The 127,312-nt window shown below is 47.5% G+C and overlaps 1 protein-coding gene across 1 annotated transcript; it reads right to left on the bottom strand.

The window, feature by feature from the left end:
• Positions 1 to 26,295: 26,295 nt before the first annotated feature.
• Positions 26,296 to 90,335, bottom strand: AK3 (adenylate kinase 3). The gene is made up of 5 exons (XM_075317577.1): positions 89,763 to 90,335; positions 51,098 to 51,217; positions 49,584 to 49,756; positions 38,690 to 38,808; positions 26,296 to 34,419 (listed from the first exon to the last, which is right to left on the bottom strand). The coding sequence occupies exons 1-5, from the start codon at positions 89,908 to 89,910 to the stop codon at positions 34,314 to 34,316; spliced, it is 666 nt and encodes a 221-aa protein (XP_075173692.1). The 5' UTR covers positions 89,911 to 90,335; the 3' UTR covers positions 26,296 to 34,313.
• Positions 90,336 to 127,312: the final 36,977 nt, after the last annotated feature.

Raw genomic sequence — 127,312 nt, 5'->3', positions numbered from 1 at the left:
TGCTGGTATTCCCCCATTGACTTGCATTGCACATGCTATTCGGAACAAATATGTGAGTATTAGACAATTAGGAGTATAGTGGGTACGAATAGTTAGGTACTCGCTCAACTCTAACGTCAACTAGTCTGGTCAAAAAAACAGACCAGAATTGTGCATATGGCAATTTATTTTTTGGCGGAAAACCTATTGATGTGCATTGGTCCATAGATTATTACTGGAAAACCCATGGATGTGCATTGGTCCATAGATTATTACTGGAAAACCCATGGATGTCCACTGGTCCATAGATTATTACTGGAAAACCTATGGATGTGCATTGGTCCATAGATTATTACTGGGGCAACAGTGACAGAAAATATACCCCTCTGGCATTACATAAGCAATTTTTTATTTAGTGCAGATGTGTTTTACAGTGTTTTTGATGCTTTTTTCCCATTCTGGGGTGGAAAAAAAGGCTGCAAAAATGCTGAAAAATTGACATGCTGCAGATTTATTTCTGCAGGAAATCTGCAAGGGGAAAAAAGCAGCATGTGCACTACACCTCAGATTTCTCACTGACTATGTTGCCATAAGTGTTTGCACACAGTTTTGTGCCAAAACTGCACTAAAAAAAACCATACTGTGTGCACATGTCAGCACTTTGTATAAGATAAACAATACAAAGGGAATAAAAGAGCTAAAACCAGAGTGTGACTTTAGAGAGCGCCTACATTTTTAACCAGTATGGAAAGTTATAAAAGTTTGAAAATCACTTTATTAGGGAATATGTTTTAATTCCTGTTAACCCCATCACACTCGGGCCAGAACTTTTTTATTTTTCCAGCCATATGAGAGCTTGTTTTTTAGTTCCAAAAATGTTTTATTGTTTTATATCCACAAAATACAAAAGAGGAAAGTGCTAATCAATATACTGTACAGTATATGCCTCTTAACATGGAAGTTGACACAAAGTAAAGGGTACAGAGGGCACAATATCATTTGAGAATACAGGTTCCAAGTTAATAACTACTTTTCAGAAAAGAGAAGGAAAGAAAGAGAAGGGAGTAAGAACAAGAGGGAGGAGAGGAAAAAAGGAGGAAAAAGAACTGCCAAGGTGAATAAGATATATACAACGGGAGAGTAACAAAAGAAGCAGAAGGAGAAATGTGAAGTAGAGGAGAAGAACAAAGATGGAAACTTAGAGATAGGAATGTTACTGCGCTAAATTACATATGTTTAGTACTCTCTTGACTATCTCTCTAAGGCCGCAGTCACACTTGCGAGTGACTCGGCGAGTCTCGCATCTGCATCAACCGGTATGTCCACACATTCTTTGGACAGGAGCGTTTCAGCTGCATAGAAATACATGCAGCAGACTCGCTCCTGTAAGGAGAGAAACCAGCTGCGCCAGGTGATGCGATCTGATAATCATGCAAGTCACACATTCATGTGAGCGCACCCTAAGGGTATCACTGGGAACAAAATACTTCATCACAAGTTATGTCAGGGAGACAAGTGGACGGCTTGGGTGAGGTTGTTGGACGGGTCCTGGTGTAGGTCTCTCTAGGGTGACCAAATGTCAAGAATGGACTCTATGAGAGCAAGGATGGTTGACCTTAGGGAGATCAACATCCACCACTGCGGAGACACCATCACGTGTTTCTCAACGCAGTGATTCTAGAGCAATGCCCCCTGGGAAATATTCAAAGCAAGAAGGCCTGCGGAGACACCATCACATGTTTCTCAACGCTGGCAGGAAACTAGCCAGGTCTTTCACCGGGAAGGAACAACCACGGGAAGGGCAGTCTCCAGTTAAGGAGACCACCTATGCCAAACATGGTATCCATCCACAGACAGCCGTTTCGGGGTATTTGCCCCTCATCAGTGTGGAGTAGGAATCTGGCTAGTGGGACATTGCCTAGTAAAAGACTATGTGAGCAAGGATGGTTGACCTTAGGGAGATCAACATCCACCACTGCGGAGACACCATCACGTGTTTCTCAACGCAGTGATTCTAGAGCAATGCCCCCTGGGAAATATTCAAAGCAAGAAGGCCTGCGGAGACACCATCACATGTTTCTCAACGCTGGCAGGAAACTAGCCAGGTCTTTCACCGGGAAGGAACAACCACGGGAAGGGCAGTCTCCAGTTAAGGAGACCACCTATGCCAAACATGGTATCCATCCACAGACAGCCGTTTCGGGGTATTTGCCCCTCATCAGTGTGGAGTAGGAATCTGGCTAGTGGGACATTGCCTAGTAAAAGACTATGTGAGCAAGGATGGTTGACCTTAGGGAGATCAACATCCACCACTGCGGAGACACCATCACGTGTTTCTCAACGCAGTGATTCTAGAGCAATGCCCCCTGGGAAATATTCAAAGCAAGAAGGCCTGCGGAGACACCATCACATGTTTCTCAACGCTGGCAGGAAACTAGCCAGGTCTTTCACCGGGAAGGAACAACCACGGGAAGGGCAGTCTCCAGTTAAGGAGACCACCTATGCCAAACATGGTATCCATCCACAGACAGCCGTTTCGGGGTATTTGCCCCTCATCAGTGTGGAGTAGGAATCTGGCTAGTGGGACATTGCCTAGTAAAAGACTATGTGAGCAAGGATGGTTGACCTTAGGGAGATCAACATCCACCACTGCGGAGACACCATCACGTGTTTCTCAACGCAGTGATTCTAGAGCAATGCCCCCTGGGAAATATTCAAAGCAAGAAGGCCTGCGGAGACACCATCACATGTTTCTCAATGCTGGCAGGAAACTAGCCAGGTCTTTCACCGGGAAGGAACAACCACGGGAAGGGCAGTCTCCAGTTAAGGAGACCACCTATGCCAAACATGGTATCCATCCACAGACAGCCGTTTCGGGGTATTTGCCCCTCATCAGTGTGGAGTAGGAATCTGGCTAGTGGGACATTGCCCAGTAAAAGACTATGTGAGCAAGGATGGTTGACCTTAGGGAGATCAACATCCACCACTGCGGAGACACCATCACGTGTTTCTCAACGCAGTGATTCTAGAGCAATGCCCCCTGGGAAATATTCAAAGCAAGAAGGCCTGCGGAGACACCATCACATGTTTCTCAACGCTGGCAGGAAACTAGCCAGGTCTTTCACCGGGAAGGAACAACCACGGGAAGGGCAGTCTCCAGTTAAGGAGACCACCTATGCCAAACATGGTATCCATCCACAGACAGCCGTTTCGGGGTATTTGCCCCTCATCAGTGTGGAGTAGGAATCTGGCTAGTGGGACATTGCCTAGTAAAAGACTATGTGAGCAAGGATGGTTGACCTTAGGGAGATCAACATCCACCACTGCGGAGACACCATCACGTGTTTCTCAACGCAGTGATTCTAGAGCAATGCCCCCTGGGAAATATTCAAAGCAAGAAGGCCTGCGGAGACACCATCACATGTTTCTCAACGCTGGCAGGAAACTAGCCAGGTCTTTCACCGGGAAGGAACAACCACGGGAAGGGCAGTCTCCAGTTAAGGAGACCACCTATGCCAAACATGGTATCCATCCACAGACAGCCGTTTCGGGGTATTTGCCCCTCATCAGTGTGGAGTAGGAATCTGGCTAGTGGGACATTGCCTAGTAAAAGACTATGTGAGCAAGGATGGTTGACCTTAGGGAGATCAACATCCACCACTGCGGAGACACCATCACGTGTTTCTCAACGCAGTGATTCTAGAGCAATGCCCCCTGGGAAATATTCAAAGCAAGAAGGCCTGCGGAGACACCATCACATGTTTCTCAACGCTGGCAGGAAACTAGCCAGGTCTTTCACCGGGAAGGAACAATCACGGGAAGGGCAGTCTCCAGTTAAGGAGACCACCTATGCCAAACATGGTATCCATCCACAGACAGCCGTTTCGGGGTATTTGCCCCTCATCAGTGTGGAGTAGGAATCTGACTAGTGGGACATTGCCTAGTAAAAGACTATGTGAGCAAGGATGGTTGACCTTAGGGAGATCAACATCCACCACTGCGGAGACACCATCACGTGTTTCTCAACGCAGTGATTCTAGAGCAATGCCCCCTAGGCAATGTCCCACTAGCCAGATTCCTACTCCACACTGATGAGGGGCAAATACCCCGAAACGGCTGTCTGTGGATGGATACCATGTTTGGCATAGGTGGTCTCCTTAACTGGAGACTGCCCTTCCCGTGGTTGTTCCTTCCCGGTGAAAGACCTGGCTAGTTTCCTGCCAGCGTTGAGAAACATGTGATGGTGTCTCCGCAGGCCTTCTTGCTTTGAATATTTCCCAGGGGGCATTGCTCTAGAATCACTGCGTTGAGAAACACGTGATGGTGTCTCCGCAGTGGTGGATGTTGATCTCCCTAAGGTCAACCATCCTTGCTCACATAGTCTTTTACTAGGCAATGTCCCACTAGCCAGATTCCTACTCCACACTGATGAGGGGCAAATACCCCGAAACGGCTGTCTGTGGATGGATACCATGTTTGGCATAGGTGGTCTCCTTAACTGGAGACTGCCCTTCCCGTGGTTGTTCCTTCCCGGTGAAAGACCTGGCTAGTTTCCTGCCAGCGTTGAGAAACATGTGATGGTGTCTCCGCAGGCCTTCTTGCTTTGAATATTTCCCAGGGGGCATTGCTCTAGAATCACTGCGTTGAGAAACACGTGATGGTGTCTCCGCAGTGGTGGATGTTGATCTCCCTAAGGTCAACCATCCTTGCTCACATAGTCTTTTACTAGGCAATGTCCCACTAGCCAGATTCCTACTCCACACTGATGAGGGGCAAATACCCCGAAACGGCTGTCTGTGGATGGATACCATGTTTGGCATAGGTGGTCTCCTTAACTGGAGACTGCCCTTCCCGTGGTTGTTCCTTCCCGGTGAAAGACCTGGCTAGTTTCCTGCCAGCGTTGAGAAACATGTGATGGTGTCTCCGCAGGCCTTCTTGCTAAGAATGGACTCTAGGCTGTCCAATCTTGTTGCTTCTATGCGTTCAAACAGCATAATCTTGTTAATTCTGTCCTTAACCATTTGTATCGAAAGCGTGGAGGATTTCCATTTTGTAGCAATAGGTATTCTCGCAGCCATGGAGTCTTCCACGTTTATCACCCAGGAGGAGGACTATCTGGCCTAATTGAATAGAGCTTCCGATAACGTTTTTTTTTTATCAGATGCTCAACTTGTTTCCAGAATGTTCTGAGCAGAGGGCAGGACCACCATATATGCTTCATGTCACCTACATCCTCTGAAACATTGATCGGAGACGGTAGGGTATAATAACTTCAATCTAGCAGGGACGTAATATGCTCTGTGTAATATCTTAATAGACGTTTCTGTTAATGAGGTTTGGTTACTCTCTCTTGTCCGTGTGGTACCGCAATGTTGTCATCTTTCTAGGGTCATTGATTGGTTCAGGTCTTGCTCCCATTGCACCATTAATTGGGTGTTTGTATTTCCTTTGGGTGTATTAAAAGTAGAGTATAGTCTAAGAATTAGACCTCTACCCAAGGGGTCTTGCAAACAAATAGTTTCAAAATAGGTTGGTGGGTTTTTATGGTTATTTATTGATAAGGAGTTTGCAAAATGGAGGACCTGATTTATACGCATTGCGTCTCTATTTGGAGGATTGTATTTCTGTATAAATTCCAATCTTGGGAGAACTTTAACTTTATTGTCGACGGACCACAGATGTTTTAAAAGGGTGATTCCTCTTAGTCTCCACCAATTGAAGGCCCCTGGTTATAGTTGTGACGCCCTGGCCTATCTGGTCGTCACAGGGTATTGTGCAATCTGCCCTTCTGCACAGTATCCGCCCTCCTTGTTTACGGATCCTGGTCCTTTGGTGTTGCTAACAGCCTAGCCAATCAAAACCCTGGGAAACACTTCACACCATACCCACCAGACACACCATTGGGGGGCCTGAAGGGAATAGGGCCACCCACTTGGGGGGTTGGTATGGGGAGGTGGGAAGTGTCAAAAAGAGGAGAGTATGTAGTGACTCTTGAGAGGAGAGATCACTGGTGGGAGCTGGGCTCCTGGATCCTAGGTGGCAGATGTTGGTCTGGGCCTGGTAGGAGCTGGAACCCCGGTCGCAGGGGATCGTGTCAAGGGGCACGGATCTGCCAATGAGGGCAGCCGGCGGCCTTGAGCCATCTCCGGGCAGGGGCCAAGACACGACGGGATACGTGGACCCTAGGCCGGGAAGTAGCTTCACGCAGCCCGGTAATTTACCTGACGGGGGTGAAGCCTTCAAGATTCACCCCTCACCCGCTCCAAAATCGGGGTACTAGCGCACTGATGGGATAGGACTTTCCTACATACAGTCCAGAAAATCCCGAGCGTGAACCCTGAGAGCAAGCTCACTCCGTTAGCCATAAGGGTGAGCGGGACCCGACTAGTTCTAAGCTAGAGGGTCCAACAGTGACAAAACGGTGCCAAGGAAAAGGTAACGGGCCAACAAGTAACACCAAGGACACGAATCCCAACGTGCTCCCTTCTGGCTGCAGACTTACTCATAATTCTGGTTTACAAGCTGTCGATGTCATTATTCCTGGACTGAGCGAGTACGCAGAACACCCCTTTCCTCCCCAACGGCACTCCACAACTGTCCTCACCGGGCCCCGGGGCACAAACCCCCTACCCACGGAGGGGTTGAACACACCTTGCTGCCAAAACACCGCCACCAGGCCTCCCCAACAGCAGCGGTGGTACTCTATATCTTACCACGCACCGTGGGTGGCGTCACGAACGTTCCTAATCCCTTGTACATACTTCCCCCCACTCCTTTTAATTCGAGTGTCCGTGCGGACCCCCGGTTCCGGAGACCCCTTGAACCACCGCGGTTCCGGATCCAAGCGGCTCGGCCGCTGCTACGGGGGCGGTACATAGTCCTGACAGAAACATGGGATTGTTTAATAAGGATATTAAAGGAGATAGGTGGGACTGTAAATTGTAGCGGAATCTCAGTCTCCTCCAGAGGTGGAGAGAGTGGAGAGAGAAGGGAGCCCTTTGTGCCACATTTTTGGGAATTGGATCTGTGGACCAGAGCAGCACCGATAAGTAATATGGTGTTACAAGAGACTATTCTAAGCAAACTCATCTAGGACCATTGATTGTGGCAGATATAGTAGCCAGTTGAGCCACTTTATAGTGTAAAGCAAATTTTGGGAGAGAAAGCCCCCCCTATTCTTTTGTGGTAAAAAACAACGTGGACAGTTTTATTCTAGGTCTTTTGACTCTCCAGATAAAATTTGAGATCAACTTATGAATAGCTGAGAAAGTTTTTGTAGGGATCTCAATGGGGAGTGATCTAAATAAATAGAGGAACCTTGGCAGAGACACTATTTTTATTGAATGAATCCTTCCTAGCCAAGACAGTGATATCAGGGATCATCCAACCAAATCACCCCTCAGACCATTTAATTTATGTGTGGTTAAATTGATACCCAGGTATGTGATATAATAGTCTCTCCTGGTAAAACTATATTGCGCAGTGATGTTATTCTGGTCTTGGACGGGCATATTTATATATAGGGCCTCAGACTTGTCTACATTTACCCTAAAACCAGAAATCGCTTTGAATTTATGGAGCAGGTCAAATAAGTTTGGTAAAGAAGTTATTGGTTTAGATATTGAGAGTAGTAGGTCATCCGCAAAAAGACTGGCTTTGTAGGTTTCTGAGGGCATGTCAAATCCTTTAATGTCAGGGTGGTTCATAATTGCATCAGCTAGCGGCTCCATTGCTAGAACAAAGAGGGCTGGGGACAGTGGGAATCCCTGCCTGGTCCCTCTATGTATCTCAATGGGGTATGGCGTAGTGGCAGGTAGTTTTAAGTAGGCCGTAGGGAAATTATATAGGAGTTGTAGGGTTTTAATTAAGTTGCAGCTCAAGCCAAATTTATTTAGCATTTGAAAGAAATATGGCCAAGAAAAAGAGTCAAAGGTCTTTTCTAAATATAGAGCAAACATCAGGATAGGCTTTTTTTTGTATATTGGCCGAATGGATGATATTTAGATTTTTCCTAATATTGTCTGTGGCCTGTCTTGTGGGAATGAATCCAACTTGGTCTGGGTCTATCAATGAGGGGAGTAGCTTATTGATATGTTGTGCCAGTATGGACATAAAGATTTTGAGATCAATGTTTAAGAGAGATCGGTCAGTAATTTTTTGCCAATAGCGGGTCTTTTTTGGGTTTGGGGATGACAGTGATCTGAGCAGTGTAAAATTCTGGAGGCATCTGTTGACCCATGCGGAGGTGATTACAATAAGCTTTTATGTAGGGTATTAGGATTTCTTGAAATTTCTTTTAGTAGGCAGCCGTAATGCCATCTGGTCCCAGTGCCTTCCCGATCTTAAGATGTTTGATGACAGTGGCAATCTCTTCCTCTGTAATGTTCGTTTGGAGTTGTTGGGCGGTTATGGCCGTTAGTTTAGGGCTATGTGCATTCTGTAGAAGAGAGTTTAGAAGATCTGGGGGGGGGGGGAGGTATTGGGCTTGTATATAAATGTTGATAAAAGTCATGAAACCTAGAATAAATCTTGTCTGGATTAGATGTGGTCGCACCAGATCTGTCCCGTATTGCAAAAACTGTATTTATGGTTTCTCTTTGTCATAGTTTTCGGGCTAGCATTCTACTAAGTTTATTGGCTTGTTTGTAAAATGTGGCTTGTATCCACTTTATTGCTTATTCTGCTTTAGATGTTAGAGTAGCGTCCAGTTGTAATTTAATGTTAAGTATATGTTTGATGAGAAACATTGAGGGGGAAAACTGGTTCGCCATCTCTAATTGTATGCGATGTGTTTCTAATTTGGCTTGTAAAGCCGATCTTTCTTTTTAACATAGGCCAGTTTGATTAACTTACCCGTTATTACCTTTTTATGGGCTACCCATAGAGTTCCTGGGGATATATTCTCTGTGTTGTTGGTGGATAAATATTCTTCAAGCCCAGACTTAACCTGGTTGCTGATAAGTGAATCTGTGAGGAGGGATTCATTTAATCTCCATTTTATATAGCCGGTTGGTAGATATTTTAAATTGGAACATTGTGAGGACAGCATCATGATCCGACCATGCGGAAATTACATGACGGGAGAATAGCACTGCGAGCAGGGATATTGAGTTGGCAAGGATGAGGTCTATTCTAGAGTATGGTTTGTGTACCAGCGAATAGTAAGAATATCCCCTATTAGAGACGTTATTTTGCCTCCACATATCAGCGAGATTGGTGTATACTTAGAAAATTGTATAGTTTCCGTCTGTTCTGTCGGTTTTGTTAATGTCTGCCTTCCTATTAGCTCTACTGTCCAGGTTTGGGTCCAGAGTTAAATTAAAGTCACCACACCAGATTAGATGCTCAAATCGGTATTGTCTGGCCTTATTTATGATTTTCCTAAAGGTAGCTATTTGGCGGGAGGCTGGAAGATGAGAGCTTGTTTTTTGTAGGATGAGTTGTACTTTTAAGTTACCGTACACTATTCATTCTGCCCCATATTGTATTGGAAAATGGAAAAAAAAATCCAGGTGCAGTGAAATTGCAAAAAAACGTGCAATTCCACAATGGTTTTCTGGTGTTTTATTTACCATGTTCAATATTTGGTAAAACTGACCAGGCACTATGATTCTCCAGCTCAGTATAAGCACACAGATATCAAACATGTATAGTTGTTCTTTTTTTAAGTGGTGAAACAAAAATTAAAAAATTTTAAAAATGAAAAAATAATAATTTTGCTTTTGTTGCCATTTTCCGAGACACATAATATGTTTTGTACCCTTAACTGATGTTTTTCCTCATACCATTTTGGGGTAGATGCAATGTTTTGGTAAAGAAGAAAAAAAGAATACAAAAACAATATGCCCGCCTTATAATATATGTGATTTATTGATAATGCAAAAGGTACTCACAGCACACAATTAAAAGCAATTAAAATACATTCAAGCAATGCTAAGCATCCAAATTCCCTATAGGTAAATACATAAGGATATGATTATTAGCTAATTCATTGCATGAAAAATACACCAATGCTGTCTAATATACAGTGGAACCTTGGATTACGAGCATAATTGGTTCTGGTAGTGTGCTCTTAAACCAAGTTACTCTTATATCAAAGCAAATTTTCCCATAGGAAATAATTGAAACACAGACAATTCGTTCTACAATCCAAAAATATTTACTGTATTTATAGAAACTTATTACATTAATACAATATAATGTACTGTATTCATATAAAATTATTACAGTACATTAATACTAAATACTGTACAGTAAAAAAACCTATTAAACAAATTAAACTGTACGTTAGCTTACAATACAATTGTTAGTGTGTGAGACGTACAGTACAAGCAATGTGCGGTACTGGTTACCAGAAAGAAAGTACAATACTGTATCCACAAATGCAAATTGATAGACATGCTGTATAGTATATACTGTACTGTACAATGGTATACTGTGTACAGTATACAGTACATATGTTTAGAAAGTTCCCTCCAGAGCGTGTCAGAGCGTGGTGAAAGGACAGAACCGCAAGTGTGCACGGTGAGTATTTGCTCTTATTGCAAAGCATTGCTCTTAAACCAAGCTTCAAATTTTAAGAATGTTTTGCTTTTCTTGCAAAATGCTCTCAATCCAAGTTACTCTTAATCCAAGGTTCCACTGTATAGAGAAATATGATGCCACCTGGTGGCTACTTCCGTACTAACGTAGCAGAAAGGATGTAAGAATATACTGACCGCATCATAAGGGTGAATTAATACAGTATATCACCAGAAATAATAGTATCAATACAATTAACTGACTATGTAACATCAATCCAAAAAGTATCAGGGCAAATAATCATTAGATAGTCACCAGAATAATATAGATAACAAAGTAAAAAAGCATAACGAAGGTAATGTGTATAGATTATATCATATGCAGAATGCTACAAAGGTATCCAATAGTCAATATGCAGTCTATAAATAATAACCCATCCGGATCAAGCATATGAAAATACAATGATATAGAAGCGGAGGTTAGAACAGAGGACACAAAGCATTACCAAACTCAACCCAACCATGTTTTGATCGCCTTTTATTGCATTTTATTGGAATGTTGCTGCAACAAAAAAAAAATTGTTTTGATTTTCTTTCTCTCGTTACTCCGTTTACCGATCAGATTAATTTATTTTATACTTTAATAGATCGGACATTTCTAAATGCGGCAGTAGCAAATATGTTTTTTTCTCCAGTCACCCTTCACAACAGCACCACAGAAGGTTACCTGTTCGCGCTAATAGTGATTGGAAACACAAAGAGGTTAAATAACCCCTCCCAGCCTTGCATCTCCAGTGTTTTATCCTGTCCCTATGGGGTATGAGAGGTTATCCTGTGGTGTTCTGTGGCCGGTGAGACAAATGCTGCCAAAATACCTTAACCGGGCAGCGGAGGTCATGGCCAAGGCTCTCCTCCTCCTTTGCTGCTTCCATCTCCTTGGTTTTGGGACCTCCCCATTCTTCCTGTGCCTTGTTGCAAGGTAAAGCAGAATGGGTTCCATGCCGGGGGCCTCCTTGAACTCCCCGGCATCTCCTCCTCTCTCCGCAGTATTTGTGTGCGCGCACGCACTGAAAGTGATGTCAGTGGCGCGTCTCTTTTAAGTGTCACTTTCATTTTGCGTTCCACTGTGGAAATCACACACCTGCAGCATGGATCCTCACAGTGCTACTGGCGAAGCACAGCAGGTTCAGGACCTATCCTTCTTGACCCAGGAGGAGGAGTCCACAGGTGTGGACACTGTGCTGAGGACTCAGCACTTTTATATAAGTGCCTGACCAGAAGACACCTCCAGTTAGGCTGGAAACACATCTATGCGAGTAAAATCGGTCCGACTGGGCTGAAAAAAACTCGGCTGATTTTAGTTCACGTTAGGTCCGAGTGCAGCGCAAGTGCGATGCTTTTTCTGAATAAATTAATGATTTTACTAGCATGTGTAATGCGTGTGTAATGCGTGTGTAATGCGTATTTTTTACTATGTCATCTGCCATTCAGCTCTGCTACATGGCCGCTGACAGCAGACACAGACAGCCATGTAGCAGAGCTGAATGGCAGATGACAGCAGACACAGAAAGAGCCGCACGATCAGAATGAACTCTGGTTAACTTCACCCGACTTCATTGTCATGCTGCGGCTCTGTCTGTGCCGTGTCCTGATTAGCAGTCACCTGTGAAGGGCTCACCGGTGACCGCTAATCCCCTGAGTGACTGAAGTTAGCAGCCCTCTCTCATACTCACCGTTCCCCGATCTCCGGTGCGGCGCTGCACGGCATTCACACTGCTGCGGCGGCTTTTACTATTTTGAAAAAGCCGGCCGCTCATTAAACAATCTCGTATTCCCTGCTTTACCCGCCCACAGGTGCCTATGATTGGTTGCAGTGAGACACGCCCCCACGCAGAGTGACAGGTGTCTCACTGCACCCAATCACAGCAGCCGGTGGCCGGGTCTATACTGTGCAGTGAAATAAATAATTAAATAATTAAAAAAAACGTCGTGCGGTTCCCCCCCAATTTTAATACCAGCCAGATAAAGCCATACGGCTGAAGGCTGGTATTCTCAGGATGGGGAGCTCCACGTTATGGGGAGCCTCCCAGCCTAACAATATCAGTCAGCAGCCGCCCAGAATTGCCGCATACATTAGATGTGACAGTTCTGGGACTGTACCCGGCTCTTCCCGATTTGTCCTGGTGCGTTGGCAAATCGGGGTAACAAGGAGTTAATGGCAGCCCATAGCTGCCACAAAATCCTAGATTAATCATGTCAGGCGTCTCCACGAGATACATTCCATGATTAATCTTTAAGTTACAGTAAATAAACACACACACACGAAAAAATCCTTTATTAGAAATAAAAAACACTAACAAATTCCCTGGTTCACCAATTTAATAAGCCCCAAAAAGCCCTCCATGTTCGGCATAATCCAGGATGGTCCAGCGTTGGTTCCAGCTCTGCTGCATGAAGGTGACCGGAGCTGCAGAAGACACTGCCGCTCCTGTCAGCTCCATGCAGCAACTGAGGTGAGTATCGCGATCAGCTGAGCTGTCACTGAGGTTACCCGTGGCCACCGCTGGATTCTCCAACAGTGACAGCGGGTAACCTCAGTGACAGCTCAGCTGATCGTGCTACTCACCTCAGTTGCTGCATGGAGCTGACAGGAGCGGCAGTGTCTTCTGCAGCTCCGGTCACCTTCATGCAGCAGAGCTGGAAGCGACGCTGGACAATCCTGGATTACGCCGGACATGGAGGGCTTTTTGGGGCTTATTAAATTGGTGAACCAGGGGATTTGTTAGTGTTTTTTATTTCTAATAAAGGATTTTTTCGGGTGTGTGTGTTTATTTACTGTAACTTAAAGATTAATCATGGAAGGTATCTCGTGGAGACGCCTGACATGATTAATCTAGGATTTAGTGGCAGCTATGGGCTGCCATTAACTCCTTATTACCCCGATTTGCCAACGCACCAGGGCAAATCGGGAAGAGCCGGGTACAGTCCCAGAACTGTCGCATCTAATGTATGCGGCTATTCTAGGTGGCTGCTGACTGATATTGTTAGGCTGGGAGGCTCCCCATAATGTGGAGCTCCCCATCCTGAGAATACCAGCCTTCAGCCGTATGGCTTTATCTGGCTGGTATTAAAATTGGGGGGGACCGCACGCCGTTTTTTTTTATTATTTAATTATTTATTTCACTGCAGAGTATAGACCCGCCCACCGGCTGATGTGATTGGGTGCAGTGAGAAACCTGTCACTCTGCGTGGGGGCGTGTCTCACTGCAACCAATCATAGGCGCCTGTGGGCGGGTAAAGCAGGGAATACGAGATTGTTTAATGAGCGGCCTGCTTTTTCAAAATAGTAAAAGCCGCCGCAGCAGTGTGAATGCCGTGCAGCACCGCGCCGGGGATCGGGGAACGGTGAGTATGAGATAGGAGGGGAAAATGACCGACAGACTGTGAGAGAGGGACAGAGATAGTGACGGACCGACAGAGAGAGAATAGAGACCGAGAGGGAGAGACCGACTGACGAAGAATAGTGATTGACAGACATTGTGGGACATCACTCGTTTCCAGTGTTTTAGGAAACATGCGAGAAATGTATTTAGAAAATCGGATGTCACTAGGATGGTGTGAGTGCCGTCCCGTGACATCCGATTTTTTACACGCTCCCATAGACTTGCATTGGAGAGACTCGCAGTAGAAACTCGCAAAAAAGCAGCATGCTGCGATTTTTTTCTCAGTCCAATTTGGACTGAGAAAAAAAATTGCAAATGCGAGCTGAATCATTCACTAACATGTGTCAGATTCCAATGCGAGTTTTTCTCGCATTGCTCTACTGCGAGAAACTCGCAAGTGAGAAGCAGCCCTTAGGACAACTCTGCATGTATGAAGGGTGATTGGTTTTCCCACTCTGCTTCTGCAGAACCCAGCGCTATCCCTGGATCAGTAAGTGTTCTGAAATGTATGCATGTATGGATGCTTAAGTATGAATTCTCTCCTGCCCTTGGGGCAGGTTCTTATAAGGTTTTCTTCCCCCTCCTTTTAAGGAGACAAGATTCATGCAACCAGAAAGAAGAAAGTTCCCAGACATACCGTATTTTTCGCTTTATAAGACGCACCGGAATATAAGACGCACCCCAAACTTAGACATAAAAAAAGGTAAAAAAAAGAAAAATGGGGTCCGTCTTATACTCCGATGTTCTCTTACCGGAGGGGGGCAGCAGTGGTGGTGAAGCGGGGTCACAGGAGGCACAGGTTGTGCTGGCAGGCGCGGCAGGTCAGTGGCAGCGGGGTCCGTGGTTGCAGGTGCCGTGGCGTCCGTGGTTGCAGGCGCGGTGGTGTCCGCGGTGGCAGGATCCGTGGGGTCCGTGGTGGCGGCAGCAGCCGTGGCATGAGAGCCGTGCAGCAGGCCGGTGCAGTGAGTGTCCGCGGTCCCGGTTCAGTGGTGGCAGCGGCGGCGGCGGCGGCTCAGTGGTGGGAGCGGCGGCAACTGCTCAGTGGTGGCAGCGGCAGGGACTGCTCAGTGGTGGCGTGTGTCCGCGGTCCCGGTTCAGTGGTGGCAGCGGCGGCGGCGGCGGCGGCTCAGTGGTGGGAGCGGCGGCGACGGCTCAGTGGTGGAGTGTGTCCGCGGTCCCGATTCAAGTAATGGCGCCCGGAGCGACGCATGCGCAGATGGAGCTCTCATCCAAGGGCTCCATCTGCGCACGCGCTGACTCCCGGAGCAGCGCGTGCGCAGATGGAGCTCTCATCCAAGAGCTCCACCGGCGCCATCATTTGAAAGTGGGACCGCGGACAACTGGTAAGCTGCACAGCCGCCCGCCCCGCATGCACAGAGTGGCAGCCAGCAGGCTGCCCGCCCACTCTGCGTACAAGCCGCCGGGTACCTGTGCTTGCGTGCGGTGGCAGCCGGGTACCCATGGCTGTGTGCGGGCGGCAGATGGGTGACTGTGTGAGGGCGGCAGCCGGGTACCTGCACGGTCACCCGACTGCCGCTCGCACACAGCACCCGGCTGCCGCCCGCACACAGCCATGGGTACCCGTCTGCCACCGCATGCAAGCACAGGTACCTGGCTGCCGACCCCACACAGCACCCGCTGCCGCCCGCACACAGCCACGGGTACCCGGCTGCCGCTGCATGCAAGTACAGGTACCCGGCCGCTTGCATGCAGCCACAGGCACCCGCCCGATCGCTTCAGACAGGACCCCCCCCCCCCCCCGCTACCGCTTTATAAGACGCACCCCCCATTTTCCTCCCAAAATTTGGGGAGGAAAAGTGCGTCTTATAAAGCGAAAAATGTGCTGTATGTTCCAAAATGCTCCCATCCCTGTACTGACAATATCATTAGAGAACTACCATCCCTAATTGACGAAATTAAAGTCCTTGTACGCCAGGAGGTCCAATCACCTCTAGCATTCTCCTTGTCACTGCCCTCAGTAACCACAATATCAAAAAAGAAGAAAATTGATCTAATAGAATAGTTGGTTTTGGACTCTATGAAAGGTCCATATTCAATCCCTGAAAGGTTACTAGACAAGGAGGACTTAATTTCAGTTTCAGACATGGGCCTAGACAGCAAGAAATATTCTTTTTCGACTGAAGATATGGAGGAGCTATTGCGAGCAATACGAAATACTTTGGAAGTTGAGTGTTCGGTAGACTTAAGGGTGCTTTACATGCTGCGACATCGCTAACGATATATCGTCTGGGTCACGTCGTTAGTGACGCACATCCGGCGCCGTTAGCGACATCGCAGCGTGTGACACCAAGGAGCGACAATCAACAATCGCAAAAACGTCAAAAATCGTTGATTGTTGACACGTCGCTCTTTTTCTAAATATCGCTGGTGGTGCATGCCGCTGGTTGTTTGTCGTTCCTGTGGCGTCACACATCGCTATGTGTGACACTGCAGGAACGACGAACATCTCCTTACCTGCGTCCACCGGCAATGAGGTAGGAAGGAGGTGGGCGGGATATTTCGCCCGCTCATCTCCGCCCCTCCTCTGCTATTGGGCGGCCGCTTAGTGATGCCGCAGTGACGTCGCTATGACGCCGAATGCACCTCCCCCTTGAAGGAGGGATTGTTCGGTGGTCACAGCGACGTCGCTGAAAAGGTATGTGCGTGTGACGCTGCCGTAGCGATAATGTTCGCTACGGCAGCAATAACCAAATGTCGCACGAACAATGGGGGTGTGTGCTATCCCGCACGACATCGCTAGCTATAGCGATGTCACGGCGTGTAAAGCACCCTTTAGAGCCAAAAAGAGAATGGGTTTTCCTTTCCATGAAAACATCCAGAACCTAATCCTCCAGGAGTGGGACACTCAAGAAAAGCATCTAGGAGTCCAGATTGAACTGAGACACCGATTCCCACTGGATGAGGAATCCTCTAAATGTTGCGAGATCCTGAAGGTTGATATTCAGGTCGCCAGAGTAGCTATAAGAACGACTGCCATTTGAAGAGTCTTTTCAACATAAACATCCAATAGACTGCAAAATGGAGTCTACTGGAAAAAATCCTGAGAAATATCATTAGTCCTATGTAAAACAAATGTGGCCTCTACATGTGTAGGCACGTGTTTATTCAGATAGTTGGGCCAGTTTGAGGAACATCTCCCCCAAGGCACACCCAGAGAATACCTAATTGCCTCCCTTCTCCAAAAAGCTACTAGCTTCCTGGCAGATGCCTTGGCCAAATGAGTCCGAATGGCAGCAAAAGTAGCAGTATTATCGAATTCTACAAGAAGGGCTCTCTGGCTCAAATTATGGAGTGGAGCCGTAACATCCAAAATTAAGCTCTGGTCCATCTCCTTTCAGGGAGAGTACGTTTGAGAGTACAGCCAGCTGTAGATGAACTACTGTAAAAGGTGACTGATAAGAAAAATCTCTACTGGAACAGAAAAAAAAAATAAATATGTTTTTTCATACCCCGCAGAACCAACCTCCACATTATAGAGATAAGGGGAAAATTAGACACTGGAGTTACCCAAAAGGTGGGAGAGACAGACACATTTTTGTAACTCAAAACCAACATCAAGACAAAGAATGATGCCAGCATGGTAGGAGGCTATATCTCAAAATTTCTTTCCAAATGGTAAATGATATCCCCCAGCTAGTGAGTTCTGAATACCATCTGAGAAGGTCTGAAGATCGACTTTGCATCCTATCATCCACAGCGTCTAAAGGGTGCTTTACACGCTGCGACATCGCTAGCGATTGCTAGCGATGTCGAGCGCGATAGCACCTGTCCCCGTCGTTTGTGTGATATTTGGTGCTCACTGCCGTAGCAAACACTATTGCTACAGCAGCGTCACATGCACATACCTTGTCAGCGACGTCGCTGTGACTGCCGAACAATCCCTCCCTCAAGGGGGAGGTGCGATCAGCGTCATAGCGACGTCACTACGGCGTCACTAAGCGGCCGGCCAATAGAAGCGGAGGGGCGGAGATGAGCAGGACGTAACATCCCGCCCACCTTCTTCCTTCCGCATTGCCGGTGGACGCAGGTAAGGAGATGTGCATCGTTCCTGCGGCGTCACACATAGCGATGTGTGATGCCACAGGAACGACGAACAACATCGTAGCAGCAACGATATTAAGGAAAGGAGCGACGTGTCAACGATCACCATTTTTGAACGATGCGATGTCGCTACCAGCGCTGGATGTGCGTCACTAGCGACGTGACCCCGACGATATATCGGTAGCGATGTCGCAGCGTGTAAAACACCCTTAAGAGTCACCTCCCTTGCAACCTAGAGGTCACAAGACCTACTCATATAAGGTCTCCAGGAACTCCAGATGTCAGAGGTAATATCCCCAGTTCCAGAAGCAGAGATTGGGAAATTCATATCTCTTCTTGGTAAAGAAAAAAACAAACAACGGCTCTCACCGGATCATAATAAATCTAAAACCGCTGAATCAACACATAACCTACAGATAGTTCAAGATGGAGTCACTCAAATTCACAATTCCACTGATTAGGCAGAACTTTGCTCACAGTCATGGAACATCATTCTACAGGACCGTTTGCCCTCTCCCTAAGCCTCCTGATGCACATTTGCATAGGAAAGGGGAAACGTGTTGACCCGAGGCCAGGCAGGGTTAGAGACCTGCATCTTCACAGGGAAGTGATGATTAATTTCTCCTTACTATCTCATGTTATTTTTTTCTTTGCCATGAACTTTGGGATTCATTGAAATTTTATTCTTCCCTTAGTTTTCTGTTCATGGGATATTTTAGTAAAATGGTAGCAGCCTATAGAATCCTGCGGGTTGTAACTACTTTGAGCATTGCTGGTCATTGTGGTACATCTCCCTCATACTGAGGGGCTGTTAATCTTCCAACTGACTATAAATGTGTGTACCAGGGGTGCTTGCTGACCCATTGTGCAGGTTGATATTGTGTTTCCTCCTCAAGTTTTGTACGTCTCATTTAACAGTGTTCTTTTTTTATCAGCTGAGTCAGGACTAGTTTGAAATGGTATAGGGTAGGGCCGTCCTGTCAATCCTGTGACGTAGCCCTCTCTGTGATCAAATTTCATTATATATACACATCTCTTGGACAGTTTTGAGATTTACATAGCCCTTTGGTGACTTTCATTCTTTCCTCATTAGTGTGGTCCCTTGTATAGGGGATAGGGAAAAGGGATAGCAGACGTGGAACAGGGGCGCCCTAAAACTTAAGGCGTCATACCCTCTGTTGTCAGGTAGGGGTAAATTTCCCCTAAGGTCTGCCAGATCCCCCTTCACTTATTATTTTTCCTTTTTCCCTTTTGGTCATCCTGACCCTGTGCTGATTTTTACATTTTGTTTGTGTAGTTTGGGTGTAAATTTTAATGCATCATTAATAAAGTGTTTGTATTGGGGATTTGAGGTTACTTGTTAATTCGTGTTGGCTACAATTGATCTAAGAGATAATCAGATTCCCATCCACCAGTTTCACAGGAAGTTCTTGAGATTTGCAGTATCTCGAAACCACTAGATCCTCCACTTTCAGTTAAACGTACTTCCATTTAGACTCTCCTAAGCACCTCGTGTGTTCACCAAAGTTGTGGCAGTTATCAGAAAATAAAACATGTGTCATTCCTTATCTTTACGACTTCCTGATTATTGCTCCTTCAGCCCCAGTGCTCCAACAACACATGCAAAAATTCTTTGAGGTCCTGGAGAATTTGAGGTAGATACTAAATCCTCAGAAATCAAACTTGGACCTCTCCAGAAGGAAGAAGTTTTTCGGCATCTTGCTAGATTCCAACAAGCAAACCCTGTGGGCGTGCTACCATGCTAAGAGGGCGGACTAGTCGGGGGAAATGACACCCTTGCGACTAGTCCCTGCACTCATTAACATATCATAAAGAATCTTTGGAAATACTTTTTCTACATAGCCCTTTATCTATGCTACTAAATACAGGGACTGTTAGGCAAAGATTAGAAACGTGCACCCAGAACTGTTCGTGGTTCTGGGTGCAAATTGGACCTGACAGGTTCCCTTTAAAAAAAAGTAATACATAAGCACAATATGTACTACACCTGACCAGTACAAGCGCTCATACAAACTGGTCCAAGTGCTGTTAGTTTTTTCCACAGGCAGACAAAAGTAAACATGTTAAAGGAAACCTGTCACCAGTTTTTTCTTACATTACTGCCAGCACTTTTAACACGGCTTTTACAGAATCCTAGTAAGCTGTATATATGTCCCCAAGCCCCTCTGCATAGCACAAAAAAGAGTTTGTTTTTTTTGGGTTATTTTTTTTTTTTTTTTTTTAATACCCATAGCCGGCGATCCAGCCCGATGGGCGTCTCTGGTCTTGATCTGGTGCCTCTTCATTTCCTATAATAGCCATGGTCTCTCTCTACTTCATATGGATGATGTGTCCTACGTCATCCACACAGTGTTTCCCAATCACGCTCCAGCACAGGTGTACTTCTCTCTGCTCTGCCGAGGGCTGGGTAAGGCCAAAGAACGCCAGTTGCCCAGAAGTAAAGCCGGCACATTCACACTACAATACTTTACTCTGCCCGATGATGATGGTGATTGTAGGAAGAGAAGAGGCGCCGGATCAAGACCACAGACGCCAATTGTAGCAGACCGGGTTTAATAAAAGCTCTTTTTTTGTACTGTGCAGAGGGACTTGCGAATAAATACAACTTACTAGGATACTGTAAAAGAAGCCTTAAAGGTGGTGGCTGTACTTAATATTAGTATAATCTTATGACAGGTTCCCTTTAAGGATGGGCCGCTACTCATGGGCCACTCCTGTGTGTTTGCCCCCCCCAGGCCAAATTTTCCCAGCCAGCCCCTGGCTATATTATTCGGATCTCCACAAGTGGAACTTGGCTGCCTGGCTATTGAAGCCACAATCCTGAGAGCTAGAGGTCTCTCAAATAGTGTGATAATAACTCTTCAAATAAGCAGAAAACGTGTAACAAAGGCCATATATGGTAAAATATGGAAGAAGTTCATTTCTTGGTGTAAGCCCAATCCTCCAGATCCATTTAATCCTATCACCACTCAAGTCTTAGATTTTTCACAGAATGAACTAGCAAAAGGCCTCAAACTTAGTACGCTCAAGGTCTAGGTTTCGGCCCTAGGTTCCTTCTTTGGCCAAAATCTCGCAAGTCATCATTGGATTAAAAGGTTCATGACTTTGACTGTCAGACTCTGAGCTAGACAGACAACCTGGTTATTCCCTGTTATCTAAATACTGTCCTTTAATGGGTTGACACAGCGTCCCTTTGAACCGGTTACCTCTTCAGTCTTCGGACTCAAAGACATTATCATGGAAAACTGCCCTCTTGGTTGCAATAACTACAGCTAAAAGAGTGAGCGAACTTCATGTTTTGTCCATAAGAGAACCCTACTTGAAAATTCTGGAGGATAAAAATGTTTTTTTGTCTTGACCCATCATTTTTTCCTAAGGTGGTCACAGAATTCCACATGTCTCAGGATATCGTTCTATCCTCCTTCTGTCAAAATCAATCTAATGCTAAAGAAGTGAAATTCCATTCCTCGAATGTACATAGAGCAGTACTAAGTTACCTCAAACAAACAAATCCCTTGCGGAAAGACCAGACTCTCTTCATCCAATTCACTGGTCAAAATAAGGGCAAGAAGCTGTCAAAAATACAATTGCCAACTGGATCAGAAGGGCAATCTGCAAAACATACAAGAACCAAAATCTGTTTCCATAAGAAAGGGTGTAGGGTGACTGGATAAAATAGAAGTTGTCTCACTGGTAATTCAGTTTCTAGGCACCCTCCATGACAGAACGGATATTCCCTCCCTATCTTATGTTTATTATGCATTTTAATAGCTTATTTCATAAATAAAAGACTTAAACCATTCATGCCGGTGTGATAACTTGGAAAAATACTGTAGATGGGAGGTTGGGAGGGGCTATTTAACCTCCTTGTGTTTCCTGTCCCTATTAGGGCAGAGAGTTAACCTCCTGTGGTGCTGTCATGGAGTACATGCCGTGATACACGGATGTCTGAATTCAGCATAGGCATTAGCCATTTACAGTCTTCAATTTATTTATTTATTTTTTTCACGGAACCTTAAAAATTAAGTTTAGGAAGGCCAGCAACACACAAAACACAAGCCCCAGCCACTCTACCACACACAACCTATGTGACAAGAAGAGAATTAGAGATACGCTGTGTAACAGCCAGTGGAAGCGGTGGGGATTAGTTGTTGCCCAGAGGCCGCTCACCTGATGGGGTTGTGCACCCTTGCACAACCCAGGTAAAGGTGAGGATAGATCCAGAGGGAGAACGCTGGAGAGGGGACCCTCTGCAAAGCCTCGAGCCAGCGTGGAGTGATTCTTCCGGGTAGGTTACGTGATTCCGCGCGACCGGAAGTGCGTCACCGCAGGTCCTATGTCAGCCAGGGGATCCTGGTAACCCAGCAACCGTAGGTCCTGGTGTTTAATGAATAAGCCTCCGCTCCCAGAGCTTGCTCCTGCCGTTGATCCCTCACAGGGATAGTACAAATGGAGAGCAAGGTGGCGGTCAGACAGGAGCGCTAGGAAGCAGGAGTCCTCCTGCTTCCTAGCGCTCCTATCTGACCGCCACCTTGCTACACACAAGCTATGGGCTTCTTTCAATGACCATCATGACTTAAAGAATGCCACTAGCACCCCCCAACAGCTGTTCCATGACAATATCTACAATGGATATAAAAAAAATTAAAAAAAATCTACAAATACCTATAAAAATGCCAGTTTTTTTGTCATAGAAAAAAGTCCTACTAATTAATTTTTTAACCCCTTAACAACCAATGACGGGCATAGTATGTCATAAGTCTGTGTCAGTTCCTGCATGATGATGTCCTATATCAGTCATGAACTTGAACTGTCACTCTGTATTAACACACAGTGACAGGTCCATGGCTGTAGCAGTCACCAACAGCTGACCGGGCAGCTACTAATGCCGGAATCATTAACAGTTGTCACCGCTCTATGATCATTGTGATTGCGTAGCCATTCTGACTAACCAGTCACAGCATGTAATTATTAAAAAACCACAGCACTGCACCGCACAATCACCGCTGGGAGCTCAGTTTAGCTGACAACTCCTACGGTAACAGCCTAGATCAATGACAGCATCACCCCAGGCTAATTAATATTCCAATTGCCATAACTGCGTCATTTAGATGGTTGTGAGGGGAAGTAATCTCCCTCTCTCACCCCATCGGCACCCTCTGTGATGCAATCACAGAGAGCAAATGATGCCACGGCACACAGTTGCAAAACTGACCTGCTGGTATGCCAGGTATGGTGGCCTGTTAGAGCCAGCTAAGACTATAGTCTAACAGGCTTTAGGCTTGTGTAATGTGACTGGTCTAATGCAATGCATTAGACAATATTTTTGTGCTAAATGCAAAATGTGATGTGCGGCAGAAAACACCATCCCCACCCTTAAACATGGTGGTGGCAACATCATGCCGTGGGGATGCTTTTCTTCAGCAGGGAAAGGAAAGCTGGTTAGAGTTGATGGGAAGAAAGATGGAGCTAAATACAAGGCAATCCTGGAGAAAAAGCTTAAGGAGGTTGCAAAAGATTTGAGACTGTAGCAATAGTTCACATTCCAGCAGGTAACAACCCTAAACATACTTCCAGAGCTACAATGGATGGTTTAGATCAAAGTAGATCATGGTTTAGATCATGTGTGTGAATGGCTCAGTCACAGTACAGACCTAAATCCTTTTGAGAATCTATGACAAGACTTGAATTTTGCTGTTCACTGTATATGTTTGCAATCATGTTTTACACTGACATACTACACATGCACCAAAACGAAACAAAGCACAAAATGTGATCCAGGTCACTGATACAAATTGGTCTGTTATTCTGCCCCTACATGAAAAAAAAACAACAGATGTGTGAAATTGGCCTAAGGCAATATTTGACCTATTAAGAAGGGTCCAACATGACCAGGGATATTAGCCAACTTCTTTGCATTTTCATTCTTTCCTGTAGTAGGAGGGCTGTAATTTGCACAGATTATGAGCCTGATGTAAATTAATGATATTTAACACATAAAACCAGATGTCCCGATTATAAATTCACAGCATCAGTAGAAAAAAATTGTTTAAAAGAACAGAGAGTCCTCAGTGGTTGATACCTTTTAATGGCTAACTGAAAAGATGGTAATAATTGCAAGCTTTCGAGACTACTCAGGTCTCTTCATCAGGCATGGTATAACACAAAATCTGAAGAGTCACGTATTTATACACAACAGGACTTAGAATAGTGCAGTAAAAAAAAAAACTGCACTATTCTAAGTCCTGTTGTGTATAAATACGTGACTCTTCAGATTTTGTGTTATACCATGCCTGATGAAGAGACCTGAGTAGTCTCGAAAGCTTGCAATTATTACCATCTTTTCAGTTAGCCATTAAAAGGTATCAACCACTGAGGACTCTCTGTTCTTTTAAACAATTTTTTTCTCTACTGGCTAACACGGTACAAAGATATATTTTACTTGTATCAGCATCAGTAGAGAAAGACGAGGAAACAAATTGGCCATCAACATTATTTTATTGACAGCTTCACATCTACAAACCGACCATTGATGTGCAGGGGTGTGAATGGTCTTACAGATATGTAAATGTTAAGGCACACAATTCATAAAACTTTCACAAAGTCAGGGAAAAAAGTGACATTTTTTCACAGCTGTTCTGAATGTAATTCACAGTTAGTTCACATATTTCTAAAAATGAACCATCGAATCCTAGGCACAATGGAACAGCGCGCATGCACACACACTGAGCAAACTCGTTTTATTTTCCTTTTTACATCCTCTTAACTTTTAGGCTATGTGCACACGGTGCGTTTTTCTCGGCGTTTTTGCGCGTTTTTCGGGTGCGTTTTTGGCCTCAAAACTGCATGACTTTGCTTCCCCAGCAAAGTGTATGAGTTTTCATTTTTGCTGTCCCCACACAGCGTTTTTTTTTCAGCTGCGTTTTTGTGGTGACCACAAAAACGCAGCATGTCAATTATTCCCGCGTTTTTCACTGCGCTTTTCATCCATTGAGTTCAATGGGATGTTGAAAGACGCAATGAGAAACGCAAATAGCTGCGTTTTGGTGCGTTTTGGTGCGTTTCTAAGACCAAAAACGCAGCTATAAGCGCAGGAGGTGGGTAGTAAAGTGACGTGTACAGGAAGAGGATTCCTTCTGTCAGTATATACAGAAGCGTGAATCCTCCCGGTACCGTCACCGCCGCTTTCATCTCCCGTCCTGGGCATGTATGCTGCCGTGCGGCGCCATGTCTGGGCGGGAGGTGGAAGCGGCTGCGAAAACAAAAGTTAACAGTAGAAAAAAAAAAAAAGTTATACTCACCTGTCTGCAGCCTCGCGGTGCCATGCCCGCTCCCATCTCCTCCCGGTACCGCCGCTCCGGCTGTGTGCAGACGGCCGGGAAACCTCCGATGGATGCAGGACCTGGCGATGGATCACCTGATGCAGTCACCTGACGCATCAGGTGATCGTAAGTATCGCGGTGACGCGGGCGCCCGGCCGGTATCAGCAGATTCGTCAGGAGACTTCATCCCTGATTACCGGCAGCTGCTGCAGCGATCGGACAGGATCAGACTCCCGCCCCATCGCTCCAGGAGATGCCGGTAATCAGCACATAAGTGAGTATTATTTTTTTTTTTTTTTTTGCACTGATGCATCAGCTGATTGTATAACCGGCTTTTATACAATCAGCTGATGTGTCATGTGATTCACATCCTGGAACCTGACACATCATCTGATCGCTTTGCCTTCCAGCAAACCGATCAGATGATATTGGATCCGGATTGGACGGCGCGGGACCCTGACCCAGGATTACTGCGGAGGGGGGTTTATTTCAATAAAGATGGAGTCACTAATTGTGTTGAGTTTTATTTCTAATAAAAATATTTTTCTGTGTGTTGTGTTTTTTTTTTATCTTTACTAGAAATTCATGGTGGCCATGTCTAATATTGGCGTGACACCATGAATTTCGGGCTTAGGGCCAGCTGATAATATACAGCTAGCCCTAACCCCATTATTACCCGGCGAGCCACCCGTCACCAGGGCAGCCGGAAGAGTTGGATACAGCGCCAGAAGATGGCGCTTCTATGAAAGCGCCATTTTCTGGGGTGGCTGCGGGACTGCAATTCACAGCGGGGGTGCCCAGAAAGCATGGGCACCCTGCACTGTGGATTCCAATCCCCAGCTGCCTAGTTGTACCCGGCTGGACTCAAAAATTGGGCGAAGCCCACGTCATTTTTTTTTTAAATTATTTCATGAAATTCATGAAATAATTTAAAAAAAAAAGGGCTTCCCTATATTTTTGGTTCCCAGCCGGGTACAAATAGGCAGCTGGGGGTTGGGGGCAGCCCGTACCTGCCTGCTGTACCCGGCTAGCATACAAAAATATGGCGAAGCCCACGCCATTTTTTTTTTTTGGGGGGGCAAAGAAATCCTGCATACAGTCCTGGAAGGAGGATGCTGAGCCTTGTAGTTCGACAGCTGCTGTCTGCTCTCCTGCATACACTATTGGATGGAGGATGCTGAGCCTTGTAGTTCGACAGCTGCTGTCTGCTCTCCTGCATACACTATTGGATCGAGGATGCTGAGCCTTGTAGTTCTGCAGCTGTCTGCTCTTCTGCATACACTAGTGGAGAATGAAGAACACATTGAAGAAGGAAATTACATCAGACCTTTTTTTTTTTTGTTCACTGATAAAAAACGCATAAGGACGCAGTGAGCAAAAACGCAGCAAAACGCAGCAAAAAAACGCACCAAATCGCGGCAAAACGCGTGCGTTTTTTGCCGCGTTTTTTCGACGCAGTTGCGTTTTTGTGCGTTTTTAGCGGCCAAAAACGCACAAAAACGCAGCGTCAAAAAAACGCAGCGTGTGCACATAGCCTTAAGGATACTGGGGAAACTTAATGGACGTATTCTACAACAGTTATCAGCACCGTTTCAGCATCATAGCCACCATTTAAAAGGGGTAAATATTACATTTCTTAATACTTTTTACATTCGGAGTTATGAACAAAATGTTCCTGTGTGTAGAGATTGCCACTACATACTTCTGACCCCCTGATATTTTATTTATTAATTCTCAGAAATCTCTCTAATGTCCCGAATGCTGATAGTCACACTACTTAGTAGTTCAATCTTACTGTCTAGACTCTCTTGTTCGCAAATGGTAGAATATTCATGGCAAAAAGAATCACTGGACACATTAAACGGAACCTCTTAAGAGGATTTAACCCTATAACACATTAGGAACAGTTTTTCAGCGTCCTAATAACATTTTTAATGATGCCTTTAATGTTTAGTTAGGTTGCGTGTGTATGTGTGACTAGTCCATAAGCGCAGGTTGCTGGTATCACGCCCACAGCAGATATTGATCAACCAGTGTAGTCAAGTGGGGGAAGCTAGGTCTTCTCCTCACTGCTGACTAGTCAATAATGCTGCTGTGGGCGTGATATCAGCAGAGGTGAGTGACGGCGCTCCTGGACTAGTCTAGGTATACGCGTCACGGGATTAAGCCTTTATATTGTATTTTACATACTTTACCAGACTTAACTGAATTAATGCCAACATTTAAAACATCATCATTAAGGGTGATAAAATGTTTCTATTCCATTATAGTAGTAAATCCCCTTGACATGTATTCCTTAAGTTGACAGTTTCAGAAGCAATCAAACCCTAGGGAGTGCTATAGTAACTATACAACAGCAATTTCTAGATACCATTGAAAAATGGTTATGTTTTGCATGATCTGACTAAGAAATGTAAAATTTAATGGTACAACCTCATCTATATTTCGGTTACAACAAAATAACATTTGTAGTTATTACTTGCTAAGCTATACACCTTTTTCTACCTTCAGTAGGCGTTGTCAATGACTAAATAATTGATGACAAATTTGTAGGATAGGTCATCAGCAAGATATTAGTTTGGATCTGACACTTGGCAGACCCACCGATCATCTGAAATCCTCTATGACAGCGACTGAATGTAATTAATGTAAGTTGTGGATCACTGTGGCTCCATTATATAACATTTACGAAAGCAGGTTTAGGCTGATCAGTGGGGGTGCCTAGCAATGGATCCACAACGATCTCATATTGATAACCTATCAGTCATTCATTCTTTAGTCCCAGATAAGCCATACAACATTAGATCTCTACCAGGAAATATTAATCAACATCAGTGAGCAAAAAAAAAAAAGTCACATTCAAAGAAGGCAAGATTTACTGAAAATGCCAACTTTACAGTAGGCACCAAAAAAAATAGCTGACAGTATACTGCAGGACTATAAATATTCCAAACATGTGCTTGTTTGAATGATCTGTTTCTCATTCTGTCCATAATGTAAGTTTTAATGCACCACTTTGGAGTTGTTTTTTTTAAATTTCACAGCCAGAGAGGTATCACTAAAGTGTGTTCTTTGCCCAAAGTAAAATGATTACCAGTCTCCATCTTCTTCAATTCTTGGCACCGCTCCCATTGTCTTCTGCGAGTTGTGACTAGGAAGTCATTTCTTAGTCTAAGGGCGGCTTTGCACGTTGCAACATCGCACGTGCGATGTCGATGGGGTCAAATTCGGCGTCACTTTCGACATCGTTGTGTGTAAATCCTAGATGATACGATTAACAAGAACAAAAGCGTCGTTATCGTATCATCGGTGTAGGCTCCGACTTTTTCAAAATTACGCTGCCGCGACAGGTACGAAGTTGTTCCTCGTTCCTGCGGCAGCACACATCGCTGTGTATGAAGCCGCAGGAGCGAGGAACATCACCTTACCTGCCGCCGGCTATACGGAAGGAAGAAGGTAGGCGGGATGTTTACATCCTGCTCATCTCCGCCCCTCCGCTTTGATTGGCCGCCTGCCGTGTGACGTCGCTCTGACGTTGTACGACCCGCCCCCTTAGGATGGAGGCGGGACGCCGTCCAGAGCGACGTCGCAGGACAGGTGAGTGCAATAATGTTCGCTATGCCAGGAATCACAAGATATCGCTGCAGCGACGGGGGCGGGGACTATCGCGTGCGACATCGCAGCATCGGCTTGCGATGTCGCAACGTGCAAAGCCCGCCTTAGTCTATAAGAGCCAAAATGAGGTTCTCATAGACTGACATTGAGATTTTGTGACTGCTAGTTCTGAGGTGCGGTCAGTTACGAGCTGCGGTCACAAGATGGCAGAATGGGACTGGAGCAGTGCTGGCAAGAGGCAGCTGGTAAGTATTTTACTAGGGGAAGGGAACAGACATTAGTTGTATAAGCGATAAATTAAAAAAAAAGCGGGAGTGGTGCTTAATGTTCTCTTTATGTGTAAAGAGCATACCAGGAGTCAAGTGCGTGGTGCTGCACACACAGTGTTTTCTGGCCCCTAGCAGTCCTCTTCCTCATTCATTGACTGAAGTAGTGCTGAACTCCAGTGGATGTCAATCAAGGAAAAATATAAGCATACTAAAAGGACACAGTAATGCAATTTTACATGGCTCCAGCATCTGGTGAACTCTTTATGGATTTATGGATAGTCTGCGCCATAATTTTGCTCACTAAATCTAGAGACAGGTTCCCTTTAAGTAAAGATCAGATACATTTCAATAACTTCAAGTGTAAATAAACAGCCTGGCAAAGATGTAAGTTATTAAAAATATTAAAGTGCATTAAATGGGACTTTTTATATAACGTAATTCTACTTTAAAAAAGATTTTCCCCTAATTTTAAACTTAGACAGATCTGAATAATAACAGTGTAATTATTGAAATGATGTGACTCCTCCGCTGTCAGCCCAGTGTCAACTCAGATTACACAAATGGCAAAAGTGAACTTAATAGTAATCAAACCAACTTGCATTTCTTAAAGGAAATCTGAGATTTGCAGAATATGATAGCAGAGACCCTGATTCCATTCATGTATCACTTATATGATGGCTTAGTGGTTAGCACTGCAGTCTTGCAGCGCTGGGGTCCTGGGTTCAAATCCCAACAAGGACACCATCTGCAAGGAGTTTGTATGTTCTCCCCGTGTTTGTGTGGGTTTCCTCTGGTTTCTTTCCACACTCAAAAGACATACAGACAGGGAATTTAGATTGTGAGCCCCAATATGTTGCCAATGTATGTAAAATGCTATGGAATTAATAACGCTATATAAATGAATAAAATTATTATTACCGTATTTTCCGGATTATAAGATGTACTTTTTTCCCACAAAAGTGGGGGTAAAATGGGGGTGCGTCTTATAATCCGCATATGGCTTACTGGAGCGGTGGTGGTGAAGCAGGGTCACAAGATGAAGGGTCAGCGATTCTGAGGGCTTGGAGGAGGGGGTGACACATCAGTGGAGCGGCTCTGGAGGGTTGGCAATGCGGCAGGCGCCATTGATCTGATAGAAGGCTGCGGGCTCCATTGAATCACCCATAGTTGACGCAATGGACTTCAAAAAAATGGCCGCGGAGGCGGCATGTGTGCAGATTGCCGTAATGGACTTCAAGAAAATGGCCATGGAGTCCTATCTGCTCAAGCGCCACCTCCGCGGCCATTCTCTTGGTCAAACTTGTCAACTGCGGGCAATTCAATGTAGCCCGCAGTCTGCTGGCAGATCAATGGTGCCTGCCACCGCGACACCCCCAAGCCTGCAGTACTGCTGACCCTCCATCCACTGATCCTCCTGAGCTGATACACCCCTTCCTCTGAGCTCGCAGCATTGCCGACCCTGCCTCCTGTGACCTTCCTGAGCAGCTTCCCCCGGTGAGATATTATAAAAATGCACTGGGATTATAAAAAGACTTACCCTCATTTTAACATTAAAAATAATTTTTTCCTATTTTCTTCCTCTAAATTTGGGGTGCGTCTTATAATCCGGTGCGTCGGATAAAACAAAAAATAAGGTACTTTAATGGGTACTGCTCTGTTGATTTTATCTGCTGCAAAGTTAGCAGTTCTCTGAATGCTGAGTTTTGTATAACTTTTGTATACAATGCGCATAGGCAGAAAGCTGCCAATCAGTAATGGTGGTGTTGTAGGATGCCATGGCAGCAGGTTTACTATTCTTCTAGTGATAATCTTCTGCTGATAAAACAATGGTTTTATTAAAACTACAGCCCAGTAAGTGACACAAAGCTGGAATCGGGGGTCTCTATTACTACATTAACCTGCTTGCAGATTAGTAGGTAAAAACCTGGTGACAGATTTCCTTTATTGCCACATTAATAGAGTTAAGCAAAAAAAAAACACGTGAGACCCTAGTCATGCATGCGTCATGCCACCATGATGGCATCATGGCAGACATACTTGTCGGAATTAGAAATAGGTTTGTAGGGTTTTGGTCTGGCAGCCATGAAATACGGGAGAGGAACCTGGACCAAGGTCCTGGGCATTGTTTTGCTCAATTTTTCATATGAAGGAAATTTGGTATGAATAAATAAGGGTGAAAAGCCTCTCTTATAGGTATACGTTGCGGTCCCCAATGCATAGTCTCAAAGTATCTCATTATGAAAATGATGAAACATTAACATTATTAAACGTGATATAAAAAATCAATGATAAAAATATTAGATTTTGTAAGAAACTGAACTATAAAAACATTCATGTATAATCTAAGAGGCAAAGGCAACAATATAGTTAAAAAACATCAGTCTAGACAGCTTCTGAGTATAAGAATGCTGAACACTGGCTGCAAATGAGGTAGTCTGAGTATGACCTGGTCTACTGGCTGGTGTTTTCAGAAGGTAATGGCATTAGCATGGCACACTGACTATAAATTCCCACAATTATCTATAATAAAATCATTATGCACTAAAATATATAGCTGTAAGGATATACTATATATGCCAGCTTGTATCAAACTAGATGAAATGGCTACTTCTAAATAGCATAAGAACATGATCACTAAAAATCGATATACTGAGAACTTTATGGCTTGTCAACTGGTGATCAAACTGAATAAGGTTCTACCTAAGCACTCTTAGGTCAAGTTCCCCCAATGAGAACAATGACAAGCAAAAGGGTAACAATTATTGAACTTTTCAATTTCAGGCTCTATATCTCACCATCCACTGCAGCTTTGAACGTCAGACTACCTTCATTTTATAGACAATCATCTTGGCCAATTTCATACATAAATTTGTCTTGCAAATATTTAATATATGATTAGTTATCTAGATTCTTGTCATGTCACTGCATTGTTATTGTTTTGCTCCTGGTGGTGTAAAAATTGTTTTCTTTCTGTATATGACAAATTACAACCTGTTCTCACATTCTTTAGTATCTCAGTGTGTTATTAGGTTGATTCCCTACCAAAAGGTCACTGGTTCGAATGTATGAGCAGCCATGAAGAAGATTTCCCAAGAAAAGAGAAAACAGCATCACCCAGCTCAAAAATAAAGTCCGTCTAACCATTCAAATGCCAAAAAGTGGATGTCCAGGCAAAATGCTGGAGTCAACAAGTCAGATCATCTTGAGGTCTATCCATTCTGGGGCGACAAACACAGCAGTGGAGGTGTCTCGTATGCTTCGTAATAGTGAATTCACAGATATCCATGCAAGCACTATACGACGCACATTACACAAGTCTGAAATGGTGGCCCAAAAAAAAGGTGAAGGAGCCCTGACTTCAATGTCATCACAAGAAGCGTTGGCTCGAGTTTGCAAAAAAGTACGAAAGGTGGACAGTAAAGGATTGGAAAAGGGTGATTTGGAGCAATAAACTATATTTTGATGTGCGCAAATGGGTCTCAAAGAAACAAGGGAAAAGGTGGCTAATGGATCAAGAAAATGAAGGAACTTTCAAGTTCGGTAGAGGAAGCCTGATGATATGGGGTTGTTTCACAGCTAAAGGCCACATACTTGACCAGTATCGATGGTGGTCTCATTGCTGAGCTATATGTGTGTATCCTACAAAACAAGTTAATTTGTACACTCTAGTACTATGATTATGAAAAGAACGACATAGTGTTCCAGCAGGACAACGACCTGAAGCATACGTCAAGATTGGGGAAGAAATGGTTCAATGACAATGAGGTACAGGTTCTGAATTGGCCCCCACAGTCTCCAGACCTCAACCAAACACTTGTGGGTACAGTTGAAGAAAAAGCTGTATACATACCCAAGTGAGTTGACCAGTATGCGCCAACATTGGGACAGTGTAGAAGAGACCTGGGATCAGATTTCGGTCGAGTCTTGCTTGAATCTGATAAAGAGCATGCTCAGGAGGATTCAGGCAGTGCTAAAAGCCAAATGTGGATTTACAAAATACTAAGAAAATAATAAAAGATGAAATTTAGATTTTTAGGAGCAAAACAGTAACGATGACAAGAATCTGCATAACTAATCATATGCTAAATAGTTGAAAGTCAAATGAATGTATGAAATAGCCAAGATGATTGTCTATAAAATTAAGGCAGTCTCACCATTAGAGCTATAGTGGATGGTGAGATATAGAACCTGAAAGTGAAAAGTTCAAAACATTGTGACCCTTTTGCTCATCAATATATTTGGTAAGTTTTTGATGTTGCAGAAACGCACGAAAAACGCATATTTGTTTCTTTTTATCTGTGGATTTTCCTCATTTCATTTAAGTCTATGGGGAAAATACACAAATAAAATGCATATATACAGCAAGAGGACTCGGATTTCAAAAAAGCACTGCAGGTCAATTTTACACTGCGAAAAGAATAAAAAGGCACAATGGGCATGAGATGTCTATAAATCCCATCCACTTTGCTGGCACTGTAAGATGCTGCGTTTTTATGAGACGAAAAATATGCAGCATCAACAACACCACAAATATTCTTCATGGGAATGTGGGATACAGGAGGCTCAATTAGTAAACTGCTATTGAAGCCATTGTCTCAGAACTACAGGATCCAAGATATGTCATCAGACCTCGTAAGAAAAATCACAATCATCAGCGTTGAACAAGTTAATGACAGTTGTAAGAATTTCAAGGAGCAACGATTTCTGGTGCGATCACTTAAGGCAGCATGAAAAATAAATGAAAGCCTACAGAAAAGCAAAAGCAGCTTTGTCTAAAGTTCAATCATCATATGTAGCCTTTTTATCATTATCAGTTCATTATCAATTTTGCTTTTCTTTTTTACGTGTTTTCTTTCCTAAAATTTCATAAATTACATCACGATAAAAAACGTAAAACATGATCTTACACGCCGATTAGTAAAAATGTATCATTAAAAGGCAGTAAATTAGCAGGCACATAAAATAAATCACGAGCGTGAAGTTAAAAATGAAAGTTGCTGGATTAAAGTGGTTAAAAACATTCATGGGTAGCAGTTGGCAACTAACAGCTCAGGTGTCGATGGATTCCTTGTCCCTTTTCCATTAGCCTTGACTCGCACCAGGAAGCTTTGTTTGCAGGAATGAATGAACATGGGGCCAAATCTTGTTGGTTTCAGTTCCCGAAAAAGTTTCCAAGACACCCTTGTTTCTAGAAAGACCATAAAGAATTATTCAAAGATAATTTATATACAATTACGTACAATTTTCCTATACCAATCTCAGTTAAAATATTACAGCAAAAGCTATAAGACAATACAATAAGTAGTCTAATGAATATAAAGCTGTATTCACTATAGGGCATCTGGTCCATACCAAGAATCAAAGAATTTTGGTAATGTATAGGTCGAACATCTTTTCTAATATGCCACATTGTTACACCGCTGTCCACTTTGTCTTTCTGATCTACTTCGGAAGGTACCGGGGATGTGGAGGTAAGAGGCTGCTCACACTTCTGTCCACCTGGTCTTTCTAATCTAATACTGGAAATTCCTGGGGTGCCAAGGTAAGAATATGCTGCTCACACTGCTGTCCACCCTGTCTTTCTGAACTGATACTGTAGATACCAGATGTCAGGAGTTTAAGAAGCCACTGCTCACACTGTCTTCCTGATGTAATACGGGAGATACCAGAGATGCTGAGGTAAAAAAAAACACTGCTCATATTGTTGTCCACTCTGTCGTTCTGATTTAATACTGTAGATACCAAGGGTGCTGAGATAAGAAGAGGCTGCTCACACTGCTGTCCACATTGTGTTCCTGATCTAATATAGGAGATACCAGAGGTGCTGAGGTAAGAAGAAACTGTGCTCATTTTGCTTTCCAACCTGTCGTTTTGATTTATCAATGGAGATACCAAGGGTGCTGAGGTGAGAAGAGGCTGCTCACACTGCTGCCCACCCTATCTTTCAGATGTAATACTGAAGATATCAGGGTCGCTGAAATAAGAAGAGTTGGCTCATTACTGTCCACACTGTCTTTCTGAAATGCTGACAGATATAATTTATACCACATACTGTCAAAATACATAACAAGAAATCTTCCTACTGCACATACTCACAGGCACCTGTGTTATCAACATTCTAAGACATGTTTTTGTCAGTATAAAAAGATGACGCTATTTTAATTCTATATTGATTACCTCTCCAAACAAAACAAGTTTAATTTGCTAATTAAAAGGTATTTACAAATTAAAATGAGATTTTTTTTCTTTAACCCCTTAACGACATCCATGGTACATGTACGGTGCAAATTGGTAGTGGGTGTATGGAGCGGGCTAATGGGGTGAGTTCACCCCATACCCAGCAGATAATGGCTGTGACACAGAACAAGGACTTGCTTCTAACAGCCACGGGTGGAGTGGAACTTTCGCTCGAGACTGTTAACCTGTTAAATTCTGCGTTGGCATGGGGGCGTGTCCTTCTACATGCTAATCAGCACCACTGTGATACGATCGAAGGGCATTGATGGGTTGCTAATACAGTAAAAAAAAATATGTAAAATTTATGAAAAAAAACATGAAAAAAAAAAATCTATTAACTCATTCGACCCAAAACCTGTTTCCTAGTGGTGGACATCTGGGACTGTAAAAGTCCTGATCCCAATGGTTTGAAAATACACGAGTGCCTGGTCAGGCCCTGAGTTTTAAGGGACCTCTGGGTAATGATCCGACAACTCAAGTAATAAAAATAAAAAAGCATAAAGCAAGAGAGCTATCTCCGGCACGGACCGGGCACAATTTCCGGAACCAGTCATTAACGTCATATATATGAACTGCTTTCCCTGCCCACTTACAGTCCTGGCATCTGTGATTGGTTGCAGTCAGACAGTGGCCCCACCCTGAGTGGCAGTGTGTCTGGCTACTTGCAATTACAGACGATGTCTGCGGGTCAATGTAGATTAGTGTAAAAATAAATAAATAAATAGAAAAAATTGGCATCAGGTCCCCCCATACTATGATGCCCAGCACAGATAAAGCATATGGCTACAGGCTTCAGCCCCCAACCGACTGCTTATCTTGGCTGTGTATCAAAATAAAAAAGGTACAGCATGCTGTACAAAAAAAACAACGCCGTGCGGACCCCTGATTTTGATACCCAGCCATGATAACGCCGACAGCTGGAGGCTTGTATTCTCAGGCTGGGGAGACCCATGCTTATAGACCCCCCCCCCCAGCCTAAAAATAGCAGCCTGCAAACGCCCGGAATTCTCACATCCATTAGATGTGACAATCCCAGCATTTTACCTGGCTCACCTGGTGCAGTGGCATTTGGGGTAATAAGGGGTTAATAACAGCTCACAGCTGCCACTAAGCCATAGATTAGTAATGGGAGGTGTCTATGAGACCCCCCATATTACTAATCTGTAAGTGAAAAGAAATAAACAAAGAACGAAAAAATCCTTTACTTGAAATATAATACAAAAGAACCACCCTCTTTCAATCCTTTATTAACCGCAAAAACGCGAAGGTCCAAGGTAATCCACACAAGGTCCCACGACGATGCCAAATCTGCTACATTTGAAATGACAGCATGCAGGCATGGAATATGACCGCCCACTCTGACCTTCAGGTAGAGACTGAGCTGCGACATCACTCAGGTTATTTGCGGTCACAGCTGGAGGTTCCCATAGTCTTCAACCTGTGACTGCAGGTAACCTGAAATCAGTTAACTCAGGTGAAGTCATTGAGTTCACAGACCTGCATCTCCTGGCAGAAAATCGCATTTTTTTGCAAAGAGATGCAGATTTGGTGCTGAAATTTTTACATCACATTCCTGCACCCAATCTGTATTTCCTGGCAAAAAAAGCATCACTACTGCATCATACCACATGCAGTATTGGTGCATTTTTTTGCCAGGAGGTGTAGATTGAGCGCATGAATATGGTGTAAAAATGTCATCAAATCTGCATCTCTTGGCCCCAAAATGCAAAAAAATGGTTTTGACGTCGTTTTGGTGCAGTTTTTACCAGGAGGTGTAAATTTGGTGCTGAAATGTCTGCACCAGATTTCAACACCAAATTTGCACCTCCTGGTGAAAAACGCTCCAAAACTGAGTAAAAAAAAAAAAAAAAAAAGTTTTTTTGAATTATTGGGCCAAGAGATTCAAATTTAATGATTAGGGCCGTGGAAACCTACAGCTGTAACCGCAAATAACACGAGTGACGTTACCACTCATTGCATGGCTCAGACATTCTCCGCCCCAAGCTCACAGCGGGTAGTCATGTTCTATGACTGCTCGCTGTCACTTTAGATGTAGCAGAGCTGGAATCGTTGTGGTACCTTGTGCGGATTAAGTCGGACCTGGGTGTTTCGGGGTTAATAAAGAGGAAAAGAGGGTGTTTTTTTGTATTTTATTTCAAATAAAGGATTTCTTCGGTGTTTGTGTTTATTTCTTTTCACTTACAGATTAGTAATGGGAAGGCTCATACATGCCTCCCATTACTAATCTAGGGCTTAGTGGCAGCTGTGAGCTGTCATTAACTCTTTATTACCCTGATTGCCACCGCATCAGGGCAATCGGGATGAGCCAGGTAAAGTTCCAAGATCGTTGCATCTAATGGATGTGACAATCCTGGGCGGCTGCAGGCTGCTATTTTTAGGTTGGGGGGCCAATAAGCATGGGTCTTCCCAGTCTGAGAATAGCAGCTCCTAGCTGGCAGCTTTATCATAGCTAGGTATCAAATTTGAAGGGGGGATGATCGCACACCATTTTTTAAAAAAAATGATTTATATAATTAAAAAAAAAAAGCCACATGTTGTTCCTCTTATTTTAATACACAACCAAAATAAGCGCATGGCTGGGCGCTGCAGCATATGGTTTACCTGTCCTGGGTATCATACTATGGGGGGACCCTACGCCAATTTTTTAAATTAATTTATTTAGTTTTACACCACAATAGGGATCCGCAGGCAGGGTCTGTGATTGAAAGCAGTCAGACTCGCTGTCACACAGGGTGGGGATGTGATCTGACTGCAACCAATCAGAGACGAGGGGACTGCCGGTGGGCAGGGAAAGCAGTTCATATGGATGAGTGATAATGAGCGGCCCCAGAAGTAGATTGAGCGGTCCAGAAGCAGTTACAGCAGCGCTGAAGACTCAGTAAGTATAATGCGCTTGCTCTATTCTTATTTTCTTTATCTTTCCTTTATTTCCAAAGTTGCCAGATCCGGATCATTACCCTGAGTTCCCTGAGAACTCCGGGCCAGTCACTCAGGTACTTCTGAAACCACGCGGATCCAAACTTTTATAGTCCGGGTCCACCTATCACTACTAATAAGCCAAAGCTCTAATCCTGGAATCTGCAGTTGTCTCTAACAGACATTATGCAGGTATTACAAGCTCATGGATTGTACATCAACAAATATTTATTTTATAAAAGAAAAGACAAGAGTATTTATATTATATTGAAAGCCATAGTTACTTGTAATATTCCAGTACGGGCCTTGTGAGAGCCTCATAAGCGTTTAGTCTCTTGGTAACAGTCTCTGGCTTGTCGTCTTCACGTTGAATTAGAGGCTCTCCTGTAACATCGTCAATTCCCTATCACCAATAGAGATACATGACAACTATCAATCCACTTGTAAAGATACATTTACAGTTTTATGCTAATAAAGATCAAATAGGGATTCTCTTTTCGTAAAACATTTATCTCCGATCCTCTGTATTGGTAAAGATTTTCAATATAATCAAGTGTAACATTACATATACAACTTAAGCACTCCACACAGATCATACTAGAGCAAGAACAAAAGAAATCAATGGCATAAAACATCATTACAGTAGTATAAAAAATGGGGACAACTCACTCAAAAAGAGGAAGGTGAGGGGGATAAGGAAGGCATAAGGCACACAAAAAATGAGGAGGATGAGTTCAGGAGTTGAGGATGATGTGTTATGGTATACATGGATGGACATATGCTAGCCATATTTTGAAATATTTAGTTGAGAGTCATTCAAGAGACTTGTAAGTTGATTGTTTGTCATTAAGTTATTTACACGGGCTAGGAATTCCAAGTAAGCAATGTGGGGTTTTTTTCCAAGCATGTGCTACCCTTTGCCACTAAAAAGAAAAAAGTAAAGAATCTATATTGAGACTAAGTGAACTTGGATGATTTGTGATGTAACTCAAACCTTAGGGGGGCTTTGCACACTACGACATCGCAGGTGCGATGTCGGTGGGGTCAAATTGAAAATGACGCACTTTCGGCATCGCATGCGACATCGTAGTGTGTAAAGGTTCGAAGATACGATTAACGAGCGCAAAAGCGTCGTAATCGGATCATCGGTGCAGCGTCGGCGTAATCCATAATTACGCTGACGCGACGGTCCGATATTGTTCCTCACTCCTGCGGCAGCACACATCGCTGTGTGTGAAGTCACAGGAGCGAGGAACATCTCCTACCGGCGTCACCGTGGCTTCCGTAGGATATGCGGAAGGAAGGAGGTGGGCGAGATGTTGACATCCCGCTCCTCTCCGCTCCTATTGGCCGCCTGCCGTGTGACGCCGCACGACCCGCCCCCTTAATAAGGAGGCGGGTCGCCGGCCAGAGCGACGGTCGCAGGACAGGTGAGTCCATGTGAAGCTGCCGTAGCGACAATGTTCTCTACGGCAGCTATCACAAGGATATTGCAGCTGCGACGGGGGCGGGGACTATCGCACTCGGCATCGCAGCATCGGCTTGCGATGTCGCAGCGTCCAAAGCCCGCCTTAGTCTTCACTACTTTTTCATAAAAATTGTATTATTTTATTGATATCAAATTCACATACATAAACAAAGATTTAAGATCAAATAATAGGGAAGGAGAAAGGAGAGATAATTGCCCTGTCCTTTTCCGTTCCTAGGCTACGGGGGTCGGCGTCCTAGACGTAATGACGCCCCCGTTCCACGAGGGCTCCGCCCTTAAGTTGTACCCTCCCTAATTTAGCAGGGTGCATTCCCTCTACTAAGTAGAAAACCCCAAGGCGGTAACACCACAGTGAGAAAGAAGTGCACAGTCCACGGTGACTAATTAGTTTGTATCATCACCAAGACATATAGGGGATTGGGGCTTAGGGGGTCGTCAGATATTATTAGGTCAGTCTGTGTGCTCAATAGCAGATAAAAATAGATATAACACACGAAATCAAACAAAAGATTTGTTATTCAAGAATTGCCCAACGCGTTTCGCCCTTTTTGGTACTAATGATCCAGGGCTCATCAGGGGCTTTTTAACAAGATTCTTGAAAAATTATTTTAATCACAATCTGTAAGGCTAAGTTCACACATCCTGTGTTTTGCATCAGTCACAATCCGTAGCCTTGAGGAATTACGGAATCCTGCAAAATATTTTGCAGGAATCCTGTATTTCCCCATAGACTTCTATTAGTGACGGATTGCGACTGATGACCCTGCGTTGCATCCGCTGCGTCGCGGTCCGTCGTTTTTGACTGACCGCCGAGCGGGGAGCAACGCAGAATGTAACGTTTTTCGGGCCGTCAAAATTAACGCGCCGCGCAGGAATCCGTCGCCATCCGTCAAGCTTGTAATGCATGTCTATGGTGCTGGATTCCGTCGTAATCCGTCTTACAACGGAATCCAGCGCAGGATTCCGTCATGCTCTACAGAGCATGCCCAGCATGCTTGGCACGCCCACTGGGCTGTCCCAAACACAGACGGATCATGACTGATCCGTCAAAAAACGGACGCACAGCGGATGTAACGGACGCAACTGATCCGTTTTTTCACAGGATTCCTGTGAAAGGAATCCTGTGAAAAACACATCAGTTGCATCAGTTAACATCTTGAAAATGACTGATCCGTTGCTGACGGACCTGACGGATTGAAAACACAGGATGTGTGAACTTAGCCTAAGGGTACTTTCACACTTGCGTTATTTTCCTTCCGTTACAATCCGCCCTTTTGGGAAACAGCGGAATCCGTTAACGGATTCCGCTGTTTCCCATAGACTTGTATGGTTGACGGATTGTACCAAAAGGAGCTGCGTTGCTTCCGCTGGGCGACGCTCCGTTGCTTCCGCCCAGCGGGAGGAACGCAGCATGTAACGTTATTTTGAGCAGCGGAATCCTCTGGATTTCACTGCGCATGCTCTTTTTTTTTTTTTTTTTTTTTTTTTTAAATCAAACTTTATTTTGGCTCGCGGTGGCCGAACGTTCAGCTGAGCGCCCGGCCGTCGGCAAGCGACAGCGCTCAGCTGAATGACCGGCCACCAGCATGCCCGGCCGCCGGCAAGTCACAGCGCTCAGCTGAGCGCCCGCCCGCCGGCATGCCCGGGCGCCGGCAAGTGACAGCGATCAGCTGATCACCCGGCGGCCGGCTGCAGGGAGCGATCAGCTGATCACCCAGCGGCCGGCTGCAGGGAACGATCAGCTGATCGTTCACTATAGTCTGCCGCTGGTAAAACCGGGAAAAAAAAAAAAAAAAAAAAATCAAAACGAATTGCGTTGTTTTGCAGCATCCGTTGCATCCGTTGTGTCACTATATGCAACACATCCGTTGCATCCGTTACACAACGCAATGCAACGGATACCGTTCAACGCAAGTGTGAAAGTAGCCTAACACAAAAAAACCTCGTTACCTAAGAGTCCAACAATCCCTCATGAACTAGATGTACATATTCATCTTAATCCTCATACTGACCAAAGTTGGTTATATCTGTTTTTCCACTTGGATAAAATAGGAGATATTAGTATCCTACACTTCAGCTGGTCAATCATATGACATACCCGGGTGTAGTCTCCCCTATACATACAGACAATTTATCAATTAGTACACATAAGTGGGCTGAAGTCCAATTTTTTAGAGTGGAAGAAAATGTAAAATAATGGTCCTATATACTGTCCAACATCACATATTACCTTCATATACACAGATGTGTCCACAGTGAACAATACTTGAATCGCACACAGTGGTGACTATGGAGTATTTAAATGACTAAAGTTATCACGGGGGCGAGTAGTTCACCATCGAGGACCTGATAGGACCAGAAACAGAGAGAGCATCATCAGTACCACCCATAAATATGAGACCCAATAGTCATCTATATATATAATTGCCTTATTCTGTCTGTCTGTCTGTCTGTCTGTCATGCTCCAAAATTGTGTCCTTACGGTGACACAAAGCTGATTGGCCGCTGGGCTCGCCATCGCCCCGCCCCCCCCACGGATTGGCCTCTCGCCCCGGCTCTCTGCAGGCCCCGCCCCCCTAACGCAATGCACGCTCGCTCTGGCCCAACTGACACGGAGCTCCGACTCCCAGGTGAGTACACACACACACACATCAGATCACACTCACTCTCACACACACATCACATCCACACACTCACAACATCCTGGGATATCGCTTGCTTCTACACCGGCTCCGTCACGATCCCAGCAGCGCCAGACATAACCTTGCGATGCTGGGATCTTCACAGAGCCCGTGAACGCTGGTAACCATTATACACATCGGGTAACTAAGGTCCCTTGGTTACCCGATGTGTATCATAGTTACCAGTGTACACCGGCTCACACTCACTCTCACACACACCTCACACATACATCACATCGCATCCACACACTCACAGCATCCGGCGATATCGCTTGCTTCTCGGCCTCGATACTGTGCTGTTGTGACCTTCCAGGACCTGCCGGAGGATCACATGGCCAGAAGCATGTGGTATCTCCGGATGTTGTGAGTATGAGCGCGTATGTGCAATATCGTCAATGTGTGTGTGCGTGAGTGTATGCGATCGGGTGTGTGTGAGTGTATGCGATCGGGTGTGTGTGGGTGTGTGTGAGTGTATGCGATCGGGTGTGTGAGTGTCGGCAGAGGAGCATGGCGTGCTGAAGGAGGCTGGGAGGAGAGAGGCTGATCCTGGGGAAGGCTGGGATGGAGAGGCTGATGCTGGGGACAGAGAGGCTGATGCTGGGATGAGAGAGGCTGATGCTGGGGACAGAGAGGCTGATGCTGGGGACAGAGAGGCTGATGCTGGGGACATAAAGGCTGATGCTGGGGACATAAAGGCTGATGCTGGGGACATAAAGGCTGATGCTGGGGACAGAGAGGCTGATGCTGCGGGGAGAGAGGCTGATGCTGGGAGGAGAGAGGCTGATGCTGGGAGGAGAGAGGCTGATGCTGCGGGCAGAGAAGCTGATGCTGCGGGTAGAGAGGCTGATGCTGGCGCAGCATGGCGGATGGAGCACGTTTGGGAGTGCGCAGCATGGCGGATGGAGCACGTTTGGGAGTGCGCAGCATGGCGGATGGAGCACGTTTGGGAGTGCGCAGCATGGCGGATGGAGCACGTTTGGAGTGCGCAGCATGGCGGATGGAGCACGTTTGGGAGTGCGCAGCATGGCGGATGGATCACGTTTGCGAGTGCGCAGCATGGCGGATGGAGCACGTTTGGGAGTGCGCAGCATGGGGGATGCAGCACGATGGGGAGTGCGGAGTATGGCGGATGGAGCATGTTTGGGAGTGCGCAGCATGGCGGATGGACCACGTTTGGGAGTGCGCAGCATGGCGGATGGAGCACGTTTGGGAGTGCGCAGCATGGGAGATGGAGCACGATGGGGAGTGCGCTGCATGGGGGATGGAGCACGATGGGGAGTGCGGAGTATGGCGGATGGAGCACGTTTGGGAGTGCGCAGCATGGCGGATGGAGCACGTTTGGGAGTGCGCAGCATGGCGGATGGAGCACGTTTGGGAGTGCGCAGCATGAGAGATGGAGCACGATGGGGAGTGCGCAGCATGGCGGATGGAGCACGTTTGGAAGTGCGCAGCATGGGGGATGGAGCACGATGGGGAGTGTGCAGCATGGCGGATGGAGCACGTTTGGGAGTGCGCAGCATGGCGGATGGAGCACGTTTGGGAGTGCGCAGCATGGCGGATGGAGCACGTTTGGGAGTGCGTAGGATGGGAGATGGAGCACGATGGGGGGTGCGCAGCATAGGGGATGGAGCACGTTTGGGAGTGCGCAGCATGGCGGATGGAGCACGTTTGGGAGTGCGCAGCATGGGGGATGCAGCACGATGGGGAGTGCGGAGTATGGTGGATGGAGCATGTTTGGGAGTGCGCAGCATGGCGGATGGACCACGTTTGGGAGTGCGCAGCATGGCAGATGGAGCACGTTTGGGAGTGCGCAGCATGGGAGATGGAGCACGATGGGGGGTGCGCAGCATAGGGGATGGAGCACGATGGGGAGTGCGCTATATGGGGGATGGAGCACGATGGGGAGTGCGGAGTATGGCGGATGGAGCACGTTTGGGAGTGCGCAGCATGGTGGATGGAGCACGTTTGGGAGTGCGCAGCATGGCGGATGGAGCATGTTTGGGAGTGCGCAGCATGGGAGATGGAGCACGATGGGGAGTGCGCAGCATGGCGGATGGAGCACGTTTGGGAGTGCGCAACATGGGGGATGGAGCACGATGGGGAGTGCGCAGCATGGCGGATGGAGCACGTTTGGGAGTGCGCAGCATGGCGGATGGAGCACGTTTGGGAGTGCGCAGCATGGCGGATGGAGCACGTTTGGGAGTGCGCAGGATGGGAGATGGAGCACGATGGGGGGTGCGCAGCATAGGGGATGGAGCACGATGGGGAGTGCGCTGCATGGGGGATGGAGCACGATGGGGAGTGCGCTGCATGGGGGATGGAGCACGATGGGAAGTGCACACCTCCCCCCAACACACACACACGCGCGCGCGCACTGCACAACACACCACACACACACACACTGCAAACAACTGCCCTACACAGACACCCACACACAGACAACGCTGCACACACAAATATATGCACATACCGCACAACACACACATTGCACAAAACATACCTCCCCCCAAAACACACCACACACACACAAACCGCGCAACACACACACACAACGCTACAGACACACAGCGCTCCACAAACAACGCAACACACAAACAACACCGCTCTCACCCCCCGCCACACCCAGACAACACCCAGAACATGTACAGCTCCCTACACAAACACTTGCTAACTACACACAACAACATCTATATATATATATATATATATAACAAAAATCATACATGAACTACACAATACGTAAATTCTAGAATACCCGATGCGTAGAATCGGGCCACCTTCTAGTATATCTTAATGGGACTACAGGGATGTACCTTGCACGTGCATGAGGGGTAAACAGTTGATCACCCCGGGATGTCAGAGGCTATCCTTTTTTATATGGTTACTTATGCATCGTCATGTATTTGGAATGAAGTTACATCCAACCAATAGTCCTATATATCACAGGGTTCAAATTATCCTTATGTAACATTCATTAATCAATGCTCTAAAAACACCATAAACGGTGGCCACATACCTGGTTGCTGTCCCTCAGTGGAGGAATAATAGGACAGAGTGATGTCCACAGCAAAACCAGGTATCTATTAACAAAATAACCACGTGTCCTTAGATAATGGAAAATATGCTACTCTTAGCTGGTGGATATAATAGTCCTACCTTGTATCAGTCCATGTATTTGGGGACGTGGATCCCAGGTCTGGCGTCTGACGGTCGCTGACCATACTGATACTGTGACGCTATTTAAAGATTTATTTGGCGCCATCGCAGGGTCTGGGAGGATCCAGAAGTGACGTTACGCCATATATTTTCCAATCCTCATGTTGCAGCCGTAAGTATCGCCGCGTCATCACCCGGTCACGTGATTGGGTGTTGTGCATCTCCGAAATCCATCCCCTAGGCCAGTTATTAACGTTCAATTTTTATGAAAAAGTAGTGAAGACTAAGGTTTGAGTAAATATCTACTTTTAGTATCTTAAATCGGTATATAATGATTTGTGATGTAACTAAGCTTCCCCGTGGTCCCTGGTAAGGGAGGTATGGAGGATAGCGTGGGCCAAACTGAATACTGCAGACCAGGAGGAGAGATACCCGCAGGCAGAACCTAGTGGTGGACCGCAGGATAACGAGGAATCAGGTGTGGTATATGGGGGGCCATGTACCAGCACATGAGGACTTTGTATTGGTAATGATTTTAAAACAAGCATCTCATCTGTTAGGACAGTCTGATCCTGTCAGTGTCATAGCGTGGTGAGATGGCTTTATGCATGTTTGATAAAAAAAAAAAATATCAAGTAAGTACTTTTTTTTACATGTTACTATTTATCTACTTACTGCCTACACAATACAGTGTGTCCATCCATATCCTGTCCACCGCCATTAACTAGAGAACTGCTGGAGAGGGGGAAACAAAGGCGCAATAGGGTCTTACCCGGTAATAACCATGTGAAAATATAAAAAGGTACACTCAGCTGATGAGGTTGTGCCAGTCACAACCCCTTATTGAGCATGTGAGTGTCCGCGTGGTTCAAGCAGCGGCCCCGTGGAGACGTAGTGAAAAATTATGTATATATGTATACATATATGAGAAACGGGTTTTAGCCGCGCTAAAAAACCACTGTTGTCAGGGTACTAATAAAAATCTCTTTTATTAAGCAGAATTCCAACGCGTTTCAGAGACATAAACCGTCTCCTTCTTCAGGGAAAAAAAGAAAATATAGAGAAAATATACCCGTTTCTCATATATGTATACATATATATATAATTATTAACTTGAGAACGGCAGCAGCTATAGGCATAGAAGTGGTGTCTAGGTATAGTAAAGTAGCCATGCGCTACGCAATGAAACCACCTATTGCGCCACCTGGTGGAAGACAATGGAGTTAGCATTTTTTTCTCGAAAACGGAAGAGATAGAGAAAAAAGTGAATTACAAAGTTGTAGGGCATCACCAACTCAATACGAATCGACACCTTGCATACAGAAATGCTATGATTAGAATGTGTAAAACTCACAAGGCTGCGGACGTGAAGTGATACCTCATGGAGACCTTCCTACAAGTCATTGGGTATGGTTGCTGCGTGCAGTGGCCTACACGCTCACCTGACCTGACCCCATTGGACTTCTTTCTGTGAGGTCACATCAAACATTAGGTGTATGCGACCTCTCCACCAACATTGCAGGACCTACGACGACAAATCACAGATGCTTGTGCAAACGTGTCACCTACCATATTGCACAACGTGCAGGAAGATGCAGTATGCTGTCCAGAGTCTGGATGTGCATTGCAGCTGACGGTGGCCACTTTGAGCATAAAAGTTAAATGAGCGCCATATGTGTGACCAGCATTCAATGTGTTAGGGGGGGGGTCATGGGTTTCATATCATAGCATTTCTGTATGCAAGGTGTCGATTCTTATTGAATTGATGATGCCCTACAATTTTTTTATTCACTTTTTTTCTCTATCTCGTTCCGTTTTCAAGATAAAAATGCTAACTCTGTTGTTTTCCACCAGGAGGCGCAATAGGTGGTTTCATTGTGTAGCGCATGGCTACTTTACTATACCTAGACACCACTTCTATGCCTATAGCTACCGCCGTTCTCAAGTTAATGGCGGTGGACAGGATATGGGTGGACACACTGAAGGTTTCAGTGCAGGTTTTGTTTGTTACTGGCCACAGTATGTGTGCACCTACACATTACACTTATGCTAACAAGTGTACCGACCCTTGTTTTTGGTTTTCCATTTAAACTCTGCCTGAATGCAGCTATGTAACTGGGGATGATATTAAGCAGTTCTAGTGATCTGTGTATGTCCCGATGGTAGACAAAGCAGTTGAAGGAATCTGTGCATATCCTTAAAGGCAATTTCTCACCAGGTTTTTGTCACCTAATCTGAGTGCAGCATAACATAGGGGCAGAGATCCTGATTCCAGCAATGTGTCACTTACTGGGCTGCTTAGTGTAGCTTTGATAAAATCACTGGTTAATCAGCAATAGATTATCATTAGAGGTTTACTTGGCGTGCTAACAGGTAGTCCAGCATATTCATGAGCTCTGTATAACTGCTAGATCCGCAGCAGAGAAAACATTGATTTTATCAAAATGAGAGCAAACAGCTGCTCAGTAAGTAACATCGCTGGAATCAGGATCTCTGTCTCTACATTATACTGCTCTCAGATGGGGAGCAAAAACCTGGTGACAAATTCCCTTTAAATCAACAAAGCAATTAAAGCAATGTATACAAGTTCTGCCAGTGCATCTTTGAGAATAGGGACCTGTGTGAATTAGTAGAACTGTTTTATCATCTTCCCTGTGAGTATAGCAGTGACAGACGGAGCTGGAACATGAGGAGCAAGTTGTACAATAAAGGAGTTGTAAAAACATTTATTAATGTTGGGCTGCGTGATAAGCCACCTTTGTACCCACAAAATATTCACACACTGTTTTGTTTGGACTGACAAGAACGGTTTCCCATCCTAGAACTGGCCATAGCTCGTTGAGCTGACGCCATCTCTCCTGATTTCCCCCTATATCTGACGTTTGGCTTTTTCGTTTTCAGTGAAACCTGCCGACCCTTATCACTCTGGCACCACCTGTCCTGGGAGATTCGGGGGTCCCCTATAGATGTTTCATGGATCTCCATTCCCATTCATATTGGCTGACTTTAATCTAATATGTATGGGGCCTTAAGAGGCCAACTATGGCATTGACTTGTAACATTCAACACGTGTATGACTTTACATGTCCTGTAATTACTGGATTGGTGTTCATGCCATTATCTACATATGTATGGCGACAAATAATTTATTTGTTCCACACCGGCACCGTCAGATCTATTGGTGAAACATTTCTAAAGCCTGATTTACACGTTGCAATTTCGCATACGATATTGTATGCGATTTGCAACGCCCCTATCGTATGTGCAGCACGTTCAATTTGTTGAACGTGCCGCACAAATGATTAACCCCCGTTACACGTACTTACCTTCCATACAACCTCGATGTGGGCGGCGAACGTCCACTTTCTGGAGTGGGATGGACGTTAGGCGTCACAGCGACGTCACGCGGAAGCCAGCCAATAGAAGCGGAGGGGCGGAGCTGAGCGGGACGTAAACATCCCGCCCACCTCCTTCCTTCCGCATTGTGGGCCGGGAGCCGCAGGACGCAGGTAAGATCTGTTCATCGTTCCCGGGGGTGTCACACACTGCGATGTGTGCTACCCCGGGTACGCTGAACAATCTGACGTGCAATTCTAGAGAAAGGTACGATGAGTATGCGATGAACGTTTTAACGTTCAATAGCAATCGCACGTACCTGTCACACACTACAATGTACCGTACGATGCCGGATGTGCGTCACTTACGACGTGACCCCGCCGACACATTGTAAGATATATTGCAGCGTGTAAAGCAGGCTTAACACTAATAACACAAGTACAGACAGACAGAAAAACATAGTACAGGTACAACTTCTTGTAGGGCAACAGTCAGAGGGGAAAATTAAGTCCTTACTGAAACTTTAGGGGGATTGAATTCTGTGTTATATACTCTTCCACTACCAGCGTGGATCCACCGTGCAGTGAGACGATCCCGAATGGTCTGAAATGGAACATTCAAGTCAATGACCGTGACTATTTGATGGGCCTTATCAAGGGCTTGTGCTTGAGGAACAGTTCTTGGAAAACCTAAATGAAATGAAGAAACACAAGATTATTGGCACAGAAAAATCTTATAAGTTGTATAAAATCTTAAGGGGTCTGAAGACCTCCAAAAACAGCCCCACAACGGTTTATGTGTTGTGTCTGAAATTGCAAATCTGCTCTTTCATGAAATGGGGCTGAGCTGCAATATGACACATACCTTTGGAAAAATATAGATTTTTTTCTAATCCTAAACAAAACCTTTAGTTCTTTTCCAACACATTACATACTAACATGTCATATGTTGGGTCCATGTCTTTGATGAAGACTCAGGAGCTAAGTCCACATCTTTCCTGGCATATGATGGCTGTGTTATTCAGCCATCATCTGCTGCTAAAAGCCATGGGTGGAGCCAAACCAACTGCTGGTAAAGGGAATCTGTCAGAGGGTTTTTGCTATGTAATCTGAGGACAGCATGCTGTACGGGTTAAAAAACAAAAATCAACTATATTTCTCTTATCAGGCTCTGTGCTATTGTTTACTTAAACTAAAATCTTTATCGCTTGATGATTATGATTGCTGTGAATAGCTGGCTTGTGCCATGTGGTCTGACACACCCAATCTCTGTAAAGAGCTTGGTGTGGGTGGGGACAGATCCCTGGGGTCAACTACATGACTAAACCTAAAAATGCAGATTTTGTCAGAACAGCTGCACCTAGTAATCTGCGTGATTAGTCATTGGATTCAGAGTCTCTTTGCCTACATCATCCTGCTTTCAAATGAGGTCGCAAAAAACAGGTGACAGATTCCCTTTAACTTGTGCCAGACATGACAGCACTCCTATGAGGTCCAGCCTGCAGGTGGTGTTCATAGGCAACAGCGGTTTTTACCATATACTGCAATACCTTGGTATTACAGTGTATAGTATAAGCAATCGGACAATTATAGGTTCAAGTTCCCTGAAGATACTAAAAAATATATTAAAAAGTACCCTGTAAAAACAATAGCAGAAGCAAGATTTTTTTTTTCCCGCAATTTCGACAACCTTGGAATTTTTTTCCCCATCTTCCAGTACATTGTATGGAAAATGGATGGAGTCACTCAAAAGTATAACTCGTTCCCCAAAAAACAAGCTTTCATACTGGCATAGTGATGGAAAGATGAAAAAAAAGGGAAGGAAAAAAACGAATGCTCAAAAATAGAAAATCGCTATGTTGGTAAGGGGATAAGTGATCACTTCAGGATTAATCAAGTTTGCATGTCCATGCATTGCACTTATAACGAACACCATTTTCCCATCCTGTGTATCTCCTTCCCGAGAATGGGCGGCCATTTATATTCCTTATACTATGTACAAAAATCCACACTGGGAAGAATGACACTTACCATCGAGCAGCCAGTTATGGTCACCAAAGTTATTTAGCTCTTGTACGATTAGTCGGGTGATCACATCATCTGGGACCAGCTGACCTTGTTCTATGTAGGACTTTGCCAGGATCCCGATTTCTGTAGAGAAAAACATCCATTATGCTGAGGCTTTCAACATCTGTCACTCATGTAAAATATGCTGAATATTTTTTTGCCTCTACTGTAAGTCAAGCATAATCCGGTTCAGAAGATCAAAAAGAAAGGAATTTGTCAAAAGTTTGAATACAATATCTGTGAAGGTGAGGCTATACACACACTAGGTGAATGTCGGCAATTTGGATGGGACTGTAGAAATGAACCATGTCCAATCCTTTTAGTCTTAAGAGGTGTTTGGCAGACACTTACTCTACTCTATCACACAGAGAACTCATGTAAAATATATCTTTGTACCGTGTTAGCCAGTAGAGTTAAAAAAAGTTTGTTTAAAAGAACTGAGAGTCCTCAGTAGTTGATACCTTTTAATGGCTAACTGAAAAGATGGTAATAATTGCAAGCTTTCCAGACTACGCAGGTCTCTTCATCAGGCATGGTATAACACAAAATCTGAAGAGTCACATATTTATACACAACAGGACATAGAATAGTGCAGTGAAAAAAAACAACAAAAAAAACAGTCCTGTGAAGCAGAACTATCACTATGGCGAGGGGGCAAACTGTTGTGGCCATAAATATTGTTGTGGTTCATAGATAAGCAGTGTGAAAGTTTTATTGTCCCCTGATTGGGGTCTGGTCCGGAGAACACATGGACGCTCAACTGAAATGAGCATGCATGTGTAGGTAGGGGGAGGGGCTAGGAGGAACAGCAACTGGCTAACTAAAGGCCGCTTTACACGCTGTGATGTCGCTAGCGAGCATACCCGCCCCCATCGGTTGTGTGTCACGGGCAAATCGCTGCCCGTGGCGCACAACATCATTAAGAGCCGTCACACGGACTTACCTGCCTAGCGACGTCGCTATAACCGGCGATCCGCCTCCTTTCTAAGGGGGCGGCTCGTTCGGCGTCACAGCGACGTCACTAAGCAGCCGCCCAATAGAAGCGAAGGGGCAGAGATGAGTGGGACGTAACATCCCGCCCACCTCCTTCCTTCCTCATTGCCGACAGCCGCAGGTAAGGTGAGGTTCCTCATTCCTGCGGTGTCACACATAGCGATGTGTGCTGCCGCAGGAACGACGAACAACATCGTACCTGTAGCAGCAACGATAATTGGGAATAGGGAAGCATATCAACGATTTCGGTTTTTGCACGATTTTTCAACCTTTTCAAATCGCTCTAAGGTGTCACATGCAACGACACCGCTAAAGAGGCCGGATATGCGTCACGAATTTCGTGACCCCAATGACATCGCTTTAGCGATGTCACTGCGTGTAAAGCGGCCTTTAGGGTACTTTCACACATCCATTTAAGCTACAGTTAGGTCCAGAAATATTTGGACAGTGACGCAATTTTCTCGAGTTGGGCTCTGCATGCCACCACATTGGATTTGAAATGAAATCTCAAACAGAATTCAAGTGCAGATTGTAACGTTTAATTTGAAGGTTTGAACAAAAATATCTGATAGAAATTGTATGAATTGTACACATTTCTTTACAAACACTCCACATTTTAGGAGGTCAAAAGTAATTGGACAAATAAACCAAACCCAAACAAAATATTTTTATTTTCAATATTTTGTTGCAAATCCTTTGGAGGCAATCACTGCCTTAAGTCTGGAACCCATGGACATCACCAAATGCTGGGTTTCCTCCTTCTTAATGCTTTGCCAGGCCTTTACAGCCGCAGCCTTCAGGTCTTGCTTGTTTGTGGGTCTTTCCGTCTTAAGTCTGGATTTGAGCAAGTGAAATGCATGCTCAATTGGGTTAAGATCTGGTGATTGACTTGGCCATTGCAGAATGTTCCACTTTTTTTGCACTCATGAACTCCTGGGTAGCTTTGGCTGTATGCTTGGGGTCATTGTCCATCTGTACTATGAAGCGCCGTCCGATCAACTTTGCGGCATTTGGCTAAATCTGGACTGAACGTATATCCCGGCACACTTCAGAATTCATCCGGCTACTCTTGTCTGCTGTTATGTCATCAATAAACACAAGTGACCCAGTGCCATTGAAAGCCATACATGCCCATGCCATCACGTTGCCTCCACCATGTTTTACAGAGGATGTGGTGTGCCTTGGATCATGTGTCGTTCCCTTTCTTCTCCAAACTTTTTTCTTCCCATCATTCTGGTACAGGTTGATCTTTGTCTCATCTGTCCATAGAATACTTTTCCAGAACTGAGCTGGCTTCATGAGGTGTTTTTCAGCAAATTTAACTCTGGCCTGTCTATTTTTGGAATTGATGAATGGTTTGCATCTAGATGTGAACCCTTTGTATTTACTTTCATGGAGTCTTCTCTTTACTGTTGACTTAGAGACAGATACACCTACTTCACTGAGAGTGTTCTGGACTTCAGTTGATGTTGTGAACGGGTTCTTCTTCACCAAAGAAAGTATGCGGCGATCATCCACCACTGTTGTCATCCGTGGACGCCCAGGCCTTTTTGAGTTCCCAAGCTCACCAGTCAATTCCTTTTTTCTCAGAATGTACCCGACTGTTGATTTTGCTACTCCAAGCATGTCTGTTATCTCTCTGATGGATTTTTTCTTTTTTGTCAGCCTCAGGATGTTCTGCTTCACCTCAATTGAGAGTTCCTTAGACCGCATGTTGTCTGGTCACAGCAACAGCTTCCAAATGCAAAACCACACACCTGTAATCAACCCCAGACCTTTTAACTGCTTCATTGATTACAGGTTAACGAGGGAGACGCCTTCAGAGTTAATTGCAGCCATTAGAGTCCCTTGTCCAATTACTTTTGGTCCCTTGAAAAAGAGGAGGCTATGCATTACAGAGCTATGATTCCTAAACCCTTTCTCCGATTTGGATGTGAAAACTCTCATATTGCAGCTGGGAGTGTGCACTTTCAGCCCATATTATATATATAATTGTATTTCCGAACATGTTTTTGTAAACAGCTAAAATAACAAAACTTGTGTCACTGTCCAAATATTTCTGGACCTAACTGTATCTATTGTGTATGGCCAGCCTAAGTGGCTGTAGGGAGTTGTAAGGCTGCTTTCACACCTCCGGTTTTTCCTGTGCGGCACAATCCGACGCTTTGCAGAAAAACCGCAACCGTTTTTTGCCGCCGGTTGCGCTTTTTTGCATAGACTTTCATTAGTGCCGGATTGTGCCGCATGAGCTTGCGTTCCGTCTGTTTTTTGCCGCATGCGGCAGATTTAGCCGATGCGGCGGCCGGATGGAATGCTGCCTGGCACGTTTTTTTGTCCGGCAAAATAAAAACGCATTGCGCCGCATCCGGCCGATGCGGCACGATTTGCAATGCATGCCTATGGACGCCGCATGCGGCGTCCTGCGGCAAACACCGCATCCGGCCGCCGCATGCATTTTTTTCCACTGTGCATGCTCAGTAGCGTGCCGCAAGCGGCAAAAACCGGACGGGCCACATGTCAAAAACTTATGCAAAGGATGCGGTATTGTCGCCGCGTCCGTTGCATAGGTTTTAGAGCCGCATTGGCCGGGTCTGCTAAAACCGGAGGTGTGAAAGCAGCCTAATACAGCCACGAGACCTCAACTTCTTGGCTACAAGTAATGGGCATAGCAATAGTACCTCAACGAAATAACAAAATTGGAGCTTGTTTAAAAGCCCTTAGAACCGGCCAACAGAAGAGATGTTCAGCCAAGAACGCAGATTCTGATTTATAGGTCATAAATGAACCAAGCATTTTCACTGTTTAATGGCATGTTTAAGAGCTAATGATGGGAATGTACGAGCCTATTAGTCGGATTATCAACCCATATGATAGACAGATTATCACCTAAGATTTACATAGGCTTTTCTATAGCAAAAATTATTTTTTTTGCTATAGATATAGGAGTTAATTATATAACGTCACTTCAACAAACTGCATAAATCAGCTTCACCCAGTAAGCATTCAGGCTTATACAGAATAAAAACAGAACCATCACCATGACCAATAAGGGTCAGCCCAATAGAATCTCAGAAGGACATCCAAGGTTTGCCCTCCCATACCAGCTGTTTAGGGCCCCCTCCCCTCCCCCCCCAAAAAAAAATAGTCCCACAGAGAGATCTTTTATTGCTATGAAAATAAGAAAATCTCACAAACAAATTGTAAATAATGCACCAAACTAAGGGAAATAAAAATAGAATATCCAAAATGAAAAATATATATTGCTCTCTAAGTACATTGATGTTTAGATCGTACATTGGATTATTTTTTATATGAATCTATTGATTTAGTGTTAATGGAATTTTATCACCTCTGTAGCTCAGCAGTGACCTTACAAACATGGTATTTGTACAGGTGGTGTACACTTAACAAAATCCTTTACGTTCTCAAGACTCAAGAGAACGTAAGGCAGGAGCATGCATGTATTCCCAATAGTTCTGTAGTACACCCCCGCTGTGCTACAGAACACTAGTGACTGTCTGACTGCAGTTTGCAACGTCATGTCTGCTCTCTATCTGAAACTTAACCTTTCCAAAACTGAACTTCTTTTCCCTCCATCTCCCAACCTTCCTAAACCTGACATCTCCCTCTCTGTGTGTGGCACCATGATAAGTCCTAGGCAGCAAGCCCGCTGTCTGAGTGTTATACTTGACACTGATCTCTCCTTCACCTCCCACATACAATCTCTTGCCCGCTCCTGCCGCTTGCACCTCAAGAACATCTCTAGAATCCGCCCCTTTCTCACTATAGAAACGACAAAAACCCTCACCGTGGCCCTGATCCACTCTCGCCTTGACTACTGTAACTCTCTATTAATTGGTCTCCCCCTAACTAGACTCTCTCCTCTACAGTCCATCCTTAATGCAGCAGCCAGGGTTACCTACCTGGCTAACCGCTACTCGGATGCCTCTGCTCTGTGCCAGTCATTGCACTGGCTGCCCATATATCACAGGATCCAATTCAAACTGCTTGTTCTCACCCACAAAGCTCTCCACAGTGCGGCACCCCCCTACATCTCCACCCTCCTCTCTGTCTATCACCCCACCCGTTCTCTACGCTCTGCAAGCGATTTTCGACCAACATCCACACTAATTCGAACCTCCCACTCCCGGCTCCAAGACTTCTTCCGAGCTGCCCCAAACTTCTGGAACGCTCTACCCCAAGAAGTTAGGACAAATCACAACTTACTCAGCTTCAGACGCACCCTAAAAACGCATCTTTTTAGGGCGGCCTATCACACTCCCTAATCAGATTCGATTCACATAGTCCCTCTACAAATTCTCACAACATAACTCCACATCAAACTCCATAGCACCCAAAGGCATCTCAAGGCTCGGGCCCACTGGTCGAGGAAACCACTATCTAGCCCCATTTCCGTGAGATGGCTGGATTGTCATTGTAAATAAGCACTTGTACCTTGCCCCTCCTCCCCCCATCTCATTGTAGATTGTAAGCTCTCACGAGCAGGGTTGTGTTTTGTCTTTTTTTCCTCTAAATATTGTATTTCTATAACTGTTACTTGTTTGTATATGATCCTCCTGAATTGTAAAGCGCTGCGGAATATGTTGGCGCTATAAAAATAAAGATTATTATTATTATTTATTATTATTATTAGTAAGAGGTAGTGGGAGAGGTAAGAAAAAGACAGCACTCCATCCGCTGTACTAGTGCTGGAAAACGTTTATTTGGTCAGGTGCATGGGTGAGAGGAGGGCTGGAGGCGACCTGCCGGACGGCTCCCAAGAGAGGACGACGGCCGTTTCGCCTTAATTAGGCTTCCACAGGTCCACATGTGGAAAGGGAACGTCACACCTTAAATAGGAGCGCCCAGACAGGCTGCAACCCAAACCACAATTAAAAACAATCACAATGGAGAATGCATAATAAAATACATTGTATACAGACAAGAAATGTCTCAAATACAAAATTCACAAAAAACCAAAAGACAAAGACACCAAAAGACACATAGGAATATGCATACCCTACGCTAAAAAAGAAGGATAACTGAAGAACGAACGTCTAGCCTACAAGAAAACCGTAAGGTCCACCCGATCATTCATACCCAGGTTGCCCTGCGCCCCATAATTTATTATAAGTTTCGCTTCAGCTTGTAATAATAATTTGTGTAGATCGCCCCCCTTAGGAGGGAGGGCGACCCTCTTCAGGCCCGCGAAACGCAAAACACTGGGGTCACCCCCGTGTTGTTCCTGTACATGGGTAATCAACCTGGGAGAACCTTTACCAGAAGCAATGGAATTGTAATGTTCTCTGAATCTCACATATAGACACCTAATAGTTTTTCCTATGTAGAACCTTCCACAGACACAAAGGACCACATAGACAACAAACTTAGACTTACAAGAAATGAACTGACGCACCTTATGAACATGAGGGCCCACCTGCACAGACCCGCCAGTGACATGCAGGTTGCAGAACTTACAGTTGCCACACCGGTAATTACCCAGGGGGCAACATTTATCCAACCATGTAGAAGTGCTAGTAAGCCTGTTCCTAACCAACATGTCACGTAAATTATTACAGCGTCTGAACGTGACCAAAGGACTGGCCACAGTCATTTCGGCCAAGTCGGAATCCTTCTCCAAAATATGCCAGTTTCTACGTAAAACTCCCCTAATTACGTCATCCAAGGGTCCAAATTTGAAACTAAAAATAAATCTTTTTGGACTGTTTCTCTTGTCAATGGTACGGTCACGCTGGACAGGTAACGCGGGACCGGATCTAACCCTCTCGAAGGCACTGTCGACAAGCCTCTTAGGATAACCCCTCTGTTGCAACCTATCCCTGAGGTCAGCTGACTGTTTCAAAAAAGACTCATCTGTATTGTTGACCCTACGAACCCTCAAAAATTGGCTGTAAGGTAAGGCCGTCTTAGTATAAAATGGATGAGCACTATTATAGTGCAAGAGTGAATTGGAAGCCGTGGGCTTCCTGAACACCTGGGTGTGAACTACACCATCCCTGATGGAAACATCAACATCCAAAAAACTGAGGGTGCTGCCACCAAATGAGGAAGTGAAGGACATATTCATTGTGTTGACGGAATTGAGATGGTGTACAAAATCCGAGAACAGAGTCTCTGGGCCGTCCCACACAATGAATATGTCATCCACATACCTCAGATAGTGGCGAATATGCCTCAGATAAGGATTGGTGTCAGAAAAAACATATTTGCATTCGAAGGCGCCCAAAAAAATGTTGGCCATGGCACAAGAGACGGGGGTACCCATAGCGGTACCCCCGCACTGCAGGTACCATTGGTCCAAAAACATGAAAGCATTCCTGGATAACACAAAATCCATGGCTTCACCCACGAAATTGCAAAAAAGATCACTCTTGCCACATTTAGTTACCATATCCTTCACGGCCCGTACACCCAACCCCTGAGGGATCCGAGTATATAAACTCTCGACGTCAATAGATGTCAAGTTGAAACCCTGCTGCCACGTTACCCCTTTCAGCAACTCCAAAAAGTCACTACTGTCTCTCACATAAGAGGGAATATGACCCAACATAGGTCTCAACAACCAATCCAGGTAGTGTGATAGCGGCTCGGTCAAGGATCCGATCCCGGCCACTATCGGACGACCCGGTGGGTTCTCCCTACTCTTGTGCACCTTGGGGATACAGTACCAGCAAGGTCTCGTAGGGTGGAGGGGAATCAATTTATCCGCCTGCGTACGAGAGAGCAGGCCAAGGCCCACGTACCGATCCAGCAACCGTACCAATGACTTCTTAAAGCCCTGTATAGGATTAGATGACAGGGGAGTATAGGTAGTCCTGTCCGCCAACTGTCTACGACATTCCTGAACATAACCACTACGGGTTAGGAGGACCACGTTGCCCCCCTTATCGGCCTCACGGAACACCGTGTCCTCCCAACCCTGCATGGTACGAATGGCGGACAGCTCCCCTTGACTCAAATTAGGAACAGGGCTTTTGTAGACCAGTGCCTCAACATCCCTTAATACCGTCTCCTGGAACAGATCAACCAAATTTCCCGGGGTGGTGGGAGCAAAAAAGGCCGACCTGACCCCCTTAGTAAACCTGTCGGGCTCAAAAGAGGTAGGGACGGAAACAGGGCCTGACTCAAGAGGTGGTTCATTTAGGCTAAAACCATATACAATAGGACCAATTGAGTTCAATATACGAAAAACAAAAAACCTCAATTTCAATTAATATTAAACTTTTATTGATATATTTTAAAATTTAGACACCCATTAATAGTGAACACACAAAGGGCGTAGATGATGAAGGGGAGGAGCTAAATATATGGGGTCCCTATAGCACCCTATGGGACCTTGCTCCTACCTACCAACGGAGGGTATGACGCCGTAACTGTTTTGGGCGCCCCCGTTCCACGTCGGCTCACCCTCTAGTTGTCCTAGATAGTTAGTGAATTAAAATAATAATTACACTACGGATGGCCATACAATAGTACTAGAATGTATTAAGTACAAAGTGCTCATGTAATCACACTGTCTGATAGATAACAGCTTCCTATCAGGAAAACCAGGACAAAAAAAATCAAAAATTAAGCCCCAATATAGGTAGGCTTCTGCAGAAAAATTAGTCCATAGTACATGATCCAGTACAAATTAGTACATGGTACAACAAAGTGCTCATATAATCACACTGTGATAGATAACAGCTTCCTATCAGGAAAACCAGGACAAAAAAAAAAAAAAAAAACTCAAATATTAAGCCCCAGTATAGGCAGGCTTCTGCAGAAAAATTAGTCCATAGTACATGATCCAGTACAAATTAGTACATAGTACATAATACACAATCTACATTAACATAATGGAGGAGCACATTAACATAATGGAAAATTCAGTTCCATCTGTCAGTTTTTCCTCCCATGTCCCAGTGTGATATAGTATGGTATGGCAATCACACATGGATAAACTTTTACACAATCATAATCATGCACACAGCCATGGATTACTCCTACATTCACATCTGATAACTGCAATCCTCCAGCCTCCTGAAGATCCTTATATCATGGAAAGGGGAAACGCGTAGAGGCGATACAGAGCATGCTGCTAAAAGGGAAGTAACCATTTTTTTCTTCCCTGTGGGGTTATCTATACCCCTATTTTCTGCTCTATTAGAATCATCTGCATGATTGCCCTCAGGCATTGCATTACATGTATCAGCATCGGTTTATGCAGTGCAGATCTGTGCAATTATGATTGTGTAAAAGTTTATCCATGTGTGATTGCCATACCATACTATATCACACTGGGACATGGGAGGAAAAACTGACAGATGGAACTGAATTTTCCATTATGTTAATGTGCTCCTCCATTATGTTAATGTAGATTGTGTATTATGTACTATGTACTAATTTGTACTGGATCATGTACTATGGACTAATTTTTCTGCAGAAGCCTGCCTATACTGGGGCTTAATATTTGAGTTTTTTTTTTTTGTCCTGGTTTTCCTGATAGGAAGCTGTTATCTATCACAGTGTGATTATATGAGCACTTTGTTGTACCATGTACTAATTTGTACTGGATCATGTACTATGGACTAATTTTTCTGCAGAAGCCTACCTATATTGGGGCTTAATTTTTGATTTTTTGTCCTGGTTTTCCTGATAGGAAGCTGTTATCTATCAGACAGTGTGATTACATGAGCACTTTGTACTTAATACATTCTAGTACTATTGTATGGCCATCCGTACTGTAATTATTATTTTAATTCACTAACTATCTAGGGCAACTAGAGGGTGAGCCGACGTGGAACGGGGGCGCCCAAAACAGTTACGGCGTCATACCCTCCGTTGGTAGGTAGGAGCAAGGTCCCATAGGGTGCTATAGGGACCCCATATATTTAGCTCCTCCCCTTCATCATCTACGCCCTTTGTGTGTTCACTATTAATGGGTGTCTAAATTTTAAAATATATCAATAAAAGTTTAATATTAATTGAAATTGAGGTTTTTTGTTTTTCGTTCATTTAGGCTAAGCAATAAGCCAGCACCCTGAATAATATCAGAATCAAAGGCTCCTGTAAGATCAAACCGTCCACTTTCCACCCTGCAGGGGATATGTCCCTCAGGAGCGGCACTCAGGGTATCGGGCACAGACCTAAAATGTTTGTATAAATGAATTTTTCTAATTGCCTTAAAAAGGTCAACTTTAAAGTCCGCAAAATCGAAATTCTCAGGAATACAATATTTTAGACCCTTGGACAAGACGGACAGCATATCAGGAGATAACGTATGGGAAGAAAGATTGATGACAGTGCTAGCCAGGGACTGGGGGTCAGGAATACTGCCTAACTCCTCCAAGACACCGATTTCCTCTTGCGACCCCTGCCTCTTCCACCTCTTCCTACCCCCCCGCCGGGTGCGTCTTCTAAAGGGGCGGTGGTTCTTACAGACGAGGACACCCCACCAGAGGGCCCTGGAATCACGTCCTCCGAGCCACTGGACTCTGAGTCCGTGGTCCAGTACCCCCTGTTGGTGGAATTTGCACCTTTCCTCTTTTTATATGACTTTTGTCTGTAATTTCTGGTTTTATCCTTGGTCCAACAGAAAACCTGCTTCAGATCGTAATCTCTTTTGTCCCTCAAGAATTTCTCTCTTTTTTTATTTTTAATATCAGTCTGCACAGTAATCAATTTTTTATCCAATTTCTGAGAAAACGCCGTCCATTCCTCACTAGCCATGCGTGCACAGGTCTCCTGTTTAAGAGTGTCCAACTCAGTAGTCAATGAGGCATAATCCTCTTCATTCTTTTTCAATACCAAATGTAAAAGCTTCATAGAACATTCAAGCTGTATGCTTTCCCATTGCTGGGTGAACAAAGTATCATCCTGGAAGTGAGAGAGGGATTTAATAATTCTGAGTCCACGTGGGACCCGACCGCACTCCACATATGACTGCAAAGACTGTACAGTCCAAAACAGCCTCACTTCTTTATCAGCAAGGTTCTGGATCTGATATTCAAGTGTCTTTAATCCAAGAACCTCAGTGTCTTTTTTAAAATTGCATTCACCAAAGAAGGAGCCGTCATCGGCCCGTCCAGCCTGCACACCACTAGCACCAGCTGGCACATCGCTGCAAACATCAGAGACCTCCATAGTTAACATGCAGTTTTATCACACCGCAAACAAACAATCAAGGTAAACAAACAGAGCGGCGTGCAGAGGGACCTGTAACAAATAGTCCAGAGCGATTCAAAGAACAAAGGGGGGATGGTCCAGCACCATTCCGCGTTTTTACCTGCGGTACTGCATGTATCCGGAGGGATGTAGCTGCCAAGCTGCAAAGTGATTAATCCAGAGCGGGGGTGCACGTCAGCACTGAAGATCCGAAGGTAGTGGGAGAGGTAAGAAAAAGACCGCACTCCATCCGCTGTACTAGTGCTGGAAAACGTTTATTTGGTCAGGTGCATGGGTGAGAGGAGGGCTGGAGGCGACCTGCCTGGCGGCTCCCAAGAGAGGACGACGGCCGTTTCGCCTTAATTAGGCTTCCACAGGTCCACATTTGGAAAGGGAACGTCAACGTTAGTAAGAGGAGAGTGGGAAGTCTCCCTCCATTAGAAGAAAAAAAAGAATCAGATATGTTGAAATTCTAAGACCTTGCAAGTCCTGTACTCTTTGGCTCGGAGATCAGCCACTTCTGATGATCTGCAGAGGTGGCTGGTAATTCAGACAATGGCGGGTAAACTATGGAATTATTAATCCCTCCATTCTTTAGGACACATAGGATTTTTCATAAGAGGTAAATTGCAAAGTTGTTTGTTTTTCAAAGCACTTTGCAATCTTGTCCATTTATGTTGTTGAGATAAATCCCTTTATATTTCGAGTTGTATTTTTTTCAGTTAATTAAAATTCTGAATAATTCAATAAATGTCACGGGTGTGTCACGGTTGACAGACACTCCTGTGGTGTCTGGCTGTAGAAGGTCACAGAGTTTGGCTACACAAACTGCTCCCTGACATTCTATTTTTCCTGCTGTGGTATAAATTGTATCCTATTTACAGTGCATTGCAAAAGTATTCGGCCCCCTTGAATTTTTCAACCTTTTCCCACATTTCAGGCTTCAAACATAAAGCTAAAAATTAAAAATTTTATAGTGAAGAATCAACAAGTGGGACACAATTGTGAAGGTGAACGATATTTATTGCTTATTTTAAATTTTTATAAAAAATTATAAACTGAAAATTGGGGCGTGCAATATTGTTCGTCCCCTTTAAGTTAATATTTTGTAGCACCACCTTTTGTTGCGATTACAGCTGCAAGTCGCTTGGGGTACGTCTATCAGTTTTGGACATCGAGAGACTGAAATTCTTGCCCATTCTTCCTTTGCAAACAGCTCGAGCTGAGAGAGGTTGGATGGGGAGCGTTTGTGAACAGCAGTTTTCAGCTCTTTCCACAGATTCTCGATTGGATTCAGGTCTGGACTTTGACTTGGCCATTCTAAAGGCTGCTTTACACTAGACAATCTATCGTGCGATAGATCGTCGGGGTCACGGTTTTTGTGATGCACATCCGGCATCGCTGGCGATGCCGGCCTGTGTGACACCTCCTAGCGACACAGTATCGCTCACAAATCGTGAGTCGTGTACTGCTCACTAGGTTCCATGATATCGTTTAATTTAGTTGTTCATCGTTTCCGGGGTTGCACACGTCGCTCTTTGTGACACCCCGGGAACGATGAACAGCAGCTCACCTGCGTCACGCGTCCGCCGCCGGCTATGTGAAGGAAGGAGGTGGGCGCAATGTTAACGTCCCGCTCATCTCCGCCCCTCCGCTTCCATTGGCCGGCGGCCGTGTGACGTCGCTGTGACGCCAAACATCCCTCACACTCCAGGAAGTGGACAATCGCCGCCCACAGCGTGGTCGCACGAGAGGTAAGTATGTGTGACGGGGGTTACTAACTTTGTGCGAAACGGGCAGCGATTTGCCCGTGACGCAAAAAGGACGGGGGCGTGTACGATCGATTGTGAAATTGCACAATCGGTCGTACCGTGTAAAGCAGTCTTAACACTTGGATACGTTTATTTGTGAACCATTCCATTGTAGATTTTGCTTCATGTTTGGGATCATTGTCTTGTTGGAAGACAAATCTCCGCCCCAGTCACAGGTCTTTTGCAGACTCCAACAGGTTTTCTTCAAGAATAGTCCTGTATTTGGCTCCATCCAGCTTCCCATCAATTTTAACCATCTTCCCTGTACCTGCTGAAGAAAAGCAGGCCCAAACCATGATGCTGCCACCAACATGTTTGACAGTGGGGATGGTGTGTTCAGAGTGATGAGCTGTGTTGTTTTTACGCCAAACATATCATTTGGCATTGTGCCCAAAAAGTTCAATTTTGGTTTCATCTGACCAGAGCACCTTCTTCCACATGTTTGGTGTGTCTCCCAGGTGGCTTGTGGCAAACTTTAAACAACACTTTTTATGGATATCTTTGAGAAATGGCTTTCTTCTTGCTACTCTTCCATAAAGGCCAGATTTGTGCAGTGTATGACTAATTGTTGTCCTATGGACGGACTCGCCCACCTCAGCTGTAGATCTCTGAAGTTCATCCAAAGTGATCATGGGCCTCTTGGCTGCACCTCTGATCAGTCTTCTCCTTGTTTGAGATGAAATTTTTGAGGGACAGCCGGGTCTTGGTAGATTTGCAGTGGTATGATACTCCTTCCATTTCAATATGGTCATTTGCACAGTGCTTCTTGGGATGTTTAAAGTTGTGGAAATCTTTTTGTAACCAAATCCGGCTTTAAACTTCACCACAACAGTATCACGGACCTGCCTGTTGTGTTCCTTGGTCTTCATGATGCTCTTTGTGCTTTAAAGGGAACCTGTCAGCAGAAATGTCCCCTAAAACCTAACAGATTCCCCCTCTGCAGCTCCTGGGCTGCATTCTATAAAGGTCCCTGTTATGATTGTGCCCACTTTCTGACCGAAAAAAAGTGTTTATAAAGTTGTACCTTTTTGGCTTCTGATTCTGTAAATCCGTCACGGGGGCGGGCTGCCTGATGGCCGTTATTCTGCCCCCTGGTCCTGTATGCCGCCCCCATCGCTGATTTCAATACTTCTGGACGCCGCCCACTGCTCCAGCCATCCCCGCGCATGCCCAGTGCCCATCTCTCGGGGATGAGCACTGTGCCCAGCGTCACGTGCACGCAGGGTTAAGATTATGGGCGGTGCTGTGATGTTTATTCCTAAGCAACCGCCCATAATCACGGGACCGCGCTTTCGGTGTAGTCACTGCTCCGCGCTCTTCCCATCTATTTCCTGCCTCGGGGCAAGATGGGAAGGAGGCGAAGTGAGGTCAGCAGCAGCGCGCTTGCGCAGAAAGAAGCAGGCCGAGGGGGAAAGCGCGGTCCCGCGATTATGGGCGGTTGCTTAGGAATAAACATTACAGCACCGCCCATAATCTTAACCCTGCGTGCACGTCACCAGCGGTGACGCTGGGCACAGTGCTCATCCCCGAGAGATGGGCACTGGGCATGCGCGGGGATGGCTGGAGCAGTGGGCGGCGTCCAGAAGTATTGAAATCAGCGATGGGGGCGGCATACAGGACCAGGGGGCAGAATAACGGCCATCAGGCAGCCCGCCCCCGTGACGGATTTACAGAATCAGAAGCCAAAAAGGTACAACTTTATAAACACTTTTTTTCGGTCAGAAAGTGGGCACAATCATAACAGGGACCTTTATAGAATGCAGCCCAGGAGCTGCAGAGGGGGAATCTGTTAGGTTTTAGGGGACATTTCTGCTGACAGGTTCCCTTTAAACAGAACACTGAGACTATCACAGAGAAGGTGAATTTATACAGAGACTTGATTACACACAGGTGGATTATATTTATCATCATCAGTCATTTAGGACAACATTGGATCATTCAGAGATCCTCAATGAACTTCTGGAGTGAGTTTGCTGCACTGAAAGTAAAGGGGCCAAATAATATTGCACGCCCCAATTATCAGTTTATTATTTTTCACAAAAGTTTAAAATAAGCAATACATTTCGTTCAACTTCACAATTGTGTCCCACTTGTTGTTGATTCTTCACCATAACATTACATTTTTTTATCTTTATGTTTGAAGCCTGAAATGTAGGATAAGGTTGAAAACTTCAAGGGGGCCGAATACTTTCACAAGACACTGTATCTTCTCTGCTTGGGGTTAATCCTGTTCATTTAGGATCCTGCGGATATCCTCACCTTTCAGCTGATAATCATCACCTCCCCTTGTGTCCTAAAATACCCACATTTCCCCTTGGTGTTTGCTGATGATAGTGTTATATTCCTATATAGGCCTTGTATGCAAGCAGTCGAAATGTATTTATCTGAAGAAACATTGTTGCTTATTGCTGTTCCTCTCCCTGAGTTATCTTGGAGATAAGTTGTTTGCGCAATTCCCCCTGTTTGTGTTCCCTGTGTCTTCTTAGAGCTTAGTGGCATTAACTAAGCGCTTACCCCATCCGTTCTGAACGTTAGGGTACCTTCACACTTAGCGATGCAGCAGCGATCCGACCAGCGATCTGACCTGGTCAGGATCGCTGCTGCATCGCTACATGGTCGCTGGTGAGCTGTCAAACAGGCAGATCTCACCAGCGACCAGTGAACAGCCCCCAGCCAGCAGCGACGTGCAAGCGACGTTGCGCTTGCACGGAGCCGCCGTCTGGAAGCTGCGGAGACTGGTAACTAAGGTAAACATCGGGTATGGTTACCCGATGTTTACATTAGTTACCAGCGCACACCGCTTAGCTGTGTGTGCAGGGAGCAGGGAGCCGCGCACACTGAGCGCTGGCTCCTTGCTCTCCTAGCTACAGTACACATCGGGTTAATTAACCCGATGTGTAATGCAGCTACATGTGCAGAGAGCAGGGAGCCGCGCACACTGCTTAGCGCTGGCTCCTTGCTCTCCTAGCTGCTGTACACATCGGGTTAATTAACCCGATGTGTACAGCAGCTACATGTGCAGAGAGCCGGAGCCGGCAGCACAGGCAGCGTGAGAGCTGCAGAGGCTGGTAACTAAGGTAAATATCGGGTAACCACCTTGGTTACCCGATGTTTATCTTGGATACAGCTTACCTCAGCTGTCAGATGCCGGCTCCTGCTCCCTGCTCGCTTCATTTGTCGCTCTCTCGCTGTCACACACAGCGATCTGTGTGTCACAGCGGGAGAGCACCTTTGAAGAAAACGAACCAGGGCTGTGTGTAACGAGCAGCGATCTCGCAGCAGGGGCCAGATCGCTGCTCATTGTCACACACAGCGAGATCGCTAATGAGGTCACTGCTGCGTCACAAAAAGCGTGACTCAGCAGCGATTTCGGCAGTGAGCTCGCTGTGTGTGAAGCACCCCTTAGGGTACCTTCACACTTAGCGATGCAGCAGCGATCCGACCAGCGATCTGACCTGGTCAGGATCGCTGCTGCATCGCTACATGGTCGCTGGTGAGCTGTCAAACAGGCAGATCTCACCAGCGACCAGTGAACAGCCCCCAGCCAGCAGCGACATGCAAGCGACGCTGCGCTTGCACGGAGCCGGCGCCTGGAAGCTGCGGAGACTGGTAACTAAGGTAAACATCGGGTATGGTTACCCGATGTTTACATTAGTTACCAGCGCACACCGCTTAGCTTTGCTCTCCTAGCTACAGTATACATCGGGTTAATTAACCCGATGTGTAATGCAGCTACATGTGCAGAGAGCAGGGAGCCGCGCACACTGCTTAGCGCTGGCTCCTTGCTCTCCTAGCTGCTGTACACATCGGGTTAATTAACCCGATGTGTACAGCAGCTACATGTGCAGAGAGCCGGAGCCGGCAGCACAGGCAGCGTGAGAGCTGCAGAGGCTGGTAACTAAGGTAAATATCGGGTAACCACCTTGGTTACCCGATGTTTATCTTGGTTACAAGCTTACCTCAGCTGTCAGACGCCGGCTCCTGCTCCCTGCTCGCTTCATTTGTCGCTCTCTCGCTGTCACACACAGCGATCTGTGTGTCACAGTGGGAGAGCGCCTTTGAAGAAAACGAACCAGGGCTGTGTGTAACGAGCAGCGATCTCGCAGCAGGGGCCAGATTACTGCTCAGTGTCACACACAGCGAGATCGCTAATGAGGTCACTGCTGCGTCACAAAAAGCGTGACTCAGCAGCGATCTCGGCAGTGAGCTCGCTGTGTGTGAAGCACCCCTTAGCTAGGGCTTAGTTCAGGGTTAGCCAGGGCTAGGTATTCTGCTCAGCGAATTGGTGTGGAATCTATCTAGGGTGGTCAGGGGAGCCAGGGGCCAACGAAAAGTTTGGTCAGGGGTCACCATCTCACTCCTCTCTAGACACAGGGTTTTCTTTCCCTGTCACCATACACGTGGTACTTCCCCATACCTAACGTGACAATAAAATTCTCCCCTGTAATATAGTACAGGACAGCAAGGGTGACAATTGCAAGGATGAAGCAGGAAGTGAGCAGGAAGCCGCAAAGGATCATTTGCTGTTAATTAAACATCCGAAGGCAGGGAAAAAGATGCCGGTGCTGATTGTTATGACATGCAAGCCCCGCGACCAATGTCATATGGGCCAGGAAACATAAGTTCCAATATTGCTGGAACAGCGCTGGCACCAATTGAGAATAGGCCTTTTTATTTTTATAAGGGCGCATATGGGCAATGAGAAGGGGTTTGTCAAATAGCCTGCAGGACACCTTGAATTTCTGAATTTCTGTAGAATTTGATTGAGGCTGCTTATTTATTATCCAATCTATTCTGCATTGAAACCGTTCATCATTTTTTTTCTGCCGTCCACATCCACGGAGATCAGCTACTGTACCATGGGTTGTAAACGTCTTGATTTGTTACACACCGTGGACAAAGGAACACATCTCTGGAGATGGACTTGTAACCTTGAGATTGTTGATATTTTTCAACAATTTTTGTTCTCAAGTCCTCAGGCAGTCTCAGGTTGAGTCAACTTCTCCCCTTTTTATCTGGTTTCAAGTGTCTCTTTCATATTGCCCACATCTGTTACTTGCTACAGGTGAGTTTGAACGACCATCATATCGTTGAAACAGAGTTCTTTACCCAAAATTTTGGAAAGGTGTCAATAATTTTGTCTTGCCCACTATTGGAGTTTTGTGTGAAAGTATATCCAATTTGCCTTTTTTTCTATGATTTATTTTTTGTATTCCAATACACACAAAGGAAATAAACATGTGCATAACAAAAGATTTGTAATTGCAATAATTTTTTGGGAGAAATACTTCATTTTCTGGAACAATTCCAAGGGTACCAACACTTTCGGCCTTGCCTGTATATGACATATCCCCTATATATGCACAGATTTAATGAAGAAAATAGGGCTTCTGAAATAATGGCAACTAGTGATGAGCGAGTACTAAAATGCTCGGGAGCTCGAGGCTCGGGCCGAGCATCTCAAAATACTCGTGTACTCGGCCCGAGCACCGAGCCCAATGTTATCCTATGGGAGACCCGAGTATTATTCTGAAATGACCCCCGGCAGCATGTAGAAACCATAAAACTGTAAATTAAAAAAAAAAACGTGCGTGTGTGTGTAAGCGTGCATATATATATACACGCGGAGTGGAGTGCGGGAGGGGCCGTAGCCGAGCGGGGAAGTGTCGGGCTAAAGGCACGGTCATGCTGTGCGGGCCGGCCAATCACTGCAATTCCACAAGTAACAGGGCTGTGGCATTGCAGTGGTCTGCCAGCCAATCCCTGCATAAGGGATGGCTGTAAAAAGAGCGCCAACATGAAGACCACGAGTACAGCACGAGTATCGCGAGATTACTCGGTCCCCGCCGAGTAGCCCGAGTACAGTGATACTCGTGCGAGTACCGAGTAGTAACAAGCATGCTCGCTCATCACTAATGGCAACGTATCTGTAAAAAAAAAAATCAGATGCAATATGGATGATCCAGTTTTTTTGTTTTGTTTACACACTCAAAGAGTTGCATAGTCCGAGGTCATCTGAAATACGCAAAGACTTGTACATGCTATGGATTTTGTTTTTTTTAAAGAAACTGTGTGAAAAAATCCTATCATCTGAACATTCTTATTGAATTATAGAGTGTTCCATCTTATTTTAATACATACAAAACAAAAAGACGTCCGTGTAATCCACCTGTCTGACCGAGCCCTAAATTTACCATAAAGATGTTAAAGACCATTCTCAGATAATAAGCAACCCCCAACCTACTCTCCTCACAGCTAGAGCGCCCCCTCTATACTCCTCAGCCCGCCAAGTATGGCGGTGCCATTCCATGCATTTCATAGGCCTCATGTTTACAGTGAGCATTAGACATATCTGGAGTTCAGCTTATTTTCCATTGCATATATATGTCTGCCTTTCTTTAGTCACATTGAAACAAGGACAAATCTTTCCGTTGACGTCTGATTACAGCCAACTGCAATGTCTTATTATCTGACATTACTAAAGCAATGCCTAAGTAGGCCATATTCAGACTTCATAATGTGGAGCAACTGATGAGTAAAAATAATAGAAAAAAGTCAATTTACACATTAGCTAATTGGTCAGTCCAAATACTGGGTCCACTCAGCCACAGCAGCACTAATTATATATATATATATATATATATATATATATATATATATATATATATATATATATATACACATACTGTGAGACTCATGTGGGATTAGTGGATGAGGGCAGGTATATCTCACCCCGGTATCGGTCCTATGTGACTTAGCCTGGCCAGGATCACCTGGCTACTAATGGATTAATGGGAGGTGAAGGACGGAGGTAAAAGGAATCTGGGAAGTTGGGGGAGGGTCTCCATCTGGGAACACAGTAAGCCTGTCTGTGTAGGAGACACTTGTGAGGAGCAGTGCCTGATGTTTGTATGGTTTAGCTGGAAGGGAGAAGCCCTCCAGTTGGTAGTTAGGATAACACCGTGTATAGTTAGTGCCGGACAGGCAAGGATTTATTTTGTTGGTGTTTTTTTTTCTTTTTGTTTATGCTTCACTGCAATAAACCTGACCAAGCGTCAGTTACACCTTGAATTCGGCTGTCTGCCTGAGATGAATACGTGCCCTTTGAACCCAGCAAAGGCGATCCCGGAGCGTGTTGTCACATTGTGGTGGAGAATGCAGGCAGCACGTTACAGCGCATCATAATGGATGACGTGGTGAAAGCGCTGGTACAATCCGCAGCTGTGCAGCGGGAGGCTAATCGCTTGATGTCGGCACAGTTGAAGGAACTGGTGGAATCGACGGTTAAAGACCGCCAACTTTTGCAGCAGGTGGCGCAGCGTCTGGCGACCGTACCGGAGAGTAATGCGGAGGCTGACCAGAGGGTGATTCATGTGAGTCGGTGCTGGCAGAAATTAACCACAGAGGACGATGTGGAAGCTTACCTGACCACGTTTGAACGGACGGCGGAGCGGGAAAAGTGGCCAAAGGAGCGATGGGCCGACTTGCTTGCACCGTTTCTGGCAGGTGAGGCCCAAAAAGCCTACTTTGATCTTGAGCCTGAAGCAGCGCATGACTTTGATAAACTAAAAGCCGAGATCCTTGCCCGGCTGGGAGTGACGACGGCCGTGCGAGCACAGAGAGTTTATCAATGGACTTATCAGCCCGATAAACCACCGCGGTCACAGATGTTTGACCTCATTCACTTGACCAAGAAATGGCTACAGCCCGAGGTTTTGACGGCGCCAGAGATGGTACAAAGAATCGTTCTTGATAAATACCTAAGAGCTCTACCGCCATCTCTGAAGAGGTGGGTAAGCCATGGAAACCCCAAGACAGCGGATCAGCTAGTGGATCTAGTGGAGCGTTATTCCTTGGCAGAAGGACTTATGGACGATGCTACACATCCTCGCTCTTCCCCTTCTCGACGAGGATCTGGTAAGACTGTTCCAGGGTCATGGGGAGGAGGAAAATATCCTAAGGCAGTGGAGGAGGAAAACAGGACTGCTGGCCCTGTGAGGGCTAAGGTGCCAAACTATGGTCTTAGCAAGGGGCCCGTGAGGTGTTTCCGCTGCCAGGAGGTGGGCCACATTGCTGCAAACTGTCCAGTAACTGCAGAACCAATGCAGTGTGATGTCACGGACTTTGAAAAACGCAGGGCTATGGTTGCACGGGTAGTGTGTGTTGCTGCATGTCAAGGCGATATGAAAAAACACCTGTGTGAAGTGTCCATTGATGGCAATACTGTTGTTGCACTATTAGACTCGGGAAGTGTGGTGACTCTGGTAAAGGCCAGTCTGGTAGCAGTCCCGATGGGACCGTCAGATAAATTTTCTGTGACATGTGTGCATGGAGACACCTGCTCGTACCTCACAACGGTCTCCTGCATTACTACGCCCTATGGGTCTGTGCATCATAAGGTGGGACTAGTACCAGCACTATTGCATGATATCATTTTGGGCAGGGATTTTCCCCACTTCTGGCAGTTGTGGGAGAACCAATTAGTACCCCAGGGTAGCCGCACGGATGATCCTTCTCCCACACCTTGTGTGGGCCCGGAGCCACTAGAGGATGCCCCACAAGAGGGTTCAGAGGAGGAATCCGCTGAAAACAACCCCCAGTTCCCCTTTTCAGTTCTGGCGGGTGATTCCGATGAACCCGGGGCAGAGGCGGACACGGGTGGCTGTCCCCCTTCCTCTTGGCTGAATTTGGAAGTCCAGAAAGATGACTTCCAAAGTGAGCAAATGAGAGATCCTACCCTTACTCAGGCTATAAAAAATGTTAAAATGATAAACGGGGTGCAGGTGGATGCAGGTACTAGGCTGTCTTACCCCTACATGGCACTGGAGAATGACTTTCTCTATCAGATAGAGAAGAAGGGGGATGACACAGTACAACGATTGGTTGTGCCAAGAGCCTACAGGCGGAGAGTGCTGGACCTGGCACACGGACACATGATGGGGGGACACCTGGGGGTCCAGAAAACTACCGAAAGGATATTACACTGTTTTGTTTGGCCCGGCATGCATCACGATATTCGCACCTATTGCGAGTCTTGTCCCGAATGCCAAATCTCTGCGCCTAGGCCCCGTTTTTGTAGCCCCTTAGTACCTCTGCCTATCATCGAGATCCCATTTGAGAGAATTGGGATGGATTTAGTTGGACCCCTCCCCAAGTCTGCACGAGGACACCAGCACATCCTTGTCATCTTGGATTATGCCACTCGTTACCCCGAGGCCATCCCTTTGCGTAACACGGCCACCAAGACCATTGCCAAGGAGCTGGTCCATGTGTTTAGTCGGGTTGGTGTCCCAAAACAAATACTCACAGACCAAGGAACCCCCTTTATGTCTAAAGTAATGAAAGAACTCTGCAGGCTGTTACAAATAGCACAGTTACGCACCTCCGTGTATCACCCTCAAACGGACGGACTGGTCGAACGGTTTAACGAAACTTTGAAACAGATGCTCCGTAAGGCGATAGACAAGGACGGGAAGAACTGGGACTACTTACTCCCGTATTTGCTTTTTGCCATCCGGGAGGTGCCCCAGTCTTCCACCGGGTTCTCTCCTTTCGAGCTTCTGTACGCCCGATGTCCCCGTGGACTGTTAGATGTCGCTAAAGAAACCTGGGAGGGACAGGTCACCCCGTTCAAAAGCGTAATAGACCATGTAACCCAAATGCAGGACCGAATTGCGGCGGTGATGCCCATCGTTAAAGAGCATATGATACAGGCTCAAGGAGCACAGAAAAGGATTTATGATAGGGGGGCCAAGATCCGTACTTTTGCACCCGGAGATAGGGTGTTGATCCTGGTCCCCACGGCAGAAAGCAAATTTCTGGCAAAGTGGCAAGGCCCCTTTGAAATTAAGGAACGGGTGGGTGAGGTAAACTACAAAGTGTACCAGGCTGGTAAAAGGAAGCCAGAACAGATTTATCACGTGAATCTGATAAAACCCTGGAAGGACCGTCCAGCTCTGTCAGCAGGTCTGGCCCTTCCGGTCTGCAAGCAGACCATACCGGATGTCGGGACGGCGGAGACTCTGTCGGAGCGGCAAAAGACCGACGTCAAGCAGTTTGTAATCAACAATCACGAGTTTTTCTCGGAAAAGCCCGGGCAGACCACTCTCATTAAACATGACATCATAACAGAGCCTGGGGTAACAGTTCAGGTAAAGCCCTACCGAATACCGGAGGCTCGGCGGGAAGCTGTCTCCCGAGAAGTGAAGACCATGTTAGAGTTAGGTGTAATCGAGGAATCGCATAGCGCCTGGTCGAGTCCGATTGTGTTAATACCGAAACCAGACGGCTCCATTAGATTCTGCAACGACTTCAGGAGATTAAATGCGGTCTCCAAATTTGATGCATACCCTATGCCACGGGTCGATGAATTAATAGATCGGCTTGGAAAAGCCCGGTATATCACGACCCTAGACTTAACGAAGGGCTATTGGCAGATCCCGCTAACAGAGGCCGCTAAAGAGAAAACCGCGTTTTCTACACCGGAAGGTTTATACCAGTATGTGTATATGCCGTTTGGACTACACGGGGCACCGGCAACCTTTCAAAGGTTGATGGACCGAGTCCTGAGGCCCCATAGGCAGTATGCTTCTGCGTATTTGGATGACATAGTCATTTACAGCCTGGACTGGGAGACGCACCTCCAGAAACTAGAGGCTGTGATTGAGGACCTGCGGGAGGCGGGTCTAACAGCAAACCCCAAGAAATGTCATATCGGGCTGGAAGAAGCCCGGTATTTGGGATACGTAATTGGGAGGGGAATTGTTAAATCCCAGATTGACAAGATACAAGCCATTCAGAAATGGCCGCAACCAGTCAACAAGAAGCAGGTGAGAGCGTTTTTGGGAATAGCCGGCTACTACCGACGGTTCATTCCCAATTTTGCGGCTACCGCTGTTCCCCTGACGGACCTTACCAAAGGGAAAGACTCTGTCATGATCAAATGGACCTCGGCAGCCGAAGAAGCCTTCCATAACTTAAAACTAGCTCTTTGCTCTCAACCTGTGCTAATGACTCCTGACTTCCGCAGCGAGTTCGTGGTCCAAACGGACGCTTCTGATGCCGGTATAGGGGCTGTATTGTCACAACTGAAGGACGGAGAGGAACATCCGGTCCTTTATCTTAGTCGGAAACTTAATAAGCATGAACGCAACTATGCCATAGTGGAAAAAGAATGCTTAGCCATTAAGTGGGCTCTAGAGTCCCTTAAATATTACTTGATTGGAAGGAAGTTCCGGCTGATCACTGACCATGCCCCTCTCAAGTGGATGCACTTGAATAGGGAACGGAATGGCCGAGTGACCCGGTGGTTCCTTGCACTTCAGGCCTACCGTTTTACAGTGGAGCACCGCCCGGGGGTGCGGATGGGGAATGCTGATGCCCTGTCTCGTGTGCACTGTTTTGTGGGTGCTGTTGCTCAGCTGCAGTGGTCTGAGCAGAGGGGGGGGATATGTGAGACTCATGTGGGATTAGTGGATGAGGGCAGGTATATCTCACCCCGGTATCGGTCCTATGTGACTTAGCCTGGCCAGGATCACCTGGCTACTAATGGATTAATGGGAGGTGAAGGACGGAGGTAAAAGGAATCTGGGAAGTTGGGGGAGGGTCTCCATCTGGGAACACAGTAAGCCTGTCTGTGTAGGAGACACTTGTGAGGAGCAGTGCCTGATGTTTGTATGGTTTAGCTGGAAGGGAGAAGCCCTCCAGTTGGTAGTTAGGATAACACCGTGTATAGTTAGTGCCGGACAGGCAAGGATTTATTTTGTTGGTGTTTTTTTTTCTTTTTGTTTATGCTTCACTGCAATAAACCTGACCAAGCGTCAGTTACACCTTGAATTCGGCTGTCTGCCTGAGGTGAATACGTGCCCTTTGAACCCAGCAAAGGCGATCCCGGAGCGTGTTGTCACAATACATACACACACACAGCAGTATATGGCAGCACTTATCTAGCTTGTGTAGTCTGTATGATTTCTAGTGATGAGCTAGCACTACATTGCTCAGGTGCTTGGTAGTCGAAACGAGGAGTCGGAAGCTCATATGGTCGTGCTTTGAGTATACAAGTATGATGGAAGTCAATGGAGAACGTGAGCATTTTTCAAAGAAGTCTTCAGGAAAAATGCTGGAGCTCCCCATTGACTTCCATTATACTCAGGTAATTGAGTTGCACCCATCCCATTGTCTGACTGCTCGTTATGAGAACCCGAGCATAGTAGTGCTCACTCGTCACTAATTGTGTCTAATACACGATTGTGTCCAATTCTACAAAGCTTTTACCTCAGAAAGCTACCTCAATTACTATATATAAAAACACTTTTATTTCAACTTGTTAAAATTACTAAACATCCCACATTGTGAAACAATGACACACACAAAAAATCCCAGGACCATGGGACAACCACAAAAATTCCTAAAAAGGGAACACAAATTGTTAGTTTATCAAAACATCAAATTGACAGTACTGCTAAGGGGATAGTATCTAGATGACCCTCAATCTCCTCCTTTCTCTACCTACCAATGGAGATATAATATACTAGAAGGTGGCCCGATTCTAACGCATCGGGTATTCTAGAATTTATTGTGTAGTTAATGTATGATTTTTGTTATATATATATATATATAGATGTTGTTGTGTGTAGTTGTCAAGTGTTTGTGTAGGGTGCTGTAAATGTTCTGGGTGTTGTCTGGGTGGGGGGGTGAGAGCGGTGTTGTTTGTGTGTTTCGTTGTTTTTGGAGCGCTGTGTGTCTGCAGTGTTGTCTGTGTGTGGTGCTGTGTGTGTTGCGCAGTTTATGTGCGTGTGGGTGTGGGGTGCGTGTGTTTTGGGGGAGGTATGTTTTGTGCAATGTGTGTGTGTTGCGCGGTATGTGCGTATATTTGTGTGTGCCGCGGTGTTTGTGTGTTGTGTGTGTGCGGCGTTGTCTGTGTGTGTGGGTGTCTGTGTAGGGGGGTGTTTGTGGTTGCCAGTGTGTGGTGTGTTGTGCGGTGCGTGTGTGGCGGTGTGTGTGTGTGTATTTTGGGGGGAGGTGTGCACCCCCCATCGTGCTCCATCCCCCATGCTGCACCCCCCATCGTGCTCCATCCCCCATGCTGCGCACCCCCCATCGTGTTTCAACCTCCCATTCTGGGCACCCCCCATCGTGCTCCATCCCCCATGCTGCGAACCCCCCATCATGTTTCATCCCCCCATTCTGGGCACCCCCCATCATGGTCCACCCCCCATGCTGCACCCCCCATCGTGCTGCATCCCCCATGCTTCACCCCCCATCGTGCTCCATCCCCCATGCTGCAAACCCCTCAGAGAGGAGTATAATGGGAGGAGTTGTCCTGGGGGGAGGTGTACAGGTGCCCAACGTGTGCGGGGGGCGTGGCCTAGCGGCATAGTGGGGGGCGTAGCCTAGCGGCATAGTGGGGGGCGTGGCCTAGCGGCATAGTGGGGGCGTTGCCTAGCAGCATAGTGGGGGCGTGGCCTAGCGGCATAGTGAGGAGGCGTGGCCTAGCGGCATAGTGTGAGGGGGCATGGCCTAGCGCCATAGTGTGAGGGGGCGTGGCCTATCGCCATAGTGTGAGGGGGCGTGGCCTATCGTCATAGTGCGAGGGGGCGTGGCCTAGCGCCATAGTGTGAGGGGCGTGGCCTAGCGCCAGTGTGAGGGGGCGTGGCCTAGCGCCATCGTGTGAGGGGCGTGGCCTAGCGCCAGTGTGAGGGAGCGTGGCCTAGCGGCATAGTGTGAGGGGGCGTCGCCTAGCGGCATAGTGTGAGGGGGCGTGGCCTAGCGGCATAGTGTCAGGGGCATGGCCTAGCGGCACAATGTGAAGGGGCGTGGCCTAGCGGCAAAGTATGAAGGGACGTGGCCTAGCTGCATAGTGTGAGGGGGCGTGGCCTAGCGCCAGTGTGAGGGAGCGTGGCCTAGCTGCATAGTGTGAGGGGCGTGGCCTAGCAACATAGTATGAGGGGGCGTGGCCTAGCGACATAGTATGAGGGGGCGTGGCCTAGCGGCAGCATGTGAGGGGCGTGGCCTATCTACACCGTGTGAGGGGTGTGGCCTAGCGGCATAGTGTGAGGAGGCGTGGCCTAGTTGTACCGCGTGAGGGGGCGTGGCCTAGCGGCACCGCTTGAAGGGCGTGACCTAGCGGCACAGTGTGAGGGGCGTGGCCTAGCGGCACAGTGTGAGGGGCGTTTCACAGTGTGGGATGTTTAGTAATTTTAACAAGTTGAAATTAAAGTGTTTTTATATATACTAATTGAGGTAGCTTTCTGAGGTAAAATATTTGATGCACTACCTTTGTGAATCTATATTTAAGCATTGGTACAAAGCTTTTACATCAATATTCTGGAGTAAAATGCATTCTCAAACCATTTTGGTCCAGCTCAGAGAAAGTGGGAGAAGATGGGGCAGGACAGGGTGAGGCAACCGCCCCATGTCAAATTCATGACAAGCGGTGGAGTTCGCCAGGCTACTACGGTAATCTTCCTCTATCAATGACTGGAGTAGGATTTGAGGTGAGACACACACCACTCGTCCCATGCTCCTGACTCGCGAGGAGTGCACGTCTTAGGCTACTTTCACACATCCGGATTTTTGCTCTGCTGCACAATACGGCGTTCTGCAGAAAAACCGCAACCGGCTTTTGTAACGCCAGTTGCGTTTTTGCATAGACTTACATTAGTGCCGTATTGTGCCGCAGGGGCTTGCGTTCGGTCCGGTTTTTGCCGCATGCGGCAGATTTAGCCGATGCCGCGGCCGGATCGAACGTTCCCTGCAATGTTTTTTGCTCCGGCAAAAAACACCGCATCGCGCCGCATTTTTCAATGCATACCTATGGAGGCCGGATGCGGCGCGATGCGGAAAAAAACGCATCCGGTCGCCGCATGCGTTTTTTTCCACTGCGCATGCTCAGTAGCATGCCGCAACCGGAAAAAAACGGACGGGCCGCATGTAAAAACTTATGCAACGGATGCGGTGTTTTCGCCGCATCCGTTGCATAGTTTTCACAGCCGGATTGAGCCGCAGTGCTCAAACCGGATGTGTGAAAGTAGCCTTAATGAATCAGGAGCACTTGATTCTAGCACACCTCCTCATTTTAATGAATCGAGGCCTGAGGGTTTTTTATGTGGATTTTGAAGCAGATTCTGTCCCTAACTTGAAAAAAAATCCTTCAAATTCCCTTTGAATAAGCTTCCTGATCATTTCAGGGGGAAGCACGATTATAGTGCACACTGTGGAGCATGTCAATTCTCAAGGGATTTCTGATTGAGGAAAACAGAACACCTCACTACAAATTTGAATATTGAATCAATTAAAGCAAAAAGATAGAGAGGACGGAGCATTGCCCCCCCTCCCCCCCCCGGGGCATTTGCGGAGGCCTGCATGACCCCTGATTGGTGGGGAGGTCAGGGTGTCATGGGTGGGGGGAGGGGGAGCGAGCCCATTTTGAAAGGATTGGATGGCCAAAGGGGAGGAGCGGCACTTTCCCGCTCCCCTGGCTGAAGGAAGAGTCGCAGCCACCTTACCTGCGGCAATGGAGTCGGTGGAACAAATCCTGGAGCGGCTGAGAGCGGCGGCTGGCGACCATCCTCCAGGCTGGCTGCAGGCGTCTGTGCAGGGACTCATCGGAGGGAGTCGGGAGGCGGTGGGGGCTCCCCCCCCACGTGAGCGGCGCCTCCGTAGATCCAGACCGCCGGAGCGGTTATCCCCTGAGGTGACTCCCCGGGCCCAGCGACGCACTAGAAGCCCCTCCGGGGACCCTCCAGGCCGGGCGCCATGTGCAAAAAAGTCCAGCAGGCCCCGGTCTGGGAGGAATTCAAGAGTGCGGCCGGGTCCAGCGGTGGAGAGCAGGCCTCTGCTGGAGTTGGGGGCGGGGCCTGCTCCCACTGTGTCAACGGTGGATGTCGGAGCTGCGGCGGCGCGCTCTGGTGATGTGCCTGCCGAGCGCCCTGAGCCCTGTCTGCGGTGGAGGTCGGATGAGGGGGCGGGCCCCAGCGGAGGGGGCGGATCAAGACGGCTGGGATCGGTAGTGCACCGGGCCTGGCGCGCAGGGCCCTCATCAACAGAGGCCCTGAATGACGGGGGGGCCCCGTGGAGTGGGATGTGGGAGCAGCGTCGGCAGGATCCAGAGGACCGCAGACAGCCCCCTGTTGCAGCCGGCTGGGGGGGCGGACATCAGCCACAGGATCAGCTCCTGGAGGGATCTTCCGGCCCTGCAGCAGCAGGGGCCAACGGCGGCGAAGCGGAGGTGCGGAGCCGGGAGTCTACAGAGCAGCCGGAGGGACGTCAGGAGTCTGGTGGTCCGGCTGACGGGGCCTCTACCCTCGTGCAGCCCGGTGAGTATGGTTCTATGTCTTGTTTGTCTGCCCAGTATTGTCAGGTACAGAACGCAAGGGGGGATGTAGGTCACCCAGGGTTTAGGCAGGGGATACCCACGGGGGGTGGAGGATATGTGTCAGGAAGGGGGGAGGTGGGAGAGCTTATAGGTTGTGTGCGTACGTTGCTGGAGCGGATTGGGGGGGCACGGGAACACTCAGGGCCAGTGGGGGCTTGGATTAATCCACCTCCCTTGGGCATTAGTGAAACGCCGGTTGCAGGTATTTCTTCCCCGGTGTCGGTTCAGACGGAAAAGAATAAGGAGGACAGGCTTCATTTAGATGATCGGGCGCGGGGCGAGGTTTTCGTCTGTTTTGAGGGTCCCTTGGGTTCCCATCTTAAGACAGAGGTGAGGGAGAAGATCTGGAAGGATGAATACGTAGAGATCTTCTCCCTGCTGCCGTTGGCAAAATTTAATTTGGACAAAGGTAAAAAGGATGATAGCAAGAAAGAAGAGGAGAAGAAGCGGCGATGGCGCTTGATCCCTCAGACGTTCACTAATTGGTTACAGGCTTTTGCTATTTTGGCGAGTGTGATAGGCGAAAAGGCGCCGGAGAACTGTTCACATTTGTTTTGCTATATGGACTCTATTGGTGAGGCTTACAGGGTGTATGGGGGACAGACATGGCTTAGGTATGACGAACAGTTTCGTCAGCGGAAGGCCGTTCGACCTTCTATTAGATGGGACCAAAAGGACATCGGGTTGTGGTTACAGGTTATGGCGCCGTCGAGGTATGGCCAGCCCTTTCAGGGCGGGGCCGGGTCTGCCGGCCAGTCCGGAACGCAGGGTGCCGGTAGTCAACAAGGTCAGGGGGGATCGCAAAAGCCCGGCGTGTGTTGGCAATTCAATGAGGGGCAATGCAAGTTCGGGGCCACCTGCCGTTTTAAGCACCTCTGTACCCATTGTAATGGGACCTCACATGGAGCGGCAAAGTGCTTTAAGAAAGGCAAATCCAAGCCCGGCACCACTCATACCCAAGGGTCTGACGCCGGTGAGCTTAGCCGCGATGCTTCCGTACCTAAATAGGTACCCTGATAGGGAGAAAGCTGAAGTTTTGCGGTTGGGATTTGGGGAGGGTTTCAGAATTCCGGCTCCCAATTTTAATGTGCCGGCGGCGACGAAGAACCTTTTGTCAGCTTACCAGCATTCGGTGGTCGTGGCCGAAAAATTAGGCAAGGAAGTGGCTTTGGGGAGGATGGCGGGGCCGTTCCAGGCCCCTCCTTTTCCTGATCTGGTGGTCTCGCCGCTGGGGGTGGTGCCAAAAAAGGAGCCGGGAAAATTCCGGCTGATTCACCATCTGTCTTACCCAAGAGGTAGGTCGGTAAATGACGGGATACCGGCTGAACTGTGTTCGGTGGTTTATACGTCATTTGATGAGGCCACAAGATGGAAAAAAAAATGTGGAAAGGGGGCACTTATGGCTAAGACGGATATTGAATCAGCTTTTCGGCTTTTGCCAGTGCATGCAGATTGTGTCCGGTTGTTGGGTTGCTTTTGGGAGGGGGCGTATTTTGTAGATCGCTGTTTGCCCATGGGGTGCTCAATCTCATGCGCATTTTTCGAAACGTTTAGTTGCTTTTTGGAGTGGGTTGTTCGGGACGTTTCGGGCTTGTCAGCATTGGTACATTACCTCGATGATTTTTTGTGTGTAGGTCCTGCCGATTCGGCGCAGTGTGCCGGGATCTTGGCAACTATGGAGTGGGTTGCGGACCGATTTGAGGTCCCCTTGGCGCCTGAAAAAACGGTGGGACCGACTACTAATTTAAGTTTTCTGCGCATTGTAATCGATTCAGTGGCCTGGGAAGTCCGGCTTCCTGAGGACAAGGTTGCGGCCATGAGGGACGAGGTGGCAAGGGCACGGCGGGTGAAGAAACTGCAATTAAGGGAAGTGCAGTCCCTACTGGGAAAACTTAACTTTGCTTGTCGGGTGATGCCAATGGGCCGGATTTTTTCGCGACAACTTGCCAGGGCAACGGCGGGGGTGCTTGCTCCGCACCATTACGTTCGGTTATCAGCAGAACACAAAGCGGACTTAGCAGTTTGGGGACAGTTTTTGGAACACTACAACGGTCGTTCCCTGATCATGGAGGATGCAGTGGACAATTTTGACTTGGAGTTGTTTACGGATGCGGCGGGCAGTTCAGGTTTCGGAGCTTTCTTCCAGGGTCAGTGGTGTGTGGGTCGGTGGCCGGACAACTGGACGGCTGCAGGCTTGACAAAGAATGTGGCGCTATTGGAAATTTTTCCAATAATGGTGGCACTTCATCTTTGGAGAGGCCAGTTGGCAAACAAGAAGATTCGTTTTAACTGTGACAACATGGGGGTGGTGCTGGCGATTAATCAGTTTTCGGCGTCCTCTCCTCCAGTCGTTCGGGTGTTACGGGAATTGGTATTGGTTTGTCTGCAAATTAACGCATGTATTACGGCGGCTCATGTGCCAGGTGTTCAGAACCTAATAGCTGATTCCCTCTCTCGTTTTCAGTGGGATCGGTTCCGGGTTTGCGCACCAGAGGCAGAGTCCAGCGGGTTGGAGTGCCCAGCACACCTTTGGAACGTGGTCTTCGGGCAGCGGGACCGCTAATTCGGGCGTCCTTGTCGGGTAACACGTGGACAGCATATCAGGCAGCATGGGGGCTTTGGGAGCAATGGTTGCAGGGTGGGGATTTATCTGAAGAGGATCAGTTGGGAATATTGTTGGAAAAGTTGGGGGAAGCGGCGGTAGCAGGGTGGTCGGTTGCGAAGGCAAATCGTTTCATGGCAGGGTTAGCATTTGGTTTCCGGTTACGAGGGTTACGAGATTTAACTAAGTGGTTTTTGGTTGTCCAGGCGTTGAAGGGTTTTCGCAGAGGACGAAAGCCACTGGATGGTAGACGACCAGTGTCATTCGGATTATTGGAACGGCTGGGTGGGGTGTTGGGGGAGGTCTGTACATCTTCGTTTGAGGAACATTTGTTTAGGTTGGCGTTTTCATTGGCGTTTTTTGGAGCTTTGCGGGTGGGGGAATTGGTATCTCCCAGTAAGTTGTCCCCTGGGGGTTTGAGTCGTGGTGACATTATGGCGGTGGACAGGGGAATTGAATTGTGGATAAGTAAATCTAAAACTGATCAACGGGGGGCAGGGAATTGAGTGTGTTTGGGAGCGGTTAGGGGATCGGATATGTGCCCGTTGAGGTGTTTCAAGAATTTTGAACAGATTCGTAAAAAGGTGGACGGCCCGCTGTTATGTCATGACGACGGGTCTTTCTTATCACGATATCAGTTTGTGAGTGTTTTCAGGGCGTGTTTGAAGTCGTTGGGGTTAGATCCTAAGTCTTTCGGATCGCATTCTTTTCGCATAGGGGCGGCAACAGAGGCATCCATGTGCGGTTTGTCTGAAGACGCGGTTAAACAGATTGGTAGGTGGAAGTCGGGGCATTTTAAGTTATACGTCCGCCCCAAGGCGGTGGTCGGAAACTGAGTGGGGACTCTTACGGTGAATGGGGGGGGGGGGGGCGGCCGGGGTGTGGGTGTTTCGTTTGAGGGTATCAGGCACTAAAATGGTTGTTTGTTTGTGCTTTTGTATTGCAGAAACACCCCTTCCCTCCCCCCCGCTGGTCTGGATCCTGGGCCATTCCTACGTGTATTGGGGAGCCCGGCGAGCGGATGCGAGAAGGAACGGGAGACAGTTAGGCTTCGCCAGGGACGTGGCTCTCGTACGATGGCTCGGGGTTCGGGGGTTAGGGTGGAGCAGGGTGTTACAAGAGGTGCATAAACGTGCCCGATTAGACAGGCCTCCTGAAGTGTTGGTCTTACACGTTGGGGGGAACGATATAGGGGAAAGGCCTTTCAGAATCCTAATAAAAGACATCAAGCACGACTTGTTGCGGCTATGGGTGTCCTTTCCAGGGATTACGGTGGTTTGGTCAGAGATGGTGGCGAGAAGGAGTTGGCGGAAAGCGCGGTCTGTTGATAGGCTGAACAAGGCGCGGGCAAAGGTTAATAGGGCGATTTCAAAGTTTGTTAGTCGGAATGGGGGTGTTTGTATCCGGCATGTGGAATTGGAAAGGACGGAAGAGGAATTTTGGTTGGCGGACGGGGTACACTTAAATGCGGTAGGGATCGATTTGTGGGCCCTCGGCCTGCAGGGAGGTATTGAAAGGGCCCTGAGGTTGAGGGGGGTCTCAGGCACTTGAAGGTTATCAAGGTGCCTTCGTTGTGGCGTGTTATTGGTGGGTCCTTGAAGTTGGTTTAAAATTGTTCGGGGAATCCATACGGGTGTGGATCCCCTCATTGGCACAATTGCTGGTCACCTGGTGATTTGGAGGGGAATCCCGACGGGGATATCGGGGCCCCTGTGGGTGTGTTGGGGTTAACGAAGGATTAACCCTTACAGTTTGGTGCGCCTGAGCCAGTGTGGGTAACGGCTGGGAGCAAGTTGGTTTTATGGTTCGGTTTATGGGAATCACCAGGGTTGTAGCTTCAAGGACCTTACCATATTGCAATTTTATTGGTTATGTATTTATGTTAATAAATGGCTGCTATGGCCAGAATTATCCAAAGATATTCGGTGTCTGCGTAGTCATTTTAGATAAGAATGGGAATGGTGGAAGGAGACGGGAGGAAGACCGGAGTCAGCAATTCCAGGGTCAAGACAAAAAGAAAAAAAAACAACAACGAAACAACACACATACAACAAAATATACATAGCAAACAAAAGTCAAATAGTTTGTGACAGCTGTCCTTTTATAATGGTGTGATGCAGTGTGACTGATAGCCTCAGTAATGAATAACATGGTGGCTAAGTGGTTAGCACGGTGCAGCACTGGATCCTGGGTTTGAATTTACAAGTTTCTGTCTTGTCCCCATGTTTGTAGGATTACCTTTTGCTCACTGATCTGCACTGATGATGTCAGTGCCAACGATCGCTTTACAGCGCTATGGAACAGGATAGTGCTATATTTTATACTCATTTATTACCTGTAAAGTTACGTGGTGGATGACAATCTAAATGTGCCTAAAGCAATTCTGACAGTGACAACTTAATGGCTGGTCAGTGTAAAATTAATGACTCACTGACAGCTGCTCCTGCAGCAGTGATGTGACATCTGCAGCTGGTGACCACTGCAGCCAATCACTGGACTCCGTGATCGTGTGTCGATTACATTGGCATGAACACTGAAGCTCATGATTGTCTGCGAACTATGTTAGCGTAATCACTGATGCCAGTGATTGGCTGCAGCAGTCATGACATCACCACTGCAGCCAGTCACCAAAGATTGGTCAGTGAATAAAGCTCATACTCACATTTCTTTATAATTTATAGTACTAGTGACTTCAACACAACAAAGCACAGTCATTTTTATAGAAATGTCGTTCCTCACAGTCACCTTTGTTCCACATACCATGAACTTGTACAGAGCGAGGCCACGTGGTGTACACTGCCGGCACGCTTGTAGCCCTTCCTCCACGGCATGACAGCTGATCTGACAAACCTATAACCTGCCATCAATACTTATGGTAGGTTTCTCCATGCAGTTCTGTCCTGACATATGGCGTGCCATAAAGGTACAGAACCTCCTACCGCCGTCATCTGTACGGTTCAATGCGTTTACAAGGACAGCATAGTGGTTAGAGCAAGATCATGGCTCGGTACGGAGCGTACACAGTGTATATACTCACCGCCATGTACAGTTAGGTCCAGAAATATTTGGACAGTGACACAATTTTCGCGAGTTGGGCTCTGCATGCCACCACATTGGATTTGAAATGAAACCTCTACAACAGAATGCAAGTGCAGATCGTAACGTTTAATTTGAAGGTTTGAACAAAAATATCTGATAGAAATTGTAGGAATTGTACACATTTCTTTACAAACACTCCACATTTTAGGAGGTCAAAAGTAATTGGACAAATAAACGAAACCCAAAAAAAAAATTTTTATTTTCAATATTTTGTTGCGAATCCTTTGGAGGCAATCACTGCCTTAAGTCTGGAACCCATGGACATCACCAAACGCTGGGTTTCCTCCTTCTTAATGCTTTGCCAGGCCTTTACAGCCGCAGCCTTCAGGTCTTGCTTGTTTGTGGGTCTTTCCGTCTTAAGTCTGGATTTGAGCAAGTGAAATGCATGCTCAATTGGGTTAAGATCTGGTGATTGACTTGGCCATTGCAGAATGTTCCACTTTTTTGCACTCATGAACTCCTGGGTAGCTTTGGCTGTATGCTTGGGGTCATTGTCCATCTGTACTATGAAGCGCCGTCCGATCAACTTTGCGGCATTTGGCTGAATCTGGGCTGAAAGTATATCCCGGTACACTTCAGAATTCATCCGGCTACTCTTGTCTGCTGTTATGTCATCAATAAACACAAGTGACCCAGTGCCATTGAAAGCCATGCATGCCCATGCCATCACGTTGCCTCCACCATGTTTTACAGAGGATGTGGTGTGCCTTGGATCATGTGCCGTTCCCTGTTTTCTCCAAACTTTTTTCTTCCCATCATTCTGGTACAGGTTGATCTTTGTCTCATCTGTCCATAGAATACTTTTCCAGAACTGAGCTGGCTTCATGAGGTGTTTTTCAGCAAATTTAACTCTGGCCTGTCTATTTTTGGAATTGATGAATGGTTTGCATCTAGAAGTGAACCCTTTGTATTTACTTTCATGGAGTCTTCTCTTTACTGTTGACTTAGAGACAGATACACCTACTTCACTGAGAGTGTTCTGGACTTCAGTTGATGTTGTGAACGGGTTCTTCTTCACCAAAGAAAGTATGCGGTGATCATCCACCACTGTTGTCATCCGTGGACGCCCAGGCCTTTTTGAGTTCCCAAGCTCACCAGTCAATTCCTTTTTTCTCAGAATGTACCCGACTGTTGATTTTGCTACTCCAAGCATGTCTGCTATCTCTCTGATGGATTTTTTCTTTTTTTTCAGCCTCAGGATGTTCTGCTTCACCTCAATTGAGAGTTCCTTAGACCGCATGTTGTCTGGTCACAGCAACAGCTTCCAAATGCAAAACCACACACCTGTAATCAACCCCAGACCTTTTAACTACTTCATTGATTACAGGTTAACGAGGGAGACGCCTTCAGAGTTAATTGCAGCCCTTAGAGTCCCTTGTCCAATTACTTTTGGTCCCTTGAAAAAGAGGAAGCTATGCATTACAGAGCTATGATTCCTAAACCCTTTCTCCGATTTGGATGTGAAAACTCTCATATTGCAGCTGGGAGTGTGCACTTTCAGCCCATATTATATATATAATTGTATTTCTGAACATGTTTTTGTAAACAGCTAAAATAACAAAACTTGTGTCACTGTCCAAATATTTCTGGACCTAACTGTATTTACACAGACACTTTCCTACATCGTACCCCCCTTAATGGACGACCGGTCACTGGATTTTAATCCATACTCAGTATGTCCCCCAGGTTCTGATTCTGGAACCCTTTTTCACCCTCTTTTGTGCCCCTGGTAATAATGATGCAGAACTTCCCACCAACCATCGGGGCATACACCACAGGACCTGTGGCCCTTTGTTTTGTTTCCCCCGAAGGTGGCCAATCAAATTATGGGCGTGTCGACAGAGTTGTCCTATGGTATACGCCCAGTTGTCAAATGGAAAATTTCATTTGCATCATTATTACAGGAATGCACAAAAGAAAAACAGTTCAAGAATCAGTGGAGGAGCAGCAGTTGGAGAAGGGGGCTTTGTTTTAATTAAAAAATCCTGTAAAATGTCTGCTTTATCAAAGACAGATGTGGTTCAATGTCACTGGTGCTGCAGGGAATACAGGGCAGTATGTTTAGAAATCTTCACCGATGCATCCTATGTTGAACAATGTGGTTTCCCCTATCAACCAGCCACATTGAGCTGTCTCATAAGGGTATGAATGTAAGGAAAGAAGGGATCTGATTGGGTGACCGTGACAACGCCTACAGTTTTCTGACTCGAATTATAATGAACATACAAAGCTCCAATCACAGGAATGATGAAACGTAGAGCAGGCTACCATGTCATCACGGAGTCTGCCCATGACATCATCGGGTCTGCCCATGACATCCCCGGGTCTGCCCAAGTCATCCCCGGGTCTGCCCAAGTCATCCCCGGGTCTGCCCAAGTCATCCCCGGGTCTGCCCAAGACGTCATTGGGTCTGCCCAAGTCATCACCGGGTCTGCCCAAGTCATCACCGGGTCTGCCCAAATCATCACCAGGTTTTCCCAAGACATCACCGGGTCTGCCCATGTCATCATTGGGTATGCCCATGTCATCACCAGGTCTGCCCATGTCGTCACTGGGTATGCCCAAGTCATCACCGGGTTTGCCCAAGTCATCACCGGGTCTGCCCAAGTCATCACCGGGTCTGCCCAAGTCATCACCGGGTCTGCCCAAGTCATCACCGGGTCTGCCCATAACATCACCGGGTCTGCCCATAACATCACCGGGTCTGCCCATAACATCACCAGGTCTGCCCATAACATCACCAGGTCTGCCCATAACATCACCAGGTCTGCCCATAACATCACCAGGTCTACCCATAACATCACCAGGTCTGCCCATAACATCACCAGGTATGCCCATAACATCACCGGGTCTACCCATAACATCACCAGGTATGCCCATAACATCACCAGGTCTGCCCATAACATCACCAGGTCTGCCCATAACATCACCAGGTCTACCCATAACATCACCAGGTCTGCCCATAACATCACCAGGTATGCCCATAACATCACCGGGTCTGCCCAAGTCATCACCGGGTCTACCCAAGTCATCACCAGGTCTGCCCATAACATCACCAGGTCTGCCCATAACATCACCAGGTCTACCCATAACATCACCAGGTATGCCCATAACATCACTGGGTCTGGCCAAGTCATCACCGGGTCTGGCCAAGTCATCACCAGGTCTGCCCATAACATCACCAGGTATGCCCATGTCATCACCAGGTATGCCCATGTCACCACCAGGTATGCACATAACATCACTGTGTCCATGATGTCATTGGGCCTGTCCATGATATCACTGCTCTGCCCATGAAATCCCCAGGTCTACCCATGTCATCACTGGGTATGCCCATGCCATGCCATCATTGGTCTGACCATGCCATCACCGGGTGTGCACATGTCATCAATGGGTCTGCCCGTGACATCACTGGGTAGGACAGGTCATCACCGGGTCTGCTCAATGCTCATGACATGGTGGCTGTAACACCTCGGTGACAGGTGAGGATTGGAAAGTGCAGGCTCCTTTCACCTTCACAACCACCAGGAGATCATGCCTGAACCGTAGATCCCCCCTCCCGCCACTGGCACTCCGCTGTACCTGTCTTCTTCTGGATGTTCAGCCTCAGCAGGTCTCCGCTGGACAAGTGCTTGAGGGCGAAGTGTTTCACGATCCTGTCGGAGATCGTCCCCTTCCCTGAGCCCGGGGGCCCCATGATCACCGCCCGGAACAGAATACGAGCCACCATTGTGCAGATAAAATTGCGACTGATCAGTTGTAAAAGTTGATGTTAGGTGTTGAACACAGTGGCCTGTACGATCAGCGCACAGATCCCGCACGATCGGTGGTGCGCGCAGGTTAATAATGTGCCTTACAAAATGGAAAAGGGGAAAAACTTAGAAAAGAAAGTGCAGAGGCTTCATGTGGACCCGGGCTGCGATCACGTCCTGCACCCCCTCCTCCTCCAGCATGGACTTAGTTATTCCTCCCCCTGTGCTCTGCCCTCCTCCTCCACAGGGTCTCAGGTGACGGAGGAGGAGAGCAGCTGCCGACGGAGGAGGAGAGCAGCAGGAAGGCTCCGCAGCCGCCCCTGTCCTGCCATCACTCCGCCAACTTCTGCCTATGACCAGCGGCCATGGGGAGCTGCGTGACCAAAGGCACAGACTGGCACGGGGCCGGCCGCGGGCAAAGTGACGGCCGGAGGGCCTGCGTGACGTCATGAGCATGTGATCTCCGCTGTGCCGCATGCAGAAAAGCGCTGCACCGTGCACTCTATATATAGTACTGTGCACTCTATACATACTGCTCTGCACTGTATACTCTAACTGCACATAGGCTGCTATGTCTAGGACACAGCTCTGCACTGTACACACTGCTCTGCTATGCGGGAGACACGGCTCTGGACTGGAAACATGGCTCTTCTATGTAGGAGACACGGCTCTGCATCGGTCACACGGCTCTACTATGTAGGAGACATGGCTTTGCACCATACACATGGCTCTGCTATGTAGGAGACACAGCTCTGCACTGTACATGGCTCTGCTATGTAGGAGACACGGCTCTGCACCATACACATGGCTCTGCACTGTACACATGTCTCTGCTATGTAGGAGACACGGCTCTGCACTGTACACATTGCTCTGCACTGTACACATGTCTCTGCTATGTAGGAGACACGGCTCTGCACTGTACACATGTCTCTGCTATGTAGGAGACATGGCTCTGCACTGTACATACGGCTCTGCTATGTAGGAGACACGGCTCTGACCTTGGCCCTTCCTGGTATGCATGTCCCCATCCTGGTTTATTGTCCCCTTCCTAGCATAAATGTCCTCCTCCAGGTATATATGTCCCCATCCAGGGACCCTCCTGGTATGCATGTCCCCATCCCAGTTTATTTGTCCCTATCCTGGTATATATGTCCTATCCTGGGCCCCTCCTGGTGTGTATATCCCACTCCTGGGCACATTCTGCTTTATGTCCTTATCCTGGTTTCTGTCCCCTTCCTGGTATATATGTCCTCCTCCTGCTATATATGTTCCCATCCTGGTTTATTTGTCCCTTTCCCAGCATATATATCCCCATCCTAGGCTCCTCCTGATGTATATATATTCCCCTCCTGGACACATTCTGGTATATATGTCCCCATACTGGTTTTTGTCCCCTACCCAGCATATAAATCCCCATCCTGGGCCCCTACTGATGTGTGTGTGTGTGTGTGTGTGTGTATGTGTATATATATATATATATATATATATATATATATATCACACACATCTTCCTCCTGGGCACATTCTAGTATATATGTCCCCCATCCTGTTTTTTGTCCCCCTTCCTGGTATATATGTCCTCCTTCTTGTATATATGCACCCTTCCTGGGCCTCTCCTCGTATATTTGTCTATTGCAAAAAGAAAAAAAAAACAAAAAACATTTTACTTACCCTCCCCGGCTCCCACGTCCTGCAGCGTCCTCTCTGAGCATCCATGCATTTCATCTGGATGTGTGCCCTCCACACATCCAGCTAGAGCAAGGCAGGGGCTGCAGTCACCCGCGGCTGGAGTCAGCGGCCCCACCACCACCCGTGGCTGGAGTCAGCGGACCCGCCACCACCCGCAGCTGGAGTCAGCACCCCCCACCACCACCACCCGCGGCTGGAGTCAGCACCCCCCACCACCACCACCCGCGGCTGGAGTCAGCACCCCCACCACCACCCGCGGCTCATGGAGCGCCTACCTCTCCCTGCCGGATGCCGTGTCCTCGCTAGCTCCGCGTTGCCCACAGCACTGTGATGAGGTGCAGAGTGATGACCTCATCACATTGGGTTGCGGGATGACACGCCGCCTTTCTGCTCTGCTCCACTCACAGTGCCTCCCCCACCACATGGCTAATTTGCATGCGATGCCCTAGAAGGAGTTCGCATACACCTTAGGCTGCTTTCACACTACGTCTTTTTAACATGCGTCCTGAACGTTTTTTTGCTGCAAAAGCGGATCCTGCTTTTACAGCAAAAAACGCATGCAAACGCATGTGTTACTTTGCAGGATCCTGTCACTGGATGTTTAGGGGCGGGCATTGGAGTCATGTGATCGGGAGTGAGGGGAACTAAACGTGCCAGACTGGGAGCCGGCATCTGACAGCTGCGAGGCTTGTAACCAAGGTAAACATCAGGTATACTTGCTTGGATACCCGATATTTACTTTGGTTACAAGCGTCTGCAGCTGCTAGGAGCCGGGCTGCCTGCACACGTTGCCAACGTAAACATCGGGTAACTAAGATAAGTGGTTACCCGATGTTTACCTTGGTTACGAGTGTCCGCAGCTCTCAGGCGGGGGAGAGAGAGGAGAGGGAGAGAGACAGAGAGGTAGGCGAGAGAGACTGATCACGGAGGCTGGCTTCTGGGCATGCTCAGTAGAGCAAGCAGGATCCTGTCTATCAGCATGCCAGCGTTCACATGCGTTTGCGTGCTGTTTAGTCAGGATCCAGCAATTTGCAGAAGTTGGACGCAGCTCAAAAACGCTACAAGTAGCGTTTTTGAAAGATGTTAAAAAACTGCAAGTCGCTGGATCCTCACTATAACGCACGCAAACGCAGGTGAACGCATGTTAACGTGAGTCCATTGCAAATGCATTGAAATGAAAACGCATTTGCACTGGATCCGTTTCTGCGTTAAAAAAACGTTCAGGACGCATGTTAAAAAGACGTAGTGTGAAAGCAGCCTTAGTCATGTGCAGACTGCAGTAGTGGCTAAAGCGACACCGCGCCCCTCTGCTGCAGCTGTGACTGGGGCTCGGTGAAGATGGTGGGCCCAGCTGGCCAGGGGCTACATAAAGCTAAGTAACTAACCTGGGCCCGGCCGGGCCCCCCTCTCTTCACCGGACCCGGTACTCCAGGCACAGTAGTAATGCCCTGATGGCGGCCCTGGTTACAGATAGTGACTTACAGCTGACGTTTTTTCTGATGGATTTGTTCACCTTTTCTGTCTTTTCCATCTGGCCCAGACCGACATGACAACTTCTTCCAACCACGACTCGTCTACAGATATTACAACAAAGACACTCCCCAAGAACCTCCCCTATACACAGTATGATACCTCTACACCTTCCCTATACACAGTATGATACTTCTACACCTCCCCTATACACAGTATTATACCTTTACACCTCCCCTATACACAGTATGATACCTCTACAGCTTCCTTATACACAGTATGATACCTCTACACCTTCCCTATACACAGTATGATAATTTTACACCTCCCCTATACACAGTATGTTACCTCTACACTTCCCTATACACAATATTATACCTCTACACCTCCCCTATACACAGTATGATACCTCTACACCTCCCCTATACACAGTATGATACCTTTACACCTCCCCTATACACAGTATGATACCTCTACATCTTCCCTATACACAGTATGATAACTCTACACCTTCCCTATACACAGTATGATACCTCTACACCTTCCCTATACACAGTATGATACCTCTATACCTCCCCTATACACAGTATGATACCTCTATACCTCCCCTATACACAGTATGATACCTCTACACCTCCTTTATACACAGTATTCCCATAGGTCCCCTATACAAACCTATACACAAATAAAGAAGAAAAACCTTTTTACCTTAGATGTCGTGCTGGACCTTCATGTTTTTCTCCCCTATACACAGTATGGTGCCTCTATGTTCCGGAAGCGTACCACCCCAGCAACGGTCGAACCGTTCGGATTCGGGGGTGCTACTCGTGGCTCAAGGAACTCCGGACCCGGGGGCTCGGAGTCACTCCGAAACGTAATGGGGGGTTATTTACAGGGGAGTTAGATAGTTTGCGACGCCACCCGTGGTGTGCGGTAACGGAGAGTACCGCCGCTGCCTATGGGAGTACCGGGGTTGATGGAATGGGGGCAGCTAGATGACATTTTCCCTCCATGGGTAGGAAAGGCCCCGGGACTCTGGATGGTGGGGTGCAGGGGAGCGCAGGCTTGCTGGAAGCAGGGGATGACCATGTACTCACTCAGACTGGTAATCGTGGTGCTGGATGATGTTTTGTAAAGTCATTACACACGCAGGCTGCAGGTGAACCAAAAGTCCCAGTGCACCACTGGCACTTAGGAAGGAGAACACATCCAGGTATCCGCTCCCAATAGTATTGCTTTTGCTGTGTCCCAATTTAGTCCGACCTCTCGGGAGCTTTGACTCCTCGGCCCCTCACACTGTGAGGGCCACTACTTCGCTTTTCCTGGGGGCTCCAACCCCCGGTTCCCTCTCCCTTTGAGAGTTTCTACTACACTTCCTCTCCCTTTGCTCCCCTGGAGTAGTGATGTGTCGGTCGTGAACGATCCGACACAACGATCCTGCTCCTTGCTGTGACCGAAAGGAGCCGGATCACCAGTGAGAGCCACTAAAATCTCTAAACGGCTCTTTTCACCGCTGAAACCCTGCCCGCCCGTGGCTAAACACCGCCTACTCAACAATCTAATTGGTCACTTGTAAGTGGGCGTGGCTTAGCCACTGGTGGGCGGGGCTTTGGTGGCGTTATTATAATCTTAAATATGTATTAAACACAATGCAAAAAGGGCCATAACAATAGAAATCATACACTAAGGTTCCACTAAATAGTGGTCCCAAAGTGGGTGTGTTCTTCATAAGACATGTTTAAAAGAGGAGAAAAAGAAGAACGAAACCAAGAAAATTTGAAAGTGAAATATTAAATGCTTTATTAAATATAAAAAGTTGACAAACTGTGTAAAACACTTAGGATCAGATATAAGGACAATGAGAGCAAAATTGCATAGTAAACTGCACAGAATGAGAAAAGAAAGGAGGGTAAGGACCCCCTTCCCATGCAAAATAGCCACTGAAATATCATCTGGTAACAGGGAAAACTGGTAGAGGTGTTCATAAAAACATGGAAATGTAAGGCTCCTTTCACATTGCGTTTTGCCTTACGTCCACAGGTCCCGTTGGGGCATCTGTCCGAACCGCCCCTCCCCCACCCCGCAAAGCGTGTTCCGGACGCATGCACCGGCAGGGCCATTCACTGTAATGGAGCACATTGCATTAGCGTGTGCTCTGTTTTGTGCAATTTTTGCATAGTTGTCTACGTTTGGGTGTCCGTCTGCAGAAAACGTATATGTGCAAAAATGGCACAAAACAGAGCACACGCTAACGCAATGTGCTCCATTACAGTGAATGGCCCTGCCGGCGCATGCGTCCGAAACACGCTTTGCGGGGTGGGGGAGGGGCGGTTCGGACGGATGCCCCGACGAGACCTGTGGACATAAGGCAAAACGTAGTGTGAAGGAGCCTAATACTATTCAATTGTGGTTAAATCACATAGAATAACAGGGGAAACTGGTAGTAGTGATAAAAACCAGTAAAAAGACTCAGAAAAATTCTGAGAACAGATGAAATTAATGGAGATATCTCAAAGACTATTTGTAGAAATTTCTAAAAGTGAAAAATGACTCCATATACAGATGGGTGTATATTCCAAATAACAGGGAAAACTGTCAGGTGTATATTAAAAATATATAAGTGGGGTGGACATACAGCCAGAGTACAGAGACAGAGTGTATATCTATATTATAATCAAGATGTCCAATCCACATGAAGTTACATATATAACCAGAGCCAGAGAAGGTTAATTTGGAAAATACACAAAATGGTACAATGTGTAGGAGTCAGGAAGGCCAAGCACAAGAAAGTAATGAAAAAAACCCACAGGTAGAACATTAAAGACCAGCAACATAGAAGTTAAAGGTTCCCAATAGTTACCAATGGTGGTATGAGGTCGCCACGAGGTGGGAGGGGGGGTCCCCCAACGATCGTTTCGCAAAGAGCGCTTTTTCCAGGGGCAGTATGAAGGGTATAGGGGAGCTGTACTCGTTTATATGGTGTAGATACAGCTGTAGCAGATCCAAGAATTTTTGCAGATTGTCAAGGCGGCGTTATTATAATCTTAATTATGTGTTCACCTGGGGTGAACACATATTTAATAAGGAGCCGAGAACGATCTGAAAGAGCCGGCTCTTTTTGGTGAGCGGAGCCATGGGAACCGAATCACCAAAAAGAGCCGGACTACCCATCACTACCCTGGAGCTCACTGACTTGCCACCTCCCACCAATCTGCCTGACCCTCAAGGTGAGCGGCACTCTCCTGCTAGTCCTACCCACTGGCTTGTCTGTCCTGTACTGGTGTGAGTGTGGATTGGGGGTTTGAATGCGGTTGGTATCAATACCACTGTGTTGAAACTGGAACACCAAGGAGGGTGGGTTCTGCACTATAGTGCAGGGGTGTCACATCTACACCTCTCCTATATACAGTATGATGGGCCTACAGCTCCCCCAACACAATGGTCCACCCACTGTATAATGTCCAGCACAGCAGCCGACACACTGATTAATTGTTCCCACAGCAGCCCCCACATTGTATAACGTCTTCAATATTAGCACTCCACACTGTATAAGGGCCCCCAAAGTAGTGGCCTCAGTATATGACAGCCCCCATATTATCTCCTAAACTGTAGAAAGGCCCCCCATTAGCTCCCACACTGTATAATGACCCCTACATTAGCTCCCATACTGTTAAAAATGCTCCTCACACTGTATAAGTGTCCCCCACACCAGTGGCATAGCAAAAGTCCAATGGACCTCGATGCAACATTGACATGTTTATGTCACATGTACGGGCCCTTGCAGCTTCCTAAATCCTATAAAAACGTGTTGCACCCCCTTCATTATGTAGTAATGTCCTCCATCCTGGTAGATATAGTATGTTCCCATCCTGGTGTATATGGGCCCCCAGTAAATGGGCCCCATGCTGGTATATATGGGCCCTCATGCTGGTATATATGAGCCCCGAGCCGTAGTCCCATCCTGGTTTATATGGGCCCTCAGCCTGATGTTTATGGGCCACCAGCCTGGGCTCTGTGTTGGTATATATGGGCCTCCAGTTGGTATATATTGGCTCTCAGCCTGGACCCCATGCTGTTTTATATGAGCCCCCAGCCTGATGTATATGGGCCTCCAGCTTGGACCCCATGCTGCTATATATGGGCCCCCAGACTGATGTATATGGGCCTCCAGCCTAGGACCTGTGCTGGTATATATGGGCTCCCAGCCTTGGTATATTGGTATATATATCCCCCGTTCTGCATTACAAAAAATAAATCAAATACTCACCTGCTCCAGCAGGTCTTGAGCTGTGCAGTGCGGGCAGGACATCACTCGCACAAGACATCAGAGTCCCAGCGCTTTGCGATGACGTCAACACGCTGGGACTCTAATTTCCTGAGTGTGCGCTGTCATCAGCAGCAGTGCAGGGAGATTGTACCTCCTCAGCACTGCTGCAAAGGTTAACTATGTTGGCGTGCTGTACCACTGATATAGTTAACGGTAGTGCTGCTCCGGGTGCTGAGCAGGTGAGACCTTGTGGGCCCTCCCGGAGCACGGGGCCCAGGGTGGCCGCACCCTCTGCCCCCCGGGTAACTACGCTACTGGGAAGAGGATCTATGATGTCAGCCCTACGAGGACCCATGGCAGTCATTCCTCTACTGCATACTAATCATTTTTCTGTCCTCTGTTCTCATTTTTTATTAATATGGCTGTTCTGGGGTTCACAGTTTAGCTTATGATTTTCAGTAACAGATCGTCCCTTAATACAGTCGTTAATGATCAGCGATCCAACTGGCCTATTTTCCCTGCATTTAATTTCCCTTTTGTACCATTTTGCTTGACAGTTTAAAGCTTTGTTATGGTTAATAGCACGGCTGCACCTTATAATTGTCAGCCATGAAGATATCAGAGATACAATAAAGAAATAAACCGAAGACGGCAAAGGGAGTGCCAACTCTGCAAGGTATTGTCAGTCAAGACTCGGCCCAAAAATGTAGATCTTTGTACAACTGTAGTGAACGTTTTCAGCACCCAATTGTTATAGAAAAGCCAATTTTTTCAAAATTAAGTGGATATATACACAATTTGCAGTATATCACTAAAGTGAGTACACCCCTCAAATTTTTGTAAATATTTTATTAAATATTTTCATGGGACAACACTGTAGATATGACACTTTGATACAATGCAAAGTAGTAAGTGTACAGCTTGTATAACAGTGTAAATTTGATGTGCTCTCTAAGTAACTCAACACACAGCCATTAAAGGGGTTGTCCATAACTTTTACATTCTAATCAATAGGAGGCGGATGTGCAGTACCCGGCCGCGGCCACTATCAGAAGACGGAGCAGCTCCGCAACTGAGAATTTCCGGCGGTCTGCTACCGCTGCCGGGACTTAGAACAGCTGATTGGTGTCGTGCGGAATGTTGGACATCGGCCGATCAGACATTGATGACCTATCCTAAGGATAGTCCATCAATGTAAAAGTAGTGGTCAACCTCTTTAATGTCTAAACCACTGGCAGCAAAGTCAGTACACTCCTAAGTGAAAAAATTATATATTACTATTATCATTGTAAAATGGCACAATTGTGCCCATGTCAGTATAGTATATTTTGTGTGGCCGCCATTATTTTCAAGCACTGCCTTAACTCTCTTGGGCATGCAGTTCATTAGAGCTTCACAGACTGCGACAGGGATCCTCTTTATCCTCCATGATGACATCATGGAGCTGGTGGATGTTAGAGACTTGCGCTTCTCCACCTTCCGTAGAAGGATGCTCCACAGATTCTCAATAGGGTTTAGGTCTGGAGGCATGCTTGGTCAGTCCAGCACCTTCACCATCAGTTTCTTTAGCAAGGCATTAGTCGTCTTGGAGATGTTTGAGGTCTTTATCATGTTGGAATATGAAGTGAGGGGATCATGCTCTCTGTTTCAGTATGTCACAGTACATGTTGGCATTCATGGTTCCCTCAATGAACCATAGCTCCCCACAGCCGGCAGCATTCATGCAGCCCCAAACCATGTGTAACGCTGGTGGGTGTGGACCACTGGCTGGATTTACCCTGGAGGGGCTTAGCTAAGGGATTGCCTGGTCTGCAATAGAACATGTGGTGGTGACGATATGCTGGGCTGCATGGATTGGCCAGTGCAGCAACACTCACAGGAGGCAGGTGATTCCACTCCTGCAGAGTCAGACCACACCTTATTGCAGCCAGGAGCAACAGGAGGAGGGAGTAGTCCTGGCTGTGCTGCCATGAGCAACTTTTGAGGCGATCTGACTCTAGAAGGAGCAGAGCGGCGTTTACCAGACGTGCAAGTCATGGGCTTGACACCATGACACTTTCCTCACCATGCTTGATTGTAGGCATGACACACTTGTCTTTGTACTCCTCACCTGGTTGCCTCCACTCACGCTTGACACCATCTGAACCAAATAAGTTTATCTTGGTCACATCAGACAATACCGTAGGACACGGTTCCAGTAATCCATGTCCCTAAGTCCGCTTGTCTTCAGCAAATTGCGGGCTTTCTTGTACATCATCTTTAGAAGAGGCTTCCTTCTGGGGTGACAGCCATGCAGAACAATTTGATACTTATGGTCTGAGCACTGACCCCCCCTTCCTTTTAACCTCTGCAGCAATGCATTTTGAAAAGACAACCTCTGGTTAAGTCGGTGAAACACATTTGCATTCGAAGACACTATTGTGACAAGTTGTGCTTCAAGCTCCTTGTGTGATATAATTTCTGCATGCATTGGAAATGACAGCGCTGCCTAAATTATTCAATATGTAGTTTAGAGGCTGCAGCTCTTTTCCACTCATCCTAGTCTTCCTTTTGTATGGGTCCACAGATGAATCCCTGAAGGACAGGGGCGGAAACACATCTGAACTGGGACTTGGGTCTGAATTAAAATTTGAAGTCTTTGAGATAAGTATGGAGGTTTTTATCTATGCTTCCGTGATCTCATGCTGTTAGATACCTTTTTTTTATATTTATTATTATTATTATTATTATTATTATTACTGATCCATCTATAGATCTCTAGAATCATAGAATGGTAGAGTTAGAAGGGACCTCAGTGCAGGCTTTCCTAAATCATCCCTGCTACAGTTAGGACCAGAAATATTTGGACAGTGACACAATTTTCGCGAGTTGGGCTCTGCATGCCACCACATTGGATTTGAAATAAAATCTCTACAACAGAATTCAAGTGCAGATTGTAACGTTTAATTTGAAGGTTTGAACAAAAATATCTGATAGAAATTGTAGGAATTGTACACATTTCTTTACAAACACTTGTTTGTGGGTCTTTCCGTCTTAAGTCTGGATTTGAGCAAGTGAAATGCATGCTCAATTGGGTTAAGATCTGGTGATTGACTTGGCCATTGCAGAATGTTCCCCTTTTTTGCACTCATGAACTCCTGGGTAGCTTTGGCTGTATGCTTGGGGTCATTGTCCATCTGTACTATGAAGCGCCGTCCGATCAACTTTGCGGCATTTGGCTGAATCTGGGCTGAAAGTATATCCCGGTACACTTTAGAATTCATCCGGCTACTCTTGTCTGCTGTTATGTCATCAATAAACACAAGTGACCCAGTGCCATTGAAAGCCATGCATGCCCATGCCATCACGTTGCCTCCACCATGTTTTACAGAGGATGTGGTGTGCCTTGGATCATGTGCCGTTCCCTTTTTTCTCCAAACTTTTTTCTTCCCATCATTCTGGTACAGGTTGATCTTTGTCTCATCTGTCCATAGTATACTTTTCCAGAACTGAGCTGGCTTCATGAGGTGTTCTTCTTCACCAAAGAAAGTATGCGGCGATCATCCACCACTGTTGTCATCCATGGACGCCCAGGCCTTTTTGAGTTCCCAAGCTCACCAGTCAATTCCTTTTTTCTCAGAATGTACCCGACTGTTGATTTTGCTACTCCAAGCATGTCTGCTATCTCTCTGATGGATTTTTTCTTTTTTTTTCAGCCTCAGGATGTTCTGCTTCACCTCAATTGAGAGTTCCTTAGACCGCATGTTGTCTGGTCACAGCAACATCTTCCAAATGCAAAACCACACACCTGTAATCAACCCCAGACCTTTTAACTACTTCATTGATTACAGGTTAGCGAGGGAGACGCCTTCAGAGTTAATTGCAGCCCTTAGAGTCCCTTGTCCAATTACTTTTGGTCCCTTGAAAAAGAGGAGGCTATGCATTACAGAGCTATGATTCCTAAACCCTTTCTCCGATTTGGATGTGAAAACTCTCATATTGCAGCTGGGAGTGTGCACTTTCAGCCCATATTATATATATAATTGTATTTCTGAACATGATTTTGTAAACAGCTAAAATAACAAAACTTGTGTCACTGTCCAAATATTTCTGGACCTAACTGTATATGTCTATCCAGCTTCTTCTTGAAGATTTCCATTGATGGAACTCTCTGACTGACCTCACTCTCAAAGTGTTTCCTAATGTCTAATCTGAATCTCCTTCATTTTAGTTTCATCCCATTGCTTCTTGTACTTTCTTGCGCTAATGAGAATAGGGTAGTTCCCTCTGAACTGTGACTACCTTTCAGATATTTGTAGACCGCTGTTAAATCTCCTTTCAGCCTTCTGTTTTGAAAACTAAACATCCCTAGTTCTTTTAGCTGTTCTCCATATGACATGGTTTGCAGACGTTATATCAATTTTGATTGCTCTTCTCTGGACTTGCTCCAATATATTGATGCCTTTCTTGAATTGGGGTGCCCAGAACTGTACACAGTATTCCACGTGGGGTCTCACCAGGGCAGAGTATAGGGGAATAATTACCTCTTTTGACCTTGATTCAATGCTTTTCTTGATACATCCCAGAATTGTGTTTGGCCTTTTTAGCTGCAGAACCACACTGTGTGCTCATGTTGAATCTGGAATCTACTATTATGCCCAAGTCCTTTTCCCCAGTGCTATCACCTAGTTATAAGGGGCATAACTACAGCGGTCGCAGAAGTCGCCATTGCAGGTTAGGGGCCCGCGGCCACCTTGCAGATCAGCAGCTAGCTCCTTTCTGTGAGAGAGGAGCTGCGGTGTTCTGTCGCAGACCACGCGGCTGCTATATGACCCGGCGGCATCTGGCCCCCCTCCCCCATCATCGCACACAGCAATGATAAAGCATCGAGCGGCCCGCGCCGCTCCATCATTCTCCCCATGTGCCTGCGCAGTGACGTCACTCCTGTGCGACTGCTGTGCTGAAGCATGCAGAGCACAGAGCGCAGGACAGGAGGACGCTGACCGGAGCAGCAGTGGAACGAGGAGAGAGGTGAGTAAAGAGCAGCAGGGGAACGGAGGAGAGAGGTGAGCACAGAGCAGTGGTGGATCGAGGAGAGAGGTGAGTACTTTTGCTTTTTTGTTTTCTTTTTTTTATAAATTAGTGAACACACGGTGGCCAGAGGCCTCAGGGTGCTGCATTATACATGGAGACCTGGGGGGCTGCATGATATATGGAGGCCTAGGGGTGCTGCATGATACATGAAGGCCTGTGGGGCTGCATGATACATGGAGACCTGGGGGGCTGCATGATACATGGAGGTATGGGGGGGTGCATGGAGGCCTGGGGGCTACAGGAAACATGGAGGCCTGGGGGGGCTGCATGATACATGGAGGCCTGGGGTGGCTGCATAATACATGGATGCCTTGGTATTATGATCTGGTCACCGTGGATGATCACAAAAATCTCATAAGCAGAAAAAACACAAGAGTAGTTGGAACCTGAGCTGACCGCAATCCTCTATCTATCGGATAACACTAGAAGTAGCCGTGGAGCATTCCTAAACACACCTAGACGCCACGCCACAGACAGAGAAACTTACTACACATCACAAATAGAAATGAGGAAACCTATCTTGCCTCAGTGTAGTCCCCAAAGGAATAGCAAACCCCCAACATATAAAGGCAATGGTGATGTAAAAAAACACAATACACAGATAGGAAATATAGATTAGCAAAGGCGAGGCCCGACTTCCTAGATAGAACAGGACAGGACAGATAACTGATTGCGGTCAGTGCAAAAACCTTGCGGAAAAATACCAATCTCCTGATAAGAAAAATTATTAGTCTTATAATAATGGGAGAAACAAAATACCAAAAATAACACAAGAAATACAAAAGTGCAAATAATCAAATAGAACAGGGAGAAGCTCCCTTTTCTTGCAGTGGGACCTGCAGAGGGGGAACTCCCATGCTCATCAAAGCAGAAAGACAATTGGACTACTGCAAGAAAATAGAAATTCAGAGACAGAGGAACAACATCAATAACCGGCCCCAGCCAGCAGACATTGCTCTTCTATACAACCCAGGCTGATCTGCAATTGGGCTTCCCAAACTCCCAATTAACTCCCATACCTGTTGAGGCACAGTCAGCTTCACCCCCAAACCTGACCACCAGAGGGAGCTCCAAACCATCACCCCCTCGGATGACATTCACAACACCTGGGGGGCTGCATGATACATGGGGGCCTGGGGGGGCTGCATGATACATGGAGGCCTGGGGGGCTGCATGATACATGGAGGCTGTAATGCCTGCCTGTAACACCTGCCTGGATCCACAGACTCAGACGGCTGTAATGGACAGGTTAGAGGGAAGCCACTCACCAAGCAGAACCCCCAGAACCCTGAAACCCGTTAACCCCTATACAGGAATTTGAAATTACACAGGGCCCTGGAGATCACTACGTGTGGAAGGCAGCAGTCCGAGAGAGTAGTCGTCAGGCAGGGTCAAACCAGGAATTGCAGAACAGGGATAGAATCGGTAGGCAAGGACGTAATCAGAAAACGTAGCAGAGGTCAAATCCGGATCGGGCAGCGAGGTACATAAACAGCAGGCAGGAGATGTAGTCACAACACAAGCAAAAGTCAGAACACCAGAATCACAAAACATAACAGGAGCCAGAATATCAGAACTATCTCTGACAGTGGTCAGCAGACAGGAGGGGAATTAAGAAGGGTGTGGTGTCTTCCCATTGGCTGTATCTGAATGATGGTAACTTCAGCTGGAAGACACACACCACCTATAGTCAGCCAGTGGTATTGCAGATCCGAAGATAACCCAAACCAGTGGATGAGCGGCGCCTGCGCCCACCGGCGCCGCTGGCATCGACTCCTCTCCCATCATCAGCACCATCCACGTCAGGAACACGGCGTCGCCTGGCGATCAGATAGAAGTCGCTGGAGCGGACTCCGGTGGTGACGTAACACTGCCTGGATCCACAGACTCAGACGAGCTGTAATGGACAGGCTAGAGGGAAGCCACTCACCAAGCAGGATCCCTAGGACCCTGAAACCCTTTAACCCCTATACAGGGATTTGGAATTACACAGGGCCTAAGGTGATCACTACCTATGGAAGGCTGCAGTCCGATGAGAGTAGTAGTCAGGCAGAGTCGAACCGGGAAATGCAAAACAGGGACAGAATCGGTAGGCAAGGACGTAATCCGAAAACAAAGCAGAGGTCAAATCCGGATCGAATAGTGAGGTACATAAACAGCAGACAGGAGGGTAGTCGGGAAACAAGCAGAAGTCAGAACACCAGAATCACTAAACAGAACAGGGCAGGACAGGAACCAGGAATACAGAACTATCTCTGGCAGTGGTCAGCAGACCGGAGGTGAACTAAGAAGGGTGTGGTGTCTTCCCATTGGTTGTAGCTGAATGATGGTAACTTCAGCTGGAAGACATGTTGCAGGCGGGGAAGGACGCCGCTGCGCTCGCTAATGCTCGGGTCCGGCGCTGCTGCGACGGCTGCTCGGTGGCTCGAGCGGTGGGCCGGATCCGGGGACTCGAGCGGCGCTCCTCGCCCGTGAGTGAAAGGGGGTAGTTTGGTTTGGGGATTTGGTCCGTGACGCCACCCACGGGTTGTGGTGAGGTTGGACACCACCGCTGCTGGTGACGGGGATCCCAGGAGCGATGGTAGGGAGCAGCTGAGATGTTGTTTTTCCCCCTCCGTGGGTAGGGGTTGGTGGTCCCGGGGCCCGGTGAGGTGACTGGGAGGCAGGGTTGGAAAGGTGCAGGGTCGCCTGGACTGCGCAGCGCGGTGCCGGACGGCACGGTTGTACTCACTCAGCCACAAACGTACACAAAGTCTCTGGTAAACCAAACGGCTGGATGGACGGGTCCCGCAGCCGGCTGCTGTGACTTCTCCCGGACGGTTGGTGGTGGCTGACTTTCCCTGCACCTTTGTGTATGTTCGGTCCCGATGGATTCCCACCGGTAACCCGCTCCCCAGCGTGTATATGTGCCGGAGGAGCCCTTTTGCCCGCAGGCTCTGGCCCTTGGAACTCTAGATGTGGCGGTAGCTGTATTTCCTTTTGCTGGTCGGACGGTTGCCTTTAATCGGGTCTTTGCTGTTAGGAAACCCCTGGGGTTCCGGTCACTGACGGATTTGACCTCTAATGGCGACTCCAAGCCTGGTCGGGGTCCGCAGGCCCTGCCTGTGTGTGCTGGCTTCACTTCGCTCCCCGGTTCGGTACCGGCGGGCCACCGCCCGTCCCCAGTCCTACGGTTCCACGTTGATCTGCCTCTCCTGCAGACGGCCACCACCGTCTGCCAACCTTGCTCTTAGTGCCTGGGCCACACACCCGGACACGGTCAGTTTACTTCTCACTTCTCCTCTCACTTGCACTTCCCTAACTGATCTCTACTTCTCACTCACTGACTCCTTTCCCGCCTCCAGGACTGTGAACTCCTCAGTGGGTGGGGCCAACCACCTGGCTCCACCCCACCTGGTGTGGACATCAGCCCCTGGAGGGAGGCAACAAGGATTTTGTGTCTGGCTGATGTGCCTGTCTCGGGGTGGGGGTGCGCGTTGTAGTACCTGTGACGACCTGGCTAGTCCAGGGCGCCACAGACACACACCACCTACAGTCAGCCAGTGGTACTGCAGATCGCAAGGAAACAAAGCCCAGTGCATGAGCGGAGCCTGCGCCCACCAGCGCCGCTGGCATCGACTCCTCTCCCATCACCACCACTATCCACGGCAGGAACACGGTGTCGCCTGGTGATCGAAGTAGACGTCGCTGGAGTGGACCCCGGTGGGGACGTAACAGAGGCCTGGGGGGCTGCATGATAAATGGAGGCCTGGGGGGCTGCATGATACATGGAGGCCTGGGGGGCTGCATGATACATGGAGGGCTGGGGGGCTGCATGATACATGGAGGCCTGGGGGGCTGCATGATACATGGAGGCCTGGGGGGCTGCATGATACATGGAGGCCTGGGGGGCTGCATGATACATGGAGGCCTGGGGGACTGCAGGATACATGGAGGCCTGGGGGACTGCAGGATACATGGAGGCCTGGGGGACTGCATTATATATGAAGGCCTAGGGGGCTGCATTATACATGGAGGTCTATGGGGCTGCATAATAAACATGAAGGGTGCATTATACATGGATGTCTATGGGGCTGCATAATAAACATGAAGGACACATTATACATGGACTATAGGGGTGCATTATACATGGAGGTCTATGGGGCTGTATTATACATGGAGGTCTATGGGACTGCATTATACATGGAGATCTGTGGGATGCATTATACAACATGAAGAACACCTTATACATGAACTATAGGGGTGCATTTTAAATGGAGGAGTATGAGGCTGTATAATACAAAATGGACACCTTATACATGGAATATAGGGGTGCATTATACATGGAGGAGTATAATAATATAGGGCTGCATAATACAATATGAAGGTTTATGGGGCTGCATTATAATACATATATGACTATGGGGGCTACATTATAATATATGGAGGACTATGGCGGCTACCTTATACATGGACTATGGGGTTACATTATACATGGAGGACTATGTGGTGCAGTATAATATATGGAGTACTATGGGGTGCATTATAATATATGGTGAACTAGGGGGGGTGAATTATAATATATGGATAACTATGGGGTGAATTATAATACATGGAAAACTATGGGAAATTCATTATAATACTTGGAGGGCTATGAGGGCTACTTTATACATGGACGATTATGGGGGTGCGTTATAATATATGGAGGACTATATGGTGCAGTACAATATATGGAGTACTATCTGGTGAATTATAATACATGGAGAACTATGGGAAATGCATTATAATACATGGAGGACTATGGAGGTGCATTCTAATATATGAAGGGTTATGTGGGACTACTATATACTATATGGAAGGCTATGTGGGGGCCATTATAGTATTTAGAGAACTATATACGAGGGGGGCCAAAGATACAAGCATGGAATGGGAACATTTTTTTTTTATTCTTTATTTAATTTAATTGGAATCACCGTAAACATAATATACCAATCCTAGGCCCCAACGGCCCAACTACATCAACATAGGGGCATTCAAAATAGGTGATACAAGATCGTTGCGAGAATCATAAGCATAAGATAACAACTAACCTGCTTTTAAGCATATACGAATGCAAGATTCCAAAAGTATAGATATAATCAAGGTATCAAGACACATAATATAAAAGGCAAATAGAATTTTAACAGAATAGCCGAAAAAAGAACAAAAGAAATAGAAAAAAGGATGGAGAAGGAGAGTCTGACTAAGAAGGGGGGATAGGAAATAGAAGAGACAAGGCAAGGGGGGGTAGAACAGGCAGGTCAATACTCCGTCTCTCCGAAGCCGAGGAAAATGCAACTCCAGACCTACAATGACGCCCCACCATTGGACCCTGCGCATTTCCTCACCAGGTCTTGATACTCCAGTTTGTTGGAAGTCCATCCACTTTCTCCAAGTAGCCCAGAATTTCATATAGGAGTCATACATAGAAGAGGTCAGATCTTCCATGTGCATGAGTTCATTGGTTTTGGCAATCCACTGTGCGACAGTGGATGGCGCTTGACTTTTCCATCTCTCTGAGATGCATGATCTGGCAGCCATTATGAGGAACTTCCTTAAAGAGGATTTGTAGGTGTTTAGAGGGGTCTCGCAGTGATGAAGTAGGAAGGCAGCCGGCCCCAATTCTTCAGTGGTTCCTGACACTCTCCGGAAGATATCAGACACTCCCGCCCAGAACGGTCGGATCACCTCGCATTCCCAAAACACATGAACCAATGTTCCCTCCTCCCTACCGCACCTTCAGCAAGTGGGGTCCGGTGACGGAAATATGGCGTACACCATAGTTGGCACCCTGTACCATCTGGAAAGCAATTTGTAGCTGGACTCATGGAACCTAGAGCTGATAGATGAGCTGTGTGCTAGCGAAAATGCTCCCTTTGGTCAGGGGACAGATCAATGCCAAGGTCCCGTTCCCATTGTATGATGAAAGATGGAGGAGACTGATCGGGGGGAAGGACAACATAGCGTAGACTACCGAAAGTGTGTGATGCACAGGGCCCACTCCCCTGCATAGGAGTTCAAATTGTGTCTTAGGGAGCAGAAAGAGAGCCTTAGGAGGAAGCTTATTGAAAAAATGTGCAAGTTGTAAACATCTGTACTGTCCAAGTGGGGCTGGGGTCTGTCTAGCAGCCAACATGGATACTGAGGGCCAAACCGCATCATCCCCAAAGTCCTCCGCCCGATCCAATCTATTGTGCACCCAGAGTTGATATATGGGGTCCTCGTTACCTGGCTCAAAAAAGCTAGGTAAAGATAGGGGTCATTTCTCTATCGTTTCATTGGGGGACACAGGACCATGGGTTATGCTGCTGTCACTAGGAGGCTGACACTAAGTAAACAGAAAAAGTTAGCTCCTCCCCAGCAGTATAACCCCTGAGCCGGAGGCGGGCTCAATCAGTTTTTTGCTTAGTGTCGTAGGAGGCTGATGTGGGCCGACTGGGCCCCCTTCAGCCACTTGATTTTTTGCGTATTTTTTTCATTTTTTCTCGGCGACGCTCGTCGCTCTCATCTGTGGTACTTTTCTGTTTCTGCAGGTATCGTACTTCTCTTCCTCAGCTCTCGCAGCCCGGTGGGTACCACTCCCTAGGGTCGCAGAGGTTTGAGTCTTTGGGCCCTCGCCCCCGTCCATTCCTGCGGTACCATTCCCTGGTGTGTTCGTGCGGGGCAGAATCGTCCTGGGCACCCCTATCCGCTCTGCGGTATCACCCCAAAGGGCGCAAGGGGCTCGGCAAATAGGGACTGGACCACAGCGCATCACGATCTGGATGGGGCCCGCAGCGCTGCTACGTTTTTTAGGGGTTTCTATCCCCACCAGGTCCACCTCCCTGCCTTCTTCAGCCGGCTGCCTGGTGCCCGCAGCCATCCCTTCTGCGAGCGGTGCACACAGGAGTATGTGCAGAGTCTCAGCCTGCACTCTACAGCGCGCCGAGGATCAGGTAGGACACCCTCCTACCTTCTCCCCCTCGGGCGGCTGCAAAAATTTAGGCCCCGGTCTGGGCCTAGTCGCCGGGCACCCCCGCAACATCCGCGGAGCTCCCTGAAGACTCCTAGGCCGGGCAGATTCGGATCGCTGCTGCGGCGCGGCAGCCTCAAATTTAGCCCCCGGCCTCGGCCGGGTCCGTGGGGTCCCAGGCCGCGACGCCGCCGCCTCGCGGCCAGGTACGCCGGCGCTGCCTCTGCCGCGTGGCACGCCGCCTCCCGGCCGGATCCGCCGGCGCTGCCTCTGCCCGCGCGGCAGTGTCATACCTTAGCCCCCGGCTTCAGCCGGGTCCTCGGCGTCCTAGGCCGCGACGCCGCCGCCTCGCGGCTGGGTCCGCCGGCGCTGCCTCTGCCGCGAGGCAGCGTCCAAATTTAGCCCCCGGCTGCGGCCTGGTACTCGGCGTCCCAGGCTGCGACGCCGCCGCCTTGCTGCCGGATCCGCCGGCGCTGCCTCTGCCCGCGCCAGCGCGGCAGCGTCAGAATTTACCCCCCGGCTTCGGCCGGGTCCTCGGCGTCCTAGGCCGCGCCGCCGCCGCCTCGCGGCCGGATCAGCCGGCGCTGCCTCTGGCCGCGCGGCGGCGTCATACCTTCCTAGGGCCGCGACGCCGCCGCCTTGCGGCCGGGTCCGCCGGCGCTGCCTCTGCCGCGAGGCAGCATCCAAATTTAGCCCCCGGCTGCGGCCTGGTACTCGGCGTCCCAGGCTGCGCCGCCGCCGCCTCGCGGCCGGATCAGCCGGCGCTGCCTCTGGCCGCGCGGCGGCGTCATACCTTAGCACCCGGCTTCAGCCGGGTCCTCGGCGTCCTAGGCCGCGACGCCGCCGCCTCGCGTAAAAATTAAGCCCCCGGCTTCGGCCTGGTCCTCGGCGTCCCAGGCCCGCCTCCTGCGCAGCGCTATTGGCCGCCGGCCTCTCCTTCTCCGCCCTCCGCTCTGCCCCAGGCATCATCAGGGGGGTGGGGGATATTTTTTTCCCGCTCCCTCAGCGTTCATTTTATTTAAAAGACAAAAAAAAAAAAAAAAAGACAACAAAGATTATGGCAGACTCCCGGATCTGCGGATTGCTGAGGCTGCAGCAACCTTTTTCGGGGAAAAACAAAACACACTCTTTTGGTAGTGTATATTTTTTTATATGGGTACATTGCTTATGCGGGCACTTGTTTTTTCTATCACGTTTTTTAGTACATAGCGTTTCCAGCTCGACTTTTTAGTGATTTTGGGCCGGTAAGCCCAAGACTCGGTCCCCTTTTTTGTGAGTCAGTTTCAAGAAGATGTCAGTTTGCTGTTGACCCCTGCCGGCTTGTAACGCCCTGTCTCAGGCCACAACTCCCCTCGCTACGTCCCTCGGGTTCGTGCGCATGCGCCGCGTCTCCGGCCGATGCTCGGTCATACCATCCATAGGACTGGCGCAATCCCCTCGGGGAGGGGAGTCCCGTACCAGGGACCTTTTCTCCTATGCTGGAAGCGGACCCGCCAGGTCTCGTCCTTGTGGCCCCCCAGTTTCCACTTATCCCCCAGGTCCAGACTGTCCTTCCTCTGGCAGTCTTCCGGCTCTGGGGTGATGGCCCAGGCTTCCACCTCCGCTGGATTCCGAGCAGGACCCGGATGTCTTGGCGCATGACGAATAGCCTGCTACAAATGGTGAGTCAAGCCGTAAGGCTACGCACAGCCCTCTTCTCTCCGTGCATGCAGGTCTCCCTTAAGACATTTGAAGCAGACCCTTATGTGCTCAGAGGACATCCAAAGCTCGTCGAGTTACCGCGGGCTCACAAACAACTACCAGACACGGAGTTGACCAGCAGTAAGTCTTGTCATTGTCTTTTTTCCCTTTTCCAAGGCGATTTCGGAGAGAAGGGGCACACTATACTGGAGTCGCTAATGATCACAGACGGCAACCAGACACGGCGTTTACCAGCGGTAAGTCGTGTTATTGTCATTTCATCCCCAAAAGGGCTCTGGAGAATGGGGGCATGCCTCTTTCCAGGGAACAAGGTGGGGGCCACTGCGTGATCATGGATAATCCCCGGACGTGTTTTTTCCCAGTGGTAAGTCTGGTTATTTGTCTTGCCCCTTCTCGAAGGGGGCTCCGAAAGGAAGCGACACGCTACCCTTTATGCGACCCGCCTGGGTTCCTCGGGGTTTCTCGTCACTATCGTGCCGCTCCGCAGGGACTTCCCGGACACCATACGCAGTGGTCCACGTCCCACCTATGCCGACCCAGGGCTGGGTATCCTCTTGAGTGAGTACCCTCTTTTCACAAACCTGATGTCTGCCCGCTACTCGGCCTGATCCTCTAGCATCAGTGTTCCCACCATCGAGACCTCTGACTCGGGATCAGGAACGCAGATTCGATATCTAGGAAGTCGCTGACTTTTTTTCCGACTTTCGGGAACGCCCTTTCGGAGATAGGTCGAGTTTATCCCTAGGCTACGTCAGGGTAGGCTACTCTCCCCCCTAGGCTACGTAAGAGAAGGGTATATCCCCTTCCCGGCATCGGCCCTGATGCACCAGGTTCGTTTCCTCACGCTAACCCGTCTGGAAGCCTTTGTCCCTACAACAGCCATCTCCGCCTTGCAGGGCTGCGGTCCGTTCCAGCCTTTCTAAAAACGCTTACAGGGATCACTGTCCCTACGTATCCTACCCTGCAGAGCTGCTAGGCTTTCTCTGCCCAGAAACGACCGGGAGGCCCAGAGTCTCCCTTCAAGAACCATCGCCTTGAGGCTCAGACCATCATCACCCTCTAGGAAGCTACCCCTTCCTTGCTACTAGGGTAGCTGAGCTACCGGAAGGAGCCCTCCCAGACCCGGTCCGGTCCATCATCCCTCAGGCACAGTATTCGAGCCGTTCAAGGGTGGCTACTCCTCACGCAGGAGTAGTTTTTTCCCTCCTGGCACAGAGTCCCGCGGGCCTTTTGCCTCCTGCGCCCGTTTCTTCCCTTCGGTTTTTTGGCTCCTTCACAGCCTGTGGTGGTGATAGCGACGGTGCACATACCAGATTTCATCCCGGACTCTCCAACGGAGCGCACTGAGGAACGGAGACAGGAAGGTTCCGTCTTCGCGGGTGACCCGCCAATCCCCTCCTAGCGGACCAGTCTTCGCAACCATCCCTGGGGAGCTCCCTGTCCTCCTCTGGAGCTTATTATCAACCGTCACCAGCCCCCCGTGCTAGGGTTTGCTATCCCACCATTCCTCGGCGGGGTCCCGAGGGACACTCCTAGAGAGTCGTCTCTCCTTCGACATTCCGGACTTCAGAGGCAGCTGGCTGGCACAGTTACAATTCTTCTCTAGGTCGCGGTGACCCAGCCAGGTTCCAGCCGGACCATGCCGCAGCGGTGGTTACATCATCCACCAGGAAGTTGCAGAGAGTGTCATGGCAAGGGAAGAGGCCTAGAAGATCTTGCTCTGGGTCGGGTCCCTTCGCTCGCTAATCTCGGCAGCACATCCCTAGCGTGGACGCTTAGACGGCCGATGTCCGCGGTAGGATGGACCTCGCGTAGGTAAAGGGCTCCAACGCGGAAATCACCAGCCAGATCTCTGGCGAAGGAAGACCTCCGGTCGTGTACCATTTTTGGCCTTCCGATCCAGATCTCAGTCAAGGGTGCTTAGAGTATGCACCTGCTCTGGACTAGATGTCGACGCCCTAGTCCGGTCGTGTAGCCTGTTTTCAGGCTCTCGTGTATCTGCCCGTGGCTTCCTATGATCTCGAGGGTTCTCAAGATGGACCAAGGCAAGCGATAGATCGGGAGTGACCCAGGCGAGCATAGTTTCACATCATTTACTCATCTCCTCGCAAATTCCCCGTGGCCCCTTCCAGACCGCAAAATTCTTCAGTGTCGGGGCCCCTCTATTCTACCAGGGCTCAGAAGTCCCAAGTTACATGGCCTCATCAGTGGATTCCGGATGCTGGCTCGTCAGGACTGTGGGCAAGATGATGGCAGGCATTGAAGAGGGCCGGGAATCAAGTTTCCTCGAAGATTTATTTCATCGTTCACTAGAGATGTGGGACCTGAATCCAGTGATGGGTTCGATCAAGGTTCCCCTTTTTTCTCTGCTCCCACCTGTTTTTGATAGGTGGGCTCCTCGTGGCCATCGGGTTGTTACAGACGACATCAGGGCGGACAGCCCTCTTGTCGTTTTTTCCCCACTTTTCCGGCTCCGCCAGCAGGACAAGGGGGGGCTACATCCAGAACCTTTCGTTTCTGTCCAAGACACCTCGCTGTTCCTTCCAGCAGAGGACTTTGGTTTTCGTTTTTTTCGGTTCTAGGGTCCTCTCTCGGCCTAAAAGGGGCATAGTTCGTTCCAGGGCTGGTGCGAGCCCTCAGTTTTTCGTGCCTGCAGGACACCATTTTTCGGTATCACCGACCGTCAATCCATCCTTCCACCCTTGCCCAAGAAGCGTGGGCTGGCGCCAGGGGCCAGAATTTCACATGGATCCTTTCCTCCATATGTGCAGACTATCGCATGAAGGACGGACTACCGCCGCGGTCTACCGGGCAAGGGGCACCCTCGAACGATTGAACTCCAGTCGTCATTTGACCAGGGCCGCTCTAGCTGGCATACCTTGACTTTTTTTCTACCAAGTTCACACCCAAGCTCCGGCAGAGGCCAGTCTTGGCGTAGGGTTTGCGGGTGGCATTGGCACACCTGTAACAACATTAGGCGCTTGTAGGTCTGGGTCAAGCCCAGCAAGGGGGAAGTGGCTTCCTTCCTATCTCCGGTGATGGTTTTTCTTCCCACCCAGGGACTGCTTTTGGACGTCCCATGGTCCTGTGTCCCCCAATGAAACGATAGAGAAAGAAGGATTTTTGTGTACTCACCGTAAAATCTCTTTCTCTGAGTCTTCATTGGGGGACACAGCACCCACCCTGCTTGTGTTTTTTGTTATATAGGACATGCCTGTTGCCCCAGTGCCTGTATTCCCAGGTCACTGGTCACACGAAGGATCGTCATAGTTTCTTACCTTGTTTTATTCAGGATTGTTTGGTTCTCCTCCTACTGCTTGTGCACTAAACTGATTGAGCCCGCCTCCGGCTCAGGGGTTATACTGCTGGGGAGGAGCTAACTTTTTCTGTTTACTTAGTGTCAGCCTCCTAGTGACAGCAGCATAACCCATGGTCCTGTGTCCCCCAATGAAGACTCAGAGAAAGAGATTTTACGGTGAGTACACAAAAATCCTTCTTTTACCTCTTCAGTTTTGCCCCCTGGTGACTAAGTATGTCTCTAATGACACACTTATGGGCTTCCCAAATTGATGTTGGGGAAGTATCCGCAGTTGAATTTAGTGCAAAGTACTCTGTTAGGCTAGTATTTATCACATTTAAGACTTCAGGATTATCCAGGAGGGACGTGATCAGCCTCCACTGCCACTGATGCACCATGAGAGATTGCAATAGTATTGTAACCGTGCAGAGAGCATGGTCTGAGAACGAGATATTATCTATTTGGGCCTGGGACAACTAGCAAGCTTCCTATGTTTAATAAAAAGATAGTCAAGTCTGGAATAGACTGCATGTGCTGTCGAATAAAACGAGTAGTCCCTATCGGATGGATGAAGAAGCCTCCACGTATCCACAAGTTGATACTCATGTAGCACGCGTCTAAAGGGGGCTTTACACGCAACAACATCGCTAACGAGATGTCGTTGGGGTCACGGAATTCGTGACGCACATCCGGCCTCGTTAGCGACGTCGTTGCATGTGAAACGTACGAACGACCACTAACTATCAAAAATACTCACCACATCGCTGATCATTGACCCGTCGTTCAAATCCCAAATATCGTTCCTGAGGCAGTACACATCGCTACTTTTACATTCCCCAGGAACGACGAACAACACCATACCTGCGTCTTCCGGCAACGAGGTGGGCATGTCTTTCCTTTGGCTGCTCTGCGCCCATCTGCATGTATTGGCCGCCTGCTGTGTGACATCGCTGTGACTCCACACAAACTTCCCCCTTAGAAAAGAGGCAGTTCGCCGGCCACAGCAATGTCGCTAGGCAGGTAAGTAAGTGTGTCGGGGACTAACGATATTGTGCACCACGGGCAGCGATTTGCCCGTGACGCACAAACGACGGGGGTGGGTGCTTTCACGAGCGACATCGCTAGCGATGTCGTGCGTGTAAAGCCTTCTTAAGTTTGCATAAGGCAGAAAATGAGTATGCGGATGAACCCGTAGAAGTATCCTTGGCCGGATTCAAAGCTATATTGAAGTCTCCCCCCAAAATGAGTGTGCCCTCCACAAAATCCTCCATAGTTTCCAGGAAGCCAGCCAATGTCATAATTTGACCCACATTGGGTATGTATATTGAGGCTATAGTGTATGTATGCGAGGTGATCCTACCCTTAACCAAGAGAAACCGTCCCGCGTCATCACTCTGAGAATCCAGGAACTCCAAGGGGATGGAACAAGAGATGAGAATACGTGTCCCGCAGGACTTCGATCTAGGAGAGAAGCTGTGGTAGACCTTGGGAAACCAATGGCTCGACATCTTGAAAGGCTTGTGCTTGCACATCTGTGTTTCCTGTAAAAAAGCAATTTGAACGTGAGCCCTTCTCAACTTGTTCATTAAAATGGATCTCTTGCCGGGACTATGTAGTCCCTTAACATTAAAGGGAACCTGTCAGGTCAAAAAAGCGTTACAACCTACAAGCAGGAGCCTGCATGAGCTATTAACCCCTCCCTACCCATCCCTTTCTTGTAATATGAAAGTAATAAAATACGTTTTATTACTTACATATTTCCCTATGTAAATAGCATAGGTCTCTAGCCCCATGGGCGTTGCATCGCCCTGTAGGCGTTTGAATGCTTTTCATGGTATTACGCCCCTGTGGGTGTGATACCATGGATTTACATGAGCGACGGTAACGTCTGCTACTTTAGAGTCTCGCGTGCGCGCATACCTTTCTTGCCGCCGCCTCATCCTTGGTGTTTACATGTCGGCTTCTGACGCGTATAGCGCATGCTCAGAAGACTCCTGCGGTTCCTGTCATGCGTAGTGCACGTCAGAAGCTGACCAGCAAACACCAGGTTGATGCGACAGCGAGAATAGTAAGCACGCAGACGCAAGGTTCTGAAGGAGCAGACGTGACGCCGCTCATGTAAATCCATGGTATCACGCCCACAGTGGCGTGATAAGATTAAAAGCATGCAAACGCCCACAGGGCAATGCAACGCCCATGGGGCTAGAGACTTATGCTATTTACATAGGGAATATGTAAGTAATAAAACATATTTTATTACTTTCATATTACACAATATTACAAGAAAGGGATGGGTAGGAAGGGGTTAATAGCTCACACAGGCTCCTGCTTATAGGTTATAACGCTTTTTTGACCTGACAGGTTCGCTTTAATAGTTCCACATTTCACCTCGGCATTCACCGGTCTGTGCATGACTACCTATCGATCTGGAGATGCCCCCCTGCAATCAAAGAACGGGGAAGGAGAGGTTAAGTGCAGAGGAAGAAGAGATGAAGAAAGGTATAAAAATCTGAAACAGAAAAAACTAGAAAAGGACAAAGGAAGAAGAAGAGAACAAAAACAGAATAAAATTATACAAATCTGTACAATCTCAACAAACGTTTGAGACCCGGTGTTCTCAGAACGGAAGAACACCCCTTGAGGTACGTGGAAAACCAGGGGTCAGGGCTATTCAGACTCCAGGCATAGATGAGAAGATACAATGTGCTATATCCAACAACTCACATCTCACCCCTCCGCTTTACGGCTTCGAGGTAAGAGGCACTCAACTTAGGTTGCGTTAACTGATAAAATTCAACGTCAAACATGAAAACATATACAATAATACTAGATGTGGCATTGAGTCTATCAGCATAAAGATAGGCGGAAGTAATCTGCGCAAAAGATACGCCAGACAACCCCTCCAGGTCCTGAGGACTGAAGAGTCACGCAATCCCCCCGCCAATCGATCATCAGAGAGGAAAAAGACACCATTTCAGGAACAAGTCCATCAATCTGGAACTCCAAGAGCGGGCTCCCCCACACTCACGGACTCCCGTGGACTCCACTGTGGCCCCCGAGATGTGCGACTGCCTCCTCTCTTTCTTTGAGGTAGGCCGGGAGGTCTGTCCAGCTGTAACCAGTTGGGGATCTCAAGTGCAGGAGCGTCCAGAAAATGAAAGAGACCCTCCAAATCCTCCGGGTGTTTCAGGAGGAATTGTGCTGCATTGTAACGAACAATAAGGTGAAATGGGTGGCCCCATCTGTAGGATGCTCATTTCTCCTTAATTTTTTGGAGCACAGGCATAAGCTTATGCCTCATATAAAGGGTCCGAGAGGAAACGTCTGGGAAGAGCTTTAGTTCTGATCCCTCATACGAGACAGTCCCACGGGTCCAGGCATGTCTCAAAATGGCCTCCTTATCAGTATAATAGTGTAATCTGCACAGAACATCTCATGGGGAGGACGGTACACACGTTATACTCCGTCAATCATGTATGAAGTGTCCTCCGGGTTTCCCGAGATCTTGTTGAAAATTGAGATGATTGTCTTTGAAAGGGAAGCTGTTAAAATATTCTCTGGAAGGCCTTTCAGGCGGATATTATTCTGCCTCCCTCTGTTCTCCTGGTTGTCTATCAGGATGGCGATGTTTTGTACGTGCATTTTGGACCTGGAGAGATCTTGTTCCAGCATGGTAACCCTTTCAGAGTGAGCAGACACAACCTTCTCCACCCCAGCAGTGCGAGTGTTAAGCAGGTCAATGTCTCCTTTGACAATAGAAATTGCCCTTTCATGTGCAGCCTCCATCCTGGTTACAAGAGAGTCCAGATAATTTTTAGTGGAGAGAGCTGACAGTAATTGTAAAATGCGATCTGCATCTGCTGGGGACATCGCGTGGTTAATGCCTTGCAGGGCCTGTCCTCCATCTTGCCTTCCATGAATAGCAGCAGTCTGTCTCCAAGGGATCCCTTCTGGGTTGACATGATCTCCCAGGGGGACTACACTCCCTCTGACCTCAAAGAGGATATTCTGATTGCAGGAATCCCCCCTCTGTTCCAGAGTGGGTCTCCATACCTTGCGCTGTCAGTGGGGACCGGAGCTCACCACCGCCATTCTCCTGCGCAGACCGCTCAGCAGAGCACGCTCCTGCAGCCCCAGGACCCACCTGTGTCTGAGTCATTTGATGATCTCGGGCTCCCGACTGCACGGGACCCGCTCCTCGCTGCTTCTTTGCTGTCTCCCCTGCCGCTGACATCTCTCCTACGCCACCACCTCGTAGGACCACGATATTCGGTGAGGACAGCGCGGCCGCCGGCGCCATTGCTGGACCCGGCCTGGACACTGGGGAAGGCCTCCCACCTTTAAAAAGGCGATCCGCTGTCGCACTGCTGCTCCATGAAGTAGGGATCGTGCCCTGTGTCCCCGTGGTCTTCCACCTGGACATATTCGGCCACCGCAGCTGCAGATTTAGCAGGTAAATGGTGCCTGGTCTGAGGAGCTCTTAGGAAGCGTGTCCTCACACCGCCATGGTCAAGCCACACCCCCTGGATGGCAACATTTTGTGCTGAGGGAAAAAGGCTTTTTCCCTCAGCACCCAGCTTTTCCATGCTCTGCTATACATCTCTCAGCACATAGCACATAGCAGAGCATGGGGAAGCTGGGTGCCAAGGACAAGATGGATATCAGAACACAGGAAAGCTGGTTGCTGAAAGACGGATTTCAGATCAAGAGAAACCTGGGTACTGTGGGTAAGGGCCAAGTGTCAGCGTCATTATCTCGCATCCCGAGTGTCAGTATCATTATCCCTTACCCAAGTGTCGATGTACGTGGGGGGCATGCCCAGGTCCAAACTTTGCAGTGGCGCCCATCAAACTCTAGTTAGGCCACTGCTAGTTATATTACTCCAATACTATATATGCCTTTTACATTTCTTTAACCCAGATGTAGGACTTTGCATTTGTCCCTAAGCACCATTCTGTTCTCATTGGCCCATTGTTCGAGTGTGTCTAGATGTTTTTGTATACGCTCTCTTTCCTCTCTAGTGTTGGCTACTCCTATCTTAGTATCATCTGCGAATTTTATGAGTTCCCCAATAATTCTGTTGTCCTGATCATTTATAAGAACATTAAACAGCATTGGGCCCAGGACAGAGCCTTGCGGCACCCCGCTTTTAACTTTCCTCTAGTGTGATATGTAGCCATTTAGTATTATTCGTTGTGCACGATCATTAATTGTGAATTTATCTAACTGATTTTTTGTCAATTCCGTACTTGGTCATTTTTTCGAATGCCTTACTGAAGTCAAGATATACTATATCCACAGCATTTCCATTGCCCAACCATTCAGTGACTTTGTTATAGAAGGAAATCAGAATGGTCTGACAAGATTTATTGGTCATAAAGCCATGCTGGGTTTGGTTAATTAATGCCTTCTCATCCAGGTACCTACACAGTGTCTTGCAAAAGTATTCGCCCCCCCTTGAATTTTTCAACCTTTTCCCACATTTCAGGCTTCAAATATAAAGATAAAAATTTAAAATTTTATGATGAAGAATCAACAACAAGTGGGACACAATTGTGAAGTTGAACAATATTTATTGCTTATTTTAAATTTTTGTAAAAAATAAAAAACTGAAAATTGGGGCGTGCAATATTATTCGGCCCCTTTAAGTTAATACATTGTAGCGCCACCTTTTGCTGCGATTACACTTGCAAGTCGCTTGGGGTATGTCTCTATCAGTTTTGCACATAGAGAGACTGAAATTCTTGCCCATTCTTCCTTTGCAAATAGCTGGAGCTGAGTGAGGTTGGATGGAGAGCGTTTGTGAACAGCAGTTTTCAGCTTTTTCCACAGATTCTCGATTGGATTCAGGTCTGGACTTTGACCTGGCCGTTCTAACCCCTGGATACATTTATTTGTGAACCATTCCATTGTAGATTTTGCTTTATGTTTTGGATCATTGTCTTGTTGAAAGATAAATCTCCTTCCCAGTCTCAGGACTTTTGCAGAATGGTCCTGTATTTGCTCCATCCATCTTCCCATCAATTTTAACCATCTTCCCTGTCACTGCTAAAGCAAAGCAGGCCCAAACCATGATGCTGTCACCACTATGTTTGACAGAGGGGATGGTGTGTTCAGGGTGATGAGCTGTGTTGCTTTTACGCCAAACATATCGTTTGGCATTGTGCCCAAAAAGTTCAATTTTGGTTTCATCTGACCAGAGCACCTTCTTCCACATGTTTGGTGTGTCTCCCAGGTGACTTGTGGCAAACTTTAAGCAACACTTTTTATGGATATCTTTGAGAAATGGCTTTCTCCTTGCCACTCTTTCATAAAGGCCAGATTTGTGCAGTGTACGACTGATTGTTGTCCTATGGACAGACTCTCCCACCTCAGCTGTAGATCTCTGCAGTTCATCCACAGTGATCATGGGCCTCTTGGCTGCATCTCTGATCAGTCTTCTCCTTCTTTAACATGACATTTTTGAGGGATGGCCGGGTCTTGGTAGATTTGCAGTGGTATGATAATCCTTCAATTTCAATATGATCGCTTGCACAGTGCTTCTTGGGATGTTTAAAGTTTTAGAAATCTTTTTGCAACCAAATCCGGCTTTAAACTTCTCCACAACAGTATTCGGACCTGTCTGTTGTCTTCCTTGGTCTTGATGATACTCTCTGTGCTTTAAACAGAACACTGAGACTATAACGGTGCACTTTCTGATTGAGCACTCCGCCCTATAACCAAGCTGAGCTCATGTTCTTTAAAGCAGGAGTCTAGCTACCCAAACATGGAGGTTTGTAACCCAGATACAGGCATTACAAGTTAGATTTTTAGTCTAGCTGCCCAGACAGGGATGATTTTAACCCAGATAGTGGCAGTTCAAGTTAGGTTCCCGGTTTACAGAGATATACCTTGCCGTGGTGACCGGGCTTACATGCATTGGCCAATTCATAAGCCAAATATCTCTTTTTTCATATATTCCTATAGCAGTAATGCAATACCAGAGTTCCCTTATACATTGTTGACTTTTTAGTGTGCAGCTGTATGCATTTTGAAGTTACTATGTTTTTTCAGCTAGCACCTATTCACACTTGTTGGATGTGCGGATCAATTTTTTTGTGATGTAACATTCTGTGGAATTAATGGCGCTATTTACCGTAAGTGAATACATTTTAAAATTTAAATTTAAAATTTTTATTTTCAAATTTTTATTGGGGCCAATACAAAATAAATAATTTTTATTCACAATGAATTTTAGTGGTATTTTTGTGCTGTTTAGACTCTAGTGGCATATTTTTACATATGCCATTGTGCTGCTTCATTTGATCTGAAGATTTTTTTTTTTTCCATCGTGTGTGCCTGAGAGTGATGTGCAGAAAACACTGCAACAAAGCTGCTAGGTATAAAGCTAGAGATAAAAGGAATCTGATCTGCTTAATTTAGCGGACTGACTAACGGCCGCTTTACACGCTGCGACATCGCTCAAGCGATCTCGTTGGGGTCACGGAATTTGTGACGCACATCCGGTCGCTTTAGCGATGCCGTTGCGTGTGACACCTATGAGCGATTTTGCATCGTTGCAAAAACGTGCAAAATCGCTCATCGGTGACATGGGGGTCCATTCTCTAATATCGCTGCTGCAGCAGTAACGAAGTTGTTCCTCGTTCCTGCGGCAGCACACATCGGTACGTGTGACACCGCAGGAACGAGGAACCTCTCCTTACCTGCCTCCCCCGTGCGGAAGGAAGGAGGTGGGCGGGATGTTCGTCCCGCTCATCTCTGCCCCTCTGCTTCTATTGGGCGGCGGTTCAGTGACGCAGCTGTGACGTCGCTGTGACGCTGAACGAACCGCCCCCCTTGTACCGATATCGCAGCGTGTAAAGTGGCCTTTAGGCTCTGTTTACATCTGCATATATGGTATTCATCATATCCATCATAAATGCAAACCCTAAATCAGGGGTGGGGAACCTCCGGCCCATGGGCCGCATGCGGCCCGCCATGACCTTTTATGCGGCCCCCAGGTAGATTCCCGGGGGTGGCAGTGCTCGGCCACTGCCGTGGTCTTACCGGGCGCCGGCCCTTTAAGGCTTCACATGCGCTGCTTGCGCGCACCAATGAGCACTTTCCCTGGCAGGTGCCAGCGTGCTCAGGACTAACTTTGTGGGCGGGTTTAGCGATCTGCGCTTCCGTCCCACAGCAGCTTTACCGTTTCCTGCATTGTGCCGCCCGCTCTCCACCCCTTCTCCCATGCAGCGTGCCTCAATCAGTGCTGTCGCTCCCTGGCGCTGTGTGCCGCCCGCTCTCTGCCCCTTCTCCGGTGCAGCGTGCAGCTCCACGTGCTGTGTGCTGCTGCTCCCCGGCGCTGTGTGCCGCCCGCTCTCTGCCCCTTCTCCGGTGCAGCGTGCAGCTCCACGTGCTGTGTGCTGCCGCTCCCCGGCGCTGTGTGCCGCCCGCTCTCTGCCCTTTCTCCGGTGCAGCGTGCAGCTCCATGTGCTGTGTGCTGCTGCTCCGCCCGCTCTCTGCTCCTTCTCCGGTGCAGCGTGCAGCTACACGTGCTGTGTGCCGCCCGCTCTCTGCCCCTTCTCCGGTGCAGCATGCAGGTCCACGTGCTGTGTGCCGCCCGCTCTCTGCCCCTTCTCCAGTGCAGCGTGCCCCCTGCAGTGCTGTGTGCAGACTCCCCAGCGATGTGGATCACCCCCACTGTTGAGTTCTCTCCAGTGCTCCTTACCACCCCAAGTGCAGTGTACACCCTAGTGAAGTCTGTGTGCCCCCCCCTTAGTGATGTCTGTGTGCCCCCCCCTTAGTGATGTCTGTGTGCCCCTCTTAGTGATGTCTGTGTGCCCCCCCTTAGTGATGTCTGTGTGCCCCCCACTTAGTGATGTCCGTGCCCCTCCTAGTGCTCTCTGTGTCGCCCTAGTGATGTGTGTGCCCCCCCAGTGCCGTCTGTGCCCCACATCAATGCTTATGCCTCCCTGTGACCTAGTAATGTGTGTTCCCCAGCATCTCCTGTTATGTATATGCTCCCAGCCCCTCCTGTCATGGATATGCCCCAGCGTCTCCTGTGATGTGTATGCCCCAACCCCTCCTGTGATATATACGTCACACACTGGGGTATATACATCACATTGGAGATGCTGGGGGCTGTACATATGACAGGAGGGGCTGGGGGCATATACCTCACAGGAGAGGCTGTGCGCATATACCTCACAGGAGGGGCTGTGCGCATATACAGTCATGGCCAAAATTTTGAGAATGCTACAAATATTAATTTTTACAAAGTCTACTGCTTAAGTTTTTCTAATGGCAATTTGCATATACTCCAGAATGTCATAAAGAGTGATCAACTTAACAGCAATTACTTGCAAAGTCAATATTGGCTAAGAAAATGAACTTCAACCCCCAAAACACATTTCAACATCATTGCATTCCTGCCTTAAAAGGAGCAGCTAACATTGTTTTAGTGATTATTCCATTAACACAGGTGTGGGTGTTGATGAGGACAGGGCTGGCGATCAATCAGTCATGATTAAGTAAGAATGACACCACTGGACACTTTAAAAGAAGGCCGGTGCTTGGTATCATTGTTTCTCTTCAGTTAACCATGGTTATCTCTAAAGAAACACGTGCAGCCATTATTGCTCTGCACAAAAATGGCCTAACAGGGAAGAGTATCGCAGCTACAAAGATTGCACCTCAGTCAACAATCTATCGCATCATCAAGAACTTCAAGGAGAGAGCTTCCATTGTTGCCAAAAAGGCTCCAGGGCGCCCAAGAAGGACCAGCAAACGCCAGGACCGTATCTTAAAACTGTTTCAGCTGCGGGATCAGACTACCAGCAGTGCCGAGCTAGCTCAGCAATGGCAGCAGGCTGGTGTGAGTGCTTCTGCACGCACTGTGAGGCGGAGACTGCTTGAGCAAGGCCTGGTTTCAAGGAGGGCAGCAAAGAAGCCACTTCTCGCCAGAAAAAAACATCAGGGACCGACTGATATTCTGCAAAAGGTACAGGGAGTGGACTGCTGAGGACTGGGGTAAAGTCATTTTCTCAGATGAATCCCCTTTTCGATTGTTTGGGACATCTGGAAAACAGCTTATTAGGAGAAGAAGAGGTGAGCGCTACCACCAGTCTTGTCTCATGCCAACTGTTAAGCATCCTGAAACGATTCATGTGTGGGGTTGCTTCTCAGCCAAGGGAATCGGCTCACTCACAGTCTTGCCTAAAACACAGCCATGAAGAATGGTACCAGAATGTCCTCCAAGAGCTACTTCTCCCAACTGTCCAAGAGCAGTTTGGAGCCCAACAATGCCTTTTCCAGCATGATGGAGCACCTTGCCATAAAGCAAAGGTGATCACTAAATGGCTCATGGAACAAAACATAGAGATTTTGGGTCCATGGCCTGGAAACTCCCCAGATCTTAATCCCATTGAGAACTTGTGGGCAATCATCAAGAGACGAGTGGACATACAAAAACCAACAAATTCGGGCAAAATGCAAACATTGCTTATGCAAGAATGAATAGCTATCAGTCAGGATTTGATCCAGAAGTTGATTGAGAGCATGCCAGGGAGAATTGCAGAGGTCCTGAAGAAGAAGGGTCAACACTGCAAATATTGACTTGCTGCATTAACTCCTTCTGTCAATATAACCTTTTGGTACTCATAATATGATTGCAATTATATTTCTGTATGTGATGTAAACATCAGACAAACACAATTAAAAACCAGAGGGCAACAGATAATGTGAAAATATAATTTTGGTGTCATTCTCAAAACATTTGGCCATGACTGTACATCAAAGGAGAGGCTGAAAGCATATATATCACAGGAGGGGGCTGGGGGCATATACATGTCCCAGCCGCTCGTGTGATGTATGTGCCCCCAGTGTCTTCTGTGATGTAGGTGTCTCCTGTGATTTATATACAGCAGTCCCAGCGTCTCCTATATGATGTATATGCCAACAGCCCCTTTAGTGATGTATGTGTCTCCTGTGATTTATATACACCAGTCCCTGTGTCTGTTGTGTGATTATATAGTCTACCAATCTTATTATCACAAAGAGTTGCCTGCGCTCCAGACCGTGACAAACCTAGAAAAGAGAGAAGCAACATAAGTATCGCCGAACATCACAGCCGCACAAAACAGAAGCCGCTCCGGCCACCACAATAGGGGTGAGTTAACTAACTGTTTGACCAAATATAGTTGGTTCATTTTCACATTGATAATTTTGTGCGGCCCCCGAAGGTTGGAAGAAATTTCCAAATGGCCCCCGGCAGCAAAAAGGTTCCCCACCCCTGCCCTAAATGGAACAACTGGGGAATAATCTCAATTTTTCCTCATCAAATACAATGGAATTTAGATTGTGAGCCCCAATAAGGATAGTGAAGATCACATCTGTAAAGTGCTGTGGAATTAATAGAGCTGTATAAGTGAGTAAAATAACTAAGTAAAGTACAACCTAAGGTAAAGGGAATCTGTCAGCAGGTTTTTAATATGTAATCTGAGAGCAAAATGATGTATGAGCAGAGACCCTGATTACACTGCTGTCACTTTCACTTACTGGGCTGTGTTTTCCTGTTTCAATAAAATCATTGTTTTATCAGCAGGTGACTATCAATACAGGACGAGGTAACTCATGCCTCCTAGTTTTTCTGCTCTGTGTAACCATGGCCTCATCATTGATTAGCAGCTTTGTGTCAATTTACCGTGTACATAGAGCACTGCTAGATATGTGTGACGCCCCCGTGCCAGCAGCCGTCGCTGCTCGGATCTAGACCCTCTGCATTGCTCGAGGGATCCTCCGGATCCGGGGGTCACGGGGACACGCCGAATGAAAAGGGGGACGTAGTTGTATGGCCTTGACCGTATTGGTTTGTGACGCCACTCACGGTGTGTGGTGAAGTGGGATACCACCGCTGCTGTTGTGGGATACCCGGGGGGAGATGTAATGGCAGCCGGATGTGAACCCCTCCGTGGGTAGGGATGGTTGCCCCGGGGCCCAGTGTCTCTGTGCAGGGTATGGCGATGGCAGGGGCCTGCGTGCCCGGACGTACCTGGGGATTTACTCACAAGTAAATGAATCACACGAGTCTTTTGGTAAACCAAGGTGCTGGTGGCCGGCCGCCGTGGCCAGTTGTACTCTGGTCCCCCACCTGGGCTGGTGGTCGCCGTCTCTTCCTCTGCACTGGTTGTAGTTGTGTGTTTGGACTTCCCGGTGTGGACAACGGGACTCTGCTCCTGGCTTTCTGTGTGCCTGAGGAGTTGTGCCCGCTGACCCGTGGTATCTATGGGCCCTGGCGGTCGCCCTATCCCTCTCTGTGGGTGGTTGTCTGCTTTTGGGACTTTGGTTGGGACAAGACCTGTAATCCTGCCCTCAATCGGTTAATTAGCTAGGCCGTTGGTTCCGGTCCTGGCTTCAGGGTCCGAGTAGCCCCTCTGTGCACGGTTTCCGGTCGGGTCTCCGGTGTCGGTACTGGTGGGCTCCAACCCTGCTCCGGTCCTCCTCGGATCTGCCGAGCCGTCTTCCCGTCTCCTGCTGACGGAGACCATCGTCTGCCACCTAGCCAAGGTGCCAGGGCTCGGACCCTGGCACCCTTCAACTTGAACTTCTCCTCCGCTGGAGCTACACCTAGCTCCAGCCCACACTCCTCTCAATTTTAACTATGACTTCATCTGTTTGTTTTCCCGCCCCAGGCTCTCTAGACCCCTAGGTGGGGGTTTCCTAACCGCCTGGTCCCGCCCACTGGTGTGACTAGGGTTTCAGGTCGGCTGTATGTGACCTAGGTGAGGGATGGTGTTGTGCGGGGTCCTAATGTGTGACTACCTGGTTTTGCCAAGACGTCACATTTGCAGGAGAGAAAATGGTAATTGTATTAAAATGACACCATGCAGACTTAAAAGACAAATTTTTGGAGTCTATGTAATCTGAGAGCCACTA

Source organism: Anomaloglossus baeobatrachus, chromosome 1 (assembly GCF_048569485.1).
Source record: "Anomaloglossus baeobatrachus isolate aAnoBae1 chromosome 1, aAnoBae1.hap1, whole genome shotgun sequence".
Classification (NCBI taxonomy): domain Eukaryota; kingdom Metazoa; phylum Chordata; class Amphibia; order Anura; family Aromobatidae; genus Anomaloglossus; species Anomaloglossus baeobatrachus.
Note: the sequence above shows the minus strand (reverse complement) of the source record. Positions and strands in the feature narration are given on the sequence as shown.

Bases quoted from the DNA above. Each gene is read 5' to 3' on its own strand.
- AK3 (XM_075317577.1), bottom strand. From the start codon at position 89,910: ATGGTGGCTCGTATTCTGTTCCGGGCGGTGATCATGGGGCCCCCGGGC. The intron at 51,218-89,762 runs GTACAGCGGAGT...TTTTCTCTACAG, and splicing joins GAACATCCAGAAGAAGACAG to AAATCGGGATCCTGGCAAAG. The intron at 34,420-38,689 runs GTAACTATGGCT...TGGTCTTTCTAG, and splicing joins CCCGTACTGGAATATTACAA to AAACAAGGGTGTCTTGGAAA.